Raw genomic sequence first — 144179 nt, forward strand, 5'->3', positions numbered from 1 at the left:
ACGGAAGAATTCAGGCTTGTAAACTAGCAATCAGAATCAAGAAAGAACATTCGTCTCATGGCAAATAAAATTACAAAATCCAGCACATTAACATATTTTATTGAATGTGATAAGAATGAAGGTGCAGCTGTTAAGCTGTACTTAAAAAGGCATGTATTGTAAATAAATTCACTATTATGCATGTTGTATAATTGTTCTTTGAAGTTGCCCCCACACTATTTTCCATGATTTATTTTAGAAAAACTATTTTGTTGTCCCTTGTTTTTTTTTCAACCTTAGTTTTTAGGTAACTGCTTACTCCAATTATGTCATTTATAAAAAAAAAAATAGGTAAGTATTGTGCCCAACATTTTTTTGGACTAAAAATGTTAATAACATAAAGAAACTTCCAGATCAATTTTTACAGTAACAAAAAGTGCATTCTGTGTTCAAAATTTGAAAAAATAAACATAATAGAAAACGTAAAAAGAACAAATCCTAAATTAATGTAAACTATAAGTGGGAATAATTATAGTCTTGAGACTATGGTGGGTGGGATCATGTAGCTGATATTGCCACAGTGTAGCATGCTGCTGTGGTAGCTGTGGAGGTGGAGGCTGATAGTCAGACAGGTGGGTGTTCTTGGTCATTTGCCCTTTGATCCCCTTGTTGATCACCTGGGGTATGATGGCCTCACACATGTGCCATTGGTCCTCTGCCATCTGTTGCAATTTGTTTGTGGTCTGGGATCCAAAAGAATCAGTCTCATCAGGATGACATTGGAGGGCTGTAGAGGCATGGGTTAAAAAGGAAGTAGCAGCATCCTCCAGGTTCTTGGCTTTCCTGGTTCTTTTGGCCGCAGGAGGTAGTGTGGGGATCACCTACACAGTGTGTCCAGATTGCTCCTCCACGTTGACACTTTCCTGTATATGAAAAGGTAACATTATTAGTATTTTCTTTTTGTAGCTTGGTCATCAATTTTTTTCCTAGGTGTTGCAAATTGAATGTTTATTAAAAAAATTTACTATCATTCTGGCCACAGTATTTTCATTTGGTCTTAAAATCAGTTATTTGACTATTGTGTTTTGAGATGGGAACTACTTTGTTAACCACTTCAGCCCCGGAAGATTTGGCTGCTGAATGACCAGAGCACTTTTTACGTTTTACTTTGCAATGTAGTCCTTTTTTTCCCCCACACATAGAGATTTCTTTTGATGGTATTTGATTGCCTCTGTGATTTGTATTTTTTTGCGATATAAACATTAAAAAAAAAAAAGATATTTTCAACGTTTTGTTATAAAAAAAATACAATAAACAAAATTTTAGTCATACATTTAGACCAAAATGTATTCAGCCACATGTCTTTGGTAAAAAAAAAATCAATAATCGTATATTTATTGGTTTGCGCAGAAGTTATTGCGTCTACAACCTAGAGTACATTTTCTGGAATTTACACAGCTTTTAGTTTATGACTGCCTATCTAATTTCTTGAGGTGCCAAAATGGCAGGGCAGTACAACCCCCCCCCCCCACACACACACAAATGGCACCCACCATTTTGGAAAGTAGGCACATCAAGGAAATTGCTGAGAGGCATGTTTAGCCCATTGAATATTATTATTTTTTTGTCACAAGTGATTGAAAAATGTAAAAAAAAAAATACACAAAGTTGTTACTAAATGATATATTGCTCATACGTGCCATGATATGTGGAATTACACCCCAAAATACATTATTCTGCTGAGTATGGTGATACCTCATGTGTGAGACTTGTTGGGAGCCTAGCTGGGTACAGGACCCCGTCAATTTTAGATCTCTCCTCTGCCCTCAAAGCATCTGACCAAACCAAGATTGGTGTGATAAAATGCTTTCCCAATTTCCCAAAGGCACTGTTTATATCCAGCAAAAGTCATAAAAGTCACAAAAGTCATGAAATGCTTGTAGCTTCCGGTTTCTTAGACCATATAGATGATTGGAGCCATTCTGGTCTCTGATCAGCTCTATGGTCATCTGTAGGGATGAGCTTTGAGTTCGAGTCAAACTCATGTTCGACTCGAACATTGCCTGTTCGGTGAACAACGAACAATTTGAGGTGTTCGCGGCAAATTCTAAAAGCCGCGGAACACCCTGTTAAAGTCTATGGGAGAAATATAAAGTACTAATTTTAAAGGCTAATATGCAAGTTATTGTCCTAAAAAGTGTTTGGGGACCTGGGTCCTGCCCCAGGGGACATGTATCAATGCAAAAAAAGTTTTAAAAACTGCCTTTTTTCAGGAGCAGTGAATTTATTAATGCTAAAAGTGAAACAATAAAAGTTGTGACATTTATTTTATAGGTGAGGCGGGGCCACCCATCACGTGACCCCGCCCCCTCTGACGCAAGGGGGAAGCCAGGCTTTCCCAGTGACGTAGCCGAGTGTGCATCAGAGGGGGGGGGTCACATGACGGGTGGCCCCGCCTCACCTATAAAAGAAATGTCACAGCTCCAGCAGTGTCATTCGCCGGGCTGTGTCTGGCGGAGAGAGGAGGCCGGCGATGCTGCACAATGAAGATCTTCTCATCACTGGACAGGAGAGGAGATCACCTGTCGCTGGATACAGACAACGTTGGAGCGGGGAGCCGGACCGTGTGGATTACCACTGCTGGATTTATTTTTTATTTTTTTTATTAATAAAGGACTTTTTTCTATGGTGTGTGTGTTTTTTACAACTATTTACACTTCCTTTGTGAAATGGTAGGGGTTGAATGTACCCCAATACCAATTCACATAGGGGGGGCAGGATCTGGGGGTCCCCTTTGTTAAAGGGGTCTTCCAGATTCTGATAAGCCCCCCTCCCGCAGACCCCCACAACCACCGGGCAAGGGTTGTGGGGATGAGGCCCTTGTCCCCATCAACATGGGGACATCCTCCCAATGTTGAGGGCATGTGGCCTGGTACGGTTCAGGAGAGGGGCGGGCGCACTCTGTCCCCCCCTCTTTTCTGCAGCCGGCCAGGTTAACGTGCATGGATAAAGGGTCTGGTGTGGATTTTTGGGGAACTCCACGCCATTTAAAAAAATGGGGTGGAGTTCCCCTTAAAATCCACACCAGACCTGAAGGGTCTGGAATGGATATTTGGGGGGAACCCCACGTCATTTTTTTTAATTGACGGCGGGGTTCCCCTTAATATCCATACCAGACCTGAAGGGCCTGGTAATTGAATTTGGGGGGACCCCCACGCTTTTTTTTTTAATGAATGACAATTCATTATAGCCGCAAGTCAGTTTTAAATGTCTTTTTTTTCTTTCAGAAATGACACTTTGTGCAGTGACAGTTCTAAGTACGGGAAACATGCGCTATTTCACATGCTAATTTTACACCCCTCCTAGGTACGAAATTTAAAGGAATATTTCACTTTTATTGTTTCACTTTTAGCATTATTAAATTCACAGCTCCCGAAAAAACTGCCATTTTTAAAACTTTTTTTTGCATTGATACATGTCCCCTGGGGCAGGACCCAGGTCCCCAAACACTTTTTAGGACAATAACTTGCATATTAGCCTTTAAAATTAGCACTTTATATTTCAAATGTTCGAGTCCCATAGACTTTAACGGGGGTTCTAAAGTTCACATGAACATTTGGTGTGTTCGCAAGGTTGTTCGGCTCATCCCTAGTCAGCTGCCAGACCTACCGGCTGCATTCTTAGGTTCCCTGTTGGGATAGGAGAGCCCAAGAAAACCATGGAAGATGGTTGGAGGGGGTATGTTCCCTCCCACTGCTTGTAAAAGCAGTCTAGAGGCTAATTAGCCGCTAGGATTGCTTTTACATGAAAGTCGACCGCTGGCTGAAAAGAATGATACCAAGATGATACCCAAACCCGCAGGCATATTTCTGGAATAACCACTCAAATTCCATCAACATACCAGTACGTTGCTGGGCCTTGTTGGGCAAACATTGTAATGCTCTTTTTTCATGCAGCCTGTGGGCTAAACAAAAAAATAAGATTGATTGGTGGGTATGCCCACCATTAGAATACTGCCCTGCATCCACCCACTTCTAATGATGTGCATACATGCACTGGAGCCGCTGATTTATGTATCGTGGGAGCAAACACTGTTGCTGTCAAGATAAATAAATCAGTGCTGCAGCTGAATGGCGTACCTGTTAAGCAAATGATGGTTAACAATAAAACAAAGCAACATTACAGTATAACAGTAAGACATACCATACCTGCAAAGGTATGACATAAAACATATTAAAAATAAAAAATGTTAACGCAATCTGTGCCTAAAATATATATGCTGAAGCATAGGGGCAATCTGCCCCTAATGTTAGGGGCAAATCGCCCCTCCACCCCTGCCCCCATGCTTTGGCATATAATATTTACTTTTTACTCTCCACAAGCATGGTGTCAGGACATTTGGGGTTAAAGGAATACATATAAAGTTGTACATTGTATACTTTTCATAGTTTTCCATATTCATGTATATGATGAACTGAAGGACAGCCATTTTTCCCTGTTAAAGTTTAAACATAGGTTCTCAGTCATGAATAGACATTGTTCTTGGGTTGTAAGGAGCCTGGCTGTGCCATCTCCCAGGTTGTAAATCAAACGTTTTGGACTCCCAGAAAGGTAGAAAGATGAAAGGCCTTGTACAGCATGACACAAAACAACTGGTATTGTCTTTGTACAATGAGACCAAATGGGCTTATTCACACTGCCGGGGGGATTTTATATATATATATATATATATATATATATATATATATATATATATATATATATATATATATATATATATCTTAATTGTTTCTTTATAATATCTGCACAGTATATCTATGTATTAATTATATACCCATATATAAACCCGTTTAATACATAGACATTACTAGGGTCCCAAGTATAAGATCCTATAATAGCTTAATAAGTATTAGCGATTGCTTAGCTTAAATTCCGGTATTAGATCAAAGAAACTTCCCAGACCATTTGCGTGACCATAAACCTTATCTCAATTTATAAATTGAGAAGTTGCCGAAGTGTCTGGGTTTCTTGTCATTTGTCTGACATATAAAACAAAATATGGTGTTTTATCAAGCGAGAGGTCAAAGGGGGCCATAAATTATGATTAACCCCGGACGACCCTAAAATTAGAAATTATTCCTTATACACCACCGCCCCTACAGGTTAATATTGGCATTGTTCAAGATGGTCACCCATCAAAACATATTGTCATGTGACATCGTCAGTCACGTGATAGTGAAAAACACACCCACTTCTTGGGGGAAATAAAAAGTGATTGCAGAGAACAGGAGAGGATCTCTTGATCTTGATCTGAAGATGGCTGAGGGCTGATGGCTTATGGGCTCTTGATCTTGGATCTTTGGAGGAATCTCTGAGGAAGGTTACTCTGGGAAAATGTCTGGAGAACTCTCTCTCTGAGAGGATCTCTGAAGGAAGCTGGAAGGGAGAGATTAAACGCAAAGATGTACGGGGTTGAAGAGGGTCCCTCATAGGACTTTCACTTCTCAAACAGAAAGAACTCTTAAATACTGGTAATGTATAATTTTGTTTATTTACCTTTTGGTAATGAAGTTTTTCGCATACACATAACTAAAACCATTTAAATATACTTGGCAAAGATAATTTGGGAGTTGGTTATTTCTTTTTTTTACAAGAAAAGGAGTTGGTTATTTCTAACTGCAGTATGAGATAATTATATTACAAATATTAGGAGACATACACAAAATAATGTCTGTCTTTTAAAAGCTAATGCCAACAATGGTACTATGGTTTTAGGGTGATGTCTGTGAAAATAAATTCTCTCTAAATTTAAAATAAGCTTGTCTGCATTGCAGAGCTTGTGTACAATATGACATTTGTCCTGTACACATATATAAGGAGTATTAAGCAAGAGATCTGTTTGGTATTGAGAAGAGATAACACAGTGTCAAGGTAAACACAAGGGGCCAGATCCACAAAGAAGTTACGCTGGCATATCTATTGATACGCCACGTAACTTCTAGTTTGCTCCGGCGTATCTTTGTTTTGTATCCACAAAACAAGATACGCCTGAAGCTGGGCTAGATCCGACTGGCGTAGGTCTTAGTACGCCGTCGGATCTAAGGTGCATATTTACGCTGGCCGCTAGGTGGCGTTTCCGTCGATTTCCGCATAGAGTATGCAAATTAGCTAGATACTGTGATCCACGAATGTACGTCCGGCCGGCGCATTTTTTTTACGTTGTTTCCGTAAGGCTTTTTCCGGCGTATAGTTACCCCTGCTATATGAGGCGTATCCTATGTTAAGTATGGACGTCGTTCCCGAGTCGAATTTTGAAAATTTTACGTCGTTTGCGTAAGTCGTTCGCAAATAGGGCTTTGCGTAGAATGACGTTCACGTCGTAAGCATTGCGGTGTTGTGGGTTAATTTCAAGCATGCGCACTGGGATACCCCCACGGACAGCGCATGCGCCGTTCAAAAAAAACGTCATTTACATCGGGTCAAGTAAAATTAACATAAAACACGCCCACATCTTTATCATTTGAATTCCCTGCCCTTACGCCGGCAGATTTACGCTACGCCGCTGTAACTTTAGAGGCAAGTGCTTTGTGAATACAGCACTTGCCTCTTAAAGTTGCCGCGGCGTATCGTTACTACGATACGCTACGCCTGCCGAAAATTATGATCCGCTCCGTGGATCTGGCCCAAGCTATTTACTAGAGTCCGTGGAAATCACGGGAAGGTTACTTTACAAGTTACCAGGATGATTTAAACAGGAGCTATGAATTTACCCTGTCATATAATATAAATATTATCTGAACATTTAACCATCGTGTATCTCTGATTGTAGAAGTATATCAATTGTTTATTTTGTCACGAATTGTACCTGATTTTAATTTTGCACTATATCTTTAGTTAATAAATATATATGTTTTAATTATTCAATTGTGTTACTTGTCCTCAAAATAGCACGGATAAAAGAATAAAGGATTTCTTGTATTGTAGGAAAGTTGTATATATTTTCCAAAGCACAGACTTACATTAAAGCCGCAAGCAGTATTACATTTATTTTTTCTGAGAGTAATCTCATTTTGTGCAGAGACAGTTCTAAACACGTGCCACTACTATAGACACCCAGCAGGTACGATATTTAAAGGAATTTTTCTACCGTTCACTACATCATTCCCATCATTGACGTTACTTATTGTTTCCTATAATGAAATAATTTAGTACTTAATGTATCGTACACATTACTCCTTTCTTACTTTAAAAAAAAAGGATTTTTTTTTGATAGATGTGATAATATTCTGATTATATAATGCTGTTACTTCCCCTATATCTTTGACATTACTTAATATTACCATACTCCTACCCAGTAGACATAGTGACATAGCCGGAATATAGCAATACACTAACAATGTCGTATCCTATGCTCTCATTTTTCATTACAAAAATAAAATAAAATAAAAGAATAAATGTGCAAAAATAATAAATACTTCAGCACTGAGTGTATCATCCACCTTATGCAATCCCAATAGTGTGGCATTATTCCATTATTCCAAAAATAATTTGGTGCTTACTAATATCTCACACATTACCCCTTATGAAGTCCCGAAAAAAAATTCTCTTTCCCTTTTCCTTTCTTTTGATAAATGTGTAAAAATAATAAAACAATTCAGTGGTTAGTTTATCATACACCTTATGCAATCCCAACAGTGTGATAATATTCTAATTAAATATTGTTATTACTTCCCCTATATCCTTAACATTACTTCATATTACTATAACATAGCAAAATCCAATATACTAATAATGTCATGTACTATCATCTCAAAAATAATTTATTTATTTTATTTTTTTACAGAAAAAAGGAACAAAAATCCCCCCAAGAAGGACAATAAACCTCCACACACAAAAATAGAGGAGCTTGTACATTCATTTAGTACCTTGCTTTGGCACCCAATGCGTCATACTTATTACTCCTTATCGGAAAAAAAAAGGGGGCAGGTCACACAAAAAAAAAGAAAAAAAAAACTAAAATGTGTCATACTTATTACTCCTTATCGGAAGCAAGAAAAAAAAAAGGGGAGATCAAAAAAAAATAGGGAAGCAATAATTTATCTAGTTTCTAACCACTCTGCAGCCGCCATTGCTGTTTCAAAAAAACGTGTATGAGTCCCATCAATCACCCTTAGGCCTAGTACACACGAGAGGATTTATCCGCGGAAACGGTCCGGAGGACCGTTTCCATGGATAAATCCTCTGGCGGATTTTGATCTGATGGTTGTACTAACCATCAGATCAAAATCCGTGCGGAATTCCCTCCACGGTGACGTGTCGCGGCGACGTGCGCGACGCTGTAATATAAGGACTTCCACGCATGCGTCGAATCATTACGACACATGCGAGGGAGCCTTGGTATTGAGAATTTCCCTCCATTAATGAGAAAAGCAGTCATCCATATTTTGTTAGTCGCGCGCTTATCAATAGCAAAAGAATGGCACTCTCACTCATCTCTCAAAATCGAAATAAATCAAGTAAATCTCGAGTAAATGCACAATATACCATTGAAAAAATGCTTGCTTATACAGAAAGAAGAGCCCTGAGAGATCTGGAGGTCCTCTAAATATGCCTCCTCACATTTATGATACATGCTTACAGTTTACTACTTACTGATACGTATGCACAAATACTTTATCATCTAGTGGTATAAACCAAGGATAGGTATGATCAATGATGGAGCACCTGATGCAACACTGTGAGCCTTTAATCTCAGTATGCTTGTTAAAAAAAATACTTTGTAATAATAAATACTAACTATGTTTATTGTTGGTTACTGTCAAAGCTTGTGAGAGCTTAATATATGAAATACCACCTAGGACCCTCACTAATGTCCAGGGCGAGCTACCTTTCACTGGTCCAGCAGAAAGCCTGCTCACAGTGTTAACCCAAATGGGGTGACAGGCCTAACCTCCTGTTGAGGTCAGATTCACTTTTATGTTTGTAGCTCAAATATCTGAATTATGATATTGTAGTAAGATCTACAATTGTCAATCACTTTGTATAATTTTGCACTGAAATTGATGCATAATACTATGTATATAATGTGAAAACCAACAAAAATCTATTGTTAAAAAAAAGTGTACACACATTTAGAAGTAGGTATGGGACAATAGGGGTTCAGCTGCAGGATTTGAACAATGTTGGCACTTGTCAAGTCTTTGTCCCCTGGAAAATTGCATCATCTTCACTTTTTTTGTTATGTTTTGCCAGGAACTAGTCCCCCAAAATCTTGTGGTACCATTATGTCTCCAAAAAATGGCACAGGAAGTTTAGAGTCCAGCATGGTGGAGTCAACTGGTGGCAAAGCAAAATGAATACTACACCCCGTTCAAGGGTTGGTTGACAAGGTTGGCCAAAAAAGATGTGACTTTTGGGGGATTACTAAATCTTGTATTGTACTTTTTTAGAGGAACTTGACAATGAAGATGTCCCCAAATTCTCAATTTGGAGCCATAGGATCTGTCACCTTGACCTAGCTCAGATCCTGTCTTACTTGGCCTAACATCCCCTGACATGACTCCCAGTGAGGGCCAAAGCGAGCCAGAAAGAGGCCAAAGTCTTTGTGAGCCTGTTTTTTTCCCAAGTAAGTATTTGTCGAATATTGCTTATTCTGTATTGACATGTTGAGTGTTTTTAGCTACAATTCAAACACCCATTCACTTAATTCGCTAAGTAGGTAGTTCCTTACCATTACCAAGTAAGAGGTGGAAGGAACTGTCTGTGTTGATGGGTAACTTAGTTTTGTTTACCAAGACATGAGGGCCAAGATAACACAGTATTGCAGTGTGTACATTCATAGTAGTGTAGGTGTCAGATCATCAAGCAGGTTACACACAACAAGACACAGGGTAGGTAAGTATTTAATTATGTTTACTATTAACTTGTCCAAAAACCAGTATGTAGGGCAGGGGTAGGCAACCTCGGCCTTCCAGCTGTTTTGAAACTACAAGTCCCATGAGACATTGCAAGACCCTGACAATCACAGGCATGACTCCTAGAGGCAGAGGCATGATGGGATTTGTAGTTTCACCACAACTGGAGTGCCGAGGCTGCCTGCCCTTGATGTGGGACCTCAGTCGTTGCCTTAATAGTTTTTCGTCTTTTTACCAGGTCATGTTTTTCCCCATTGTATAATTGGCAGAATGAGTGATGATATGTTGCAGTTTTGCAATGAACTGGAACTGGAGCAAATCAGGGAGGCTGCTATTGCATTACAGTGCAGAATGCAAGACTCTGTGGACGTGCTGGTTAAATTCTAGTTTCCTCTTGACTTGTATTGTCTTTTTGTTTATATTTGTGTCTTCAAGTTGTGTTTATGTTATGTTTTTTTTTTCCTTCCTTCCCCCTTTTTTCTACTTTTTAAGTGTTTATACCATAACTCAGTGTTTATCAACTCCAGTCCTCCAGTAACAACAGAACATGTTTTCAGGATTTCACACATTTGAAACAGCTGTGGGAATTCCTAAGGCAGTGAAATCAAATCACATGTGCTAAATAATGGAAATCAAGAAAAACATGCCCTGTTGTTGCGAGGACTGGAGTTGATAAACACTGCTTTAACTAATGTGAATTTTTTCAAAAGTTCAAGTGAAGTTATGACTACTTATGCTTTGGTGGGGTACATTATACTTTTTTAAACAAATTACTACTAGCAAGTAGGGATGAGCTTCGGGTTCGAGTCAAACTCATGTTCGACTCGAACATTTCCTGTTCGCCTGTTCGGCGAACAATTTGAGGTGTTCGCGGCAAATTCGAAAATCCGCGGAACACCCTGTTAAAGTCTATGGGAGAAATCTAAAGTGCTAATTTTAAAGGCTAATATGCAAGTTATTGTCCTAAAAAGTGTTTGGGGACCTGGGTCCTGCCCCAGGGGACATGTATCAATGCAAAAAAAGTTTTTAAAACGGCCATTTTTTTCGGGAGCAGTGATTTTAATAATGCTTAAAGTGAAACAATAAAAGTGAAATATTCCTTTAAAATTCGTACCTGGGGGGGTGTATAGTATGCCTGTGAAGTTGCACATATTTGAAGGAAAAAAAGTCATTTAAAATCACTCGCAGCTATAATGAATTGTCGGCTCCCGGCAATTCAGAGAAAAGTCATTCATCAAAAAAAAAAAAGCGTGGGGGTCCCCCCAATTTCAATTACCAGGCCCTTCAGGTCTGGTATGGATATTAAGGGGAACCCTGCCGTCAATTTTTTTTTAAAAATGACGTGGGGTTCCCCCCAAATATTCATTCCAGACCCTTCAGGTCTGGTGTGGATTTTAAGGGGAACTCCACTCCAAATTTAAAAAAAAATGGCGTGGAGTTCCCTCCAAGAATCCACACCAGACCCCTTATCCGAGCACGCAACCTGGCCGGCTGCAGAAAAGAGGGGGGACGAGAGAGTGCCCTTCCCCCCTGAACCATACCAGGCCACATGTCCTCAACATTGGGAGGATGCTTTGGGGTCTGTGACCCCTCAAAGCACCATGTCCCCATGTTGATGGGGACAAGGGCCCTTATCCCCACAACCCTTGCCCGGTGGTTGTGAAGGTCTGCGGGCGGGGGGCTTATTGGAATCTGGAAGACCCCTTTAACAAAGGGGACCCCCAGATTCTGGTCCCCCTCTATGTGAATTGGTAATGGGGTACATTGTACCCCTATAATTTCACTAAGAAAGTGTAAAGAATTTAAAAAATAAAACACACACCGTGGAAAAAAGTCCTTTATTAAAAAAAATCCAGCGGTGGTAATCCACTCTCGGTCCCCGCTCCAACGTTGTCGGTATCCTGCGACCGGTGATCTCCTCTCCACCGGGGTCCAGCGATGAGAAGATCTCTTCTTCCAGGTCCGGGATCCAGACCCCTTGCATCACCGGCCACCTGTCTCCACCGGAGACAGCCCAGCGAATGACGCAGCTTGAGCCAGTGACAGCTCTTATAGTGACCCCGTCCCCCTCTGACGCACCCTCTAACTACATCACTGGGGAAGCCCAGGTTCTCCCCTGCATCAGAGGGGCACAGGGTCACGTGATGGGTGGCCCCGCCTCACCTATATAAGAGCTGTCACTCACCAGACTGTCTCCGGTGGAAACAGGCGGCCGGCGATGAGTGCGCTCTGGATTGCCGGACCTGGATGAAGAGATCTTCTCATTGCTGGACCCCGGTAGAGAGGAGATCACCCGTCGCAGGATACCTACAACGTTGGAGCGGGGACCGAGAGTGGATTACCACCGCTGGATTACCACCGCTGGATTACCACCAAGGGTTGTGGGGATAAGGCCCTTGTCCCCATCAACATGGGGGTCACAGACCCCCAGAGCATCCTCCCAATGTTGAGGGCATGTGGCCTGGTATGGTTCAGGAGGGGGGCATTCTCTCGTCCCCCCCTCTTTTCTGTGGCCGTCCAGGTTGCGTGCTCGGATAAGGGGTCTGGTGTGGATTTTTGGAGGAACTCCACGCCATTTTTTTATTTAATTTGGGGTGGAGTTCCCCTTAAAATCCACACCAGATCTGAAGGGTCTGGAATGGATATTTGGGGGGAACCCCACGTCACTTTTTAAAAAAAATTTACGGCGGGTTCCCCTTAATATCCATACCAGACCTGAAGGGCCTGGTAATTGAATTTGGGGGGACCCCCACGCTTTTTATTTTTTATGAATGACTTTTCTCTGAATTGCCGGGAGCCGACAATTCATTATAGCTGCAAATTATTTTAAATTACCTTTTTTCCTTCAGAAATGACACTTTGTGCAGAGCCAGTTCTAAGCATGGGAAACATGCGCCATGTCACAGGCATACTATACACCCCCCTAGGTACGAAATTTGAAGGAATATTTCACTTTTATTGTTTTTACTTTAAGCATTATTAAAATCACTGCTCCCGAAAAAACGGCCGTTTTTAAAACTTTGTTTTGCATTGATATATGTTCCCTGAGGCAAGACCCAGGTCGCCAAACACTTTTTAGGACAATAACTTGCATATTAGCCTTTAAAATTAGCACTTTAGATTTCAAACGTTTGAGTCCCATAGACTTTAACAGGGTTCTAAAGTTCACACAAACTTTTGGTCTGTTCGCAGGTTCTGGTGCGAACCGAACAGGGGGGTGTTCCGCTCATCCCTACTAGGTAGGGATGAGCAAAACCTACAAAACCCTTTATAATTGAAATAATTAGAGCCAGATTTGTGCGGTGGGACAATGCGGATGTGCTTTTCATCGATAGCACCCCCACAGTTTGGAAAATCCCATTCCTCCAGAAACTGGTCTGCTACTTCCTGCCACTGCTCTGGGTTGAATGGAAACTGTGTAGAAAATAAAATAAATAAAAAATGACTACTTCAGCACATAACATTTCCCCCACAGTACCCCTATCCTCCATTCTGAACAGAACTGATGCGGTTATGATAATGGAGATACCTTAGAGAATAAAATGCACCTAAAATATAAAAAATAAAGCTGCGCCAAACAAAAAGAAAGTCCACAAAAGGTCCTCTCCTGACAAGAGGGTTAAGCTGTATTGGGTGTACTACGGATAATTAACTCTCAGGGTAGGACGCCTCACAACAGTCTATATGCATAGCATGGTTCCATAAGCATTGGTTGAAATAACACCGCAGTGAATCAAAACTTCACAGGTACACTGTAAGTGAAAAGCCCACCACCAAGTATAAAGGCCACTTACCAGAGGGTAAGCCAGAATTGACGTTCGGATGTGACCCAGCCGCGGCCTTTGGTCTCCTGGGAACAGGGACACTGACGTGGACTCACACAGGGTTGAAGTTCCAGGTACTAGGCTCCTGTTTACTTTTATCTGTAACAGGGGTAGCCTGCAATACCAGATGAAGGCTACAATTATTTACCTTTTACGGAAGTTTTGCAGACCTCAAATGCACCTGATTGAGCGTAGATGGGATGCATTGAAAGTCCATAGGCAAATTTTACTATCCCAAGACTAAATGCCAATCTAAGTTACCAGACTTTGCATGAGCAATACTGTCAGGTATACCCCTTCCCTACTTCTTTATGTATTTGTTATTTAAGATAATTGATTAGTATTTTTTAACCACTTTCCTGTATGCTTCAGAATTGTTGTTCATTCTTTTGGTTATCATAGATGTCTCCTTGAATTTTATGATGTATACTGTCATGAGATTGTATATTGTATACACCCCAATTAACAAAATTGTTTGTAAACAAAGAAAATATCAGCAATTTAAAGGATTTTCTTGGGGACAACAACATAACCGGAAATAGTGTCCCCATTTGAAAATTTCACAGCTATTATTTTTCGGGGGACAACCCCAAATGTGGGTCTTTAGGTTTACTTTACATTTCAATGATAAACAGGACAAATAGAGAGGGTAAATCTTCCTAATGACCTTTATTACTTTAAAGAGGACTTCCATACAGAAGTGGAAGATTAACTTATCTGCTTCCTCTCCCCCCCTCTGGTGCCACATTTGGCACCTTTCAGGGGGAGGGGGTAATGGGTATTTGTTTTTGACAGGTATCCCTCTCCACTTCCATGAGAGCTTGATGCAGCAAGATTCCTTGTTAGTTTGGCCCCCTCCTTGTTCTTCTATTGCCGACCCAGTGGACAGGTAAGAAGTGTCATAATCTTTAAAGTCAGCAGCTACAGTATTTGTAACTGCTGCCTTTGCATTTTTTCCTGGGGCAGAAGGGCAAACTGATTTTGCATAATAATAAAGCCTTGTGCACTCTGTATGGTTTTGCATCTTAAAAAATCTTCTTTAAACCCATTTTTTTTTATTTTTGTTAAGCCAGCAAATGTAACTGGTAAAAACACTGGATAACATAATGGAGAGGCTACTGTAGGAAAATATGCGATGAACACAAACGGGAGTCCTTCCACGTTGTCTTCCACAGGTACAACCCTAATCCACCAGTCTGGAGATGTCAGGAGAACTTGGTTTTGGAAAACACTCCACCATCCGACATCTTGCCAACATCAGCATAACATTTATTTTAAGGAGTATTTAAAGACACAAATATAAGGTCCACTTATCAGATTCCTCATCCCCTCTGATGGCCCATTGTAAAAATTCTAGGGGGGTTCTAGCTGAGTTTAAATACATAGAATGTGATGTTAAAGGAGAAAATGTACCTTAATAAAGTCCTTCTGCAGGACTTGAATGATGGCAGAACAGGTCTCTGGGATAATGATCCCCAGAGCCTGGGGGGAGATGCCTGTTGAGATCTTGAGATCCTGCAGACTTCTCCCAGTTGCCAAGTAGCGCAACGTGGCGATTAGCCTTTGTTCAGCAGTGATGGCTTCCCGCATGCAGGTGTCCTGCTTGGTAATATAAGGGGACAGCAAAGCCTACAGGCAGTGAAAAACGGGGTCCGTCATCCGGAGATAATTCCTGAAGTCATCAGGATTATTCTCCTGAATCTCCCGCAGCAAAAGCATGTGACAGAATTGGTCACGCTGGAGCAACCAATTCTTCGTCCATGAACTCCTCCCCACCCTGTTTATGGACTGGGCTTGGGCCAAGACACGAACCCCAACACCAAGCCTATGCACAGCACGAACTCTACGACGAGAACATACCCGCAATATGGCTAGAAAACGGTCGGCTAGTCAGTACAAACTAACAGAACGCACTGAAGAACAGCAAGGCCTATAAAGAACGACCTAAAAATCAGAAACGAGTGGAAAAGAACGCACTGGAAACAAGATACAAACTCACTACATGCACTGAAAAACAGATACAAACCCACAAGAACAAACTGAACTGCAGAAAACGATCTGAAAAGCACGAAGCTGAAAAATGCAAATTGTCTCTCACCAAACATCTACTAACACAAGATCAGCAGAAGGAGCCCAAATGGTGGCACGGTTCATATCAAAATTCTCTTTTCTAGTGCCGTAGTATGTGTTGTATGTCACTGCGTTCTTGACGGTCGGAATCTCAGACAAGATTAGTGTGACCGTGTGTATGCAAGACAAATTTCAGCCGTTTTTCTGCTGAAAAAAAATGTGCTTTTTTTTGTCAGAAATCGTAAATCAAAATTTTTAAGGTACAGTGCTTTCATATTAGTTATGCCAAATGTGCATATGATAAACATATTTGTTCCTCTAAAAAAAGGCAAAACTATAATTTTTGCATATAATACAGCATAGGTAAAGTTACTGTAAATTACAGCAAAAGCAAAAAAAAACACTAACAAAAAATAATAGCATATACCATTTATTATCTTATTATTACTTTAAGACTTTTTAATATATTATACAATTTTTTTTTTTATTTTGCACCATCCAGTAAAATTTCTCATTATAAAGTAAAAAAAAAAAACAATTAACATACGATGATCTTCCTGACCTCATCAATATAACAAAATACAATATCCACCATTTTTGTAACAAATGCATTAATATAATGCAATATATTGCCAGCAATTTGTTAGATTTGACCTTTATTAGAAGTTCACTTATATTATTCTAAAGACCTATGCGTGCTCATTCATTAGAAATTAAAGAAAACACCTAGGGACTTTTATGTCTACATGGGCTGCATTAGATCTCTCCACCACTGGCAGTGACATAAATCATGCTGATATTTTAACTCACTAGACAATAGGCCCAGGCACTCAACTGCACTAATGGTCTTCTTCTAGGTCAGAGAAATAATTAGTAGCTTTAAGAACATACCACTATGCATTGGAAATCACTTTGTCAGAAATAAGGTTCTTCTGCTCTTCTGAGCTTTTCATTTGTCACATCCTTTTGCTGAACTGCAATAAATATCTTAGTGACCTTGTCTAAAGCAATCTAATTAAATGGCAATGTCAATGTAAAACATTATTTTATTAGCTTTGTGTTCAGTAGAAAGTCAGTATTTTGTATTGTAGTTGTAACCTCTTTAATCATATAATTAATTACATTCTCATGGTGAACAGCCACTTAGGGACCCTTTCTATCTAATATACTTTAATGTGCCATGATCTGCAGTTTAGAAGTCAATTTGCAAATTGTGTTTCAAAAGTAGTTTTTGGTTCACTGTATCACTTAAGTCAATACAGATGGGCCATCAATAAGCTCGTAGACTGACAATATGTCCTAACATATTCATATTTATTTTTAAAAACAGCAACAATTGTTTAGTAGGCACTTATATAATTTACCTTTTGTGGTGCTTTATAATGGCTACATGGTAGAATGATCTCAGGTTAGCACAAAAATCTTCTCTAAGATCATATAACATTGGGATACATGAGCCTGTCATTTCTCTTGGTATTTAAGATGAAATATCTGTGATTAAAGTTAGAAAGGTTCTCAAAAAGGTCTGCATACATCGATGGTTACACATAGTGGGTATGCTAGAGGTCTTAGGCCAGTTACACATGCATTCAAGAATTTACTGATGTTTATACTCAAGATCCTGTTGACAAAAAGATCTTGAGAAATTAAATGTCCTTTAAAGACTTTGCATAAATGCACGTAAAGATGCCTAATACGAGTGTAAAATTCTTCACTGCCAGTAGTGCAATATATGCACTGTGTTTAGGTGTGTAAACATGGGCACACATGCAAACTACTGCAGTCGAACATAACATTTTCTATTTTTGTTTTACAGCTCTCTACTAATTTCTTTATTACTGATCTTTACTCTGTGTGAATGGTTCCATAGACAACAATACATCTATATCCAAATCAGTAAAAAAAAGTGGTGTTTTTTTTTTTTACTTCTGTGGGCAAGAGGACTTATTGTCAAATAAGTTTTAGCAGTTTAAAGAAAGGATAGGAGTTTTGCACTTAAAGTATACAGTAGCTATAGCTGAAGTTTGAACCCATATGCTCTAGGTTTTGGTTAACGAGAAGCTTATGGGAAATTACATGGAAATGTGAAGAAATTCAAATAGATTTGGGATTCCTGGGTCTCTTGCTGTCTTTCAGGGAATCTCGACCGCCTCCTTCTCGAATCTCGAACTTTAAATTTATTGTACTGCTTGAGAGTTGCTCCTTACATGCTACCATAGAGCACCCCTGATTCTCTTACCCACCTCCCTTTCCCACCTGTCTGATCCATCCTGTCACATACCTGACTGGAGACTGAAGTGACGAGAGGGCTCCCCTTGCGGATGAGTGCAGAGTACCCCTGAAGGTGGGGAAAGAGGGTGCTATACCCAAAGATGCACTGGATGCCTGAAGATGAAGGTGTCTGGTGGTATTTCCGATGGGAAGACACTCGAGCAGAGCAGTAGTCACAGCAGATGATTCTCTGAAGACGTTGGTGGATCCTGATAGAAGGAGAAGGTAGGAAGCAAAGTCAGGAGCCAGGGCCGAGGGTCAACAACGGAAAGTAAATCAGGAACAGAGGCAGAAGCGTGGAACAAGCTGGAGTCAGAGCCAGGAGAGAAGCCAGAACAGATCAGGTGTGAGGCGGGTTGGTAATCAGTAATCAAGCAGAAGCAAAAGGCACAGGAACACAGGAAACAAAGGCTGATAATAATCCAGCAATTTGTGAGAGGAGCTTCTGTCCTTATATAGGCCAGTGGATGCTGGCAATTATTGCACTTTTCGTGCGCTGATGCGCCGTCGCACCCGAAGATTCACCGCTGTGTGCTGCTTGCTAATATGCATGTGTGAATTAGCACAGCCATACTGGATATTGGCATGTTTACCAGATCTTCTACAAATTATTCCCTTACACACCCTTCTCCACCCCACTTATTTTTATTTTTGTCTTCTTTTGCTCCTTTTTACTCTGTCTCAGTTTTTCTATTGCCTTAAGACTGCTTGTTACACTTGTCTACACCTTCCAGACTCCTACCTTAAGATATGTTACCATTGCTACTATTTTCCATTACTACTACTATAAGTTTCAAGACTTTGTCCAAAAGCCTTATTAACCTGGCTGTCAAGCCTTTGTATGGTTGTTTTAGATATAATGTAATGCAAAATGTTCTGCTGTACCTATAGCAGGTGCTATTGCGCTAAAAATAGCACCTGCAAACCGACCCTAAACAGCTGCTGCTGTGTCTCCAGTGTGAAAGCCCCGAGGGCTTTTACACTGGAGCGGTGCGCTTGCAGGACGGTAAAAAAAGTCCTGCTAGTTGGCATCTCTGGAGCGGTGAAGGAGTGGTGCGTATACCGCTCCTCCACCGCTCCTGTCCATTGAAATCAATGGAACATCGCAGCTATACCGCCGGCAATGAGCCTCTGCAAAGTCGCTTTGCTGTGGTTTTTAACCCTTTCTCGGCCGCTAGTGGGGGTAAAGCCGCCCTGCTAGTGGCCGAATAATAGGTCGCAAAATAGGCGGTAAAGCACTGCTAAAAATAGTGATGCTTTACCTGCTGACGCTGCTCCCGCCCCAGTGTAAAAGGGGCCTAAATGCAAAAATCTCCGTAAAGATATTGAACAAGAAAAGTGTCACAGTCAATTAATTAGTGTTGTAATTAGTAAGGTCATGTGAACCCAGGATTCTCAACCAGGCGGGTTAAGGGGCTTCAAAGGGTTTGCTTAATTAGGAGGAAACTGGGATGAAATCTTTAGTCCTTTGTCCAGGTTTTCAAAACCACCACACACTGACTGGTCAGGTGACATGGCCATTGTTCTGTGCTCTACTCTCCCGAGGAGTCCAGGTGTGCAAGGAAAAGCCAGAGAAAAGACAGGGACCCAAGCCTGAAGGCTATAGCAGCAAGGGGCTGCTACTGAGGTGGACAGTATTGGCAAGAAAATGGTTTGTGGGAAACAGACGAGGGCCTAAAGTGGAAGGCCTGAGCAGCATTGCTGTAAGTGTAAGCTAGGAGGCTGAATAACCTTTTCATTGCTGAAGTGAGCCCGGAGGCAGGGTATTTTATTTTTTGTATATAAAGAAATAATATGCTTGGGAGGAGTGTGGTAACATCACGGATAAGCTATGAGGAATAATGGCAAGTCTTTAATCAGTTTGTGCTGGATCCTATATTGGAATGCTATTTTACAAGTATTTTTAATGAGAGTGCAATACATAGTTTTAATAAAATCTTTGGAGGTTTTATATACTACACTATGGTAGTTTCTCTCTGATTATTAACTCCTATAGAGATTACCATGGGGATAACCATGAGATGAACTGGATAAGGATATAGGAGATACCGAACGTCGTTTGGGCGGCGACTATACTTAAAGGTGTCTACACAACTGATTACCCCTGACATTGGGAAACAGGCGTTTCTATACCTATAACATAGGTATAGGCAACAGGTACGGGGACACTCTTATATTTTCATTAGCTGGTGGAGCACTGGAGAAGATACAGCAAGCATTTACAGCACTAGGATTTGGGTTGTAAACACCAGTAGAATATTGTATGTAGAATATCACAACTGAAGGCTATACTAAATGGTGAAATTTACACCCATAAAAGAAACATTGCGAGGGGTGCATGTGCGGCTCAAAAGATGGTGTATGTGTGATCTCCCAGCTTCAGTTCCCATCTCCCCTTCTGAGGCTCCTGCTTCATTCTGGCCGCATCTACCTTAAAGCTGCTGAGGGGCCATCTACAAGAGGCTTCCCAACCACACTGATGGAGTCCACTGCAACAGTGACTGTGGCAGTTCCATATTTAAAGCTGCATACCCTGCTGATTTAACATCACTAAAGAGGTAGGCAAATGTGCACATGAACTTAGGGTGAAATTACTCAACTGCAGGGAATGCACTGAGAGCCTGGAAACTTAGTTTGATGAACTAGTGCAATATGTTCATGTTTTAGAGGAAGATAATTCTGCTATTAAGCACACTGTCTACCAAATTTAAATGTAAAAGAAGGACCTGAAAAATAGGGAACACTGCCAAAACCTGAGGATCTGTGGAGTTCCTAAGTCTATAAATAACAAGAAAATATGTCCTTATTTCTTATGCCAACTTGTCACCCTGGTCCCTCATATACCAGACATAGATTGGCACCTTGACAGGGCCCACATATCCCTGGCCCCTAAACCACCAGCAGGCGCCAATCCTAGAGACATTATTGTCCACTTCCACTACTATGAAAGTAAAGAAGCACTCACTACAGCCACATGCAACAAAACCTGCATGGATTTAAAAGGTGACACAATTCTTCAGTCACCTGTCACCCATCACCTTGGTGAAATGATGCAGCCTATGTCCCATAACTACTCATTTACAAAATCATCAAGGTATGTACCGTTGGGGGTTCCCTTTCTGGCTATCAGCCTCAAGAGATGGGGTACAGTATTCCTGCAAGAAAGTGAGGCCTTCTTACACAATCTGGGTCTCCCACCACTCCCTGCAGAAGATCTTTTAGCTCCCCCCTCCAACATCATGGCCGTTCTCCACTCATGGAAAGATTTGGACCCCCATATGGCACAGATCGCAGAAAGTTTCTTTCATTCCTCAAAGTGCTGCTTCCTCCACATACCCCACCTGTTGGCTTCACATTGATTACCCTGCTGTTCTACATTTACACAGATGGTTTGTCTCCCATCTGTGTGTTGCAGATTCTGGTTTAGGGATCTGGATTCCTTACGCATGGTATCATTATCATCACTTGTTTTATCATTACTTGTTTGGATGTCTCTATTTTGTTTATTTCACACGCTTTTCGGAAGGCAACGGGGCCTAGCTGCCAGATCTTGTGAGTCACCATGCTCTTCTCCATTGTCTAAGGCCGCGTACACTTGGTCGGACAAAACCGATGAGAATGGACCAAGGTTCAGTTTCATCGGTCCAAACCGACCGTGTGTATAGCCCATCGGTCTGTTGTCCTTCGGTCCAAAATTTTAAAACATGCTTCAAAATTGAACTGATGGCCTGCTGCCCGATCGGTCCAAACCGATGGTTAGTACAGAAAGCATTGGTTCAAAACCCACGCATGCTCAGAATCAAGTCGACGCATGCTTGGAAGCATTGAACTTCGTTTTATTCAGCACGTCGTGTGTTTGACGTCACCGCGTTCTGACCCGATCGGTTTTTGGAACGATGGTGTGTACGCACTTCAGACCATCAGGCCACTTCAGCGGTGAACCGATGGAAATGGCCCAACGAACCATTCTCATCGGTTTGGAACGACCGTGTGTACGCGGCCTAAGGCATCAGCCTTGGATTCCTAAAGGCATTTATCTTAACAGGCCCCTCACCAATGTTATTTTTTGTAATGTGAAAGGTTTAAACTCATTCATAAGAGGTGGCTTGCTTTGAAAGAGTTCAAATCTTCTAAAGCAGATGTGATCATCGTTCAGGAGACAAATTTTCGAGCAGAGGGTTGCTTTAAGTTTGCCACAAGCAATTTCCCACTGCTTTTGTAGCCTCTGATCCTTCTGGCAAGGCTGGTGTAGTGAAATTGATTAAACGTTCATGCCCAATACAGATCACAGCCTAATTTCTTGACTCTTGTTTTACTGTTTATTACCTTTTCTAATCGAACAGTAGCGATTGTATATTACAAAAGCAATATCTATAAAAGAAGGCACAACAGTATTTTCAAATGTAATAAGTGAGAGGTAATATAAGGAGAAACAATAGGAAAACATCATGGTACAAGTAATATGACTGTGATTACAAAATCAAAAGAAAACTAAATAGGATCTATGTTATACAAACCCAAAATGATTTGCACATAGATTATAGTATTATGGAGTTAGAGGTTGCGCCTCATTGTTATATTCAGAAATGTCCCATTTCCCCCAGATTTTTTTGAACCTTGGTAGGGGGTCATCTATCAGTTAGGCATTCCATTCTGCGTATGTCAGCTATGGCTGAAAGAAGCTGCATAAAAGTAGGAGGGGAATTAACCAGCATTGAGCTATGGCTCTTTTGGCCACCAATACGATAAATGCCATCAGTCTTCTAGTAGTCATGGGCATATTTGGGAGTGGGAGACCTAAAATAAGGTGTGTGTGATTAAAGTTAATGGGTATATCGAGGACCTTTTCCAAGAGGTCATGAACTTGTGTCCAGAAGGGTATAAGTGCAGGGCATTCCCAGAATATATGGTAATGAGTACCCAGGCATAAACCACATCTCCAACATTTCCCAGATGTTATCAGTTTCTCTCTCTGTGCTACACACTGTGAAACTTTGGATGTAGATTCCCATATTTTGGCCCATTCATCTAGGGAAATAGACTGTTGCTGGATATGGGATCACTTCCTCATGTATGCATGACTATTTTCAGTCAAGGGGGAGCTGCATGTAGAATTTTATAGATAGATGAAATCAGGTGGGGTTCATAGGGGCCTCTTGAGCACAGCAATTCCAATTCAGTTGGCATTTCCAAAGTCATATGTGGGGTTTTGGTGGCAAAAAAGTTTAATTTGTAAAAACGAGTAAGCCCTTGTTCACATTGGTACAATTTGACATGAGATTTGAAATGTCTCTGTACTCCTTTTTGCGATTTCAGGCTGAGATTTACATTGACATCTGCACAGATGTCTCTGAAATCGCGGCCGAAATCAGGACTGACAATCGGGAGTGAAATCGAGAGAGTTCAGCTGAACTCACACGGCTTTATTCCCGCAGCCCAGTGTGAACCTGGACTAAAAGAGAGATTTTGTGATTTTATGTTTGGATTGTACGTCAGAAAAAGGAGAGAAGTTTGCCTGTCATTTGGGTGTACTAAGTGGCGTAACTGAAATATTCCAGCTTGGGTCTATGGTAACGTTATAAGATAGACTGTCAGGGTTTTCCGGGTTGAATAGAATGTTCTTAAGTGGCGAGCATGGAAATGAGAGAGAGCATCTACCGGAGCAGTGTTTCCAAATCAAGAGTGTGAATAGCATCGGATTTGAGCAACATGCTTTGCAATTAATTAATTTTTCAGAGGATGGCCATAACATACAGCAAGGGTGGGCAGGGGAAGTAATCCCCATTTCAATTTCCGATCTGTTTGGGGCACATCTGGAAGTCCAAGAGGCATTATCTCTCAGATGAGTGGCATAATAATAATTTAGTAGGTCAGGGGCTCCCAGACCTCCCCTTGCTTGCAAAACCTGGACTACTGAGTTTGCTTTACTATGAGAAGCATTTTTCCATATAAAGTTCAGAAAGTTTCTTTTTGATGGACATGTCCGCCCGGAGATTTCTGTCTGATGGTTGTACACACCATCAGACAGAAATCCGCACGTAAACAATACGCGGGGACGTGGCCGCGCCGTCGCTGCGACGATGACACGGCGACGTGGGCGGCCCTGGAAGTTCAAAGCTTCCACGCATGTGTCGAATCAGTACAACACGCATGCGAGGGATGGCGGCCGATCGGACGTGTCCGGTGAGTCTGTACAGACGACCGAACACGTCCGACGGACAGGTTTCCAGCGGACATATTTCTTAGCATGCTAAGAAATTTTTGTCCGCTGGAAACTGTCCGATCCGCCGGACAATTGTCCGGTCGGGCCTACACACGACCGAACATGTCTGCTGTAACTGGTCCGTCGGACTAGTTTCAGCGGACAGATCCGGTTGTGTGTACGGGGCCTTATGGTGGTTTATTCTCCTGAATTGTGTTTACATGAATACTTTTACCTTGGCTAAAATATATGCACCTAACTCGTGGCAGATCGAGTTTCTTACAGAAGTTTTTGAGAAAATGCAATCTTTTTAACAACCCTTTATGATTGTAGGTGGGGATTTTAATATGTGCATGTCCCTGACCAAAGATAGACATGCTCGTTTCCAAACTACTCCAACAGCTCATACCCAAGGATTGTCTACTTTCTTTTGTAAAATTATCAGATCCCACAACCTATTTGATTCATGGAGGGTTAAACGTCCCACCCATAAACAATTTACATTTTATTCTCCCTCACATAAACTCTACTCTCGCTTGTGACAGTGCCTTTATTAACACATTTGGTAGCTTCAGAAATCAATCCTATTACATGGTCTGACCATGCACCCATACTTCTGGATCTTACACTGTCTGCTCCGACCACAAAAAATTGTCATTAGAGTCCTAATCCTTTTTATGGATTCCTAAAATTAAAGACCAACTCCTCCAGAAATTGTCAGAATTTTTCCAACTCAATGATGGCACAGTGTCTAAGACATGGGTGCTCAACATGTGGCCCGCCAGCTGTTGCAGAACTACAAGTCCCATGAGGCATTGCAAGGGTGACAGTTACAAGCCAAACAGCTGGAGGGCCACAAGTTGAGCACCCATGGTATAAGGCCTCTACCCCGTGGGAAGTCTATAAGGATTTTTTATGGGTGAATAAATCTCCACTGGATCTTGCATGAAAAACAAGTCCATTCTCCAAAGGTCCCTGCTTCTTGCTCAACTACGTACAGCGGAGACTCGTTTACTCCTTTCCCCCACAGTGAAACATTTACGCACTGTTGTCTCTTTATGCAACCATATTAAGTCTTTAGATATGGGTTAGATCTCAAAATCACTGTCATGTGCTAGACAAAATTTGTACGAGTATGCCAATAAGCTCCACAGGATGCTAGTACAAAGACTTTCACCTCACACTTTCCTTTCTACCACTGATGTTTTGCTCCAGCCAAATGGTACTCAAACTTACTGCCCTTGTAGCATGTCCAATGTTTTTTGTGATTTTTGCCACAAACTCTATAATTGCCTAAAAAACACTGATCCACTCCCACTTCACACAGAAAAAGTTCAATACTTTGTCTCCCTACTCTTACCCAAACTGCCTTCAGCTAATCGCTCTAAGGTTAATATACCTATTACTGCTAAAGAAATAGAAACAGTTATCCAACACTTACCATTGCACAAAACCCCAGGCCCTGATGGTTTACCCTACTCCTATTAACCCCATTTCTCCCAATTTAAACCCCATATATGTTGGAACCTTTTTGCTTCTCTTATGAAAGGCACTGCCCCCCGTTCCCAATTTCTTCATGCATTTATGACAGTAATCCAGAAACCAGGCAAAGACATGTCTATCCCTGATAATTATCGGCCTATTGCATTATTACATTTGGACTTTAAAATTTTTACAAAAATCCTTGCAAATAGACTATTGCAACTACTTCCATCTTTAATTCATAGGGATCAGGTTGGTTTTGTCCCTACTAGGCATGCTGGTGATTATACAAGACGCACTATTGACCTTATAGATCTCCTGACTAAAACTAAAAGCCCTGCCCTAGTTTTAAGCCTAGATTCTCAAATGGCCATTGACGGCTTGATTTGTTCCTTTATGTTTGCTACTCTCTCCCATTATGGTTTCTATTCTTATTCATTTCCTGCATGCATTTTACTCTGTACCAACCTCCCAGGAACAGCTTGCCTCCTGTCTGTCACAGTCATTCTCCTTGAGCAATGACACTGGGCAGGGATGTCCCCTGTCACCTCTACTCAGTCTGAAACCTCTTGCTGTCGCCATTTGCTCTCACCCTGATATTTGGGGGTTGTCGTTGTGACAGCGGTAGTACAAGCTCTTCCTTTTTGCTGGTGAGATTTTACTGACATTATCCCATCTCCTTACTTCCCTCCCTCCCTTACATAGTATTTCAGCACCTTTTGGCTCCTTATCAGGTTTTAAGATCAATCCTACCGAAACAGAGGCCTTTCTCATAAATATCCCCTTGACTCTCCCTACCTCTATTCATCAGCATTATCATTAGTGTCCCCACACACTAAAATAGTTAGGTGTCTATCTAACTTCCTCTTATTCCACTCTTTATCAGACCAACGTCCCTCCCCTAGCTACAGAAATTAATTTCCTATTGAAGCATTGGACAACAACTCTCTCTCTCTTTCAAATGTATAATGTTATTATATGTGTGTGTGTATATATACAGTGCAGTCAGTGTACAATATATACAGTGCAGGCAAAGTACTATATATATAGTCAGTTTACAGTATATAATACAGTGTATTGAAGGGCAACCCTATGACAGAATTAAGAAAAAAAAGGGTCTGGTATACATTTTAAGGGGAACTTCATGCCAAAATAAAAAAAAAACAGTGTGGGGACCAAAATTCATATCAGACCATTATCAGATCCTTTGTTGGAACCATACCATTATGGATTGTTGCTGATTGTGTAAGCCTGAGGGACCTTGATTATCGGGAGGAGGCCAGCAGACACCTGCATTCCAAGGCCAATTCTGTGGACAGACATCAGCACATGCACCATTTCCATCTGGTGAGTGGGGACCCAGGAGGGAAGCATAGACAGTTACCTAAATTTTTGATTTTGAAGTTGTCATGGAAAGTCACCTGAATATTTGAACTTGTCATCGGCTCAACATTTTATGTTTTTATGGACTTTATTGATTGCAGTTATTTTGGACAATACTGGTATTGAGCACATTTATATTGTAATATATTGGAACTGCATCCTATAAAACCATCTGAAGCTGGATCTAAGAGCTGCTTGACATGCTGTTTCAAGAGTACTTCTGCCTCCCTGTCCATTAATCTCCCAATTGCTGTAGGTGTCAGTGCAGGACTAAGCTGATGCAGAGTTCAAAATCCTCAACCGCACGTCAGGTCCCCTCAGGATACTATGGAGCAACAGATGTAATTGGCCGTATAAATGAGCTGAAAGAGCCGGGTCACATGACGTGTGACATCAATACATTTTGCTTACTGGTCACGTGAGCTTCGTGAGTTGGAACAACTTGGAAGAAGAAATGGGCATACAGTGGGGAACGAAAGTTTGGGCACCCCAGGTAAAAATGTGTATTAATGTGCATAACGAAGCCAAGGAAAGATGGAAAAATCTCCCAAAGGCATCAAATTACAGATTAGACATTCTTATAATATGTCAAAAAAAGTTTGATTTTATTTCCATCATTTACACTTTCAAAATTACAGAAAACAAAAAAATGGCACCTGCAAAAGTTTGGGCACCCTGCAGAATTTATAGCATGCACTGCCCCCTTTGCAAAGCTGAGACCTGCCAGTGTCATGGATTGTTCTCAATCATCGTCTGGGAAGACCAGGTGATGTCAATCTCAAAGGTTTTAAATGCCCAGACTCATCTGACCTTGCCCCAACAATCAGCACCATGGGTTCTTCTAAGCAGTTGTCTAGAAAACTGAAACTGAAAATAGTTAATGCTCACAAAGCTGGAGAAGGCTACAAGAAGATAGCAAAGCGTTTTCAGATGTCAATATCCTCTGTTCGGAATGTAATTAAGAAATGGCAGTCATCAGGAACAGTGGAAGTTAAAGCAAGATCTGGAAGACCAAGAAAAATATCAGACAGAACAGCTCGCAGGATTGTGAGAAAAGCAATTCAAAACCCACGTTTGACTATACGATCCCTCCAGAAAGATATGGCAGACACTGGAGTTGTGGTACACTATTCCACTATAAAGAGATACTTGTACAAATATGGTCTTCATAGAAGAGTCATCAGAAGAAAACCTCTTCTACATCCTCACCACAAAAATCAGTGTTTGAACTTTGCAAATGAACATATAGAAAAGACTGATGCATTTTGGAAACAAGTTCTGTGGACCGATGAGGTTAAAATATAACTTTTTGGCTGGAATGAGCAAAGGTACGTTTGGAGAAGAAAGGGCACAGAATTTAATGAAAATATCCTCTGTCCAACTGTTAAGCATGGGGGTGGGTCAATCATGCTTTGGGGTTGTATTGCAGCCAGTGGCACAGGGAAAATTTCACGAGTAGAAGGAAAAATGGATTCAATAAAATTTCAGCAAATTTTGGATGGTAACTTGATGCCATCTGTGAAAAAGCTGAAGTTAAAGAGAGGATGGCTTCTGCAAATGGATAATGATCCTAAACACACCTCAAAATCCACAGGGGATTACATCAAGAGGCGTAAACTGAAGGTTTTGCCATGGCCTTCACAATCTCCTGACCTCAACATAATTGAAAATCTATGGATAGACCTTAAAAGAGCAGTGCGTGACAGACAGCCCAGAAATCTCAAAGAACTGGAAGACTTTTGTAAGGAAGAATGGGCAAAGATACCTCAAACAAGAATTGAAAGACTATTGGCTGGCTACAAAAAGCATTTACAAGCTGTGATACTTGCCAAAGGGGGCAGAACAAGATATTAACTCTGCAGGGTGCCCAAACTTTTGCAGATGCCATTTTTTGTTTGCAGACACCATTTTTTTGTTTTCTGTAATTTTGAAAGTGTAAATGATAGAAATAAAATCTAACTTTTTTTGACATATTATAAGAATGTCTAATCTGTAATTTGATGCCTTTTGGAGATTTTTCCATCTTTCCTTGGCTTCGTTATGCACATTAATACAAATTTTTACCTGGGGTGCCCAGACTTTCGATCCCCACTGTACAGGATCTGGGATTCACACTACATCATAATTTGTCTACCCTCGCTTTGAAGAAGTCCTGTAATATTGGCTTACCAACCAATCAGAGAGCTGGGCATATGGTCACATGACCACTTGTCCCCAATGTTCTGAATGGTTGTAAAGCCAGTACCACTTTCCCTTGCGGCACTCAAAGAAGAGATCATTTCGATCATTATCTCCCTGTCTGCAGAGTGAAATAAAAGTGCTTCTACACTTTTCCTATAAGCAGAGCTGGTCCGTGGGAGATCTTTATCATCTTCCTGCTGGCACAGTGAAAGAGAAGTGAGGAAGCCCTTATACTTGGCAGAGACGGTCATTGGGTGATCTTTTCCATGTCCCCACTGGCACAGTGAAAGTTAAGTACAGAAGCACTTCTCTTATGACTAGGGTAGTCAGAGGGAGATCTTTACCAACTCCCCACCAACACACTACTTGCTGCTTCCACCACACACTTAGATACTCCAAGTGGCTAAAGAGTTCATTCAGGGGGGGCGTGTCCGGAAGAGCTCCTGGACGGACGTGTTCCTACACAGCTCCAGCAGCCCTGGCATAATCTACTGCCATCCTCCACGATCCTTGCTCCGGTGGGCTCCTGGAGTGTTGCACCTGTCTTGGGGCACCCCCTGCACGGATCACAGCGTATTCCGCGGTGTCTGGCTAGACCCATCTTCTCCCAGGCCTTCAGCCGGCTCCACGCTGCCGAGGCCCGCCGCCATCTTGGGGCCTACGAGTCCTCCGACGCCTCCCGTGCTTGCGTGCTGCGCTCTGCGGGGCGGGCGGCTATCCCTCCTCCTCCACCATCCGCAGCACCTCCGGAAGAAGCGGCCAAGTTATTCCGCGGCCGGGACCCGCTGGGGAGCCCCCGACGCCCGGCGACACCTTTAGGATAGTCCGCGGCTCCGGCCTAGCCCCGGAAGACGGCGCCCAGCATCCAGCACTCGGGGTCCCTGGTGCCCTGCTCCTTCCTCCACCCTGTGGCCTAACCTCCTCCCCGCAAGTCTGGGGTTCCCTGTGGCTGTCACCGCTCTCTACAGTGCCTGCAGCAGCGACTTCTGGGCCCCAGTCTCCACACAGTGAGTAGCCACCATCTTTGCCCAGTTAGTCCCCCACAGACTCTGCTCCTTTCTCCTTCTCTGCCCTGCACTCTTCCAATCCACTTCTCACATGGAGCAGTGAGATGGACCCTATCATAACCCCCTAAACCCCCAACTCCACGGGACATATCTCTTTTGGAAACCAACCCAAACTCCGGCACATGGGGAAAGACAAGCAAAAACCACACAAGGGATCCGGTGGGGACCGTAAGGGAGGAGATCTAGAGGACTATTTTGCCCGATCCCGAGCCGCATCACAGCACCGTTCTGAAGCTCAGATGGCGCAGGCACCCCCATCCCCAGCCCGATCTGAGTCGTCCCTACATTCTCAGACGAGCGTGCACAATCATCCCCCCCTTTCTGGGGACTCCGACTTTATGCTCACCAGAAGCCGCTCCACGGCCTCCTTGGCATCGGGAGAGGGTTGGGACCTGGAGGCACAAATACGCTCCCTACACAGCTATATCAGATCTTTACCCACCAAAGCTGACTTTGAACACTGTGTCCAAAGGATAGAAAAGACCTACAAAAAAGAACTCTCTGACTTCAAAAAAGATGTGAGCGTTCGTTTTGAGGACCTGGACGCTACCACAGACGGTCTTAATAATACGGTGCAGTCACATGACAAAATCCTGAACGCCCATACTGTCATGCTACAGCAACTGGCGTACCAACAAGATGATATCGAAAATCGTAACCGTCGTAACAATATCCGTATTCGCGGAATCCCTGAAACGGTAGACGTCAAAGCCCTGCCGGCTGCTGTGACCGCCATTTTCAACCAATTACTGCAATGCCCTAAGGACAACCCAATTGAGCTAGACCGGGTCCACAGAACCTCTGGCCCGCGGACCCAAGACCCCTCCTTCGTCCGTGACACCCTGTGCCGGGTCCACTTCTATAAGGTCAAAGAAACCATCATGAGAGCCGCCAGCTCGCAGGACACTATACTGTTTAACAATACCCCCGTGATGCTTCTTCCGGATCTGTCACGTCAAACACTGACGATGAGAAAGGCGTTGAAACCGCTTACCCAACTGTTGATAACCAAGCAGATGAAATACCAGTGGAGATTCCCGTTCCATTTGCGTGTGCACCACGAGGGCAAGACGGCCATCTTCCGCACGCTGGGGGACCTGCCTACTTTCCTCAGCACCCTGGGTCTCCCACAAGTATCTCTCCCAGATTGGCCATTCATGCCGACCACTCCAGGTTTACCCTTTGCCTCTCCGTGGAAGACGCAAGGCCGCAAGCGCAACCCCAGGCCTCCACCTCGCCGGGACTCTGAGGATTGAATGCACTCTGGCCAATCTAACCACGCCACTTGCCCTGCCTTCCCGGGGGTTTCCCCCCGGAGATGACACCAGGTTGAAGCCTCCTCATCATACACGTTTTATTTTATTTTTTCATTTTGTTTTTTCATTCTTGGGGGCTCAACCTACCGCTCCCCCGGACACTATTTTGCCTGTTGGGCTTGTCCCTCTTGAGTCCCGGACTGTCTTAATGTTGATGTTATTGTTACGACCTTAATTCTCTTTTCAGGTGGTTCGGGCTCTATGTTCCAGACCGGGAGACACTCGCAGATTGTTCCTAAGTATCTTCAATTATATGACTTTTGATGACATGTTTTCACTCTGCTGCTGTATCACCATTGTGTTCTCTCTCATCGTAATTTCATTTCACTGTTGTTTTTGCCTAAATAGTCTGTTTGGTTTCCTACTTCACGTGCTTAGCCAACTCGTTTTTTTTTTCTCTTCCGTTCTTTGTACCGCTATTTTTTGTAACACGTGTTGGTTTTGCTCCATGATTGTTCTCCCGTGGAGTTGGGGGCCGGGGTGACCGCCCTACTTGGAGTGATCTCACCGCGCCCCCCCCCCTTACTTTTTTTGAGGGTTTTTTTTTCCTTACGGCGTCACTATGGATGCCGTTTGGCTCATGGCTACTAGCCATGCTGTATGTTTTTTTTTCTTTTTCCTTTTTTTTTTGCGTAGCCTTCTGGAGCCACCCAGTGGCCTTTTTTGTTATTGCAAATTTTTTTTTCTCATTACTTAATTGGCTGTTGTGGTCTCCCTCCCCACCACCTCTACCTAGCTGTCTCCTGCTACCTTCACTTAGTGACAAGAGTGGTGCGGATGGGGTCCATACCCAACACATGTCTTTTAATTTTTTTTATGTCTTTTTGTTTATTGTTACCACCCGCTCTTACCCTCCCCCCTGTCTTTCCCCGCCTCTCCTCTCTTTTGCTCTTATTCCTATCTTCCTTCCTTCCTTTTCTCCTCCAGGCTCTTTCTGGCGCTATTTCTATCTTCGAGAGTTGCTGATGCTTGATATTACCGATACCCGTGCCTTTTCTCTGTATTCCCACCACTCATGCCTGCCAATAATATGACTTCTGTTTGTCCGATAGCCTTAGCGTCTTTTAACTGTAGGGGATTCAACACACCTGAGAAGCGGAGTCAGGTCCTTTTTCATTTTCATAAAAAGCGTTCTGACATCTTGCTACTCCAGGAAACGCATTTCCGTACTGATTCAGTGCCGGTTCTTCGTAACAGGTACTATTCACAATGGTTCCATAGTACTAATCCCCAAGCGAAGTCTAAGGGTGTATCCATAGCTTTCCATAAATCCTTTAAACCTGAGGTCCTAGACACCCTTATTGATACTAATGGACGATTCATTTTTCTCAAACTGAAACTAAACAACTTTCTTTTCACAGTGGCCAACATATATGTTCCAAATGTGGGTCAGGCCCGGTTCCTCTCATCGGTCCTCACCAGACTATCCTCTTTTGGGGGCCCCTGCTACATCATTGGGGGAGATCTCAACGCCGTTATGTCCCCGTCTGCAGATACATCCTCGGGTAAGTCCTCTATCCCACACTCTACACTAACACGCATCAGGACTCTCCTACATTCCTTCCATCTGGTGGATGTCTGGCGTGTCCAGCATCCCACAGACAAGGATTACAGTCATTACTCTGCAGCACACAACTCATATAGTAGGCTAGACCATTTCCTGATATCCCAGTCACTGCTAGATTCCCCTTTACAAACGTCCTTGGGTCAATTGCTCTGGTCGGACCATGCCCCGGTCTACTTGACCCTTGCACGCCCCCCCACTTCACGTAGGGGTGCACACTGGAGGCTTAATGATAATTTGCTGCGGGATTCTGTATGTGTGGCTGAAGTTTCTGCCGCTATCCGTCATTTCGTCTCGGATCACTCCTCGGACACTACCCCCCCTCTCATCCAATGGGAAGCCTTTAAATGTGTGATCAGAGGCGTGCTCATCCAACATGGCTCCCGCCTAAAGAAAATGCGATCGAGTGACATTCGCCGTCTCCTCTCCACCATTGCGGAACTAGAGCCTCTACACAAACGTAACCTAGACCCTGCCATTTTTGTCCGCTTATCGAATGCTCGTAGGGATCTCCTTCAGCTTCTTGACTCCCATTCCTTGATAGCTCGAGATAAGGCGCGAAACTTCCATTATTCACTTGCCAATAAATGTGGTAAACACTTGGCACGGGTCCTGCACCCCAGGACACCTCGCCGCTCCATTAGCTTTATTTCACACCCTGATCAAACTAGATCGTACAACCCGGATGGTATATCCTCCGTCTTCCGGGGATACTATTCGCGACTCTATAATCTGCAGTCCGTAGACCCGACCAGGTGTTATACACCTTCGGGAGATGACATGCGAGATTATATTGCCGAGACGGCGCTACCCCCTGTTGATGCGTCGGATGTGGTTGAGCTAGATAAACCCCTCGATACGTCCGAGTTTTTCGGTGCCATCAAAAGTTTGCAGGTGGGCAAATGCCCTGGCCCGGATGGATACACTCCACGTTTCTACAAGACCTTTGCCCCACTTTTATCCCCGTTGATGGCTAAGGCCTTTAATACAATGAATGACACCCCCGCACCGCCCAAGGCGTTGTTATCCGCTAACATCTCTGTATTACCCAAGCAAGGCAAAGACCCCTCGCAATGCAGCAGCTACAGACCTATATCCCTGCTCAACGTGGATCTAAAGTTGTTTGCGAAGGTCCTGGCTAATCGTTTGTCTCCTCTACTCCCAAATGTAATCCACAACGACCAGGTGGGATTTGTCCCGGGCCGCGAGGCGAGGGACAATACCACCAAAACGATCCACTTAATCTCTTACATCCAACGCAAAGGGCTGAGGGCTTGTCTCCTCTCTTTCGACGCCGAAAAGGCATTCGATCGGGTCAGCTGGGGATTTCTTCGACTCTCATTGGAACAATTGGGCCTGGGGACGCCCTTTATTTCCAAGGTGATGTCCCTTTACTCGCAGCCCTCAGCTTCAGTCTTGGTGGACGGTTCTACTTCTGCGCCCTTTGACATTTCCAATGGTACCCGGCAGGGCTGCCCCCTATCCCCACTCTTATTTGTCATTGTAATAGAACACTTAGCTTGCGCCATCAGACAAAATGTCTCCATCCGCGGTATCCAAACACCTTCCTCCCATTACAAACTATCCCTCTATGCTGACGACCTTTTGGTATACCTACAGGACCCCCATACCTCCCTACCATCCCTCTTCGCGGAATTCCGTCGATTTGGCACATTTAGCAACTTCAAACTCAATCTGTCCAAGACTGAGGCTCTCAACGTTTCCCTCCCTGCCGCTACGATGACTAGGCTCAAAGCCAATTTTTCTTTTAAATGGCAGACGAGGGGAATCTCATACCTTGGCGTCCTTATCCCTTCTAGTCTTTCCAACCTTTTTTCTTTGAACTATGTTCCCCTGCTTTCACGTTTGCGGAAGGACTTGGAGGAGTGGGGGGGGACTTCCCTGCCGTGGTTCGGGAGGATCAACACCCTGAAGATGGACACTCTACCCAAACTCCTGTATCTCCTTCAAACGGTTCCCGTCTTAATCCCCAAGTCCTTCTTCAACTCCTTACGCTCCCTCGCCATCAGATTCCTGTGGCGGCGGGGGCTATCTAGAGTGAAGTACAATGTGCTCACCCGCCCAAAGCTGCGGGGCGGAGCTGGCATTCCTGACTTCGAGACCTACTACAAGGCCGCGCATATTGCGCGTGTCTTGGAGTGGTTCCCGCGTCCTTTCTTGAAGGCCTCCGTCGCCCTAGAACAAGACTTGTCTCACGTTGACCTACGAGCACTCCTATGGGGATATAGAACTGAACTGACACACATACCTCCCCCCTCCCCGCTTACTCTGGCTTCTCTCAGATTATGGTACAACAGGGGGTTATGTTCCCTACTGTCCTCCGACCCCTCTCCGTTATCTTCCCTATTCGACAATCCCTCCTTCCCCCAAGGCTTTGGTGTATCTTCGTTAGGCCCCTTCAAAAGGACTGAATGGCCCCAGGCACGCTCCTTTGTGCATCCTACGCTGGGGTCGCCAGCGACTCCGGCAGGCGCCCATGACTGGCTCACTACACTGCACTTGTCCACACTTACAAAGCACTTACATTCCTCCTCTCAGGTACACCGCCCTCTCACGGAGTTTGAACGATTGTGCTCCCTCTCGGAGACGCCCAGGCACCTACTCTCGGCCATATATAACCTACTGCAAACACTCACGCACACCGAGCTACCCTCTTACACTAGGATGTGGTCTGCAGACCTGGGTGAGGACATTCGGCAGGCAGACTGGCAGACTTCGTTTTACTTTACTCACAAGTCCACGATCTCCTGCTACGCACAGGAAAAAAACTACAAGATTCTGTCAAGATGGTACAGGGTTCCCTCCATGTTGCACAAAATATTTCCGTCCACCCCGGCATCCTGTTGGCGATGTTCCGCTGCTGTGGGGACTTATCTACATGTCTGGTGGGATTGTGAGAGGATCCGGCCCTTCTGGACTCAGGTATTTGAATGTTACAACAAAGTCTACGATAAATCACTGGTTCCCTCACCTAAAATTGCTCTTCTCTCTATCCTGCCTGGTTCTGTTAAATCGCAGAGGCTGAGCCTCCTCCGTTTTTTCATGTCTTCAGCAAGACAGCTCATACCTTCCTACTGGAAGTCGACCGCAACTCCTCCATTGTCACGCTGGGTCTCTATTATGAACGATACCATGAGAATGGAGGAGATGCTGGCTCTTGACAACGACACTTTTGATAAGTATACAATGCTATGGCTCGTCTGGCTCCACTTCTCTTCCTCTGACACCCTGGCGAACATGTTGTCCACCCAACCATGATCACCCCTGACTGCCTACGTCTGTGTCACCCCCTTAAGATAAACTAGGTCCCCCCTCCCACCTTATTCACGTTGTTTCTCCCATTTGCCCCCTCAGCAACTCTCACACTCCCCCATGATCCCCCTCTGGTTTTCTTTCCTCTCTCCTCCTTTCCTTATATTCTCTCTCTCTCTTCTCTCCTTCCCCCTTCCTCTCCGCCCTCTCATGCCCCTTATTCTTACCCCCCCCCCCCCCCTTTTTTTTTTTTTTTTTTTTTTTTTTTTTTTTTTTTTTTTTTCGGCCTTGGTTCTTTTTTGTCCTATGTGTCATTTTTTTTCTGTTGATTTTATTGTTTCCTTCTTGGAGACTCTGGTTACAATGTTGTCACCTACCAAGAGGCCATTTTGGCCGCTCACAATTTTTTGTTTCGGGTTCCTGTCATAATTGTTCCTGTTGAGTTATATGCTGGTGGGAGTCCTGCTGTGGGCGATAGCCATTGGGCTGACTCTCCACCACTACGTATTCATGACTGTACCCTGACTGTGACACCTTATGCTGTTCATGTATAACTTGTTAAAATTCTAATAAATATATTTTCAACTCTAAAGAGTTCATTCAGATCTTTATTTGCATATCATTTTTTACAATACAATCATTATTTGTGGACACAATCATAATATAATTTACAAAATTCCTGTTAAAATTAAAGGTAGATAAAACTTTATTGAGGTAATAAATAAAGCTGTGTATGTGAATGAGTTCTTGAGGCTCATCCACATAGGTGCTGTGGCCCTGTACAGTGCTAAATAGATTTTTTTTTATGTGGTTGGAGCTATGTGCAGGCAGCCTATGTTATATAATGTAGATGCAGCAACTGTAAAAACACAGCTAAAGGTCCTAATTTAATAGGCGAGTGGATGGAGGTGTACAACCCCAAACACGTGCATTTTGGGGCGCTCACCAGGTGCATTTTGGTGCTTGTACAGCTGCTGCTTCCACATGGAGTAACACGAGCCCTTAATAATTTTAGTTTACTTTATTTATGTATTTAAAAAAATAACGATTATTTGTTGCAATTTTTTTTTTTACAATGCTTTTGGATGCTAAATGACATATTCACTGGCCTTTTAACCAGTTCTAACCCAGGCACACCCAGTACACCATGTATGCAGACCTACGAGTAAAAAAATAGTTAATAGTCAGCAGAATAAATCATTAGGATACACACATATATTTATCACAAATGTGTTATTGAAATGGTATATATACTTACCATAAGCAAAGCACAATTATTTAAAGTGGTTGTAAAGTCAAGACATTTTTTACCTAATACATTCCCTGCATTAAGGTAAAAAATGTCCTACTGCCTTCTCCCCCACACCCAAACACTTACCTGAGAGCAGGTATGTATAGCATGTTTGTTATAAAAAAAGAGCCTTTAGAGCCCCTTTAAAAATACAGTTAGTTTAAACCTTATTTTATTTACTAATATGCTGTTTTAATTATTAACTGAGTTCCAGAGAATTTCATGAAATGAGCGGCTGAGTACTCCTCTAAGCTTGTAATTGATTTTTTTCGTCTAAGTTTGCACTTCTTAGTACAAATCCTCTTTCCTTCCCATAAGCGTATTTAGTCAGATCCTGCACATTTTGTGTCATTTCATCTGCCTCCACACAGCAAAGATAAACTTAGTAGAGCTGTCTAAAATGCTGAACTTGCTTTTACTATAAGTAGACCCAATTATATCTCTGGCTGGTACAAGCACATAAAAGATGTCTTATGCTACAGCAAACCTCAGATTATGGGCACTAGCTGTTCTTGCTTGAAAGCCTTCATCACCTGTGACAATGTCATTTCTGGGTCACAAATGTGTCTTGCCAAACTGAATATATGGAAGTTTTATTTCTATCTAACTTGCCTTAAAAAACAATGATTTATAGGAGATGGATGCATAGGGAAATGTAAATAAAAAAATAAAAAGACTTGACACTTCATGCATGCATTGTGTTTAAATAATAGAGTTTAAAGTATTTTTCTACTTTTACTTTTGTATTGTATTATTTCCATATGATTTGCTTTCACTGACAATAACATGCCAGAGTTGGAAATATTCACAATTCATAACTTTAAAAGATTAGTTGATCTACATCACATCAGAACTTCTCTCAGGCTTTCATTGTTTGTGTTCTTATTGGAGAGATTTGTTCTCATTATCTGTTCTCCTGGCCATATTCTTATACTTACCAAAATTTTAAAAAACATCAAATGTCTAAGTCGTGGAACTTTTTACAAAGTCCCAATCACAACGTGAAATAATTCCCTCGGAACAGAAAGAACAAAGATTTTTTTTTGCTGATTGAAATAGGCTACCACTGCTGATCTCTGCTTCTAAATATCTAGTTGTCTACCTGTCAGACTGATCCACAAAACTCCTTACTTTCAAACCCCTTTCAAAAAAGTTCAGATTTCATTTTGATTTCACCTGCAGCATCCTACTTCTGGGTCATTGACTCAGGATTAGGGATGTGAAACTCTACGGCCGCGTACACACGGGCAAACATGTACGATGAAACCGGTCCGCCGGACCGTTTTCACCGTACATGTCTGCCCGGGGTTTTCTGTACGATGGCTGTACTAACCATCGTACAGAAATCCGCGCGTAAACAATACGCGGGGCGTGTCCGCGGCGTCGCCGCGACGATGACGCGGCGACGTGGGCGGCCCTGCCAGTTAAATGCTTTCACGCATGCGTCAAAGTCATTCAACGCATGCGAGGGATGGCGGGCGCTCGGACATGTGCGGTAGGTCTGTACAGACGACCGAACATGTCCGAGCGGGCAGGATTCCAGCGGACTGTTTTAAAACAAGTCCAGAAATATTTGCCCGCTGGGAAAAGGTCCGGCGGGCAAATGTTTGCTGGAATCCTGCACGCTCGGGCCTACACACGACCGAACATGTCTGCTGAAACTGGTCCGCGGACCAGTTTCAGCAGACATGTTCGGTCGTCTGTACGGCCCATACCTGTGTTTGATTCACGGGGAGTTTGCCAACTGAATTTTCAAAATCCCCATTCAAGTCTATGAGGAAATATTCTTGATGCTAAACTCTGACCATCTTTATGGCTAATAAGGAAGCGAGTGTCAAAAAGGGCATGGGGAGCTTGGCACTGCCACAGTATTGGAATAATGTTATAAAGCATTTTTTTTAACGCTGTACAGCAGGAAAAGGATCCTTTAAATGCCACTTGTAGCGTGTCAGGGGAAAACACCAGCCCTCTAAAATACATACTTGGAAGATGCCTTTAAGCTGTATGTGGTGTTAGAGAGGAGTACAATTTTCACAGACACTGTAAGGCCCCATACACACGAGAGGATTTATCTGCGAATACGGTCCAGCGGACCGTTTCCGCGGATAAATCCTCTCGAGGATTTCAGCGGATTTCCATGCGATGGAGTGTACTCACCATCGCATTGAAATCCGCGCCGAAATCCTCTGGCGATGACGTGTCGCGCCATCGCCGCGATTATGACGCGGCGACGTGCACGACGCTGTCATATAAGGAATTCCACGCATGCATCGAATCATTACGACGCATGCGGGGGATCCCTTCGGACGGATGGATCCGGTGAGTCTATACAGACCAGCGGATCCATCCGTTGGGATGGATTCCAGCGGATAGATTTGTTTAGCATGTCAGCAAATATTCGATCTGCTGGAATCCATCCCAGGGGAAAAATATCCGCGGAAAAAGATCCGCTGGAGTGTACACACCATAGGATCTATACGCTGAAACCCATTCGCTGGGATTTTTCAGCGGATGGATTCTATCGTGTGTATGGGGCCTAAGTGTCACCATAACCTTTACATTTAGCTTGGATTGTATTATGATAAATTATTGTAAATACTACATACAAATTGGCCAGTCTCCCTATAGATTTTTAGTATAGTTTGTGAGTTTCTTTCCCAGTACCACACTGTATTGTCTGAAATATTTCAGAACATGTAAAAACAGAGTGCACAAAACAATTCACATTCTGAAAAAACAAAAACAAAAAAATAAACACTTCACATTCCCCCAAACCCTGTTCTATTCCTATATTACCAGTTATTTCAAAAATAGGACATGGCAGTACATGCACTTTATCAGGCAGTAAAAAGAAAGAGACAAAGCAAGTCTTATCTTGCAATACAAATTAGATTGTATTATGTGAGAAACAATAGCACAAATATTCTTCAGTGGCTGGACAATATGTAAGCAACTTGGTTAGGCTGCAATGTAAGTGAGGAGCAAAGGCAGGTTCAGTCTTGAAATAAATATTAGAGTGTAATATCTAAGAGACAATAGCCACATGTAATATACATTGGCTGGATAGTGCAACTCAGCTGTCATCTGGTGTCCCAAGCTCATTGCACTGCAACCCTTTCCATAAATTCAAGCGGTTTTCCCAGAGAGGCAGATTCCAAGCCCCATTTCCTTTTATGTATATATTATTATTTTTTTCCTATTAATAAAGTAGTTGGGCTGAACACAGCAGAGGTCAGGCATGTATGCAATTTTTCTGTTTTCCAATCATATTTTTCCTCCCAGGTACTCATTAGTCAGTTGTATTTTTCTTCTATGAATATTTATTTCATTATAATCAGGGCTATGGAGGCATAACTTAAAAAAACCTACAGACATATAGCCAGATTCAGGTAGATTGGCGCATCTTTGTGCCGGCATAGCGCAGCTCATATGCGCTACGCCAACGTAACCTAGAGAGGCAAGTACAGTATTCACAAAGCACTTGCTCCCAACGTTGCGCCGGCGTAACGTAAATTTGAAGGCGTAAGTCGGCGTAAGTGTAAGTGGGTGTGACCTTATGCTAATGATGGGTTGAGCGTGGAGCAGTGGCTTACGTCTGGGTATCATCAACGGAGCATGCGCAGTTACGTGGACGTATGATCGCTTCCCTGTGCGCATGCTCACAATTACGCCGACACAACTTCCTGGCATACGCCGGCCCAACGGCTTACGCCGAGCGCATAAATACACCCAGATATGCGCCGGTCCGATGCAAAAGTACATCCTGCTTTTTTTCCCCCCTGAGCAAGATACTTTTGCTGTGCAATGGCTGCTGCAGATTCTGATAAGGACAGGAGGAAGAAGAACTTCTCGCCAGAAGAGAAGGCAGTCCTCGTCTCTGCCATTGAGAAGTTTGACATCTTCCTCCATGGTGCCCAGAGTCGCGACACCAGCCGGGCCAGGAAACAGGTCATCCTGGAGACCATAGCCACTGATGTCAGTGCCCTTGGCAATGAGTGCCGGACCGCCAAGGAAATATTGAAAAAAAATGAATGACCTGAGGCGCCAGGTTCGGGATAAGGTGGCCACCATCAAGAAGCACCAGAGGGGCACAGGGGGCGGACCACCATGTGCGTTGAGCTTGACCCCGGAGGAGGAGGTGATTGCCCGGTGTCTGGAGAGGGAGCAGTTGGAGGGCCTGGAGGGCTTTGATTCCCTTGATCAGGCCTCGAGGACAGGTAAGTGCTTTGTATCCCCTATCCGGTGTGTAGCATGTGAGGGGGTGGAAGGAAACATGTGACAAGTGTGTGGGTCCACCAACATGTGACTGCTTTGTGTGATCCATAGATGTGCAGGAGGGAGCTGGGCCATCTGCTCTCGGTGGCCATCCCACGCCATCTCCCCCGAAAAAATCCTGCAGCAAAATGAAATTTCTAAAGGAAAAAGAGTAAATGGGTGATCCCGCCCCCCTGTGACGCCACAAGGGTTTCCCCGTGACACCAGAAGGGCGGAGTCATCCATTTACATCACTGGGTGGCCCAGCCCCCAGCTATATAACAGCTGTCAAAACACGGTCATCCGGTGACGTGGATTTACATCGCTGGACATTTTTTTCTTAATAAAGGACTTGTCCCAAGCTGTCTATTGTCTTTTTTTACCATTTTGGGGAAATGGTAGGAGTACAATGTACCCCGTTACCAATTCACATAGGGGGGCCGGGATCTGGGGGTCCCCTTGTTAAAGGGGGCTTCCAGATTCTGATAAGTTCCCTGCCCGCAGACCCCCACAACCACCATGAAATGTTGCAAAATATAAGGGGATTGGACGATCATCGTCCTTTTTGATACTGCCGATGTGTTTGCCAATTCTAATGCGGAGTTGTCCCTTAGTTTTACCTATATACACTTTATTACAGGGGCATGTAAGCATGTAAATAACTTGTGTTGTGAAGCAATTCACAAACTGTTTAAGCTTGTATTGTTTTCCTCTGCATGAATTGGCAAACACATTAGTTTTATGTATATATTTGCATATGTTACAGTGCCCACAGGCATGCATACCAACTGGAGGTTTTGAGCTTGTAAGCCAGTTTTTATTCTCTTTTCTTTTATACTCTGAATGTATTCGGGCATCACTGAGATTCCGTGCCCTTCTTGCTGTTAGCATTGGTCTCTGGTTCACTGTGTTGGCAATCAAGGAAGCAGATCTCAGTATGTGCCAATGCCTATCCAGAATATTTTTTACCTTGTTCCACTGGGAACCAAATCTAGTAATAATCCTAGGGAAGGCTTCTGTGTTCTGCACTTTCTTTTGAGCTTTTTTCTGGGTTACCAGTAGAGTTTCTTGTTTACTTCTCAGTTCTTTGAGTTTGGCTTTTTTAAGGGGCTAATGTAACAAGCCCCTTTCTCTAAAGCACTGATAAATGTGTCCCGCTTCTGTTAAGAACTGTTCTTCATAGATACTCTTGTTGAGCGCATTGGGCCTTTGGTGGTGGTGGAGTCACAACACTGTAACCCCTCACAGATACTCTTGTTGGGCCCTGGAACTGGCCCTGTTGTGAAATATTGGATAACATTTTTTGATTACATGCCCCTGTTAAACAGTGGCAGAAAAATTGAGCCTTAAACCAAACCCTAAACCAAAACCATTTTTAGAAGCTTGCATCATCAAGATTGAGGAGGAATAGGATAGTTACTCAGCATAGGCAGTCTTCAAGGGATCCCACATCCATAGAAAATCAAATTGGTTACATCAGCATCAGGTGCTTGGTAGCTGCTGATCCAAGCCTGATTCATTTTTATGAATGTGAGCCTATCAACGGAGTCTGTGGACAGGCACAATCTATGATCCATTACAAACCCTCCAGCAGCACTGAATGTGTGTTCAGAAAGATCGCTGGATGCAGGACAGGCCAGTAGCTCAATTGCATATTGAGCAAGCTCTGGCCAGTGGTCCATCCTCAAGACCCAGTAACCCAGTGGATGCTCTGTTGGAAAGGTCTCCAGGTCTGCTCTTGCCCCTAGATATTCCTGCAACATGTAATGCAGAGGCTGGCGATGGTTGCTTGAACCGATCAGACCTTGGCACTGAGTACTGAAAAATGGTCTGAAGGCATCGGTCAGCCGGCTACCTTCTCCATCGCTCTCTCTCTGACTGAACCAAGCCTCAGCAACACGTTGTCCAACACCAGGTAAAATGGTAACCTCCCAGGGTCTGGAAATGCATTGCACAAACCTTTCTTCAAGGCCTCCTGAAGATATTTCATCCTCTGCAAAGACAGGATGAGTTATGCAACCTTACCCTTGTAACGTGGATCAAGAAGGGTTGCCAGCCAGTAATGATCTCTTTCCTTGTTCCCACAAATCCTAGGGTCCTTTCGCAAGCTTTTCAGAATGCGGCATTTGTCAATTTATTGCTGCTTGCCTTCATATATATGTAGGAGCAATAGTGAGATACTATTCCTATATGTTTGTGATCTAAGTTTATACACTCACACAATTTTTGTTTAGTCGCTTGATTTATGCGATTTTTTTAGGTTGCGCATTATTTTTCACTTTTTCACATTTATTTTTAGTTTACTATTCAAACTATTTTATCATTTCAGCACCTTTTTTGTCATATAAAATTTGTGTCCTAACATGGAACAAATCACACATACACATTTTTTTGTACTTTGTGGCACTATTATACACCTTTTTCATATTTGAGGATAGCGCGGATCAACCCTACTTTATAAAGACCATATAATACCACTGCTTAAACGACTACTGCCCTTAATAGGCATGTTGGATCACAACAAAACTTTTATTCAAGTATGGTCTTTTTCGCCGCCCTCGAGCATCTACCACTGTTGCAACTTGAAACAAAATGGATTCACAATTTAGACAAAACTAAATATCCAGGTTTAAAAGAATACATCAGTTTTAAGTTCTTCCTGTAGCATACGAATAGACATTGTTTTAATTATTGTAAATCACATTATATTCAGACCTATATATTTTCTTTCCAGCCTTGACTGTATGTTGTGTTCTATTATATATTGTCAGGGTCCTATACAGTAATTTCCATCTCCCCTGCCTTTTATTTCCCCTTTCTTGATCATACATCAAGGGACACCACACCACAGGTGATTGGACACTGGCAAACCCAATTAGAATTGATTTTCTCCCCTATATAACCCCTCCCAAATGGAGAGTACCTCAGTTTTTTCACCAGCATCTAAGGTGATTTGTCACGTTGAACATGTGCTAAGAAGAAAAAGCTCTTTTGATGGTCTTCTGCGGAGGTCTAGGAGCTATAACCGGATCCATACCTCGGGCCAATATCAAAAGCCTAAGATGGATGGTACCCGTGCCTCATGTAAAGAAGAAACAAGGTTTGCCTGTAATGTCTCTCTACGAAGGTCTGGGCTCTGGGATCCAGGCTCTGTTGTACTAATGCAACTGTGGCACGAAAAGTTACTGGCAGAGTCTTCTACAGGTCCAGGTATGAGGTTCCTCTAAGTGGGAACCCATGATAAACCTGAAGGTTGGCACAACATTGCCCGCTGTGAAGGGTGAAGGCTGGATCTGCTATTTCAGTAGCTTTCCTGCGGCAGGGAAAAAGGTAAGAGAGGATAATTTAAAAATAAATAAAAATTATCTTCTGTGAGTAGGATGTCTTACCTGGTTTTCACCACTAGAGGGAGTAAGTTACATACCTGGTGTATTCTTACAATGCCATCCAGGAAACACGCTCAGTGAAGTCGGTCAGTTAAACACCACTCAACTCCTCCACTGCAGGCTCTGCCACAAAACACATACAGGGGTCCCTCAAAGCCCTTCAGTGGCCTGCTCTCCTTCCTCTTTTTCGCCCCCATAGCACCGCCATGATGGTTGGTGCGTGCACGCTCCGGGAGTGTGCTTTTGACTGTTCTATAGGCAGGTGGAGAGGGGGGCCATGGTTGCTTGTGCCTGTGCACGGCACACCTGTGCGCAGGTGCCAAGAGGCTTATTTTAAAGCGAAGCGCCATGGACACAGAACTGTGGGCTGTAAGCATTCCTGTGGATTGAACCAGGCAAACCTAAGACTCCTACTCGACATCAGGTTGTGCAGTGAGCTAATATTTTGTATTGTAAGACTATAGCACAACAGTGATTGCATTTTGTGATAGTACCTCTGCTTTGCAGTACAGGACTATGTCCCCCAGAAGAGGTACAAGGGCTAGTAAAAGAGGCACTAAAAGATCCTCACTTATGGTTAAGGATTCTGGCATGCTTGCAGTTTACCATCCCACTCTGTCAGTCTGGTAGCAGCCTCACAGGATGATCATGTGCCCCTGTCTGGTTTTGCAGCTTCTCCTATGGCAGCTCCTGTATACATCACTGAGGACGCTTTAAAAGTTGCTTTGGATAGCTTAGAAGGAAGGATTGCTACTATAATCTCAACCTCCTTAAAAGGTGGCAAAAAAAATGGGGTAGATCTCCTTCATCTGCTCTGGCTTTCTCATCAGATGAGCATTCTGAGGGTGAAAAATCCCTTTCTGGAGTTGAGGATCAGGTGCAGTCTGAGGACTCAGAGGATGAGAAGATTCCTTTTATCTCTCAGTCGCTATAGAAGCAGGTGCAATATTATGCAGAGATGGTGCGTGCCACTTACAAATTGCCTCCTGTTGAAGCTTTTATGTCCTATGTTTTCTCTTTGGGATCTCAGAAATCCCTGCAGGCTGCATGCTTCTTTCCAGTTCATCCCTTGCCTATAAACTGATGTATGATGACTGGATTACCCCAAGATAAACTGTTTTCTCCTCCTAAGCAGTTTTCCCTCCTTTGTCTTATGGAGGAAGGTTTCACTAGGAAATGGGGGGTACCTGCTATAGATGCAGCTATTTCTTATGCAAACAAAAGCCTGACCTGTCCTATAGACAATGCTCAGGGCTTTAAGGATCCAACTGATAAAAAGATGGAATCTTTATTGAAAGCCTCCTCCTCTATGGATGGTGCTGTAGTACAACCTGCAGTTGCAGTGATTGGCATATGTCAGTTCCTCAAGGAACTAATGAAGCAGATAGTTAACCTCCTCCCTACAGAGGAGAATAAGGTTTATGAGGACCTTCCTAAAGCCCTGTGTTTTACGATTGATGCGATTATGGACTCTGTTCAGCAAGCATCCTGCTTGAATCTCCTGCTGGTACACATGCGTAGGTCCCTTTGGTTGAAACATTGGGAAGCTGAGGTTTCTTGCAAAATATACTTGGCAACGTTCCCCTTTGGTGGAGGATGCCTGTTTGGGGATGATTTGGAAAAATACATCCAAAAGATTACTGGAGGCAAGTCTACTCTGTTTCCGGTTAAAAAGAAAAGTAAGCGTCCTTCATTTAAGCGTTCTATTTGCCCAGCCCCTTGAACCTCATTCTCCAGGCAGTGGCAACAGCCTCCCCAGTCTAATACTTGTGTAAAGGCCCAGAGCCAAACCCAAGGGCAGAAAAGGAGTTGGGGTTCAAAATCTTCCAAACAGAACCTCAAAACTTCCCTATGAAGGGGCGCCCCTGCTCAGCCGAGTGGGGGGAAGGCTGCTGCAATTTGCATACGCCTGGCGGGAAGAAGTTCACGAAAAAGTGGGTAATTTCCACGGTGTCCTCAGGCTACAAGCTGGAATTCAGAGAACTTCCGCCACCCCGTTTTCTGAGATCAAGAGTTGCCAAAGATCCGGGAAAAAGAAGGCCTTTGTTTTTGGCCTTGGAACGCCTGTTGTCCCTAGGGGTAATCACAGAGTTAGCCCCAGAGGATCAGGGACCAGGGATCTATTCAAACCTTTTTATGGTTCCAAAACCAAACGGGGATGTCAGACCTATTCTAGATCTGAAAAGCCTGAATTATTTTCTCAACATCTGCTCCTTTCGCATAGAGTCTGTCCGTTCAGTTGTCTCCACTCTCCAGGGAGGAGAATTCCTGGCATAAATAGACATCAGAGATGCATATCTTCATCTGCCGATATTCCCCACTCACCAAAGACTTCTAAGGTTTGCGGTTGATCAGCGCCACTTTCAGCTTGTGGCCCTTCGTTTCGGTCTGGCTACGGCACCTCAAGTGTTCAGGAAAATACTTGCCCCGCCCCTGGCAAGGCTAAGGGCATGGGGCATAGCAGTAACAGCCTATCTGAACGATCTGTTGCTCATAGATCAGTCCGCTACACGATTGGACCACAATGTGCACAGCACAGTGGAATATTTAGAGTACCTAAGCTAGGTCCGCAATCTGGTAAAATCCTCCTTACAGCCTCAGAAAAGGCTGGAATATCTGGGCATGATTATAGACACGTCCCAAAGTAGGGTATTATTTCCCAAGCCAAAGGCAAAAGCCATAGGAGACTTGGTCTGAGTGATAAAGGCAAAACGAAGGCCTTCCATCCATCTAGGCTGTCCCTTACACCCAGTTTCACTCAAGGCTTTTGCAGGGCATAATTCTGTCCTCTTGGAACAAAGATGTTCAGGCCCTGGACCTTCCAATGATCTTATCATCAAAGGTTCGCCAGACCCTCAATTGGTGGTTGCTCCACCAAAATCTATCAAAAGGAAGATCCTTTACTCCGGTTACCTGGAAAATGGTAACCACAGACGCCAGCCTTCTAGGCTGGGGGGCAGTTCTGGAAGAGGCATCTGCCCAGGGGAAGTGGTCCGGAGCCGAAAAGCTCCTACCCATCAACATTCTGGAAATTCGGGCAATTCATCTGGCCCACAGAGTCTGGTCTTACAGACTGCAGGGTTGTCCTGTTTGGATACAGTCCGACAATGCTACAGCTGTGGCCTATATCAATCACCAAGGGGGCACCAGAAGTCTGGATGCTCAAAGAGAGGTGAATCACATCTTGTCCTGGGCAGAAAGGCAAAATCCTTGCCTGTCTTCATTCCAGGGTTAGAAAATTGGCAGGCAGATTTTTTAAGTCACCAGCAACTGAGTCCAGGAGAATGGTCTCTACACCCTGACATATTTCAAGTCATATGTCAGTAATGGGGTACCCCAGATGTGGACCTGTTGGCTTCCAGGTTCAACACAAAACTGGACAACTTTGTGTCAAGGACAAGATATCCTTTTGCTCAAGGGTCGGATGCCCTGACAATTGCGTGGGATCGATATTCTCTGATTTATGCATTCCCTCCAGTTCCGCTTCTCCCGCGATTCCTTCAGAGAGTCAAGAGGGAAGGAAAGCTGGTGATTTTGGTCGCCCTGGTATGCGGAAATCGTAAAGATGGCAGGAGGAGGAAGATCTTGGGTTCTCCCACTATGCTCGGACCTACTATCGCAGGGTACAATATTCCATCCTGCCTTACAAAGTAAGTTTGACGGTTTGGCTGTTGAGACCCACATTCTGAGAAAACATGGGCTCTCAGGCCCAGTCTTATCCTTTCTGGTTAATGCTAGGAAACCGGCCTCCAGGCTAATATACTACAGAATCTGGAAGGCATATGTTTCCTGGTGTGAACTCAGAACATGGCATCCTAGGAAGTATGTCATTAATAGATTTATTGCCTTTCTTCAGTTGGGCTTAAAAATTAAGTTGGCCTTGAGCACAATCAAGGGCCAGATCTCGGCCTTGTCGGTATTCTTTCTTTTTTTTTTTTATTGGTTTTTAAAATACAACACATACAAAATCGGAGAATGAATTCTCCAGAAAGATATTTACAAAACATTGATCAAATTTCTGTAAGCTGTCCTTGCAAGCATATATATAAGAAAAGGAAATGGGACAAGTTTGAATGTATACAGCAAACCATGTCATATATACCCGTGGACCTCTTTTTACTGCAGGTATCATAAACATTTTTCAATTAGTAGGTTGTTAATGCTTATGAAGCTGCAAGTAAGGCAATCCAAATCGAATTATCCTGAAAAATAAAACTGAAGAGAGCATTCTCCAAATTTATGCTCATAATATCGTAATATACTTCCTAATAATTATCCTTAAAAGGAGACATACAAGAAATAACTGAACATATTTAGTACAAACAGCCAGAAATGTTACATACTCATCTCCTACTTTAGGTGACCCAAATATACTTAATTTTTCTTAAATTTTCCATTACATTTTTCCCATTGGTACCAGCTTTTTGTGAATTCTATTTGTCTTCCCTCCTTGTAAGCTATGGTTTTTTCATAAGCATAGGAATCAACCAGTTTCAGTACCTCCCCCAACGAGGGGGATATCGAAGATTTCCATTTACGGGCTATCACTAGACAGGCTGCATATAGAATATGCATTACCAGTGTGCGGTAAGGTGTTGGATAAATATCCATGTCTAAGCTTAATAGGGCTTGCTCTACTCTTAATTTATTAAGTATTCCTGTCAATTTTTCTATTAATCGTGCTATTGCAGCCCAGAAATTATGAAGGGATACACAGAACCAGAGCATGTGAGCCAGGTTGCCCACCTGCTCACATTTCCTCCAGCAAAGGTTGGAGGAATTTTCCCCAAATTTTGCCAGTGTGTATGGGGTTCTGTACCATCTCAGATGTATCTTCTGGGCTATCTCCCTGAAGTTGGAGCATTTGGTATAAGTATAGTTTGTTTTAATTGCACATCTCCACTGCTTCTGGGAAATAGTTACGTTTTAGACTGATTCCCATTTTAAAAGCTGTTTTGGGGCTTCAAAATGAAGTTTACTGTGTAGTAAGGTGTAGAACTCTGTTATCCTTTTTTGGGTGTGGGGAAGGTATTCCACAAGTTGTATATAGACTCTGGAATTTGTACGTATTGTGCCTTGGTAGCGGAAATGATATTAGTGACCCTCACAAATGTCATGAATTCCCTTGCAGGGATAGAATTTGTAAATTGTAGTTCTGAGAACAATTTAATACAGTCTAGGTTGAACAGGTCCGATATATACTTGATACGGTACTCTCCCCAATGCTGTACACACAGGTTTGGAGTTAGGAATGAAAGTGCTGTCACCGGGATAGGTACTTTCCTGTGGACAACATGAGGGTTTTTACATGCCATGAAGTATTCCCAAGCCTGCAATGTAGCTGCTATGGTCAGAGATTTCTTATAAAGCAATTGTTTACCGAGGGACGTTGAAAGCAACACGTTTTTAATCTCACTGTGCCCTAACTGGATTTGTTCTGCCCTGCATCAATGGATTTGATCGGAGGTGTTAAACCATGATTTGACTTGATCCATATGGTAGTCCTTAACATTGGGGACTCCCATGCCCTCAATTGTCCTGTGTTTCATAAGAGTGCTGTGGGGACATCTGACCCCCCCCCCGAATAAATTGGGACAATGCGCACTGCATGATTGCATAAAATAAGGAATGCAATTGGATCGGGAGAGCTCTGAAGTAGTATAGCAATTTGGGAAGCAGAATCATGTTGTATGCCACTAGTCTACCTGACCAGGAAAGATAGAGTTTTCCAAATCTATGCATTTCCTGTGCAAAGCTGCCCAGCAGGGGTTCAAAGTTAGCGCTATACAGTTGAGAAAGTGAATCAGTCATTGTGATACCTAGGTACTGAATTGTGTGTTTGCCCAGGGGTATGGGACTAACTTTTGAATGTGTGCTCTCGTTGCTTGGTCTACTCCTAAGCTTAATATGCTTGATTTAGTAGCATTAACTTTATAGTAGGACACTGCATTAAACATTTCTAATATTTCATGGACTGTCTGCAGGGATTGAGCCAGACTGGAGAGAGACAGAATGACGTCCTCCGCAAAAAGTGTAACGGTGTGTTCTTCTTTTCCTAAGCAAATTCCTGTAATTTGGGGATGGGCTCTGATTTTTTCAGCCAAAGGTTCCATCACAAGGGCAAATATCAGGGGTGACAAAGAGCACCCCTGCCTTGTGCCGTTGGTAATAGGAAACTGCTCTGAGAATATGCCATTGTTAAACACCATAGCAGAAGGGTTGGAATATAAAGCTGAAATTGCTGAGCATATTTGGCCTGTAAATCCAAATTTCGTGAGGACTTGTGATAGATAACCCCAGTGAATCCTGTCAAAGGCCTTCTCAGTGTCCAATGACAGGAAGACTGAGGGCCTTTTAAGTTCGGTTGTGGAATATATTAGGTTTAATATTCACCTTGTTGCATCTGTGGCATGTCTGCCTGCCACAAACCCAACCTGGTCAGGCCTAATCAGTGTGGGAAGCAGGCATGCTATTCTATTAAGTGTTATAGGTGTCACCGGCGCAAAATAAATTTTCCTTAAAATATATACGTGATCTGCTGCAGTACTGTGTGAACCCTCAGTAGAGGGTTAAACGAATACTAAAAGTGTGGACAGCGGTTAATTATCAACATAGGACATCAAAGGACAAGGTCACTGCACGTTGGGCTCCTATGATGGAAATATTCCCGCTGAATAGTGTTCTTAATATAAATACCAGATTTTTTTTATATATGTATTACATTTCAAAGTCCCATAAATAGCTAGTGTGTGTGCAAACAGCACTTGAAAGTCCAATCATGGAACAGCAAACAATTTTGCAAATGAGCGATGGATTCCAATAGGATGAGGAGGGAGGGGTTCAGTACTGGTAGTGCTCCTTACACAAAGTGAATAGTTAAAGGTGCAGTTCTCTCTTCCACCCGACAAACATGTGCCACCATCACCAACGGCTAAAATGAACACTCACCAGACCCCGAATTATAAAAGGCCCCAAAATGGTTTATTTTCTGACCGCCACTGAGTATGTCCTCCTTCTCCCTCTTGCAAGATTTCCTTATGGCCTCAAAAAAAAGGGGCTCATCATAGTGTAGTATGTAAAATTACTTATTTATTAAAATAATAAAAACAGTGCACTTACAAGAAAAAGTGCCTCTGACCGGCACTGGCAGTGTCGAGCGTTATAGCCGCTGACCAGTGTTAATGTTGTTCCTCGAGGGGTGTGCGTACCTCGCTCCTGTTTCCCTGTGTTCCAACAGATGGTTCCAACGCGCTAGTGCACTCCCCCTTCATGTGTATCCAGGCAACTTCTACGCGTTTTGCAATATTTGCGTCATCAGGAAAGCTCAATGATTTCCTGATGACGCAACTATTGCGAAACGCGTAGAAGTTGCCTGGATACACACGTCCTTCTCATTTGAGTGTCGGCATCTCCAAATGTCATAAAGATGGTTTGAGTTAGTGAAGTTAGATAAAGTTGTTTTGAATCCCTTTCTGTTGGTGGCGTTTGATATGTCCAGTTGAAGATTTGAGATGGAATTCAAGTCACCGCAGAGGATGATGTGTCCTGAGCTCTGTTGTTTAACTTTCCTCCAAAGCTTGTTTAAAAAGCTCAATTGCCTGGTATTTGGTGCATAGACATTCACTATGGTGTGTAAGCTGTATTGTCAATTTTGCATGAGAAGATGATATACCTCCTATCTTTGTCACCGTGGCTAGAAACATGTTTAACCACTTGAAAACTGGGCACTTAAACACCCTTATTAACCAGACCAATTTTCAGCTTTCGGTGGTCTCACATTTTGAATGACAATTACTCAGTCATGCAACACTGTACCCATATGAAATTGTTGTCCTTTTTTTCACACAAATAGAGCTTTCTTTTGGTGGTATTTGATCACCTCTATGGTTTTTATTTTTTTCGCTATAAATGAAAAAAGACTGAACATTTTGTAAAAAAATGAATTTTTCTTAATTCCTATTATAAAATTTTGAAAAAAAAGTTATTTTTCTTCATGAATTTGGCCAAAGATTTATACTGCTACATATCTTTGGTAAAAATAACCAAAGTTAGTGGATATTATTTAGTCTGGGTGAAAGTTATAGGTTCTACAAGCTATGGTGCCAATTACTGAAAATTTATCAATTTGATCACACCTGATGTACTGGCAGCCTATCTCATTTCTTGAGACCCTAACAAGCCAGTAAAGTACAAATACCCTCCCGAATTACCCCTTTTTGGAAAGTAGACATTCCAAGGTAGTTGGTAAGAGGCATTCTTCGTTTTTTGAAGTTGACATTTTTCCCACAATTTTTTGCAAAATTAAGATTTTTTTATTTTTATATATTTTTTTCACACCAAATTGTCATTATAACAGGTTATTTCTCTCACATGGCATGTACATTCCACAAACAACCCCCCAAAATATATTCTTCTGCTCCTTCTGAGTATGGAGATACCACATATGTGAGACTTTTACACAGCCTGGCCACATACAGAAGCCCAACATTGAAGCAGCACCGTCAGGTGTTCTACAAGCATAAATTACTCATCTAATCTCTCAACCACCTATTACATTTTTGAAGGCCCTGGAGCACCAGGACAATGGAAATGACCCCATTTTAGAAAGCTAACACCCCAACATATGATAAAAGGACATTTTCCCCAGTGGGGCTTTGGACAGCAATATAAGCGTGATCGAAGAATTTTTTGTTGAATAATAGTATAAAACATTTCTCCTGTCCTCTCCTGCCCTCTGGCAGGCGTCGCCGGTATGGCTTCTTGTAAGCCCACAGGGTTGGGCTCCTTCCTCTTTTGTGGGGGGGTGGCGGGTGATCGCACAATCCTCCAGACTGCTCCACAGTTTCCTGACATGCCTGGCCATGCAACTCCTTTTTTTAAGCGGTAACTATATTGCCATGCCATATTTGCACTGTGATGTATGATCATATGCTTTGAATATTTTAAATAATTGTATATGTCTCTTAGAGTCAACGATCCCCTGAAGATGACCACCCTATGGTCGAAACGCATTGGGGATATATACCTACCTACATATGCTATGCAATCTTGTTTTACATTTTGCATGTATGGTACTCTTGTTCTACATTTTGCATGTATGGCAATATTGGATTATGCAGGATTTTATCTGGCCAGACCATTTTACATGTTTTATTTATTGTAATTAATTGTGACATTTAACAACTCTCAAATAAATGTTTTATATCAAAAAACTGTTTTATACTATTATTCAACAAACAATTCTTCGATCACGTTTATATTGCTGTCCAAAGCCCCACTGGGGAAAATGTCCTTTTATCATATATACCGGGGTTTGCAGCGCTAACATCTCTCCTATGTGTGTTTATTTTTTCACACCCCAACATATAATCTATGAGGCATAATGAGTATTTTGAATGGTTCATTTGTTTCCAGATGTTTTTGGAAAATGTAGAAAAAAATGAAAACGCATTTTTTTTACACAAAGTTGTCCATTTATAAGATATTTCCAACACATAGCATGTGCATAGCAAAAATTACACCCCAAAATATATTCTGCTGCTCCTCCTGAGTATGGCGATACCACATGTGTAAGACTTTTACACAGCCTGGCCACATACAGAGGCCCAACACTGAAGTAGCAACTTCAGGCGTTCTAGGAGCATAAATTACACATCCAAACTCTTTTGAAGGAGGCAGAGGTAGGTACAGTTTAGCGTTAGGCAGAAGCGTGGTCGTATAACATTCCAGGGTCAGTTCCAGAGCAGGCAGAGGTAGGTAAAGTTTAGCATTAGGCAGAAGCGTAGTCGTATAACAGGCCAGGGTCGGTTCTGGATAAGGCATATGTATGAACAGTTCAATGCTGTGGCATAAGGGGTGTGGAGGAAAATGACAGGAAATTAGAACTACGTTTACCATATTTCCCTAATAATGTTGAGCAGTATGGTAACAGCGGAAACATACACTTATACATAGGCCTGGTTGGGAAGGACAATCGGGACAATAAAATGTGGTGTCTCTTCTGACACACCCGGCATTTCTTCTGACGTCTCGTGCCTGTTTCATGGGGGGGGGGGATTTTCTCAGGAAAGTGGCGCTCGTGGAGTCTGCTCATGGAATCAGAGCAAATATTTTCTGGTGGGCTTTCAGGGTACAAAAGGCCGGTGATAATTTCTTCTTGGTAGTGCAGATAGGATACGGAATTCTGTGTTGATTTTTTCTAAATAACATAAGTGTTATACATGACCAAAGTGAAAAAATAAATGTACACTTTTTTATATCAGTGGCGGGATTTTATTTTGGAAAAGTAGGGTTCAATCATCTGATCATTGAAGTCCACTCCCCCCATAAACAAATTATAATCGTAGATGCATGCTGGTTTCTGGACTGGGCCATTTATTCTGTGGACTTCCACATAGGTGTCGTTGTGGATCGTTGTAAGCATGTGGACATTTTGTTTGTCCCTCCACCTGACAGCCAATAGCTCCTGGTTCCACAATGATGCTGACTCCCCTCGTCTGAGCTTTTCATTGACCAGTTTTTGTGGGAAGCCCTCTCTATTGGCTCTTACTGTGCCACATGTTGGGGTGTCCCTCCGATGAAGATTGCGAAACAGGGGCAGGCTAGTATAAAAATTATCCACGTAGGTGGTATCCTTTTCCAAGAAGTGGATAGACAAGCTGCCAGACCACTTTCCACTGGCTCCGATATACTCTGGGCATTCAGGGGGATGCAGTTGGGAGTTCTTCCCTTCGTACACCAGGAAGCCGTAAATGTATCCTGTGGCTCGGTCGCAAAGTTTGTACAGTTTAATCCCATATTGGGCCCCTTTGCTGGGGATAAACTGTTTGATACCCAGCCTGCCTGAGAATTTTACAAGGCACTCATCTACAGAGATATTCTGTTTGGGGGTATATAACTGGGGAAATTTTTCAGAGAAATAATTTAGGAGTGCCCGAATTTTAAATAATTTGTCAAAAGCTGGGTCATTTCGGGAGGGCACTGGGTGTTGTCGTTATAGTGGAGGAAGCACATTATCATTACTTATCTTGATCTGGGCATACTGGATGAGAAGACTGGCATGTGGTGGATGGGTTTGGTAGACCAGTAGAAGTACATTTTTTTTTTTTGTGAGTCCCATATTGAAAGTTAGGCACAAGAAAATGTTGGATTCCTCTAAAGTTAGTTCTCTCCACTCAAAGGGATGTGCATAACTGGAACCTTGGTTGCTTACTATGTACTGCTGTGCATAGAGGTTGCATTGGGCCACAATGAATGATAGCAAGTCTTCTGTAAAAATCAAATGAAAAAAGTTGAGCATTGCAAAATCGTCGGTGTTCACCTGGACACCTGGCTGGGCGGTGAAAGGGGGGATATTTGCTGCTCCAGAATTAGGGGGGCCACAGGGGGTTTTGAAGGGCATAGGGAAGGCTGGCATGGCCCCTATCCCTTTGGGGCTGAGATGACACCCTACTGGTGCCTGGCCTTTGTGTTGGCACTGCTTTCGGGGTGGATGGCACTGCTCTTGGGGTGGACGGCACTGCTCTTGGGGTGGACGGCACTGCTCTTGAAGTGGACGGCACTGCTCTCGAGGTGGATGGCACTGCGTTGCTGGTAGTAGGCTGCTGCTTCACGCCAGAACGCCTTCTTTTCACAGGCACATTTTCCTCTTCCGATTCTGTGTCAGACCCACTGCCACTTCCAGACCTTAGGTGTTTTTCAGATTTGGTGTTTGCAAGACTTTCTGCCAGAAAATTACTTAAAACCCCCAAACATTATTTTTTTTTTTATAACACCCTAGAGAATAAAATAGTGGTCATTGCAATACTTTTTGTCACACCGTATTTGCGCAGCGGTCTTACAAGCGCACTTTTTTTGGAAAAAATTCACTTTTTTGAATTCAAAAATAAGACAACAATAAATTTGGCCCAATTTTTTTATATATTGTGAAAGATAATGTTACGCCGAGTAAAATGATACCCGACATGTCACGCTTAAAAATTGCGCCCGCTCGTGGCATGGCGTCAAACTTTTACCCTTAAAAATCTCGATAGGCGATGTTTAAAAAATTCTAGGGCTAGAATTATTGCTCTCGCTCTAACAATCGCGGCGATACCTCACTTTTGTGATTTGAACACCGTTTTCATATGCGGGCGCTACTCGCGTATGCGTTCGCTTCTGCGCGCGAGCTCATCGGGACGGGGCGCTTTAATTTTTTTTTTTTTTTTTTCTTATTTATTTTTATTTATTTTATTACTTTTTACACTGAAAAAATAAATAAATAATTGATCACTTTTATTCCTATTATAAGGAATGTAAACATCCCTTGTAATAGAAAAAAGCATGACAGGTCCTCTTAAATATGAGATCTGGGGTCAAAAAGACCTCAGATCTCATATTTGGACTTAAATGCAAAAAAAAATAAAAAATTTGGAAATGTCATTTTTTCAAATGACAAAAAAAAAAAATTGTCTCTTTAAGAGGCTGGGCGGGACTGACGTTTTGACGTCACTTCCGCCCAGCAGAGCTATGGGGACGGGCGAAGGAAATTTTTCCTTCAGTCTCGTCCCCGCTCAGCTGCCGAACAGTCGCGATCTCCTCCGCCGCTACCGACGGCTCCGGTAAGCGGCGGAGGTCGCGGGAGAGCGGCGGGAGGGGGGGGGCCCTCTCCCGCCACCGATAACGGCGATCTCGCGGCAAATCCGCCACGGAGACCGCCGCTATCGTTTACCAGACCGCGCACGCTAAAGATTGATACCGAGATATCAATCTTTAAAAAATGGACGTACATCGTCGTGCGCAGGTCTGGAAGTGGTTAACAGGTTCATAGGCTGACTGAGACTCAGACAGCTCCCCGCTGCTCTCATCGGTCATGCATAGAAGCTGTAGGCCCCGTCACTAGTGAATTTTTTTTGCCATACTGGTGGCTGGTGAGGCTGCACTGCAGAGCACTGTGGTGGCGGCACAGCTGGGCACAGGTGGCACTGATTGGCGCAGGTGGCACTGATGGGCACAGGCGGCACTGATGGGCACAGGTGGCACTGATGGGCACTGCAAGGGCACTGGTGTGGCTCTGGTTGAAGCGGTGTGGCTCTGGTGACACTGATTAGAATACAGGCGACACTGGTGGGCACAGGCGACACTGGTGGGCACAGGCGGCACTGGTGGGCACTGCAGTGGTGCAGATGAACACTGATGGGCACAAGTGGCGCAGATGAGCACTGATGGGCACAGGTGGCACGGATGGGCACAGGTGGCACTGATAGGCACAGGTGGCACTTATGGGCACTGTAATGGCACTGGTGTGGCTCTGGTTGAATCGGTGTGGCTCTGGTGACACTGCTTAGAATACAGGCGACACTGGTGGGCACAGGCGACACTGGTGGGCACAGGTGGCACTGGTGGGCACAGGCGGCACTGGTGGACACTGATGTGGCACTGCAGTGGCGCAGATGAACACTGATGGGCACAAGTGGCGCAGGTGAGCACTGATGGGCACAGGTGGCACTGATGGGCACAGGTGGCACTGGTGTGGCACTGATGTGGCTCTGTAGTGCCACTGGTGTGGCTCTCTAGTGGCACAGAGGTGGCACTGTAGGCACTGGTGGCACAGAGGTGGCACAGAGTTGGCACAGGTGGCACAATTGTGGCACAGGTGGCACAATTGTGGCACATATGGCACTATTGTGGCACTATTGGGGGAATGCTGGGCACTGCTGGGCCATTACGATTGGCACAGTGTCACTCTTCTCTCCTCTCACGCTGTATCTGTGTGAGGAGAGCATGAACTTGCGATGACCCCACTACAGTGTTTTGTTTACATTTGTGATCGCTCCATCATTGGGCACGTGGGAACGATTCTCTGGGAGGACGTCAATGTACGAAGGTAGGTAGATGTTCTGTAAGCAGGAAATCGTTTATATATTTAACAAAATCTTACCCTGTTGTAGGTCTTGCTGATGCTGGTAGACTTGGCTGTTAATTTGTAGATCTATGCTTCTGCCGGTAGTGTCCAAGGAGTCTGTGCTGTGAGAGAAGAGTTCTTTTGGAGAGTTTGGTGAGACCTATGTAGTCCGGTACCTGGTGACGAGTCTGCTGGTCTTGGAAATCCTATGGCTGTAGAAACGTGGGCCTTTATGTCCGCTGTCAATGAAGTTGCTGGAATGACAAACTTTCTGCTGTGCAACTTTAGATCTTTCGACTGCTGGACGAAGATATGTTTCGGTAACAGAAATATGAGCCAACAGTCTAAAACGATAATAATAAAGAAAGAAACAAAACAGAGAGCAAAAAGAAATGAAAAAATGTGTGCAGATTAAGCACACTTTAAAAATGTGCGATTTCTGTTGAAATCTGAGCAGAGATTAATCCTGCTAATCAAAGAAACACAACTTTGCCAGTTAGAACATCCGAGGCATGGTAAATAATGTACTTATGATTGGACATTGCATGCATCTTGTGCCACAAAGTCATTTAGCAAGTGTACTACTGGGAAGAATTCTCCACTTTTCCAGCAACCGCATACCATCCTCTAAGGTGGTCACCAGAAAGCATTTTTTTCCCTTGGTGACAATCAGGGTAGTGGGATAATTCCAGCGGTAGGGTATTTTGTGGTTTCTGAGTGGTTTGGTAACGGTCATGAGGTTGCGTCTCCTTTGCATTGTATGTGCAGACAAGTCAGCAAAAACACTCAGGAAGATTTTTAGCCCGCCTTGTGACATACATTAACTTTTCTTTAACTCTGTAGTAGTGAATCCTTGCGATGGTGTCTCTAGGCAGTTTTTCAGAAATGTGTTTTGGTTTTGTCAGTCTATGTATGCGGTCTATGATTATCTCCTCCAGAGGTAGGTCAGGGAGGGCCTCCTTTATTATATTGGTTAAGAAAGCTCTCATCTCTGATGGTTTAACCGATTCGGGAATACCTCTGATTTTGACATTGTTCCTTCTGGAATGATCCTTCAAGATCGGCGACCTTTGATTTTAGCCATACAATGTAATCTACATGCTCATTGTGTGCATCCACCATGCTGCTAAAGGTCTCAGAGAATTCGCCCATTTTACTCTATATGTGGTACACCCTGTCTCTGACTTCATTCACCTTCGATTTGCATTGTTTCATGAGCTGCAGCATATCTGTGTGTATGGCACCTCTCAGGGATACTAGCATTTCTTTTAGTCCATAGCAGGCTAGTAATTTGTGGGGAAAGCAGCTATGGTGTCCTGGAACTCCAATGTATCATCTATGCCAATCCCTCTGTCCCCTTCTTCAGTAGCTGGGGATGCATGTTGTGACATCCTGGTCTTAGCCGGACTGTTAGTGTTGAAGGATGCTTGTGAGGCTGGCAGCTTCCGACTGGGGATTAAAGGAGGCGATGTACTAGCTTTCTGGCTATCTGAGCTAGGAGGACCCCACACGCTGCCCGGTGCCATCTTGGCCGTCAGACAATGCAAAGAAATCTGTCATCTTACCGGGGGTTGTCCTCTCGTTTCTCTTCCTCGTCATGCTTCTCAGGTGTCCCTAACCTGGAGGGATGTGAAACCGCCATTGTTTGGTGCCCTGTGTCGCTGTATAAGGCTCCGGTATGTTCGTGTGGCCGGAAGCTCTTTACCTACGCGGCCATACTCCTCGCTTGCATATAGCCCTGTCAATATTCTTTCAAAGACCGCTTGCCTCTCATTCCCTAATCCGTACTTTTGTTTAGGGAGCGCTGCGCTTAAATCCACCGCTTAAGTCTCCCATGTGCCCATGGGATTTGAATTTGGTATTGTCTGTTTTACAGAAACTACCTTTTGAACCATTACACTGTGCTTATTTACGTCTTTTGACAAATAAACAGTTTTTTCTCGTAGCCATATCCTCAGCAAGTAGGGTATCAAAATTGGCGGCACTTTCATGTAAAGAGCCGTGTATGATTATTCATGATGACAGGGTGGTGCTGCGTCCTCACCCGACTTTTTTTACCTAAGGTGATTTCAGGATTTCATCTGTATCAAGATATAGTCCTACCGTCTTTTTTTCCAGATCCGCAGTCTGCGGGGGAAGAGAGTCTACACTCTCTAGATGTTGTAAGAGCGGTAAAACTTTATCTGCAAGCCATGGCTCAGATACAAAAGACTATGGGCCAGATTCTCATACATTCGCGCTGCTCCTGGGCAGCGTAATATATGAGATCTACGTTACACCGCCGCAGGTCTACAGGTTTACATCCTGATTCTCAGAACACTTACCTGTAAACTTGCGGCGGTGTAGCGTTAGATTGCTCGTCGCAAGCCCGCCCAATTCAAATGGGGCGGGCACCATTTAAATTAGGCGCGCTCCCGCGCCGAGCGTACTGCGCATGCTCCGTCGGGTAAATTACCCGACGTGCATTGCGCTAAATGACGTCGCCCCGACGTCATTTGCCTAGATGTATACGTAAATGGCGTCCAGCGCCATTCACGGACGTCTTATGCAAACGACGTAATTTTTATTGAATTCGACGCGGGAACGACGGCCATCGTTAACATTGGTTGCGCCTGCTAATTAGCAGGGGCAACCTTACGCGTCGGGTACGCTACGCAAACGACGTTAATTCGCTGCGTCGACCTCGCGTATGTTCGGGAATCGCCGTACTTACCTCATTTGCATAGACGACGGGGAAAAGCGACGATGCGACACCTAGCGGCGGGAAAAAATATTACTTTTAAGATCTGACAGCGTAACAGCCTTACGCATGTCAGATCTAATGGGTACCTATGCGCAACTGATTCTGAGAATCAGTCGCATAGATACCCGGGGCCAGATGAGGTGTTACGACGGCGCTAATGGTGTTGCGCCGTCGTAACGCCTTTGAGAATCTGGCCCTTATTGTCTGTTTGTTCTGCCACAGGGCCCAAGGAAGGGCTAGGCAGCGTCGAAATCTACTATTGCATGTTGGATTTGACAAGTCATTATTCAGGCCTATGGTTTAGAAAAGAAGATTCCTCCGTTCCAGGTGAAAGCGCACTCGACTAGAGCAGTTGGTGCTTCATGGGCAGTGCATCACCAGGCCTCCATGGCTCAGATCTGTAAGGCTGGTACTTGGTCTTCAGTCAATACATTTACTAAGTTCTACCAGGTAGATGTGAGAGGGTACGAGGATGCCACCTTCGGCATAGTGTACTGCAGGTGGTAGTATAGATCCTCTGGCCCAATGGCAGTCTTTATTCTGATCTGTGTCTCCCTCCCCTCAATTTAAGCATTGCTATGGCACATCCCATTAAGTAATTAAGGCTCTGTGTCCTGTGATGTATTCCCTAGAAAATAATTCTACAGTTAATCTGTATTAAAAAAAATCCTATTTTTTAATTCTCTGTTATTTTTTGCCATTTTGATCCACATACCATCATTGGATCCACTGTAATTTCCAGGTCAGATGACTTTCAATATTGTAACTTCAATTAAATCATTTCTTTTTGTGTTTAAAAGTATTTATAGACAACTATAATTGATTTTTTTTTTGGTTCACAAAGTTTGGATACTAAATATTATGATTTTTGCCATATGCGCTATTTGTTGATGTGTTTTATGACTGGCCAGGCAACACAGCCTTTGATGGCAAAGCAGCACCTGCCTATTTGGTACACGGGTATGTGCCTCTATTCTCTTTCACTGGGTTCACCCCTCTCCATCTTTCCCCTCATACGTCTCCCACCCCCTTATGTGCTCTCCACTGTCTGTTCAGTGCATTTTTGGGGTGTCTGTTTTTTTTGCTACCATTGGCTGTATGGACACCCAAGGGCGGGGGGCCTTTTCAGACTCCCGGCCCGCCTTTTGGCCCCCATTTGCTTTCTTTCCCTGGTCTCCCAGATAATATGCATGCACATTTACATCTGCTCATCATGTGGGCAGGGTACACTAGATGACTTACGTGCTTTTACCTTCTCATCCACGTCATGTGATATCCCTGTCACGTGACACGTCTGATATCCCGCCCGGCATTATGGGCACTGTAGGCCATTTGAGATAGGGATAGCGCATGCACGGTGGCCGCTATTTGTCTGCTCCCGATCGGTGACGTCATACACTGATTGGGTGGGGGGCATAAAACGCTGGCTTGTCCAGCCCTACACTTAAAACAAGAAAATACAGCGCTAAAAAATATAATGACCACCAAAAACAACTGAACAATAAATTGGTGAAGTAAACTGTGAAAAAAAAGAACTGTGATGTTCAAAAAAAGTCCAAGAAATATATTCCACATTCAAATAAATGAAAAAAGTTCATGGATAATAGTGTATTGAAAAGAAATCCTCCACCGAAAGGAACACCCGATAATTAAAGATGTAAGGCCAGATTCTCGTAGAATCTGCGGTGGCGTAGCGTAAGCCATTTACACCACGCCGCCGCAACTTACTGGAGCAAGTGCCGTATTCTCCAAGCACTTGCTCCGTAATTTGCGGCAGCGTAGTAAAATTGGCCCGGCGTATGGTCGCGTAATTCAAAGGGGGCGGCTTGTATTCAAATTAAGCGCGCCCCCACGCCGATTGAACTGCGCATGCGCCGGGCTGAAAAATAGCCCAGTGCGCATGCTCCAGCTCACGATGGAAAACGTCAATGACGCCGACGTGAGCGTCATTGACGTAAAGTCGTATTCAAGAACGACTTAGGACAACGACGTAACCGACGGAAAAAGACGACGCGAACCCGATGCCATACTTAACATGGCATACGGCGGACTGGCGTAAGGTTACCCCTCATATAGCAGGGGTAACCTTACGCTTACGCAAACGATGTAAACGACGAGTACACGATGCAAATTCGTTCGGGAATCGGCGTATCAGGCTCATTTGCATAGTCAAATGAGACCTGGACGTAAACGCCACCTAGCGGTCAGCGTTGTATTGCATTTAGGATCCAACGGTGTAAGTGACTTACACCAGTCGGATCCTAGCCTAATTCCGGCGTATCATGGTTTGCGAATACAAAACAATGATACGCCGGCGGGAAATTCGAATTACTCCGGTGTATCAGTAGATACACCGGCGTAACTCTTTTGAGAATCTGGCCCGTAGTCTCCTTACCAGATGGAAAGACCGGTATTACAGCGGTCTTATGGGGCTCAGGGATGTTTAAAAGTCTTCCCAATAAGACTACCTCTGAAGCTGGAACAATTTCAAACTGTATGCGTGCCACCAATGAATATCGCTTCAAACTCCCATGCAATGAAAAATTATGGGAAACCACATAGTGTGAAACCTTTTACATTGAAGGTTTTAATAAGATAAAGGTTTACACTTACAATTAGTTGAAAAAAGTACAGCGTAAAAGTAAATGTAATGGAGTGGCGTCTCCTCTGTTCTTCCTCCGTCTGCTCAAATTCCGTCGCCGCGTGTCTCCGTGTAGTGCGTGATGACGTCACGAGCTAGGCCACACCTACGCATTTCGTCACAAACAGGACGTCGTCGGGGATAGGCTGCTGGCTGTACGTCATCACTCAGTCCCTTAAATAGCCCTAACCCTCCATTTTGATTGAGGGCAGCTTTCACAAAGGACCTTTGGGAGAAGGGCAAACGAACGTCCACGTATTAACGTGCGACGTATAGAAGGTATAGCAGACTTAAGAAGAAAAATATAGGCAGAATAGACAGAATGACTGCCATCTTGTGGGGAAAAAGGAGAGCGGTAATGAACGGACCTTAAAGCAATAACAGAGGAAGGACCAGAGAAGAAGCGCCATATATAGCCACATACATTACATAATATTCTCAACTTAAAGCGGTGGTTCACCCTCCTTAACAACAGTATAGCATTAAATTCGGCATAGTAGCGCGAGCTACAGTATGCCTGCCTGTATTTATTTATCCCCGTACTCACAGTGCTATTGTACATTGAAGATTCCGTCTGCCGCGGGGAATGGGCGTTCCTATGGAGAGGGAGGATGATTGATGGCCGGCTCTGGCACGTCACGCTCCCCGAAGACAGCCGGAGTAGGTCTCGGCTCTTCACGGCGCCTGCGCACAGGCTATGCGCAGGCGCCGCGAAGAGCCAAGCCTATTTCGGCTATTTCCGGAGAAGCGTGACGTGCCAGGGCCGGCCGTCAATCACCTTCTCTCTCCATAGGAACGCCCATTCCCCGGAACAATAGCACAGTGAGTACGGGGATAAAAAAATACAGACAGGCATACTGTAGCTCGCGCTACTATGCCGAATTTAATGCTAGAGGAAAAAAAAATAAAAAATTTATATAGGGTGAACCCCCGCTTTAATGTAAAGATTATAACATTAAAAAGTAGTAGTTAAAACGTAATAAATATTAAAAATGGTACAAATAAACAAAATAAATGGGAAAAAATAAAACATTAGTCTAATTACAGAAATTTGCTAAAAAAATATATAACAATGTAGTACACAGGACATAACCTAAGCATTATTTAAAAAACAATTGATATCCCAATCTACATTTAACCCACACGGAACAAAAGATTTCATATTAAAAATCCATCGAGTCTCAAGTTTAGAGATGGAACAAATTTTATTGGTGCCCCTCCAATGCGGACATAGTTTCTCAATGGGTAAAAAAAGGGTGCCCTTAATATCCTTAGCATGACATTTCGCATAATGTTTGGACAGGTTATGCTTAGGAAAACCCCGCCCAACATTGCCTACATGCTCCTCTAGTCTAACGTGGAGGGCCCTTTTAGTCCTACCGATATATTGCTTAGAACAGGGACATTGTATAAGATATACAACGTGTTCGCTAGAGCAAGTAATAAAAGAATCTATGTTATATGTTTTTTGAGTCTGAGTAAACTGAAAGGATAAGAGTTTCCGCCCCTGAAATGCATTTATTTTGCAGATATTGCACCTACGACAAGGAAAAAAACCTTTCATGTCTTGAAAGAAATGTACGGTTTTAGGAGGGTCGATCACATTGGGAGCAATTTTATGGCGCAAAGATGGTGCACCCCTAAAAATGACAGATGGTTGATCGGGGATGTTGGGACCCAGGACACAATCGTTCTTCAGAATGTTCCAGTGTCTTTTTAATATCTTTTTTACTGAAACATGCTGATTTGAGTAACCAGTAATCATGGCAAAACTAAAAGAGTCATTATTATTTATAGCAGTTCTCTTTACACCACTTAGAAGCTGCCCTCTATTCATAGAACTGACTGACAAAATAGTGTCATCAATATTAGCATCATTATAGCCCTTTTCCAGGAATCTTAATTTGAGGACTTGGGCCTGTTAATGATAGTCCTCAAGTGAGGTGCAGTTCCGCCTTATTCTTTGAAACTGCCCTTTAGGGACAGCTTTAAGCCATTGGGAATGATGACAACTAGTGAGTGGAATATAAGCGTTACAGTCCGTTTCTTTAAAATAAGTGGTGGTGATCACAGTACCGTCCTTCACTTGATTATTAAGATCCAAAAAATGGATCTATGACTCACTAGCCTCATATTTTAAAAGGATACCCCTATCGTTGTTATTTAACCTAGAAAAAAATCTTTCAAGGGACGGGAGGTCACCCTCCCATAGCACCAAGATATCATCTATATATCTTTTCTATAGCTTTAACTGGCTGGGTGGGTTGTTGTCAATCACCTCTCTTTCCCAGAAGGCCATGAATAAATTTGCTAGACTAGGGGAAAATCTGGCTCCCATCGCTACTCCACACTTTTGTAAATAATAATTATTACCAAACCAAAAATAATTGTGGCTAGTAGCGAAAATCAATAAATTAATAATGAAGTCCTTCTGAATCAATGACAATGAGTTATCCTGTTGCAAATAAAAGCGAACTGCTTCCAAACCGTGAGTATGTGAAATAATAGTATACAAAGAATTCACATCTGCAGTTGCTCAAATGTACCCATCCTTCCATCCACAATCTCCCAACAAGTTGAGCACTTGTGTTGTATCACGTAAGTAGGAGGGAGTGGTGGTAACTAATGGTTGTAAGAATTCATCTATGTACCTACCAATACGTGTAGTAACAGAGTCTACACTTACTGGACCTCTGGGGCACTATCACATTATCAGTAGACTCTTTAGGTAAGTGCCATTTACTGCAACTGTGTGAGCTGCTTTCTGTTGCTTTATGAGACTTTGATTTATGAAATAAAATTTCATAAGCATATCTGGTATAGGTATACATAATAGAAAAAGGGAAGAGGGGATGGGGATTATTGTATGTACGTGACTGGTAGGGAAGGGGTTAACCACTAGGAAGCTGGAAAGAGGTTAAGTGTGTCCTAGGGAGTGATTCTAACTGTGTGGGGGCAGGGCTTACTGTGACATGACACTGATCGCTGCCCCTGATTACAGGGAGCAGATGATCAGTGTCATGTCACTACGCTGAACAGGAAGATGCCTTGTTTACACAGACATCCCCCTGTTCTGCAGCTCCGTGACACGATCATGACACGATCGCGGCACACCGGCGGACATTGAGTCGGCGGGTCCCGTGGGCACGGTGATGGAGCTCGCGGCAGGGGTACGCACGTGCCGCCGACGGTGCACGCGCACCCACATAGCGCAAAATTATTTTACGTTCTGCCAACGTAAAAGTACAGGTGGCGGTCAGTAAGTGGTTAACCGGTTAACGCCCGCCGCATGTACATATACGTCCACAGAATGGCACGTACAGGCATATGGGCGTACATGTACGTCCCCGCTGAAGAACGGGGAGAGCCTTATGTAAACACGGCTTCCCTGTGCTTCACTGTGGCGGCTGCATCGATCGCGTGATCCCTTTTATAGGGAGACTTGATCGAAGACGTCAGACCTACAGCCACACCCCCCTACAGTTGTAAACACACACTAGGTGAACCCTAAATCCTTCAGCGCCCCCTGTGGTTAACTCCCAAACTGCAATTGTCATTTTCACAATAAACAATGCAATTTAAATGCATTTTTTGATGTGAAAATTACAATGGTCCCAAAAATGTGTCAAAATTGTCCGAAGTGTCCGCCATAATGTCGCAGTCATGAAAAAAATCGCTGATCGCCGCCATTAGTAGTAAAAAAAAAAAAATAATAAAACTATCCCCCATTTTGTAAACGCTATAAATTTTGCGCAAACCAATCGATAAACGCTTATTGCAATTTTTTTTACCAAAAATAGGTAGAAGAATACGTGTTTTTGGGGGATATTTATTATAGCAAAAAGTAAAAAATATTGCATTTTTTTCAAAATTGTCGCTCTATTTTTGTTTATAGCGCAAAAAATAAAAATCGCAGAGGTGATCAAATACCACCAAAAGAAAGCTCTATTTGTGGGGAAAAAAGGACGCCAATTTTGTTTGGGAGCCACGTCGCACGATCGCGCAATTGTCTGTTAAACGACGCAGTGCCGAATCGCAAAACCTGGCCTGGGCATTTAGCTGCCTAAAGGTCCGGGGCTTAAGTGGTTAAAAGGGCCGCATCTCTCTTCCTGCGGGGAGCTCACAGAAATACAATGCCCTCTAAAAAAAACATTATGGGCCTCCCAAAGGGTGGACGGACTGGAGACCGAACCCACGTTAATTTGAAAGAATTCAAATTAACGTGGAAGGAGTTCCCTTCTTGCAGGTCTCGGAGGATGTGTTGAATTATATCTTTTGTTTTTTGTTTTTTTAAATCAAACACTTTTTATTTTACCATTTCTCAAGTAATACATATATTCATACATGCCTTTCGACATCCCATACAATAAATTTGAAATACATTGTAAAAAATGTAATTCTTATAATATGGCAATATCTGTATATATTTTGACTATAACTTTTTTCTTCCCCCCCCCAGCCTTTTCTTCTACTCTCTACATAAGAAGTCTATCTGTCACCAATTTTGGTGGTGCAAGGCTCGGATCTCCCAACCAAGGTTGCCATATATCATCAAATTTACCCACTGCCTTGCTACGTTTATAGGCCAGACGCTCTCCAAACAATAGGGAGTTAACGTACGTAATCCATTGCTTCCCCGTGGGGACCGCAGGTGCCATCCAGTAATGCACGATAAGTTTTCTAGCTAGGTACAGCAATCTCTTTAACATAAAATACCTTCCTTTCGTATATTTTTCAGCATCAATAGCCCCAAGCAGATATACCAGAGGGTCCAATGGAACTGGTACCTGGGCCACTCTGGTAATACACTGAGAGACTTCCTGCCAGTACCTATAAAGCTTTGGGCATCTCCATATTAGATATATGAAATCCCATTGGTGTACTTTGCACTTTGGACGAATTCCATCTTTTGTGATGTTGAGACGGAACGGGAAGCCCCAGTAGTAAGGGTTCTTTTGCTGTTGGAGGTAAGAAGTAATAGGCCGTAGAGAGCACCTCTTAGCCAGAGTGATTGGGAAGAGGTCGCTAAAGATTTGGATTTTGTCCCTCTTGTAATCAATGTGGGATCTGTTGTGAGCTGCCAGGATGAGCGCTTCTTTGCTTTCATAATAGTGGAATCTCACCACAATGTCACGTGTTCTGGCCCCTGCTGGGGGTTTGGGTGTCAGGGATCTGTGGGCACGGTCCATACTCCAGTCAATGTCAGCAATGTTTGGGGAAATGCTGTTGAACAGGCCCAGGAGGAATGATCTGATGTTGTTATCAGACACTTTGGGGTATATTTACTAAAGGCAAATCCACTTTGCACTACAAGTGCACTTGGAAGTGCAGTCGCTGTAGATCTGAAGGGGACATGCTAAGAAAAAAAAAAAAACATTTTTGCTTGTACATGACTGGATGATAAAATCAGCAGAGCTTCCCCTCATTTCAGATCTTCCCCTCAGATCTACAGCGACTGCACTTCCAAGTGCACTTGTAGTGCAAAATGGATTTGCCTTCAGTAAATCAACCCCTTTATCTGACACTCCGCAAATTCTGAGGTTTTGGCGTCCCGCCTTGTTTTCCAGGTCTTTGTGCTGGAGTTGTAGTTGGTAAACAGAGTGCTTAAGGAACGCATTTTCCTCTTCTAAAGCTTGCATATAGTGTATAATCTCAAATTTTGTCTCAAGTGTGGCTGTAAGCTCTCCAAGTTGATCTATTTCACCCCTCAGCTCCCTGGAAATCCTCCCCATTTCCTGAGCTATGTCCTTAGTGTGTTGCTTTGCAAGGGCCTGGAGCTTGATGTCCAGCAACTCAGAGGTTAATAAAGCATATGTGGGTGGTGGTTGCTGCAGGGGGGGTGCTGATTTTAGGGAAGCTGGCTGCGAGTCATCCTCTGACATTAGGGTGCAGACATAATCTTACGGGTCTCCTTGTGTAATTGAGACCAGGGATTGAGGCCTAGTGAGGTAGCGGTCCATAGTGATGGTAGGCCGTGGCGCTGAAAAGGACCGGTAGTGCTCCATTTGGTCTCTGTATTTGACCATGAGGTGCCTGGAGGTCTTAGGGGCTGATGTGGCTTACCCCTGTGGCGATCAGTGGCGTATGAAGCTGTGCAGGAACAATGGAGGGTGGCGTGGGTCCGGAGTTAACAGATTAGACGTCCGCCATCATGAAGAGCCACGCATGCACCCCCCAGTGCTATAAATTTAACAAATGGGTCTTGCTGATTGGGGGAGAGAATAAACAGAATATCTTATTCATGAGATGCTGTTCCTTCATTTTGAACAAGCTGTATTGCTTTAGCTGTGGTATAGAAAAGTGAACATCAAAGCCTTTGCATAGTGCCTGAGTGAAAAGTGGCTGAAGAGAATCAAAGTTTCTGGCAGGTAAGACAGTTGACATATTTCTACTATGCATTTAGCTGTCAGCCTACACTTTACCAATAAAAAGTATTACTGCTGAATCTTTTTTTAGCCTAGTAGTTATACAAATTCATCTAAAGAATGAAATTTTGTCACCTATTTTACTATTTTTTAAATTTCTTAATAGTACTATAACAATATAAGAAACTTCTATAACACATTACAATATTTAAGCAAATGTATTTAAGCAGATGTGCATATAACAAGATGACAGTCAGTTACAATACAGATGAAATGTGAAAGTGCATATTTGAACATTCATTATTTTTGCATCTTAGTATCTCAGAGATCAGTTCTACCTTGCAAATAAATCCAATTCAATTTGGCTTTCTTTCCCTGAAAAATGGAAATTCATATATAGGATTGTCAGGTAAATTTATATTAAAAAGATATCTCCCTCTCTCTCCAGTTTATGAATACATGTATTTATATACACTATATTACCAAAAGTATTGGGACACCTGCCTTTACCCAGACATGGAATTTAATGCCATCCCAGTCTTAGTCCGTAGGGTTCAATATTGAGTTGGCCCACCCTTTGCAGCAATAACAGCTTCAAAACATCTGGGAAGACTGTCCACAAGTTTTAGGAGTGTGTTATTCCAGAAGCCCATTTGTAAGGGCAGGCACTGATGTGAATTAGAAGTCCTGGCTCGTAATCTCCACTCTAATTCACCCAAAAGGTGTTCTATTGGGTTGAGGTCAGCACTCTGTGCAGGCCAATCACGTTCCAAACTCACTCATCCATTTCTTTATGGACCTTTTTGTGCACTGGTCCAAATCATTTGGAGGAGGGGGGAATATGATGTGGTGTTTTTTTTTTTTAGGGGTTGTGCATGTAAAGGCAGATGTCCCAATACTTTTGCTAGTATAGTGTATGGAAAACATATGGCAACCTGCGCTGATGGAAATAAGCTACTGAACCAACAAATGAGACTGCAGCCCCCCTAATTTATTCCCCCAAAAGGTGTATATTTGGAAAAAATACCCATAGGGAATACTGTAAATCTCTATGACCAAATTAAAGGAGAAGTAGTACCAAGGCTATTTTGGTCCTACTTCTCCTGTGGGTCACAGGAGTGCACTTTGTTCTGCACTCCTGTGACCCAGATTCAGCCAACAGTAGGCTAAAGTCTGCTGTTGGCTGACATCATTCAACCTGTCCAGGCTCTAGGACAGTGATGGCAAACCTTGAAACCCTAGAAGTTTTGGAACTACATTTCCCATGATGCTCAACTACACGGCAGAGTGCGTGAGCATTATGGGAAATGTAGTTCCAAAACATCTGGTGTGCCCAGATTCACCATCACTGCTCTAGAGGGATCCTGGGCCATATTCTTAAAGAAAGTAGGCGGGCGGCGCTTAAGCCATTTACACTCCCCAGCCCCAACCTACAGGAGCAAGTGCTGTATTCCCCAAACACTTGCTCCGTAGTTTGGGGCGGCGGAGTGTAATTGGCCCGGCGTATCCCTGCGTATATCCAAGGGGGCGGCTTCTATTTAAATTAAGCGCGCCCCCGATTCTAACAAACTGCGCATTCGCCGGGCTTAAAATAGCCCAGTGCGCATGCTCCAGTTCTCGGCGTAAAACGTCAATGACGCCGACGTGTGCGTCATTGACGTAAAGTCGTATTCAAGAACGACTTAGTAAAACGACGTACCCGACGGGAAAGCACGACGAGGACCCGACGCCATACTTAACATGGCCTACGTGGGACTGGCGTAAGGTTACCCCTCATATAGCAGGGGTAACCTTACGCCTACGCAAATGACGTAAGCGACGGTTACGCGACGTGAATTAGTTCGGGAATCGGCGTATCAGGCTCATTTGCATAAACAAATGAGACCTGAACGTAAACGCCACCTAGCGGCCGGTGGAGTAATTACATTTAAGATCCGACAGTGTAAGTGACTTACACATGTCGGATCTTCAGCGTATCTATGCGAAAATGATTCTAAGAATCACTCGCATAGATACACTGGCCAAAAAAGAGAGATACGATGGAGTATCCTGAGATACTCCATCATAACTTTACTCAGAATATGGCCCCCTGACTTTAATGTCAGAATCCACCCAGGTGTCTGAGCAGCAGCTGGCTCAGCTTGGCTTAGCCTCTCATTTACCTAGGTGAGTATGTATGTTTGTTATTTTGAAATCCCACACTTCTCTTTTAAGCTATATGTTCTAGCAACAGTAAGCATTTAAGCAATAGATTAATATTAACACTTTTACTCAGTATTGTTTTCCTGATTTGCTTCCTGTAAAGCAATTTGTGAGAAAATGTGTTTTTTGTCTAGACTAATTTCACACAATTGTTATGGGCTGCAATTGACGGTTATGTTGCTACAAAAGCCATGGTAGTTAATAGAGAAAATGCTAAATATATAGCGTGAAGCTTGTAATTTCTTACAAAAGTCAACTGAAAGATTTCTTCAAACATGCATATTGCATACAGATAACCGGAAAATGTAATATATCTATATCGATATCTCTCTCTCTCTCTCTCTCTCTATATATATATATATATATATATATATATATATATATATATATATATATATATATATATATCTATATCTTGTGAGAGCAGAACAATAAAAAATTATGGTTGTATCCATGATAGGAAGTATGCGTGTGTCATGGATCTGCCACTTAAGGGTTAATGGTGCAGACTGATTTCAGTGATTGACAGCAGGCTGCCCTATTTAAACACCTCAGCAGCACAGTGTCTTCGCTGCCTGATCTGCAGTTCTGACTTTGGATCCCTACCTGAGACCTGTTGTTCTCCTACCTGCCTGAAATCCTGATTGATCTCTGAACCCGGCTTGTCTGACTACTCTACCTCTCCAATCCCGACCCGGCTCCGTCCGACCATCCGCCTGCTGGACCTCTCCGTTGCCAGATCCACCTGCTTGTATTACCGACTACCCTTCTGCCATCTCCTTCCTGCCTAACCATTGTGACCTGGCTTGTCTGTTCCTGCTAACCAATATATCTGAACTGTCTGCTGTTGTGCCGCTGTAGTCGCAGCTTCCGTGCGGGTCGCTGACCCATCCTACGCTCCTGCGTTCAGCATCGCCTATCAAGAGGGTTCCGTCCGTCTGCGACTTCTCTCCACCACCTCGGCACTCCTACCCCTCTGTGCTCCGAGTCCGCTGTTCTCATATTCAGTGGCTCGCGAACCAGAGCCGTAAGAGGGGCTACCCTGCATCAGACTCTGGTAACCAGGTACATAACAGTATCAGGCAGCCATGACAGAGTCTGCAGGCGTAGTTCCGGCTATGGAAGAGGTGTGTAAACACTTAGCATCACTTACCCAGGCCGTTAAAAACCTACAAGATGGCTACCTGAGATTGGAGGGGCAGGTTCAAAACTTATCAGCTTCTGGGGACGCAACTTCAGCATCCACCGCTAGATCATCGTCATCTGCGGGTCCGTCAGTTGTGATGTTGCCACCTGAACCCAGGGTTCCCATGCCCGAACGATTCTCCGGGGATCGAACCAAGTTCCGGGACTTCCGAAACGCATGTCAGTTATACTTTGCTTTGCAACCCCGAACCTTTTCTTTGGAATCCACTAAAGTGGGATTTGTCGTTTCCCTATTCCAAGGGGAACCCCAAAATTGGGCACATCGCTTGTTAGAGGAGACTTTGCTAAACTTCTTCCAGACTATGGCACAGCTCTACGATGACCCGCAAAGGACTGCTACTGATGAAGCTGCTTTACTCGCTCTCCAACAGGGGCGTAGAGCAGTGGAGGACTATGTTACTGATTTCCGCCGCTGGAGTGCGGACACCCAGTGGAATAGCGCAGCCTTGCGCCACCAATTTCGCTTAGGTCTGTCTGAAGCCTTAAAGGATGAATTGGCCCGCATTGGGGTACCTGACACCCTGGATGACCTGATTGACAAAGCCGTTCAGATCGACCGACGACTAAGGGAACGCCGAGCGGAACGATCCTCTCAACAGAGTCGCCCAGTCTGGGTCACCACCCGGGCTCCCTTGCCTACTTCTCGTTTTCCACCACCTGTTTCTTCCAATTCTGCTGGTCCACCCATGGATACTTCAGAACCCATGCAAATAGGCGTGATGCGACCCACCTTGCCACCTGAAGAACGCACACGCCGTCGTCAGCTAAACCTGTGTCTATATTGCGGTGAGGCCGGTCACTACGTACACAATTGTCCCGTCAAAATACGTAAGTTCCGTTCTTCAGTTCCTGGTAACATTTCTGCTATTACTACCAACCCCAACCATCTTGCTCTCTTCCTTTCCTTACAGCTTCCGGGAAAGACGGTGTCGGTCAACGCTATCGTTGATTCAGGGGCATGCAGTTGTTTCATCGATTCCTCATTTGCCGATCTGCATAACATTCCCGTCCGCACAAAGGACTTTAGACTTTCCCGTTTTTTTGGCTGATGGCTCACACATCAAGTCTGGGCAAGTGACCCATGAGACCCTTCCTTTACCTGCTATTACTTCATCCAATCATAAGGAACTTTTAATTTTGGACGTCATTTCATCTCCTTTGTTTCCAGTAATCCTGGGTATACCCTGGCTTCAGGTACACAATCCTCAAATTGACTGGACATCTAAAAATCTTTCGTTCCCATCTCATTACTGTCAGGAACACTGTTTTCCCGAACGTCCTAAACCATCTTCTGCCCTGCTGTGCTTAAACACTGACCCAAGTTTGATTCAATCCATCGACAAAACCTTAGCATGGATTTCTGGATGTCTTCGGAAAGAAAGGGGCGGATTCCCTTCCACCTCATCGGCCATACGATTGTCCGATTGATCTTCTTCCAGGGGCCGAGATCCCTTTCGGACGAATTTTCCCACTTTCTGAAAAAGAACAAGACGCGTTAAAAATCTACCTTGACGAGAATTTGGAAAGGGGATTTATCCGCCCGTCCACTTCACCAGCAGGTGCCGGAATATTTTTCGTCACAAAGAAGGACCAAACTCTCCGTCCCTGTATTGACTACCGGGAACTCAACAAAGTCACCGTGAAAAATCGTTACCCTCTACCTTTAATACCTGAACTTTTCCAAAAATTAAGATTTGCCGTTATCTTTACAAAATTAGACCTAAGGGGAGCGTATAATTTAATACGTATCAAGGATGGACATGAGTGGAAAACAGCATTCTGTACCCGCTATGGCCATTACGAATATTTGGTCATGCCCTTCGGGCTATGTAACGCGCCCGCTACTTTTCAGCACTTCGTCAACGACGTATTCCGAGATTTTTTGGACATTTTTGTAATCATGTATCTAGATGACATACTGATTTTCTCCCGTTCCTTGGAGGAGCACCGAGGACATGTCTGTAAGGTTCTGGATCGCCTCCGTCAGCACAGTTTATATGCGAAAGCTGAAAAATGCGAGTTTGAACAGCAAACCATCCAATTCTTAGGCCTGGTAATTTCCCCTACAGGAATTGAGATGGATCAAAAGAAGGTATCTGCAATCTTAGATTGGCCAACACCCTTGGATAAAAAAGGGGTGCAGTGTTTCATTGGATTCGCAAACCTCTATAGAAAATTTATTAGAGGGTTTTCGGCTATTGTGGCCCCTATCACACAACTCACGAAACAAAATCTTCGTTTCTGTTGGAACCCTGAAGTGCAGAAGGCCTTTGACATTTTAAAAAGACTCTTTACTTCAGCTCCGATCCTTAGACATCCCAATCCAACGTTACATTTCCTTCTTGAGGTCGATGCCTCCGAAGTTGCGGTAGGAGCCGTTCTCTCTCAGCGCTTGGGGGACAAAGATTTAATACACCCAGTGGGATTCTTCTCTCGAAAGCTTTCCCCCACAGAAAAGAACTATGATGTAGGAGATTGAGAACTACTGGCCATTAAGACAGCTCTAGAGGAATGGAGATATCTACTGGAGGGCGCCATTCATCCTGTACTGATCTACACAGATCATAAGAATTTGGAGCATTTGAAATCTGCCAGACGTCTTAAACCTCGACAAGCCCGTTGGGCTCTTTTCTTTTCTCGTTTTTATTTCCATATTATATTACCAGGATCCAAAAACATTAAACCGGATGCATTATCCAGAATGTACGATAACCCAAAGGATACTTCTATTCCCGATACCATCCTGTCGGATGGCAACTTCCTGCTCCTACACACTGACCTAATCTCCATGATCCGAGGAGCATCTTCCGATTCGTCCAAACCCTCTAATGTCTCACTAACTTCCAGAAACGGGCTGTTTTGGAGAGGAAGTCAGGTTTTTGTCCCAGAAAACATTAGAGTGGAAGTCTTAAAACTTCTTCATGATCACCCACTTTCAGGTCACTTTGGAGTTAATAAGACTCTTGAATTGGTACGACGCACCTTCTGGTGGCCCAATTTGGAGGAATTTTGCAAGTCTTACATCAGTTCTTGTCCGATATGCAACCAAAATAAAACATCCCGAAAACTAGCCTGGGGTTTACTAAAACCCTTACCAGTACCTAACCGACCATGGGAGATGATCGCAATGGATTTTATTGTTGAACTTCCTCGTTCCGAGGGATGTACCGCAATTTTTGTTGTCGTGGACCGTTTTACTAAAATGGCTCATTTCCTGCCTTTAAAAAACACACCTTCTGCTGCAGAAACGGCACGCGTGTTTATCAAGGAAATCATTAGACTACATGGGGTACCTTCCAACATCGTTTCGGACAGGGGAGTCCAATTTACTTCTCGCTTCTGGAGAGCCCTCTGTGAAACACTACAGATTCAACTTTCCTTGTCCTCAGCCTACCACCCCCAGTCTAATGGGCAAACAGAGAGGACGAATCAAACCCTGGAACAATATATTAGGTGTTTCACAGCCTTCTCTCAAGACGACTGGGTCTCTCTGCTGCCTTTGGCAGAATTTGCATATAATAACACCAATCACTCAGCTACTGGGCAATCCCCTTTTTTCTCTAATTATGGCTTTAATTTAACATTTTTACCAGATTTCTTTTCAGAGTCAGCAGTTCCAGCTGGGCAGAGTACTATGGACTTTCTCCAACGCAACAATCAGTTATTGCACGACGCAGTAACTAAAGCCCAGGCCGATAGCAAGAGATTTTTTGACAAGAAAAGAAGGGGTGACTTGGACCTGAAACCAGACGATCAGGTATGGCTGTCTACAAGTAATCTCAAATTACCTTGCCCATCCAAAAAGTTGGCACCTAGGTTTTTGGGTCCATTTTCAGTTAAAAGAAAAATCAACTTAGCTTTTTACGAACTGTTTTTGCCTGACTCATTGAAAATTCACCCTGTGTTCCACGTTTCTCTACTCAAGCCTGCAGTGGCCGATCCTTTTCCCAACAGAGGATCCAGACCTCCCGAACCCATCCAGGTTGACGGTTGGGAAGAATACGTGGTGGAAGCTATCTTGGACTGTAGGAAGCGACAAGGCCAGAATCAATTCCTAGTCAAATGGAAGGGGTACGGCCCAGAGGATAATTCTTGGGAGCCAGAAGGTAATATACATGCCAAGAGGTTGTTACGTGCTTTTTTCCTTGCTCATCCTGACAAAGAAGCCCGACTGGGCATCCGGAGGCTGCCCCTTGGGGGGGGGGGGGGCAATGTCATGGATCTGCCACTTAAGGGTTAATGGTGCAGACTGATTTCAGTGATTGACAGCAGGCTGCCCTATTTAAACACCTCAGCAGCACAGTGTCTTCGCTGCCTGATCTGCAGTTCTGACTTTGGATCCCTACCTGAGACCTGTTGTTCTCCTACCTGCCTGAAATCCTGATTGATCTCTGAACCCGGCTTGTCTGACTACTCTACCTCTCCAATCCCGACCCGGCTCCGTCCGACCATCCGCCTGCTGGACCTCTCCGTTGCCAGATCCACCTGCTTGTATTACCGACTACCCTTCTGCCATCTCCTTCCTGCCTAACCATTGTGACCCGGCTTGTCTGTTCCTGCTAACCAATATATCTGAACTGTCTCCTGTTGTGCCGCTGTAGTCGCAGCTTCCATGCGGGTCGCTGACCCATCCTACGCTCCTGCGTTCAGCATCGCCTATCAAGAGGGTTCCGTCCGTCTGCGACTTCTCTTCACCACCTCGGCACTCCTACCCCTCTGTGCTCCGAGTCCGCTGTTCTCATATTCAGTGGCTCGCGAACCAGAGCCGTAAGAGGGGCTACCCTGCATCAGACTCTGGTAACCAGGTACGTAACAGCGTGACCCAGATTCTGGTAGTTTTGGAATTATTTTCATTAAAGTGGTACACCTGATAAAACCTATACATGACAGAGCTCTTCTTTCAACTAAAACTGGACAAAAGAGCCCTGAAATGCAAGTTAGTGAGTCCTTGAAAGCTCTACACTTAAAACTAGGAAAATAGCATATTTTATCCAAACTGTTAAAGCCGGTTCACACAGGCATGACTCGTCAGGCAACTTAGTTGCCTGACACGTCGTGTTCCATTCTGTACTATGGAACCGTTCCAATAGGAACGACTCAAGTCGCTCCGACTTAGAAAATGGTTCCTGTACTACTTTGGGACAACTTCAGGGCGACTTGCATTGACTTCAATACAGAAGTCATTTTGCAAGTCGCCTCTGAAGTCGTGGGCAGATCGCCTGCCGAGTCGCTCGGCAAGTCGGGCTGCACCTGTGTGAACTGGCTCTGAAGAAGACAACATTGTCAGGATCAATTATCAATTGTATTGCCTATTCAAAACACATTTCAGACATACCCCTATCAAATTCAAGAATATTTTTAATTTGTGCAATAAAAGCATCACCATAACACACTGCCTCATTAAGCATACCTTAGTGTTAAGACGGTTGTGTTCTGTGCTAACAAACATTTGGTAGGTCTGTTCCTTTGTGAATAGGTTTGGAAACACACCAGCTGCTGTAAGTTGTATTAAAGTTTTTCAGTCAGAAAGAAAACTACCTGTAATTAGGCTATGATGCAAAATTTATTTTCCTAAAAGATGTGTCAATGCTAGTTCTGAAGCAATGAAGCTAAATATATTCACAATTCTCAGATGCGTACACAGCAATATAGTCAAGTTTTTGCTTCTCCCATCAGTGTCTAATTTTGCAGCTGCTTTATGACCCTTTGGCCCAGATTCACGTAGGGTGGCGTAACTATGTGCGGGCGTAGCTTATCTTATTTACGCTACGCCGCCGCAACTTAGGCCCCGTACACACGACCGGATCTATCCGCTGGGATTTATCCGCGGATCAGTTCCAGCGGATAGATCCGGTCGTGTGTAGGCCCGAGCGGACAATTTTTGGCGGACATTTGTCCAGCCGACGGATTCCCAGCGGATAAAAATTTCTTAGAATGCTAAGAAATCTATCCGCTGGAATCCTGTCCCTCGGACTTATCCGGTCGCCTGTAAAGACTCACCGGATAAGTCCGTCCGATCCCCATCCCTCGCATGCGTCGGAATGATTCGACGCATGCGTGGAAGAATTTACCTTCCAGCGTCGCGCACGTCGCCGCGACAATGACACGGCGACGTGTGCGACGCTGGAAGGTAAATTCTTCCACGCATGCGTCAAATCATTCCGACGCATGCGAGGGATGGGGATCGGACGGACTTATCCGGTGAGTCTTTACAGGCGACCGGATAAGTCCGAGGGACAGGATTCCAGCGGATAGATTTCTTAGCATGCTAATCCATCGCCCGAAAAATATCGTCGCGACACGTGACCGCGGATGTTTTCCGCGCGGATTTTGATCTGATGGTGTGTACAAGCTCAAATCAAAATCCGGAGGAAAAATGTCCAATGGAAACGGTCTGGCGGACCGTTTCCATCGGATAACCCCTCGTCTGTACGAGGCCTTAGAGAGGCAAGTGCTGTATTCACAAAGCACTTGCGTCCTAAGTTACGGCGGCGTAGCGTAAATGGGCCAGCGTAAGCGTGCGTATTTCAAAGTAGGCAGGTCGTGGGCATGTTGTATTTAAATTAAGCTTGACCCCATGTAGATGCATGGCCGATCGAACGGCGCATGCGCGCGCATGCTCAGTATCATGTCGAATTTTCATAGTAAATTATGCCCGCTCAATGCTTAGTCGACGTGAACGTAAACTATGCCCAGCCCCATTCACAGACGACTTACGCAAATGACGTAAAATACAGCTGTTTGTACGTTTCCGACGTCCATACCTAACATGACTTACTCCTGCTTTATGAAACTTTGTTTCTATGGGTAACGGCACTGCAGGGGGAACTTTCAATGGATTGCATAAAGGGGAAGTGTGCTTACTGGTGGCAGGGTACTTATGTGACTCATCTAGCGCTGGGGATATCATCTCTGACCAAGCTTGTAATAGAGGTTGAACTAAAGTCAGTTTGGGGTAGATCCACGTACAACGGCGCATTAGTGTGCCGGGCGTAGCGTATCTAAGATACACTAGGCCGCTGTAACTTACTTGTTTTTGTTTTGAATCCTCAACGAATTTGCGCCATAAGTTATGGCGGCGTAGGGTATCTCTTGCGGCGTAAGGGCGCGGAATTCAAATGGATGTAATGGGGGCGTGTTTTATGTAAATACGTCGTGACCCGACGTAAACAACTTTTTTTTTTTAACTGCGCATGCGCCGTCCCAGGTGGTATCCCAGTGCGCATGCTCGAAATTTAACCGGAACAAGCCAATGCTTGCGACGGTGACGTCATTCTACGCAAATTACTATTCGTGAACGACTTACGCAAATGACGTAAAAAATTCAAAATTGTACGCGGGAAAGACGGACATACTTAACATTGAGTACACCACCATATAGCACCTTTAACCATACGCCGGAAAAAGTCGAACGAAAACGAAGTAAAAAAATGCGCCAGGCCGACATACGTTCGTGGATCGCCGTAACTAGCTGATTTGCATACTCAACGCGGATTTCGACGGGAACGCCACCTAGCATCCGCCGAAAAATTGCAGCTTAGATCCGATGGCGTACTAAGACGTATGTCTGTCGGATCGAGCCCAGATGCCGTCGTATCTTGTTTTGTGGATACAAAACAAAGATACGACGCGGGAAATTTTAAATTACGCCGGCGTATCAGTAGATAAGCCGGCTTAATCCTTTTGTGGATCTGCCCCAGTTTGTCTCTTTCTTGCTCACATTGCTTAATTAAATGTTGCACAGCAGCAATACAATCCAACAGCACCTGTTGTAAATAGACTGAATACTGCTGGAAAAATGAACCTGCACAATGTTTTAGCAATCATTCCCAAAATCCAGCCTGGTATATGGTAAATAGTGGAGTGAAAACATCATGGCCCTGACAGGTAAACTGAAATAGAAGCTCAGAACAGACCTGAATCAAGGGCTGCACATTACCAAGAGTGAATCTGCCTTCGATAGCTAAGGCATGTGCAGTCAGAATGTTTCCAACAGTTAAAGGAGTTGTAAAGGATTTTTTTTTGCTGAAATGACTGTTAACAGGGTATAGAGACATAATAGTTAACTGATTCCTTTTAAAAATTATTAAAAATAGATAAAAATCAATCATATAATGTACCTACAGTTTTAGTTTCGTTTTTGCATGCTGTTTCCTGCTTCTGTGATATACAGAGACTCAGAGCCAATACAGGGCAGTGATGGTTTGTAAAACGAAACTGATTGGTGCTGAGGGGTTTTAGACACACAGTAATCACACCTCCTTGAAGTTAGTGACCACAGAGAGAAAGCTCCCAGTACTGTGGTTATAAGGAAACAGACAACCAGGAAGTGTGGAGATCAGAGAAGAATTACAGCAACTTGAGATCAAAAACGAACAATGAGGACATGAAAACAGCACTGCATTAAGGTAAAGGAAGCTATTAAGATAAAAAAAAAATCCTTTACAAACCCTTTAAGCAGGCCATCCACGGTCGAATTTCGAAAAAAAAATCTTTTAAAAATCAGAAAGTTTTTTTTTTTTTGTGATCCGATGATGCCACCAATGATTTTCGAAAATGTTGCCGGGAATATTCGTTTCTCTCTGGGAATATTCTTTTCTCTGCGGTAATATTCTTTTCTTGCGCATGCACATTTTTTTTTTCTATCACATTTCTCGCACGATTCTCCCATCATTGATCAGAAAATCGTTTGTTTTTCCAAAAATATCCAACATGTCGGATTTCTCAAATTTGTTTGCCGCACGAAAATTGGCTGTTGCTGCAGCACACTAACGGTGCAAAATTTGTACGAAAATTCTTTGATACGATTTTCAAAAGAAAATTCTTTCGAAATTCGAACCGTGTATGGCCACCTTTAGATACTGCCACAGTGAACGACACAAATCTTTATCCCCTACTGCAAGCTGCACACTGCAAATAACCTTTAGGCCCCTTTCACACTAAGGAGTTTTTCAGGAGGTACAGCGCTAAAAATAGCGCCTAAATACCGCCTGAAAAATTCCTGCCCGGCCTTCTCAATGTGAAAGCTCGAGGGCTTTCACACTGAGGCGATGTGCTGGCAGGAGAGAAAAAAATCTCCTGCAAGCAGCATTTTTGGAGCGGTGAGAGGAGCGGTATGTATACTGCTCCTTCACCACGCCTTCCCATTTAAAACAATGGGAAACCGCGGTAATACCGCCCGCAATGCGCCTCTGCAGAGGCGCATTGCGGGCGGTATTAAGCCTTTATCAGCCGCTAGCGGGGGTTAATACCGCACCGCTAGCGGCCGAATCCCATGGCAATTCTGACGGTATAGCGACGCTTTTTTTTTGCGGCGCTATACCGCCACTGCGCCTCCTGCCCCAGTGTGAAATGGGCCTCACTCTAAGCATTCTGACAAAGGCAAAAAACTCAAGCAACTGACTCTCAGTTCCCAAGTGTAGCAGATCTGGTCGTTAGTGGGCATCAATATTATGTCAGGGTCAGCAGCTAAGACCACCAGACACATTAAACAACATTACAAATTAAACTTTGCTACAATGTAAAGTACTGAGTGCACAGTTTGTATAACTGTCAGGGTCAGCAGCCAAGACCAGACACATAGCTACACAGAGGAACTGAGACCAAAGTATTTATCATTAAAGTGATATTTATTTACAGTGAACACACACCAATAAACATACACAGCAATCAGTGAAAGCATAAACCACTCCGGCAAACAAGAACAAAAATAACTAATGAACCTAACGGCTATCTATATACAATATCTACACCATAAGGGACAAGGTAACAGGGATGCAAGGAGGGCAAACATGACTGGGAACAAGAGCATGGAACAAGAGCATGGAACAAGGCAGAAGGGTGCAGGATGGATCAGGACAAGGGAAGGTTATCAAGCACAATCTGGTAGCAAGGAGGCAATCAGACAGGATAGTGACGCCCTGGGGGAAGGTAGAAGCAGCCTTAAATTTCCACCTGGCAGCTGGAGCCAGGTGTGGCTGATCAGAACCTGCTGGCTTCTGGGAGACACCTGCTGGTGGACACTGGAACTGCAGCCATCTGCAAAGTGAACCCCAGTGCCACCAGCAGGTGAACGCAACACTGACAATAAGGCCCCTTTCACACATACGGACCGTATGTCCGCTTTTTCATCCATCCGTTTGCAGATGAAAAAAGGGACATACATTGGTCCCGATGAGATTTCGTCCGCCTCCGCTTTGATCCGATTATGCAGACGGAAGAAAACCCTATTTTTTCTTCTGCCTGCAGTTCGGATGAACACGGACATACGGTCCGTGTTCATCCGATCCCCCCATAGGGGAGAGCGGAGAAAAGACAGGGCGGTCCCTGCACAGTGTGCAGGGACCGCCCTGTCATCCGACGGCTCAGCGGGGATCAACGGAGCGATCCTCGCTGAGCATATGGAGGCGGATCATTACTGATCCGCCCCGTGTGAAAGGGGCCTAACAGTGTAAATTTACTGTCCCCTCAAAATAACTCACACACAGCCATTATTGTCTAAACCACTGGCAACAAAAGTGAATACAGCCCTAAGTGAAAATATTCAAATTGGCCCCAATTAGCCATTTTGCCTCCCCGGTGTCATGTGGCTCTTTAGTGTTACAAGGTCTCAGGTGTGAATGGAGAGCAGGTGTGTTAAATTTGATGTTATCGCTCTCACTCTCTCATACTGGTCACTGGAAGTTCAACATGGCACCTCCTGGCAAAGAACTCTCTGAGGATCTGAAAAAAAAAATATTTTTGCTCTACATTAAGATGGCCTAGGCTATGAGAAAATTGCCAATACCCTAAAACTGAGCTGCAGCATGGTGGCCAAGACCATACAGTTTAACAGGTCAGGTTCCACTCAGAACAGGCTTCACTATGATCAACCAAAGAAGTTGAGTGCACATGCTCAGCATCATATCCAGAGTTGTCTTTGAGAAATAGACGTATGAGTGCTGCTGAAGGGGTGGGGAGTCACCCTGTCAGTGCTCAGGCCAAATGCCACACACTGCATCAAATAGGTCTGCATGACTATCGTCCCAGAAGGAAGCATCTTCTAAAGATGATGCACAAGAAAGTCAGCAGTTTGCGGAAGACATGCAGATAAAGGACATAGATTACTGGAACAATGTCCTGTGTTCTGATGAGACCAAGATAAACTTATTTGGTTAAAGGGGTGGTTCCCCCTAAAACAAATTTCTAACAATAGATTCGTAAGACCCGTTACACTGCGGGTAGGCTGGCTTTTTTCTTTTTTTTTTTTAGTACATACCGAGATCTCCCCGTCTCGTCCCTTGTCGGTGGGCGTTCCTAGTTGATTGACGTTCCTCGGACGGGCGCGTACGTGACGTCACGACTTTCCGAAAGAAGCCGAACGTCGCTGCGCATGCGCCGTATAGAGCCGACTCTATACGGCGCCTGCGCAATGACGTTCGGCTTCTGTCGGAAAGTCGTGACGTCACGTATGCGCCCGTCCGAGGAACGTCAATCAACTAGGAACGCCCACCGCCAAGGGACGAGACGGGGAGATCTCGGTATGTACGAAAAAAAAAAAAAAAAGCCAGCCTACCCGCAGTGTAACGGGTCTTACGAATCTATTGTTAGAAATTTGTTTTAGGGGGAACCACCGCTTTAAGATGGTGTCAAGTGTGTGTGGCGGCAAACAGATGAGGAGTACAAAGACAAGTGTGTCTTGCCTACAGTCAAGCATGGTGGTGGGAGTGTCATGGTCTGGGGCTCCATGATTCATGTTGGCACTGGGGAGATACAGTTAATTGAGGGAACCATGAATGCCAACATGTACTGTTACATACTGAAACCAAGCATGATTCCCTCCTTTCGGACACTGGGCCGCAGGGCAGTATTCCAACATGATAATGACCCCAAAAACACCTCCAAGACAATCACTGCCTTGCTAAAGAAGCTGAAGGTAAAGGTGATGAACTGGCTAAGCATGTCTCTAGACCTAAACCCTATTCAGCATCTGTGGGGCATCCACAAACAGAAGGTGGAGGAGCGCAAGGCCTGTAACATCCACCAGCTCCATGATGTCCTCATGGAGGAGTGGAAAAGAACTCCAGTGGCAACATGTGAAGCTCTGATGAACTCTATGCCCAAAAGGGTTAAGACAGTTCTGAAAAATAATGGTGACCACACAACATTTTGACACTTTGGGCCAAATTTATGCATTTTTACTTAGGGGTGTACTCATTTTTGTTGCCAGAGGTTTAGACATTAATGGCTGTGTGTTGAGTTATTTTGAGGGGACAGCAAATTTACACTGTTATACACGCTGTACACGTACTGCTTTACATTGTAGCAAAGTGTAATTTCTTCAGTGTTGTCACATGAAAAGATATAATAAAAATATTTACAAAAATGTGAGGGGTATACTTACTTTTATGAGATACTGTATATGAGCATATTGTCAAGAAAAACCACCACACATTGCTGCAATCGTCGATGAATACATGAAAAACTGCAGGAGCGTTGCAAAGACCAAATGGCATTACGAGGTATTTGTAATGTACTGTCCTGGTATTAAACAAAGTTTTGCATTCATCTATCCTTGATCCTCACAAGATTGTATGCGCTACTCAAATCAAGATTTGTAAAAACCATTGCTCCCTTGAGGTGGTCAAATAATTCCCTAATCAATGGAATCAGATAGGCATTTTTTAATCATGATGATTCGATTGAGACCCCTATAATTGATACAAGGTCTCAGTTCACCACTTCACAGAGAAGCCAGCACAAGCAGGAGACAAGGATTTACGGATGAACCCTCGAGAAAGTGTGTCGGTAACATAGTCCTCCATGGCTTTATCCTCCAAGACAAGACAAAGTATAACCTGGCCATGAGTGGGTATGACACCAGGTTAAAGGTCAATTGACCGGCGTGGAGGCAAACTACCGGCTTGACCTTTGTCAAAGACAAAGCCACTTTACAAAAACATGCTTTACTGCTTTGTGACGACCAGGAAAGAGCCTCAGCACAAAGCCAATCAAAAGAGGAGTTGTGCCTCTGTAACCAAGTATAACCAATAGCCACCGGGTAATGAAGTGAGGAAATGACTTGAAAGCGGATTATCTCATGGTGAAGAGCCCCTATGGCATGGTCAATGGAGAAGTTTAATGAGTCACATGGGCAATCTGTAGAGTGGGGTGGGACGAAGCTGCAGCGGAATTGAATGCTTAGACACAAAGGCACTATCTATGAACAGGCCTGAAGCCCCAGAGTCGATTAGAGCCAGATTAGTAACCAGAACTAGAGGCTTATTCTTCAGAATACCTGGGGACATAACAAAGCCACCTAAGATCTGTTCCCTAAAGGACATCAGGTGCAAGCATTTCCCGGATGGGTGGGACAAGACATCAAAAAGTGACCAGCTGGACACAATAAAGGCACAATCTCACCATCCTCCTAAAGGCCCTGTTATCTGCAGGGAGATGTGTGAAGCCCAACTGCATGGGCTCTACATCACTGATGGACTGGTACCAGGAGGCATGGTAGGTGAGGGAGGCAAGGTTGGGACTGCAAAGCTCGGAGCCAAAGGTACAGGAGGCTTCTGCAAGCGCTCCTTTTAGGAAGGTCTCTCTCTGAGTCAATGAGAATGGCAAACGTGATCAACTTCTCCAGATCTGTAGGTTATGTCTCGGGCTGCTATCTCATCTTTGATGTTATCCGAGAGACCATTGTTCCAAGCGACCTCTGCTGCCAGAGTGTGGTAATAAATGGCGTAATTGGCAACAGCTCTTGTACTGATGGACATGATGCTCTTGGCAGCAGAAGTGGAGCGGGCGGGAACGTCAAATACCCTTTTAATGGAAGCAACAAACTCAGGGTAACTCAGGACAATGGGTTTTTGCATCTCCCATAGAGGGTTTGCCAAGGACAAGGCTCTATCAGAAAGCAAAGAAATAATGAAGCCTACTTTGCTTTTGTCCATGGGGAACGCCTAGGGCAGCATCTCAAAGTATATCCAAACCTATTTGAAAAAAAACTCATTGAACTGGATCACCCCCAAATCACTGGGGAAGCAGAGCAGAACCAGACATACCTCTTACAGAGGTAATATTCAAGGTGGGTGCCCACACAAAGACTAGAGCAGCAGCAGAGATGGCCTGCAACACAGGTTGTACTGAAACAGACAGAGTGGGAGGATCCAGGTATGCAATGCAAATCAGGATTGTCTGTAACGCTATAGCAAACTGATCCATGTGGTGGTCCCACTCACTTAATCTGGATTTTTTTTACCACTAGGTGGATTGCCTGCATCTTTTGAATTCATGGCTTTTGCCTAATGTCAGGAACCATGAATCAGACGGAGACAGAAAATGCAATAAAATCGCACCTTTTAATATAATGATAAAAATGGTACAGAAAAGTAAACGTAGTCAAAACGTTTTGCAACATTGCTACCACATCACCTCCCTCTCCTTTTCATTTGCAACATTTGTTTTTCAGTGTTCTGTTTCACATTTTTCCACCTTTTACTAGTCCTTTTTTTCACTCATTCCTCACACACATTCATTACTCACTTACATGCCTTTACTGCTTGTCTTTCTTTTTCCTTCCCCCGCTGTCTGTCCCTATCGTCCCCTCTCTCCACCTTCCTCACTTCTCCTCTTTTTTCTTTTCCTTTTCCTTACACACACCACCCTCATCTGTTGGTTAACCCCGTTCACTCCAGCTCTACACACACACTTCATTCTGTCCCTTTTCACCCCATCCATTTTCACTCTTCCATGTCCCCCTCCCTTATTCCCACTCTTACTTCCTCTTTCCTTCCACCTCCCTTTCCCCCAGCTTTTTATACACCTGCACTTTATCACTCACTATTCCACCATTTCTTCACCCTTCTGCCCTCTCACTCTTTCACCGCTTCTTCACATTCTCACCTTTAGTGTCTCTCAATTCAATTCAACCCACGTTACACTATCACTTAATACAAGAAATCTACATATTTAATCTTATTTATTTTCAATTAATTTAAGTTGTGGGATCTGTCAGGGCTGGCCATTAATGAGATCCAATTAATACAAGATGTGTTTTATGGACATATATATATATATATATATATATATATATACATACACACTACTAAAATCTAATTTACGAATGCCTTTAATTACTTTACTGCAGGCCAAAACTCCCCCCCCCTCCGCTCTCTCTCTCTTCCTATCCACCATTTTGTCGGGCGTCGCCCCCCATCCGGTGACCCCCTGTAGAGTCACACATGATTACTCAGCAACCCTTTGGGATGCCTGTGTGGGGGAACCTTTAGGTTGGAACATCATCCAGGGAACCAGCTGGGCCTCCTTTGTTGCGACGATGAAGCTTTTTTTGGACTGTTCCATACTCTTCTACTTGGTAAAGATGATTTCGATATCTACTTTTACTTTTTTATTTTTATTTTTATGTGCATTTATCTTTTCTCTCCCCCTCCATTTCACTAGTGCCCATATACAGATGGGGCTGGGGCGGGGGACAGTTGATATAAACATATAATTAATAAATAATTTTTTGCAATTTTCTTTTCAGTCACAACTAAAACCTCTGAATAAGACCTTTAGGGTCGAAACGTGTTAGAATCTATTTTTATATATGCTATGTTTACCATTATCAAGCTGTATAATTACCTGTTGTGTGCTATAAAAAGTTATGGAATATTAATGCCTTTTGTATTACCTGCAACTTATGTCTTAACCACACCCCCCATCCCTCCTTTTGCATGTTTTTTTTCCCAATAAACCTTTTTTACACATTGCATTCTAACTCATTACTTGAGCTGCCTAAAAACCCCACTGGGGGAAATATTTTCTGTCACGTAGTCAAAACATAGCCAGGGTTTGGTAGCCAAATCGGATAGTCAGAACAAGACAGTAAAGCAGGAAGTCAGAGATCAGCGTAGTCAGAAGCAGCAGACAGGATCAGGAATGAACCAGGTAGTTTAAATAGCCAGAATGAGCTGGCTGTATGCTGGACTGATGAGCAGGAGATGATCACCAGGTGAGCAACTGTGGAACAATGAGTGCTGGCATATAACCAGCAGCTGAGCAACCTAAGCACTGAGAAAGGGAGAGCTGAGAGCCCAGCCCTGACAGGGAGAGATAGATAGGGGGTGGATAGAGATAGAGTGATAGAGTATAAGAGGGAGAGAGTAGGGGATGAGAAAGGGAGAGTGAGAGACAGGGAGAGGGGGAGAGAGAGAATGGGGGAGAAAGAGGGAGGTGATAGAGAGGGAGGAAAGAGAGAGAGGGGGAGAGAGGGGAGAGTGAGCAGAGAGGGGGAGAGAGAGAGAGAGTCGGAGAGGGAGTGAGAGAACTAGAGGGAGGGAGGGAAGCAGAGGGGGAGAGAGAGAGGGGAGGAGAGAATGAAAAAGAGAGAAGGCGAAAGAGAGAGAGAGAGATAGAGAGGAGGAGAGAACGAGAGGGCATTAGGGAGGAAGAGGGAGAGAGAGAGGGAGAGAGAGACAGGGGGAGAGAAAGAGAGAGACATGGAGAGGAGAGAGAGGAAGAAGGTGTGATAAGAGAAGGGAACAAAACAGAATAGGGGGTACAATGTCAACAAACCTAAGATTGTTCTGAATGATGCACTATGTTCTGGGCCAGGAGATCCTGGCACAGCTGTTGTTCATAGGAGTATAGTACATGAATAAGATGTTTCTGCCCAAGTGTATTGAATGGCAGGTGTAAAAAGAACAAAGGCTGAAGGAAAGGGGTGACAATGGTTCTTGCATTAAAGTACTTGCACAGGAGACTGACAAAATATTGACACTACAGTAGCTTCATAAGTAGAAACATAAGGCAATTTGTCTAGCTAATATCCCACTTTTTATAGTGATGCACTGTGATAAAACCTTATGTTACTGGTTTTTACAGACTGTCTTTAAATGTTGTAACAATTAGCAACACTGCCAGATGGGGCACCTTACTGGCCATGGGCCTTCGGGCGAGCCCAAATGATCAGTCTGCCCCTGTCCATACCCCAAATGCGATGTCCCTATTTATACCACCTTTCCCATTGTAATGTTGAATATTCAACTCTTATTTTGTACTGACAACTGTACCATCACCATATCTAGTTCCTTTTTTCCACTGTACTTTTGCATTTTTCTATGTAACATTGTATAACAAAAGAAAAGTCTAAAAAAAAATAATTCTGGGAATGGAGTCAGTGGCTTGAAATACATAGGGGTAGACCCACAAAGAAAGTACGCCAGCGTATCTATTGATACACCTCCGTAATTTCAAAATTCCTGCATCGTATCTCTGTTTTGAATCCTTAAAACAAGATACGACGGCATCTGGGTTAGATCCGACAGGCATACGTCTTTGTACGCCTTCGGATCTTAGATGCAATATTTCGACGCCCGCTAGGTGGCGTTCCCGTCGTAATCCGCGTTGAGTATGCAAATTAGCTATTTCCGACGATCCACGAACTTACGAGCGGCCGTCGCATTTTTTTACGTTGTTTCCGTTAGGCTTTTTCAAGCATATAGTTAAAGCTGCTATCTGGTGGCGTACTCAATGTTAAGTATGGCCGTCGTTCCTGCGTATAATTTTGAAAATTTTACGTCATTTGCGTAAGTCGTCCGTGAATGGGGCTGGACGCCATTTACGTTCACGGCAAAAACAATGACGTCCTTGCGACGTCATTTGGAGCAATGCACCCTGGGAGTTTTGATGGACGGGGCATGCGCAGTTCGTTCGGCGTGGGGACGCGCTTAATTTAAATGAAACACGCCCCCTACCCGCCCAATTTGAATTCCGCGCCCTTACGCCGCGAGAGATACACTACGCCGCCGTAACTTACGGCGCTAATTCTTTCAGGATTCAAAGAAAAGAAAAGCAAGTTACAGCGGCGTAGCGTATCTCACATACGCTGCGCCCACGCAGATGTATGTGGATCTGCCCCATAATGTTTAAGCAAACAGAAATATTGTGTTTACAGAGCTAAACTAATGAAAAGATATTCCCGCGCTGGTCAAGTCTAAAAGGTGGGGTACTGCAGCAAGCACTGAAGGTAGTATCAGAACCCAGGTAAGTATAAATGTAGAAGTAGTGCTGCGCTGTGCATAAATAGGTGATAAAGTGCAAATGTGCTCACGTGACAGGTACACTTGAAAGGCAATAAATGAATGGTCAACATTGTAACAATAAACTATAAATAATCAGCTGCTACAGTATAAACAATGGACTGATAAAGTGTCCAAATACTGTGAAAATTGTACCACAAAATAGATGTGAGAATAAACTCATAAAATCTTTAAAATGGCATCATCATTTGACAAGTGCAACCATAAAAAAATATATTCACACTAAAATTCCATAAAATGAAAAAAACAAAAATGTAAAAAAAACGCAGTGCAGATAATGTTCATAAGGTGCAAGCTGGATGGATGGCTGTGTGTGCACAGTGATCAGGGTGAAGGTGCTGGTGCTAGTAGTCAATCTCTGGTATAGAGTGCTACCGATAGGTGGTTGCTGGTTCTCCGTGCAACTTAGGGTATAGATGACCCCTTGCCTACACTGTAAGGTAACAGCGTATGAGTGTGTCTTTCAATCGTCTGGTGGCTCCTGACATCTCAGTCTCTGCTGATATGTATCTTTACTTTGGCATCCAAGTCTCCTTTAAGTGTCCCTGGTGTATCTGTATCAGATAGCCTCACATTGGGGCATGGGGGGATGTAAAGAGGGATGCTCGATAGTGTAGTATTTAAAACATTTATTGGAGTCAGCAGCAATAATAAAAACAGGTACTCACAATGTAAAGTATCAGACAGGCATATCAAAAACGAGTCGCAAACTCGTCCAATGTCACTTCCGGTGCCCTGCATTGCCGCACGTGTTCGTTACAGTCACGTAACTTCATCAGGTGATCAAGTTGAAGTTACGTGACTGTAACGAACATGTGCGGCAATGCAGGGCACCGGAAGTGACATTGGACGAGTTCGCGACTCGTTTTTGATATGCCTGTCTGATACTTCACATTGTGAGTACCTGTTTTTATTATTGCTGCTGACTCCAATAAATGTTTTAAATACTATAATCCCTCTTTACATCCCCCCATGCCCCAATGTGAGGCTATCTGATACAGATACCCAGGGACACTTAAAGGAGACTTTGATGCCAAAGTAAATATACATACCAGCAGAGACTGAGACGTCAGGAGCCACCAGGCGATTGAAAGACACACTCATACGCTGTTACCTTACAGCGGTAAGGTAAGGGGACATTTATACCCTAAGTTGCACGGAGAACCAGCAACCACCTATCGGTAGCACTCTATACCAGAGATTGACTACTAGCACCAGCACCTTCACCCTGATCACTGTGCACACACAGCCATCCATCCAGCTTGCACCTTATGGACATTATCTGCACTACGTTTTATTTTTTTAAATTTTATGGAATTTTAGTGTCAATTAGCCGGATTCATAGAGACTTACGACAGCGTATCAGTAGATACACCGTTGTAAGTCCGAATGCGTGCCGTCGTATATTTAAGCGTATTCCTACGCCGTCATATCTTATGTGCATATTTACGCTGGATGCTAGGGGCGTGTACGTGGATTTACACATCGAATATGTAAATGAGCAAGATACGCCAATTCACAAACGTACGTAAGCCCGTCGCAGTAAGATACGCCGTTTACGTAAGACATACACCGGCGTAAAGATAAACCACCAAAAAGATGGCGCAGCCCATGCAAGGTATGGACGACGGAACAGCTGTCGTATTTTATGTCGTTTGCGTAAGCGTACGTGAATGGGGCTGGGCGTAGGTGACGTTCACGTCGAAAGCAATGAGTATTTGCGAGGTGATTCTGAGCATGCGCGCGCATGCGCCGTACCAACGGCCCTCATTTACATGGGGTCACAGGTACTTTACATGGAGCACGCCCACTACCTGCCAATTTGGAGCAAGTGCTTTGTGAATACTGGCCTTGCCTCTCTATTTTACGTTGGCGTAGCTCAAATGAGCTGCGCTACGCCAGCTTAAACATACGCCGATGTATGTGAATCTGGCTAAATATATTTATTTATGGTTGCACTTGTCACATGATGATGCCATTTTAAAGAGTTTTTTCTCGCATCTATTTTGTGGTACACTTTTCACAGTATTTGGACACTTTATCAGTCCATTGTTTATACCGTCGCAGATGATTATTTATATTTTATTTCTGCTATTTTGACCATTCATTTATTGCCTTTCAAGTGTACCTGTCACATGAGCACATTTGCACTTTATCACCTATTTATACACAGTGCAGCACTACTACATTTATACAGAGCTAAACTATTCTAGATTATATTCAAAGCCAGATTTCAATAAGTGCAGATATTATTTAAACAACATTTTAGATACAAAAAAAGAATATTGATGACAGCGATCAAGACTATTTAGCACAGGTACCGTGTTTTTTCCTGACATTCAAAATGTCAGCTTCCAATTTACATGTTTTCAAGAAAACCAATAGAAACCTCTACTGCTCAGACTAAATGTCATATGCATAACATTGCTTGTCAAGAACGTGTTTTACAATCAATGGTAACAAAAGGTGAAAGGATGGATTTTATCTCACCATGTATTCTAGGTTATGGAAAAATGGCAATCACTGTTATTTTCATGCAATGATATTCAAAATGTAATAATGCAGTAAGTTATTCTGTAATTAAAATGAGCTTTTCTGATCAATGCCTGGAAATGGAATACTGACAACATCCCACATGACTCTGTATATGTTCAACTGAGAAAATTGAACATTTGATAAAATGGCACTTCATAGAATGTGTACAAATAAATGATTAGCTGTTCCCTGAATTTTGTCAACCTATGACAAGTGTGGACATTGATAAAGTACAGACTTAAAGGCAGAAGGCAGTCAATAGAAAAGTGTACTGAAAAAAGAATGACTATGTCCAGTTTAATTTGATAGAAAAAACAAAAGGTAGAGAATATATTATGTCACATTATTTTGAAATGTTTATGACAGTAAATAGAAATTATAGAATAATGTCTAGAGAACACCCGACACTGTTTATTACGATGTTGAGCACACAGCACTAAGTGCCAGATTCACAAAAGAGATACGACGGCGTATCTCCTGATACGCCATCGTATCTCTGTTTCTATCTATGCGACTGATTCATAGAATCAGTTGCGCATAGATATCCATAAGATCCGACAGGTGTAATTGTTTTACACTGTCGGATCTTAGGATGCAGTACCGCGGCCGCCGCTGGGGGGAGTTTGCGTCGTAAACCAGCGTCGGGTATGCAAATTAGGAGTTACGGCGATTCACGGCGGATTTTCGCGTTCTATACGTCGCCGCTAGTCTAGTTTCCCGTCGCAAAGTTAGTCGTTATTTGACCTGCCTTAACTTTACACAGCAATCGTATTGCTGTATAAAGTATGGCCGTCGTTCCCGCGTCAAAATTTTAAAATGAACGTCGTTTGCGTTAGCCGTCCGGGAATACGGAATTACGCTACGCGCGTCGCCGTTCGAAAAAATGACGTCACTGCGCGCAAAGCACGACGGGAATTGCGAAACTAAGCATGCGCAGTAGGTCCGGCGCGGGGGCGCGCCTAATTTAAATGGCACATGCCCATTCGAATTGCCCCGCCTTGCGCCAGACGTATTTACGTTTCCAGGTAAGTGCTTTGTGGATCGGGCACTAAAACTGGAACCTTGCGGCGGTGTAACGTAAACGGGTTACGTTACACGGCCGCACATGTATGTGAATCTGGCCCTAAATGCTTGGGTAGGAATGTTTTGTACTCATGTCACCTCGGGAGGGGGGCTTATAAAATCTTGGTCAGCTCTGCACAATTTCAGAGGGTTTCACCTGAAAATATGACCACATTCTTTTGCTGAGATAATAGAAAATCATGTTTTAATCATGTACAATTTACAAAAACTTGTGAAAGTTTACAATATAAGAGGGAGGAGTAGGGCAGCCCATAGATAATTAATTTTTTTGATCAACACAACAAATGTGTGGATGGTGGAGCCAGGAGACTTCACTGATCAGCATTGCTGGCTATAGCAGCACTAATTGAGTTGCAAAAATCTAAAAGCGTGGTCGTACAGAAGTTGAATACTCTGTAAATCGACTGCTGTACAAAGAGATAAAGTGGTACTCCTGTGCTATCAATCAATCTATTAAAACAAATAAAAAGATAGTGATGTGCTGAACACTGAACACCCCCCCCCCCCCCCGATTCGGTTTGCACCATAACTTCCAAAAACAGAGAAAGTTTGGACCCAAGCCGCAAACTCTATTACAGTCTAAAACAACCAGGAAAATGAAAAATCCAAAGTCCCAATTTGATGGCTTAAATGCAAGTTACTGGCCATAAAAAAGGTATGGGGGCCTGGGTACTGTCCTGGGGGACACATATTAATGCAAACATTAAAAAAAAGATAATGTTTAAAGGAGAAGTGATTTTAATGATAAAACCATAGAAATTAAAAATTCCATTAAATATAGTGCTTGGGGGGTCCTCCTTTTTTTTTAATTCTTTATTTATTTCAAGAATTACGTTACAGGATATTACATTTCATCTCTTCCACATAATTAAACTATATCAAAGAGTCAAGAGAGCGATGGAGAGGAACCCCCACCATCCCCCCACCCCCCCCCCCCCCTCAGTCCTGGCTTCACAATACTTCTCATTTTCCTCTCTTTCTTTCTATATCTTGTTACCCTCTCCTCCCCCCTCCCAATCCCATTGCCAAAAAAAAAAAAATTCCAAGAAAGTTCATGTTGGCCATTCCCCACCCCCCTCCTCTTCACCCCTCTCTATACCTCACGTAAGGAGCCCATGTCGACTGGTATCTCTCATCCTGATCTTTCAATGCCATTGTTAAGTTCTCCATTTGTTGTATCTCTGCCACTCTTGCGAGCCATTGTGCTCTCGATGGAGGAGACTCCTGTTTCCACATGGCAGGGATGCATGCCCTCGCGGCTATGATGAGGTGTGTTATCAGCAAGTTTTTGTATTTTTCAATTGACAATGGGATATCTAGTATTAGGACCGCCGATGGTCTGTCTACTAAGTTAATTCCTGTGATTTTATTGATTGTTTCCGTTACCATTTTCCAGAATTCCTGTATTTTTCCACATTCCCACCAGATGTGCACTAATGTCCCTTCCGCTTCATGACATTTTCAACAGACATTTGATGTCTCTGGGTATATTCGATGTAGTACTGTTGGTGTTCTGTACCATCTCATTAGTATTTTATATCCTCCCTCCTCATATTTACTTGCTACTGATGCCTTATATGTAAATCGCAGGATCCTATCTTTTTGTTCTTGAGTAAATGTTAGTCCCAGATCTCTCTCCCAAGCTTGTATAAACGTAAATTCTTGTGGTATGTCTAGATTAATTAATGTTGCGTAAAAATAAGACAAATCATGTCTTATTGGATTCCCCTCTAGGTATACAGTATCTGCTCGAATTTAGACGGGGTTCTAACTGCTGTGTAGATACTTGCCTTTCTCTGGAGGAATGCTTCTAATTGCAGCAACCTCAGAAAATCTAATTCTGGCATAACTTCTTCAATCTCTCTCCTTGTCATTAGTTGGTTGTCTTTTGAGAAGTGAATGATCCTACTTATACCCCTCTGTCGCAGGGCATTAAACCTTAAATCTGTCATTCCTATTTGGAAAGCTTTAGTGCCTGTCGGAACATTTGGGGTTAAAAGAATACATATAAAGATCGCACATAATACATGTTTCATAGTGCTCCATATACAGGGATATGATGAACTGAAGCACAGCCATTTGTCCCTGTTAGAGTTTAAACAAAGGTTCTCAGGCATGAATAGACACTGTTTTTAGGTTGTAAAGAGCCTGCCTGTGCTATCTCCCCAAATCATATCTCCTGGGGTTCGACACTTATAAGATAAGAGAATGAAAAGCCTGGCACGGCATGACACTAAACACAGTGTGGTCTCTGTGTTATGAAACTAAAGGGGCTATTCACAATCCCAGTGAAATTGTATATCTTAAATAGTATTGTATCTATTGTATCTTTATAATGCCACAACAACAACATGTATATCAGTAATTTACATAATACTACTCGTTAATACATAGACACTACTGGGGTCCCAGGTATAAGATCCTAAAATAACTTCAAAGTATAAGACTGCCTTGATCACAGCCCGACATTAGTTTAAAGGAACTTTCCAAGGCATGTGTGTTGATCATAAAACCTTATCTCAATCATAACTTTAGACGTTGCCAAGATGTCTGACAATTGTGACATACAGGACAATTTATGGGGGGGTTTTATAGGCCCAAGTTAGAGAGGTCATAAGTCATGATTAACTCTGCTTGACCTCATCATTAGGAATAATTCCTTACACGCTACTGCCCCCCTACAGGTTAATATCGGCATTGGTTCAATATAGACTTATCAAAACATATTATTATGTGACATCGGCAGTCATGTGATAGTGATGTGACACACCCACTTCTTGGGAGAGATAAAAAGTGATTACTCAGGACAGAGAGGGAGGCTGATGGGAAGAAGCTTGATGGGAGATGGCTGGAGCTGATCCCTGGAAGGCTGATCTCTGATCTCTGATCTCTGAAGGAAGCTGGAAGGGAGAGATTGACCGCAAAGATGTAGGGGAATGAAGAGGGTCCTTCATTAGGACTTTCCCTTCTCAAACAGAAAGATCTCTTACATACTGGTAACGTATAATCTTGATTATTTACCTTTTTGGTAATTCTGAGATTTTCACATACACACACAACTAAAACCATGTAAATATACTTGGCAAATATAATTTGGAAATTGGTTATGTCTAACTGCAGCATGACGTAATTGTATTCCAAATATTAAAGACATACGCATTACGTTTGTCTTTGAAAAGCTAAGTGCCAATGATGGTAAATCGGTTTTAGAGTGAGGGCGTATGTGAAGATATATCCTCACCAAATTTAACAAAAGCTTGTGTACAACATAACATTTGTTATGTACACATATTTAAGAAGCAGTAGCAAGAGATCTGTTTGTTATTGAGAAGAAATAATACAATGTCAAGGTTATGTCACTAAAAGCTAAAAGGTTTTAAATACGCCAAGATGATTTAAATATGAGAGCTATGAACGCCTTGTCATAATATTGTAAATAGTCTCTAAACATTCAACCATCGCTTATTTCTGATTATAGAAGCATATCAAAATTGTTGTAATACGAATTGTACCTGATTTTAGATTTTGCACTGTACCTTTAGTTAATAAATATATATATTTCAAATATTCATTTGTATTGCTTGTCCTCAAAATAGCACGGATAAAAGAATTTTAGATATCTTGTATTGTAGGAAAATTGTATTTCTCCCAAAGCACAGATATACATATTTTCATAATACAATAATATTTTTATAGTTCAGAATAAATATTCTGACGGTATGTGTAGGCTATATGCCGAGATACGTCAATGGTTCTGACATGCCCAAAATCGGTGTTAGTGGGCTTGGATATTTTGACATACTAGTTTTTTCGAAAATCTTTTTGGTGATTTGTATAGTGGCTCCTACCATTGGATGTTTCTTTACCTCCATGCCAGGCCTTCTAATGGTACCTCTACCATCGCTTGTTCCATTCTTATCCAGGGTTTTTTATTCCGCCCACACCACTCCACCACTTTGGCTAAGTGAGATGCTTCCTGATATTGTATCAGGTCTGGTAATCCAATCCCTCCTTCCCCCTTGGGTAATGATAAAATAGTCCTACTCATCCTTGCTGGTTTCTCTGCCCATATAAGTTTCAAGAATCTTGATCTTAGTTCTCTTAAAAAGCTTTGTGGGATCTTGATTGGTAATGCCCCGTACACACGGTCGCTTTATGTGATGTAAAAAAACGGCATTTTTAAAAACGTCATTTTAAATGACCATGTGTGAGGAAAACGTTGTTTTATGTCTTCTGAAAAACGACAAAAAAAATGCTTCAATTTTTTGTGTCATTTTTGCCAAACGTTGTTTTTTGTGTCATAAAAAATGACCTTGTATAGGCTAAAACGACATTTAAAACAAAGTTTTTAAACCCGCGCATGCTCAGAAGCAAGTTAGGACGCGAGTTTGAATGGAACAGAGTGCCGTCGTACGTGCTGAACGTAACCACGCTTTGCTAGAGCTTTTGGAAAAAACGATGGTGTGTATGCTACATCGTTTTTGTAAATGCAGTTTGAAAAACGTAGTTTTTTTCATCACATAAAACATAGTTTTTTTCTATCACAAAAAATGACCGTCTGTACGCGACATAAGGCCTGTATTAGATATAGAATTTTTGGAAGAACATTCATCTTTAATATGTTTGTCCGCCCAAACCATGTAAAGATTCCTTTAACCCATCTGTCTAGGTCTGATTTTATTCGCCTACCCAACGTAACATGGTTACATTCCAATAGTCTATTTAACCACTTGCCGCCCGCCAATGACAAATTGACGTCAGCAAAGTGGTTGTAGAATCCTGACTGGACGTCATATGATGTCCTCAGGATTCTGAGCCGCTGCGTGCCCCCGCCGCAATGGATGCCAATCAGTGCCCACAATGGGCATCACTGATTGGCAGGCATTGTTTGGCACTGATTGGCATCCATTAGTACAACACATACAATAGAGCCCATCTATGCCCATTTGTGCCACCTATCAGTGCCCATCCGTGCCGCCTATCAGTGCCCATCCGTGCTGCCTATCAGTGCCCATCCGTGCCACCTATCCGTGCCCATCCGTGTCGCCTATCCGTGCCCAGCCGTGCCGCCTATCCGTGCCCAGCCGTGCCGCCTATCTGTGCCCATCTGTGCCACCTATCCATGCCCATCCGTGCCGCCTATCCAAACCCATCCATGCCGCCTATCCGTGCCACCTATCAGTGCCCAAGCGGGGCCGCCCATCAGTGCTGCATATTAGTGCCCATCAATGCCACCACATCAGTGCCACCTCATCGGTGCCCATCAGTGCCGCCTTATCAGTGCCCATCAGTGCAGTACCATCAGTGAAGGAGAAAACTTACTTATTTACAATGTTTTATAACAGAAACAAAAAAAAACGTGTTTTTTTCAAAATTTTCGGTCATTTTTTTTTTTTTTTTTTGCAGAAAATAAAAATCCCAGAGGTTATCAAATACCACCAAAAGAAAGCTCTATTTGTGGGTACAAAATGATAAAAATTTAGTTTGGGTACAGTGTAGCATGACCGCGCAATTGTCATTCAAAGTGAAACAGTGCTGAAATCTAAAAATTGGTCTGGGCAGGAAGGTGTATAAGTGCCCTGTATGGAAGTGGTTAAGCTCCCTGTTATCTTTGGGCCTGATCCACAAAAGGGATACGCCGGCGTATCTACTGATATGCCGTCGTATCCCTGTTTCTATCTATGGAACTGATCCACAGAATCAGTTTCTCAAAGATAGGCAGAAGATCCAACATGTGTAAGGGACTTACACTGTCGGATCTTAGGATTCAGTACCGCAGCCGCCGCTGGGGGCATTTCTCGTCGAAATCCAGCGTCGGGTATGCAAATTAGCACTTACGGAGATCCACAAAGCTTTTACGCTTCGTTTTTTCTCCGTAAGTATTAGTTTGCCGTCGCAAAATTAGGGCTGCTTTTACAAAGTGTAAAGTTAGTACACCATGTAAAAGTAGACCCTTCTTTCCCGCGACGCTGTCAAATTTTGGCGCGATTCACAAAACTTGGCGTAACGTAATTTTGCGCAATGCACGCCGGGAAAATCGTGTCAGGAGCATGCGCAGTACGTCCGGCACGGGAGCGCGCCTAATTTAAATGGGACTCGCCCCATTAGATTGGGCACGCCTTGCGCCGGCCGGATTTAAGTTACACCGCAGAAAAAGTGCTTTGTGGATCGGGCACTTAGGTAGAAATTTTCCGGCGGTGTAACTTAAATCCGAATATTTAAGTTACACCCGCTGGTTTTGGATCTGGCCCTTTGTTCCTAGATAGTTTATATGGGAGTCTGTCCACCTAAAGTCAAAATGTGTTTTAATCTGCTCCAATATTTCCGCTTTTACTTCTATTCCTAATGCTTCTGTTTTCCCATAATTGACTTTAAAGTTGGACAGCTTTCCGTACTCTCTTATTTCTACCATTAAAGATGGTAGGGAAATAACTGGAAATGTTATAAAGAAAATTAGATCATCCGCGTATGCTGCTACTTTCTGTTCCTCTCCTTTCGTTGCTGCAACCCCCCTATTATTCACATTTGCTCGTATTTTCCGTAGAAAAGGCTCCATAGTCAAAACAAACATTATAGGTGATAGTGGGCAGCCTTGTCTTGTCCCATTTCGAATAACGAATGGGTCGGATTTCTTACCTTCTATTTTAACTTTCGCACTTGTTTGGGAGTATAAGTTCGTAAACCAGCTCATCATCCCTTCTCTTAATCCTATGTGTTGCAGCGTTGCTTTTAGAAACGACCACTCCACTCGATCAAACGCTTTTTCTGCATCACTAGCTATTAATATCATTGGCTTCTTTTGTTTTTGTGCTAGATATATCGCATTTACCACTCGCTGTGTATTTTCTCTCCCCTCCCTCCCTGGTATAAATCTAACTTGATCTGGGTGTATCAGATCTGGATTAAATTATTTTCTTTCCTTCCCGCAGTGAGTTAAAAGCTGCTGTAAATATTTGTGCTAATTTCTCGGCGAACATCCTATAATATGTTAAGGTAAACCCATCTGGGCCTGGTGCCTTGCCCAGTTTTAATATTTTTAGAGCTTCTGTAAACTCCCCTGCTGTAATTGGCTCGTCTAATTTCCTTGCTATATCCTCTGATATTTTTGGCATCTGGGTATCTTTTAATATATTCCCTAGCTTTTTCTAGTTTCTCTTGTTCCTTCTCCGGAGAAAGTTTATCCTCCAGCTGATATAGTTTCTCGTAATATTTCTTAAAGCACTTTGCGATCTCTTGCCATTAGATGTCTTAATTTGTATAATATGATTACCTATGTGTGCTTCTTTCAAGGCATTTGCTAATGTTCTACCTGGTTTGTTCCCAAACTCGTAAAATGTTCGCCTCCCACTTGTTAATTTGGTTTTGGTTTTATCTATCAGCAGAAGGTTGATAGATCCTCTTAAGCCTTGTACACACGATCGGATATCTGTTGGAATCTAATCCGATGGATTTTTTCGTTGGATATCCGATGAAGCTGACTTTCATCAGTCTTGCCTACACACCATCAGTCAAAAATCCGACCATGCCAAAACGCGGTGACATAAAACACTACGACGTTCTGAGAAAAATTAAGTTCAATGCTTCCGAGCATGCGTCGACTTGATTTTGAGCATGCGTTGATTTTTGACCGATGGACTTCCACACAGACGATCGTTTTTTTCAAGCGTTTTTTTATCCATAGGAAAAATTTTAAACATGTTCTATTTTTTTTCACCGATGAAAAACAAACTGATGGGGCCCACACACGATCGGTTTGTCCGATGAAAACAGTCCATTGATCTGTGTTCATCAGACAAACCAATCGTGTGTATAGGGCTTTAGTCTACCTGTAAAGTGGAGCATCTGTACATCTGTACATACATGTGTATAGAACCTGCTGCAACAAAATTGACATTTGTAAAGAAAAAAAATGACATTTAAACTGATTATCATGGCTGCAAGCCATTGTAGACAATAAAAAATGTATAATGCCTCGTACACATGGCTGGATTTTCAGAGAAAAAAAGTCAGACAGGCTTTTTTCTAGGAAAGTCCGGCCGTGTGTAGCCTCCATCGGATATTTCTTGTCTGAAGTCCGACGGAACTTAGATAAAGAACGCGTTCTCTTTCTTTCTGTCAGACTTCCGAAGGACTCACGTCGGTCTTTTGCACGGTCAAAAGTCCGACCGTGTGTACAAGGCATAACAGACCCTTATCCGAGCATATGCCCCCCCCCACCCCAAAGCCCCTTGTTGGGGATAGGGACAATGGCCTCTTCCTGACAACGCAGTGCAGTGGTTGTCGGGGTGTGTGGGCAGGAGCTTTGTGGAATATGGAAGCCCCCTTTAACAAGAGGCCCCCTAGATCCCAGCCTCCTCCCTACGTGAATGAGTATGGGGTACATTGTACCCTTACTCATTTACAAAATAAAAATGTAAAAAAAAAAGAGGCAGTTTTTTGACAATTCCTTTATTTAAAAATCAATGTCCCCAATGTAGATCCATCGTCAATCATGAGGTCTGACCCGAAACCCCCCGCACTTCCCACAATAAAGGCTAATTGCTGAATTCCTGCTCTGCCACGTGATAATGCTTAAATAGGTAAGGGGCATAGCCACCTGGTGAAATCATGTGACATTACTGACCTAGCATGCAACGGTCGGTAAGGTCACATGGGGCAGTACCACCAGGTAACATCACCAGGTGGCTTTATCTATTGCCTGTCACATGACATAGCAGGCACGGCAATTAGCCTTCAATGTAAGCAGATATTTTTTTTGGGCTCTGGTGATGTGGCAGACGCTGTGATTGATGATCTACTTCGGTGGACATTGTTTTTTCTTTTTTTTTTAAATAAAGGTGTAGCACCTGGTCTAAGAACCAGTGCTAGTTTAAATTTAGAGGGCGTCAGAGAGTTAAGTAGCTCTGACCAGTCTGATTTGTTTAAAATTGGGTCTCTGTCTCAGCTTGGCTGTGCTGTGGGCTAATTCTGTCGCTTCTGGGGTGCTGATTCCACCCCAGGACAACAGGTGGCAGCATTGGAGTTGAGGTTTGGGTGCTTTTCCCCAGCAGCCTATCAGGAAGGGTTTTCCTCACTGTGCATGCTGGGGGGAGGGTATTTATGAGAAAGACACCATTGGTCTGGGTCTTCTTCCAGGGTGGCACCCACCTTTAGGGTGGCCACATCATGGCACCCCAGCAAAATGGCCTTCCCGGGCCGGGGTGCGCATGCCACGCGGTGTTCCTGGTTTCCGGTACCACATTGGTCTGGAACAAGAAAAACAAAAAAACTGCGCTACAACACAAAAAGATCACCAAGGCAGCAGCTAACGTGTGAAGTACACAAATAAACATAAAAGACAAAAAGCCGCGCCAAGAATAGATTAATAAAGTCCACTATTAGTAGATTATAAACGATGGATAAAGTCTGTGGTTTTTAAAGCAGAGGCAGGGTTGCACTCAATGATACAAAGACACTTGTTCCATATAGTGTGGCAAGACGATGTAATGATGGATGTAATTCCTCCAACACCCAGTGACATGCATGCAGTTTGTGAAATTCTCCACCTGAAAAACAAAGCCTCTTACCGGACGGTAAGAACTCAAAGCGGATGGCTTTAACCCAGCCTCGGCCTTTAATTTCTCCAGGGATCACAGATCAGGAGTCCGCAGTGTCACAATCAAAAGATCACAGTCGCTCCATAGGAGGAAATGTATAAAAGAAGACGCATATAGCGTAATACAGTACGGTACCAAAATTTATTAAAACAGTAGTCTACTTACATCAATGTTGTTTAAAACAGTCATGTGTTAAAAATTGAACAAGCCGGCCGGCAAAACAGGAGCCCTTCCTCCCGAGCGTGGTGACGTCACTGACGTAGCCTCCCAGATGCGTTTCGTCACAGGTGACGTTATCAATGGGGGTTGGGCTCTCGACAGTGAAGCATTCAATTTTTAACACATGACTGTTTTAAACAACATTGATGTAAGTAGACTACTGTTTTAATAAATTTTGGTACCGTACTGTATTACGCTATATGCGTCTTCTTTTATACATTTCCTCCTATGGAGCGACTGTGATCTTTTGATTGTGACACTGCGGACTCCTGATCTGTGATCCCTGGAGAAATTAAAGGCCGAGGCTGGGTTAAAGCCATCCGCTTTGAGTTCTTACCGTCCGGTAAGAGGCTTTGTTTTTCAGGTGGAGGATTTCACAAACTGCATGCATGTCACTGGGTGTTGGAGGAATTACATCCATCATTACATCGTCTTGCCACACTATATGGAACAAGTGTCTTTGTATCATTGAGTGCAACCCTGCCTCTGCTTTAAAAACCACAGACTTTATCCATCGTTTATAATCTACTAATAGTGGACTTTATTAATCTATTCTTGGCGCGGCTTTTTGTCTTTTATATTGGTCTGGAACATTTGAGCTGTGGCTGGGCCCCAGTGATTAACTGGGTCCCTAATCTTGAGAAGATCCCAAGCGCTGTTCCTTTAAGTGGAAGCTGTTCGGTGGGGAGTCCGACCGAGGAGAGCCAAGAGAGGCTGGCGATCCAATAGGGTCTCGACAAGCCACCTGGGATCAAGGTAACCAGGAACTGAGAGGCTGGACGTTGGTCACCTATCAGTCGGTAACCTAACTGCAAACTACCTGAAGGAGATCCAGGGGCAAAGTCTATCAAGGAGGATTATCTCCGCTATTTCCTAAGGAGGGTCTGTGGCAGAGACTTTTCCCTAAGTTCCGAGTGCTACTCTGGCTGCCAGGTCGGTGAGAGAGGCCTGTCCAGGTACACTAAGCCCACTTAGGCAGGAGTGACGAAAGAAGTGTTACACGTGGGAGCAGAACTGTTTCCCTACACCTGAATCTACTATTTCTCCTTCTACTGAATCTCTACCTTTCACCACCAGTTTTATTGTTTTTACCCAGCTGGGTAATAAAGAGCACAGAAAAAGACACCTGTCGTGGACATTCCGTTACTTCTACTTTCACCATACACCCCTAGACGGCGGAGGAGCCATGAGATAACATGCCACCCAAAACAAACCAGCAGCTTCTTTGGGGGTAGTGCTACACATGGGGTCTAGTCTGGGAAGGGCTGTTGCCTTAGAATGTATTCCACCATTTAAAGCCAGGAATTGTCGTGGCGTTGGACTGTGCTGGTGAGGAGAGAGTTAATGTGAGGTAGTTAAAGTCTGGGCGCACGTGCAACGGAGTGACGTGTGCCTGCAATGTGCCCAGAAAAAGAACTTGGAGTGGGAGGAGTTACCCACCCCTGCGTGAGTCGTAGGGCGAGTTTGGTGCCAAAGGACAGAGTGATTGCCCGCCCACAAGAGAAGTTTGTGCAAACATGTCTGTGCCCCCGACGCCATTTGAGAGATTGAGATCCCTGATGGCGGGAATCAATCTGATGTCTGCTGCCACCGGAGTCCCCCTCACCGATACTGGGATCCGAATGAGGACGCAGGGGAGGTTTGTGCTGTTTTCCAGTGGTAGCGTGGAGGCCCTTGGACTGTCTTGTCCCCGATGTGCAGAGCTTGCTGTCCGGATCTTACCCTTTGCTCGGTGCAAAAAGTGCCAGGAATATTTGTTCCATGTGGAGTAACCAACAGAATCTCCCAGTGAGTACCGGGTGGATTGGGTCGCTGGAACAGTGACAGCGGAAGAAGAGGTTCCCTGGCCCGCACCTGTTTCCACTACTACTACGGCTGGAGCTGATGTTGTGACTGTCTCTTTTTTTTTTTTTTTACTGAAAAGTTCTTTATTTTGAAGAAGACAAAATACAAAATACATCCAACAAGGTTGGTTATAAGCATGAACAGTCAGATAAGGCATATCACAACGTAAAACAGTCAGAGGAAAGGACCTCTGTGATCATCAATTAGAACAGAGACATCTTATCCACAAAGACAGCTTATTTAAACTCGTAACCATCATCTGTCATAAGTACCATAAGGATAGCCTTTAGCAAAGGATCAACCAAGTAAACAGGGAAAAGCGAAAGAAAAAAAAAAAAAAAGATGACAAAAATAAAAGACACAAAAATCATAACAAATCACAAGAAATCTTATCAGCTGAACGAGATCGAAAGAGTTCTTCTCTAATAAACCATGTACTCAAATTAGTCTATGACTGTTCCATTATACGATGTAAGAACCAAGGGCTCCATTTAGCATCATGAAGATGCATAGTGTCTCTAAGAGTGTGATGAATCTTCTCTGTGAGCATAATCTGATCCACCCTAGCTACTATCTGTGCCAGAGGAACCACACTGGACTTCCAGTGGAGCGCAATTGTCCACTGAACTGCCACACAGATGGTGTGTAGCAGACGCATCAGGGGTTTAGGAGTATCAGGGATACTCTCGAACAGCAAACAGTGAGTGTGTGTCAGAGCCATGCTACCCCCAGCCAACTTATCCATCAAAACCAAGACCTCCCCCCAAGTTGGGCGCAACTTTTCACATTCCCAAAACAAATGCAAGAAAGAACCCTGATGGGGACATCCGCGAAAGCATAAGGGGGAACTCTGAGGAAAAATGTTACTCAAACGGAGAGGGGTGAGGTACCATCGTGTGAACAATTTCACTGCTGTCTCCCTAACTGAAAGAGAGACAGAACATTTCCTCATGTTCTGCCAGCAAGTCTCCCAGTCCTTGTAATCATATTCGAGGCCCAACTCCTGATCCCACTGGGCCATGTGTTTCAAAACCAAATCACCATCCCTTGTGACTGTCTCTTTGTAAGGGCTTACGTTGAGTGGAGTCCATTTTGCAGATTTGTAAGCTCACCCTTGCAGGTACACACAGCCCATGGTAATAAGGTAAGACACTACCTGGGATGTGAGTCTGTGCACAGGGGATAGATAGGGATTTGCCAAGGATAGTCAAGTATAGCCATGGCCCAGGATTCCAGAATTCAGAGTAAGGTCAGAAGCCGGGGTCAGTCTTGTAGCTGAGCAGACGGGGTACACTGATGACAGCTGAGGGTCAGGTAACTACTGACGGAAAGTTCAGGGTTTGCAGACAGGAACCAAAGACAAGTCCGGGGCACAAGCCGTGGGTCAAGGGATGGAGAAGGCAGGGAAAGTCCGAAAGTACAGGCCGGGGTCAGAGGACAGGAGACAGCAGCAATCCAGGGTACGTAAGCCAAAGGGTCAGAAGTTCCGGGTGAGAGGAGAGTGGTCAAGAAGTCCGGGTCAAGGCAAGGCGATCTGGCAGCAGGTAAACAAACTAATAGCTGAAGACCACCACAGGAACCCTTGGCACAGACAGGACAATCACAGAACAATGAACTGACACATCCCTCATAGTGAGGCAGTGCTTTATACCCTGGTTGATTGGGTAACCTGCCTCAGCTGGACCAGGATAGACAGGTGCAGATTGCAGGGAGATCCAGAGACAGGCAATCAGCACATAGTTCAGAACCAGGCTTCGATGGACAGCAAGCAGACTACCAACTGAGGAGTGGCTCAGAGGCAAAGACCTGGAGCAGCAACGGAGAGGTCCTGGGTTCAATTCCACCCAGAGCCACTTGGGGCGTGACCACGCCTCGCTGTCTGTTTGGCACGGTAGCGACCGTGACAGTTCCCCCCTTAAAAACACCCTCCGGGCGTTGGAAGGAGCTTCCTCATAGGCACAGTCTATAACGTCCAAACCACCCTTTTCACTAGAGTAGCCAAACACATCGTCTGCCAGGAGAGATATGTTGCCATAGGCATCCATGCCATACACACAGTTCTCATCCAAACCATGGGGAAACAAAGCACCAATGACAGAGTCTGAAGACTTTTTCTTTTTGGACTTCGTTGCTTTTGAAGTTCTGGTAGGGGGTGCACTCACTGCTTGTAAAGCTCGTTCAAACACTACTAGATCCTGCTTACGGACCATAGCACCATTCGAGGCATATGTACAGTCAGGTGGAAGAACTTCACTTGGGGACACCGGAGCTGGAACTTCAACTGGGGACACTGGAGCCAGAACCAGAGACACAGAAACTGGGGACACTGGAGACACAGAAACTGGGGACACTGGAGACACAGAAACTGGGGACACTGGAGACACAGAAACTGGGGACACAGGAACTTCAACTGGAGACACTGGAGCCGGAACTGGAGACACTGGAGACACTGGAGCCGGAACTGGCGACACTGGAGACACAGGAACTTCAACTGGAGACACAGGAACTTCAACCGGAGACACAGGAACTGGGGACACTGGGGACACAGGAACTGGAACTGGAGACACTGGAGCCGGAACTGGAGACACTGGAGCCAGAACTGGAGACACTGGAGCCGGAACTGGAGACACTGGAGCCGGAACTTCAACTGGGAAGGTAGGTACAGCAAGCTGAAGAAGAGGTGCATCGGACTGGACAGTAGTCACCGGAATGTCAGACTGGGGCAAAGGAACTGGGGTAGAGAAAAAACTCCCAATAGTACCCACCTGATAAACCTTTGGCCGAGGTTGTCGAGTTGGGCAGAGAGATATAAAGTGCCCGCTTACACCACAATAAAAACAAAGTCCATAGCCTCTCCTTTGCTCTTTTTCTACCTTAGATAGCCCGGACCGGATGGCCCTGATCTGCATGGGTTCCACATCCTCTAAGGTAGGCGTGTGTGCATCCACAGAAGCGTCAAGGCTTTGTGGAGTTGGAGCTTCATGGCTGGGCACATACAGAGCTTCATAGGTTGGCACATACTGGGCTGGCTTGGTGTTGTGTCTGTACAGAATATTTCTGTCCCTGAATACCGGTAGGCCACGTGAACTGAGAGCAGACTTGGGCGCACTGGTTTTCTTGGAGGCAGGAATGTATGAGTCCAGAGCAAAAATGAACGTTTCCCAGCTGTCCAAGACTGGACTCTTTTCCTGCAACAGCAGATGAGCCCATGATTTGATTTGCCCTGTTAGCAGGTTGATGGAAGCGCGAACCTTAACATAGTCCGTGGCATAGGTCCTAGGTTTAAGAGCAAACAGCAGCTCACAATCCATCTTAAAAAACAAGAAGGATGCACGGCTACCATCAAATTTCTCTGGAATAACAACAAACGGCTCCGGATATGCTGGTTCCGGGGCTGGGCGTGCTGTACCTTTAAGTAATTGAATTTCTTGCTGTATTTCCAGAAAGGTATGGCCCAGGCTGGAGACTTGCAGAGCCAGGGAGGTGAGCATTTTGTACAACTCTGCGGACTCCATGTTATGGGTTAGTTCATTATGTAAGGGCTTACCTTGAGTGGAGTCAATTTTGCAGATTTGTAAGCTCACCCTTGCAGGTACACACAGCCCACGGTAATAAGGTAAGACACTACCTGGGATGTGAGTCTGTGCACAGGGGCTAGATAGGGATTTGCCAAGGATAGTCAAGTATAGCCGTGGCCCAGGATTCCAGAATTCAGAGTAAGGTCAGAAGCCGGGGTCAGTCTTGTAGCTGAGCAGACGGGGTACACTGATGACAGCTGAGGGTCAGGTAACTACTGACGGAAAGTTCAGGGTTTGCAGACAGGAACCAAAGACAAGTCCGGGGCACAAGCCGTGGGTCAAGGGATGGAGAAGGCAGGGAAAGTCCGAAAGTACAGGCCGGGGTCAGAGGGCAGGAGACAGCAGCAATCCAGGGTACGTAAGCCAAAGGGTCAGAAGTTCCGGGTGAGAGGAGAGTGGTCAAGAAGTCCGGGTCAAGGCAAGGAGATCTGGCAGCAGGTAAACAAACTAATAGCTGAAGACCACCACAGGAACCGTTGGCACAGACAGGACAATCACAGAACAATAAACTGACACATCCCTCATAGTGAGGCAGTGCTTTATACCCTGGTTGATTGGGTAACCTGCCTCAGCTGGACCAAGATAGACAGGTGCAGATTGCAGGGAGATCCAGAGACAGGCAATCAGCACATAGTTCAAAATCAGGCTTCGATGGACAGCAAGCAGACTACCAACTGAGGAGTGGCTCAGAGGCAAAGACCTGGAGCAGCAACGGAGAGGTCCTGGGTTCAATTCCACCCAGAGCCACTTGGGGCGTGACCACGCCTTGCTGTCTGTTTGGCACGGTAGCGACCGTGACACTCTTCCACAATCATCATGCCATCGGCTGTTACTTTGATCATGTCGCCGGAAGTAAGTGACTCAGAATAAAGAAAATGTGCCTACTGTAAAGGTGGATGCTGCCACCGAAACCGTATGCATGGCGGTGGTCCCCGATTGGCTCACCTCTGAAAAGATGGGCCCCGTCAAGGTCTCCCACGGCTGTGGTCGAGGCCTACCTATGCATGGACATGACAAGGTCAGTGTATCTGTAGCAGAGCGTGTTTGTTTGCCTGCTGAGGAATATAACACTTCTGAACTTGACTCTTCATCTGATGTGGGGGATGACCAGTGGTTTGAGATGGAGCTGCCAGAGTCACAGTGGGGCAGAAACTCCCGTGCTTCCAAACCCTGCAAGTCCATGAGACATTCTAGGGATGCCGCATCAAAGGCAGCTGTCCCGCATTTAACTTGGGAAGTTTTGGTGCCCAGCACCAGTGATGCCAGGGAGACTGCTCCTATACCAGCTGTGTTGCCAGTTGTAAAAAGAGATCCTGACGCTATTTTTATGCAAGGACTTGGACACCCCGTACCCTACCGAAACTGGCGCGCCTTCAATGCATTGTGATGAAGAAGGTGGCCCAAGACTATGGGTGGGAGTTTCCCTATGTGCCCCTAGCTCTCATGACACTAATTGAGGAAATGAGAGAGGAGTGGTGCAAGGATGCCATCTGGGAGTACCTGGAAGTTCCCAAGGCTGATCGCAGCCTCGAGTATGTGCCAGGTCACCTGTGGCCAGATGACAGATGCACCCCGTTGGAGACAGGAGTGCACCGCAAAGTAGTGAACCTAATAGTCGACTGCTGCAGATGCACAGGAAACGTGAACCCAAGATTCCCCAGGGCGCGGAGTCTAAGGTCCAGCAGGTGTTCACCAGAGCCTCTAGTGGTGAGGATGGCCTTCGCTGCAGCTGAACCAAGGTCGCGACCCCTGGGGTCCCCCAGGTCACGCTCCGTAGGGAGAGAGGGGAAGCAACCACCGAGAACACAAGGGATAGTGATGGGTAAGCTGAGGTTGGGGCAACAGGCAGACAAGGGTAACCAGGGGACAGGCCAAAAGGTCAGGGTCACAGGCAAACAAGAGTAGTCAGGGACGAGCCAAAATCGGTACACAGAAAGGTTAACGTATCACACGGCAGACAGGAACAGCTAACAAACAAAGTTGAACAGCAAAGCAGACCTGCAGTGCAACCGTTAATATAGACTTCCTGGGATGGCCTGGGGTGGGGCCATACAGGAAGGAGAGATGATAAAAAGGCAGTCAGAAGAGAGTCAGGCCTCTAATGGAGACATGAGGAGAAGGTAAGCTGCCAGACATTATTGCATGTCCATGACAGTATGCTTTCATTTGTACTGGCCACCGGTTTGAAGGTTGCCTGAAAGAATGGAGCCCTGGTCGGTACATTTACAGTGACAGAGTGGTCCCCAAGTGTCCCAGGAAAGTGGATCCGGTCTATTCAATTACCACAATGAATGACCAAGGGGACGTTACCACTTTGCCGGCTCCCAGATTTTACATGTAGGACCAATGCCTACAGTGTCACTTTTATTTCTGCTGCTGCTTGAAGGAATCATGGACGGGAACGATCACCCCTTTTTAGTTTTTTTTTTTTCCTGGTCCACATTTGGCTGTGATGTGAAGAACTTCGGAGGGAGGGAATAATAAGTTAGATTAGGGTCCTGCGGATTTCATCACAGCAAAAAAAGAAAAAAAAAAGAAGAAACTTTTTTTTTCTCTCTCTGATTGCTCTATATTTGAGCTTGGACTGCACCATACTGGTAGTACCAGCACACTGACCACTAAGGGCAGTGTTCTGCAGCTTCTACCACTGCAGAAAGACAATCTTGTACATATTTTCTCTTAAGCCCTTGTAGTTTGAGAAAATTTCAGAACTTATGTTAAAAAAAGGGGGGATAGGGTTGGGACTTTACATGAGGCATATGATAGAACTACCACAGGCCTCAATCCCTGTAAATGGATAGGGGGGAGGTTTTTGGGACTTTAAATGAGATGTGTTTTAGCAGTATGCGATTAAATATATATATGGAATATAAAAATGTTTCCATAATAGCCAGGCTCAAAGTTAACAACCAAAAAAGCACTAAACCAAATTAATCTGTCTAGATGTATGCATTAAAAACAGAGGTTTAGTTGCATGTATTTACAAATACCTGTGTGAGCTGCAGGCCGCGCCAATGTACTCTGTGTACTGCAGTCCTAACTATGAATTTTAAAGTCTCCTAAATAGGAGCATAGGAGTGCTAATCAATAGATAGGGAGCAGGTGATCACCTAAACCCGCCCCTACCTATAGTTGGTCTAGCAAAAAAGAGCACTGGAAAAACAAAATAAATGCAAGAGTGGAATCAAACATGCCTACCAAACCAAAATACCACCAAACAAAAGGCGGACCACATCAACCTGGGTCACCTAGTCAAAAAATGACAATGACAAGAGTTAAAGTGGTTGTAAACCCCACTTTATGACTTTTACCTACAGGTAAGCCTATAATAAGGCTTACCTGTAGGTATAAAGAATATCTCCTAAACCTATATTTGAGCTTGGACTGCACCATACTGGTAGTACCAGCACACTGACCACTAAGGGCAGTGTTCTGCAGCTTCTACCACTGCAGAAAGACAATCTGCAGAAAGAGTGGAATCAAACATGCCTACCAAACCAAAATACCACCAAACAAAAGGCGGACCACATCAACCTGGGTCACCTAGTCAAAAAATGACAATGACAAGAGTTAAAGTGGTTGTAAACCCCACTTTATGACTTTTACCTACAGGTAAGCCTATAATAAGGCTTACCTGTAGGTATAAAGAATATCTCCTAAACCTGCACGGTTTAGGAGATATTCCCCTCGCAATGCGCCGCTGACGTCAGCGGCGCATGCGCAGGGGGGATCCTCGGCTAAATGGACCGGCAGCCGCCGGACCTTGCCGAATTTAAATCTCGCACGCGCCGGAGTGACGTCATCGCTTTACAACCGCTTTAAGTAGCTCTGATTTGTTTAAAATTGGGTCAAGCGAGGCTGGCGATCCAATAGGGTCTCGACAATCCACCGGGGATCAAGGTAACCGGGAACTGAGAGGCTGGACGTTGGTCACCTATCAGTCGGTAACCTAACTGCAAACTACCTGAAGGAGATCCAGGCGCAAAGTCTATCAAGAAGGATTATCTCTGCTATCTCAATCCTAAGGAGGGTTTGTGGCAGAGACTTTTCCCTAAGTTCCGAGTGCTACTCTGGCTGCCAGGTCGGTGAGAGAGGCCTGTCCAGGTACACTAAGCCCACTCAGGCAGGAGTGGCGAAAGAAGTGTTACACGTGGGAGCAGGACTGTTTCCCTATTGCTACGCCTAAATCTGCTATTTCTCCTTCTACTGAATCTCTACCTTTCACCGTCAGTTTTATTGTTTTCACCCGGCTGGGTAATAAAGAGCACAGAAAAAGACACCTGTCGTGGACATTCCGTTACTTCTACTTATGGTTGTGGTGAAGAGGCCTTTGTCCCCATCAACATGGGGACAAAGTGCATTGGGGTGGGGGGGAGCAGATCCCTCGCTGCCCTAACGCACCCCCCCATGTTGAGGGCACATAGCCTGGTATGGTTCAGGATGGGGGTGCTCGCTCACCCCCCTTCCCCCCTTCCAGGCCTGTCAGACTGCATATTCAGATAAAGGTCTGGTATGTATTTTGGGAGGGACCCCAACTCCATTTTTTTTTTCATTAAGCTGTCAGCGGGGAAGCCCGCTATCAACTGATGACTCTTCCATTGTTAAAGTGGATGTAAACCCCCAATTTTTGTTTTTGATGTCACAATGTAGAGAATAAGATTTCCTATCATCTGTGTCCAGTCTTGCCACACAGTTAATCCAGCTCTGAGCAATCCTCTTTTATTGTTCAGTGAAAATTAACAGACTTCCAGATAAAAACCTGTCTAAATAAAAAGTCCTTTCCGTCCCCTTGCTTCGAGTGACATACATTACCTGTCACAATGAACTGTGGATGACCCCCCATATTATGATAAACATCCAGGAATGTGCATGTGTCCAAGCTACTGCACGAGATATGTAAAAACTCTGTCACTCGAAGCAAGGGGACAGAAAGAACTTTTTATTTAGACAGGTTTTTATCTGGAAGTCTGTTAGTTAATGCAGCTCTGAGCAATCCACTTATATTGTTCAGTGAAAATTATGTGTGGCAAGACTGGTCACAGATGATAGGAAATCTTAGGCCTTGTACACACGATCAGTCTAAACCGATGAAAATGGACTGAAGGACCGTTTCATCGGTTAACCGATGAAGCTGACTGATGGTCTGATGTGCCTACACCCCATCAGTTAAAAAAACGATCAAGTCCAATGCGGTGACGTAAAACACAACGACGTGCTGAGAAAAATGAAGTTCAATGCATCCAAGCATGCGTCGACTTTATTCTGGGCATGCGCTGGTTTTGAAAATGTTAAAGCAAGTTCTAAATTTTTCGACCGAAGGATAACGGACCAATGGGGCCCACACACGGTCGGTTTGGACCGATGAAACTGGACTTCAGTCCGTTTTCATCAGTTTAGACCAAGGGTGGCAAACACAAGGCCCGCAGGCCGAATCCGGCCCACCAGGCCTTGCCATGTGGCCCACACAGCTCTGACGGCTATGTTTTTTCTTTTATCCAGCGGGCTGCAGCCTAAAAGCTGGGTCAGGTAGGAAGAAGAGAGCAGGGGGGGCGGTGAGGTCAGAACCCACTAGGAGGGATGAAATCAGTTGTTGCACACTGTGCATAGCATACTTCTGAGCCCTGCGCTCCCTATGCAGTGCACTCCTGAACCCTGCGCTCCCTCCACAGCCCACTCCTGAACCCTGCACTCCCTCCGCAGCCCACTCCTGAACCCTGCGCTCCCTCCGCAGTGCACTCCTGAACCGTGCACTCCCTACGCAGCGCAAGAAAACTGGAGTGCAGATATAACCGGCCCTTTGAGGGCAACCAAACTGCTGATGCGGCCCCCGATGAATTTGAGTTTGACACCCCTGGTTTAGACGGATCGTGTGTACAAGGCCTTATTCTCTACATTGTGACATCAATGCATCAAGGATGCAGCAGCCGGCTTCCCGGCATCGCCTCTTAACAACCTATTGAATGTGTACTCCATGGGCAAGCATCCCGCTGAGCACACAGAAAATTTGGGTTATTGGCGAACACCTGAACTGACGATGTTCAGGCCAAACTTATGCTCGGCTTGAACCGTTCACCCATCCCTCTAAATAACAAACAAAAAAGCTGCTGCAGATACCTAGAGTGTTCCAGCAACTATAGTTTATACCAATGTGCAAATTAAATGGTGCTGCACTGCTAGTAATTCTGTGTATTGACGCTGTGATCCCATGTGCATGCAAATTAAGTGGTTAATATATGTTTACATGCAAGTATAAACAATTTCAATGATTGTAGCATACATTAAATCAAAATTCTTACATTAAATTATTCATATTCTTCTACATATTCAAAAAATGGGTGTAAATTTCTTCAAAACAGTATATAAAATAAAATAAACACTGTATAGATGCAGTCTCTTGCGTCCTTGTTTTGCCCGTCACTTCTTATGCTCAGAAGAACATTTTTTTTTTTTGTATCAGGTAATCAGTGCCACTCAATCACCTCTGTGCTCTCAAAACTCTCACCTCCTTTTTACTTGTGATAAGATAATGGTATCCACGCTAAATGGAAAAAAAGTGGCTGCTGCCCCCCTTCAAGTGTCCTAATAGGACACTTATGGTAAAAATAAATGTGTGTTAGAGGTAATGGCGCTGCCTAATGGGCTGTCAGAACGTCAGTACTTGGCACTGAACAAGCAGAGTGACGCCTGATGTCTTGAGTGCCATTATAAGTGTGCAGTCCCTAGGCTGTTTGTTAACCCACACTTCCACACACCCTAAGTGTGTGAGGTGAGTGATGAGTAAAATATTTTGTGATGTGTAAACCCTAATAATACAGGCTTCTGAAAAGTGATCTGCAAGAGGGTCGCCCTTCAAAGGTTGCTAACTCAATTCTATAAGCGGGGTGAACCAGGGCTGTTGTGAAAGTGCCAGATGCAACTAGGTACAATTCTTCCTGCATAAATACTGTAGTGTAAGGCCTCGTACAGACGACAGAACATGTCCGCTGGAAACTGTCCGACGGACAGTTTCCGGCAGACAAGGCTGAATTGTCTTTTGGTCCGCTGGCTTGTACACACCAGCGGACCAAATTCCCGGCGGACCAGAATGCGTGCACCTAAACCACGTACGACGTCACTATAAAGGGAATGACCAAAGTCAACGCCCTCTGTTCCGCTTTTGCTAGTTACGGGTTCACTCGTGTTAGTGAAGGTTTGGTTAGAGCCGATTTGCACTTTTCGGTCTCCGTGTTTTAACAGGTTGTATTCTCGGGTTCAGTGCGTGTGCTTGCGGGATCGTAGTTGGCAATCAGGTACAGGCTTTCAGGTAGTTTCTGCTTTTGCAGTGGCGTCCTGTGCGCTCGTATCTGTTTGTCGCGCGTTCTTTGCAGGTAGTGCTGGATTTGGGGGTGCTTTCTGTTGGAGTGCGTTCTTGACTGACCAGCCGGCCGGTTTTAAGCCATGATGGAGCAGCAGTGTCAATTTTCACGAATTGGTGCTGGTTATGGGATTGCTTCTGGACATGCTCATCGATCCAGTAGTTTGGCCAGGAATAGGGGGAGGAGGAGTTCCTGGGCCAAGAATTGGTTGCACCAGCATGACCAGTTCTCTCATATGCCTCTGCTTAGGGAAATCCAGGAGAATAATCCTAATGACTATAGGAACTTTCTCCGTATGACGGACCCCGTATTCAACCGTCTGCTGGATCTTCTGTCCCCCTATATCACGAGGCAGGACACTGTGATGCGCCAAGCCATCACGGCTGAGCAGAGGCTTATTGCCACGTTGCGGTACCTGGCAACTGGGAGGAGCCTGCAGGACCTCAAGTTCTCGACAGGCATCTCCCCCCAGGCGCTTGGGGTCATCATACCGGACACGTGTTCTGCCATCATCAAAGCTCTGCAGGAGGAGTATATTAAGGTAAGTTTCCTCATTTTAACCTCACAATCTGTCTTTAAAAATGTGGGCAAATAACTATTTATTTTATTTCCCAGACTAACCATGATTGTAATATGCTGTGTGTTTAACGATCCCTTTTCTCCCCATGCATGTTGATATAAGTTTTCCATGTTCTTTTTCTTTGCCTACCTGCATATTTGTACCTTACCCAATATTAACCTGTCCAGCAAGCTATCCTAGGGACAAACCCACCTAGCCTATTTTGATCTTGAAATTTTTTGGGCTACTCCATTGTAGTTCTTCCCCCCCCCCTTAAACTGTTTATTTCCCCATCATAGGGCTGTGGAGCCTCTTAATTAAGTGGGCCTATATATTTGTGCCCCGAAATTCAAACCTGCCCAATTTTTAATCCCAATTTGAATACTGTGAAGTTGCACAAGGATGCTTGTAGTATTATGTTTGCAATGTTTTATGTGCCAAAGTACTAATTATATTTATTTGTTTGTCCCCACAGCTTCCCTCCACGCCACGGGAATGGCAGACTGTGGCTTCCCAATTTGCCCAGCGTTGTGATTTTCCGAACTGCGGTGGAGCAATAGATGGGAAACACGTCCGCATAGTGCCGCCACCCCACTCGGGGTCCTACTATTTCAACTATAAAGGTTTTCATAGTATCGTGTTGATGGCGGTGGTGTCGGCACAGTATGAGTTTTTATATGTGGACGTGGGGAAGAACAGCCGGCTGTCTGATGGGGGAGTGTTCGCGCGGACTGAATTCTACAGGCGTCTACAATCTTGTGGTCTGGAACTGCCATTGGATGAAGACAATGTGGAACGACTTCCGTTTGTTCTTTTAGCGGACAAAGCTTTTGGGCTTGGACCTCACCTCATGCGGCCTTTTCCCCAGAGGACCCTCACCTCAGAGAGGTGGGTGTTCAATTCTAGGTTGGCCAGGGCTCGGAGGGTAGTCGAGAATGCCTTTGGGATACTCGCCAACCGTTTTCGCCTGTTCCAGACAGCGATACACTTGGCGGAATATAAATTTAACACCATTGTTTTTGCCTGCTGCATTTTGCACAACTTTCTATGCAGGCATTCCCAGGCGTACCTACCCAACATCGGTGCTGAGGCAGGACTACCCTCAGATACCCTTCCTGGGCTGGACACTGGTCGCGCTGGCTTGGCCACCCAATCTGCTTGTGAGGTACGCGACAAATATGTTGAGTACTTCATGGGTCGGGGGGCCATTGCTATGCCAGATCATATTTCTTTCTAATTCGGCCCCCAAAAGAAAGAAATATTCACAGAACTAATAAATAATTTGACCATTGGACTTTAGTTGTGTTTCAGTCTTTGACACGGCCCATCATGTCTATTATATTTTTAAAATTTTGTTCAATGACCAACATCCTTTGAAGCATATTGTCCATCTCTGTGCTGCATTCCATAATCTGCTGGATAATTATTGCAGCACTTGCACGAGAAAAATGTGCAACACCATCTTCATCCCCTAAAAACGAAAAAAAGAACAAAAATTACTATTTTGCAGGCCAATCTACATATGTTTTGCCCTATAAAGCTGGGGTAACACTGACCTGATGGTGTGCTAATTTCCACCTCCACAACTTCTCCGTCTTCGATAACTCCTCCTTCTTCAACCACTTCCCCCTCATCTTCAACGACTCCTCCTTCTTCAACCACTCCCCCCTCATCTTCAAAGACTCCTCCGTCTTCAACCACTTCCCCCTCATCTTCAACGACTCCTCCTTCATCTTCCATAACTGCTTCTTCTTCATCCATCAATCCACCTTCTTCCAAAACTCCAAATTCTTCTTCCTCAACTTCCCCTTCATCTTCCATCACTCCTACTTCCAAAATGGCTTCTTCCTCCTCTCTTCCTTCCTCCTCTCTTCCTTCCTCCTCTCTTCCTTCCTCCTCTCTTCCTTCCTCCTCTCCTTCCACATCCTCCTCTCCTTCCACATTCTCCTCCTCCTCCTCCACATGCCGAGATGGGCGATTTCTGGCGTGTCTGGCCCTCCCTGCCTCCTCCAAATGCTGTTGTCTTCTTTCCCCTAAATAAATAACACAAAACAAAATGTATACTCATCAGCACACAGATATTGGATAGCAGAAATCGCACACATTGCTTAGAAGAGGCTTTAATTTATTATCTTTTTCTGTCTTCTTCCACCAAACCTACATTTTTAGCTGACTTTTAGGCCAAGCTCTGATTCTGCCCCTTTTTAGCGAAGTGATACACATGGATGTCCCCCCCCCCTAAACTTTCTTTCTTGGAGACCCTACAAAAAATTTAATATTTATTGTGGAGACACAGGTGCTCTGCATTCCAGATGGGAAAACAGCTGCTTATTATCACTGTTGAGAATGAATACTGTTTGCCTCCGGCGGAGACTCTTTACCATGTGGGCCTTTCTGCGGTTAGGGGTCTTGTATGGCCCATATTCCCCATCATAGTCCTTCCTCCGCATTATGTAAACTAACTCAACCATTTCATCAAAAGCCATTTTAGTGGCTTTGTAGCGTTTGGGCCTGGATCAGGACATTCCTGCCTCTGTCCCTTCACTTGCGGCCTGAGAGCTTCATGCACGCTCGTGTGACAACGCCATTTTTCCTTCTCACAGTGATTATGGGCGTGGAAAAGAGGAAATGTTCCATCAGGGGTGGTGACGAGGGCAGTGTTTCATACATACGCGGAGTGTAGAAAAGGAAACCTACGTGATGACGTAGGTTACGCGGAGACTATTGTAGCGTTTAGAGAACCTACAGAGTTAACGCCATATTTCAGTTTCACATTGATTAGGGGCATGGCAAAGGTGACGAGGGCGGCGTTTCATACATACGCGGAGTGTAGAAAAAGAAAAACTACGTGATGACGTAGGTTACGCGGAGACTATTGTAGCGTTTAGAGAACCTACAGAGTTAACGCCATATTTCAGTTTCACATTGATTAGGGGCATGGCAAAGGTGACGAGGGCGGCGTTTCATACATACGCGGAGTGTAGAAAAGGAAAACTACGTGATGACGTAGGTTACGCGGAGACTATTGTAGCGTTTAGAGAACCTACAGAGTTAACGCCATATTTCAGTTTCACATTGATTAGGGGCATGGCAAAGGTGACGAGGGCGGCGTTTCATACATACGCGGAGTGTAGAAAAGGAAACCTACGCGATGACGTAGGTTACGCGGAAATTATTCGAGCGTGCTAATCGAGGAGCTAGAGAGACGAAGGTAAGAAATTACAACATGGGATCAGCAGAGGCCTAGAAACTGGATAGCCATGGGATGGGGGTTTGATCTGTTGTTTGCACCCTTTTAACACTATTATGTATCTTGGGTAACACCATGGTATTTTGTTATCCAAATGCTTTTGGACACATCACAAAATCTAGATGGGAACAATGCTCTACCTCATTTAAATTTTTGTCTGGTGTATTCAGATCAGGCCAAATATTGTTCTGTGTTGGTTGGACAGAGGTCATTAGGAAGTGTCTTTTTATGTCATCAATGCTGAGGGGCAGGATATCTACACATGAAATAGTGCCTTGATGAATGCTCTCATTAATAATAATTGTGTATGGTTATAGATTCCACGTATTTACTGCAATGTAACCAAACGGTCTGCATGTATAAAATCAATGTTTGGTACAACCAATGGGGTAGAGCTGGCCAGCATTTTAGCAACAGGAGACACTGTGTTTGTATTTAGATATAGGTCCTAAATTTGGGCCCACATATTCTAACAATGTCAATGCTGAGCCTTTTTTAAATAGTGTTTTTTGTTTCTTTGTCTTTTGTTAATCTAGAATAAAATTCAAAAAAAAAAATCGACAAGAAAAGGATGGACCTACAGGGACAGGACAATATCCAGCGCTTGCTGGAGAAATATAGGGAAATGCCCATCCTGTGGCATTCAAGGGAGGCTAACTACCACCGAAAAGACCTCAGAGCGGCAGCACTTGAACACTTAGCAACCTACATGCAGACATGGGTTCCAGAATGCACTTCCAACATGGTCAAGGATAAAATTGCCAACCTCAGGGGCACATATCGAAGAGCTTACAAAGCTCACGAAAAACAAAAATCAGGAGCAGCAGCAAGACAACCAAAGGAGCCCAAGCTGTGGTACTACAAAAAGATGGCTTTTTTGAGGGATCAAATGGATGGCAGGGAATCTATGTCGAGTCTTCCTTCCAGCCTTCCTTCCACGCTACCTTACAGCGGAACTTCCCCAGATTCACACAGCCCTGCAGAGTCCAAAGAAGAGGGGCTGGCTGACAGAGACCCAGATATGCGAGTCTTCGATGATGAGGTATAGTAGTTTCCAAAAAATTTCTGGGCTACTAATTATTGTTGGTTTATTGACTTGATATTGTAAAAGAAAAGCCAAGCTGGGAAAACAAAAAGAAAGTTGTGGCCAGACAAATAAGTGTCAGGGATGACAACTGCAGGGGCCAGAAGGAGAGTCTGTTCAAGTTAAATGAACAAAAAATAAAAACAGTCTCGAGCATGAAAATTTGTGTGATTTGATTGTGCAAAATATTACAACATGTCCCTTTTTTTGACACAGGAAGAAGAGACCAGCCAGGAGGTGGCAGCTCCTCCGGAAATTGTCAGCCAGGCGGAAGGGGTCAGTGGCAGTCAGGAGGAGGCTGGGCCCAGTAGCGTACAGCAGGTCCCCAGGCCCAGGCTCAGCACAATCAGCCAGGTTCCTCCCCTCCAGATGAGGCAACCAGGCCGAAGGAGGCAGTTGAGGCAAGTGGAGGACGCGATACAGGAGGCCAGTGCTCTCATGAGGGCCCCCCTCAACCCCACAGAAGCCTACAGTGCCTCCGTGGCTTATGACCTGAACCAAGGGGGGAGGACCAAAGGAGACTGGCAAAGGGCCTTATTAATCAGGTGCTTTGGTGGATGGAGAGGGACCTGCTGACCACAGACACTGGGCTATGTGACCCGGCCTGGCTTGCTGAACATCATCCTCCTGCTGCCACATCATCCCCACCTGCAAGGGGCCGTGGACGGGTCTGTCGAAGATCCGCTGTAAGGCAGCCTGGAGGGAAGGTTGCAAGGAAGACGAGAAGGTGATTCCCTGCCTTCCATTTGATTCCCCACAAAAGTCAACTTGTTTGGACTACCACAGCTTGGGTTCCTTTGGTTATGTGCTGCTGCTTCTGATTTTTTTTTGGTGCCTCCTGAGGTTTGCTATTTTATCCTTGATCATGTTGTAAATCCCAAGTCGGCATGTATTTTGCTATCTGTTCAAGTGCTGCCGTTCTGTTTATTTTGATTTTGTGAATTTGCCAAAATAAATGGCTTTTTGCTTTAATTTCAAACCTTGTCTATTGTTTGTTATACTGTGGGGATTAGGCATTAAAAACAAATACTATGTGTCATTTACAAAGGACACAAACTCCTTGGGGGGGGGGACATTTGATGTGCCAACATGGTAAACAATTTAAATAAAAAAAAAAAAGTTGACATAATAACTTGACCAAAAACAAAAATATACCAAGTACCAAAATGAAAAAAATGGTGACATAACTAGAAACACACAACAAAAAAATGAGAAGATGAACATTAACTAAAAATAATATTAAATATATACATGTGGAGGAACAAAAAAAATGCTACATCTGGGCTAGCAAACAGTTTCAAAAGATTACATCACAAGCAACAAATGTCACATTTCAGTATGGGACAACTCAGTTGAAATAGCATCAGCAAGAGAACGGGTTTATTCTAGCAAGAGAACAATGAATAAAACGACAAAAGAAAAGACACAATAGATCTTTTAAAATGACGAATGTGCCATATCCCAAACAAACGCGAGTTTTACCTGAACGAGCGCTCCCGTCCCCTCATTTTTTCTGAGCATGCGCAGGTTTTTTGTACGATGCTTTTGTGTACTAACCACCGACATGCGGACATGTTTCTTAGCATGCGAGGAAATATTTGTCCGCTGGGAAACGGTCTGCTGCACAAATGTATGCTGGAAAATGGTACGCTAGGCCCTACACACGACCGAACTTGTCCGCTGAAAAGAGCCCGCGGACCAGTTTCAGCGGACATGTCGTGTGTACGGGGCCTAAGAGTAAACAAACGTGAGATTGAAACCAAGCTATTTTGCTATATCCACAAAACACTCCTTCCTCATGCTTAATACTTGGTGTCACAAAATAGTATATGATGGTAATAAAACTAAAATGAAGTAAAGAAAAAAATTCATCAGAGTCCTCAGTGCACTGTCCCACTGGCAGGGGGCCAAGAGATGACTCCACTCTCCAGAGCAGTGAGAACACATGGGCCTGGGTTCACAAAGGACTTACGCCAACATATCTGGATATACGCCGCGTAAGTGTAACTATGCACCGTCGTATCTGTGCGCCGTGCCCACAGAACTAGATACGCCTGAAAATAGTCTTCATCCGACCGACATAACTTGTCTATGCCGACGTATCGTGGGCGCATATTTACGCTGGACGCATGTGGCGCTCTCATTGATTTTCTATTCAAATATGCAAATGAGGGAGATACGGCGATTCACGAACGTACGTGCGCACGGTGCGCGTAAGTTCAACGTCCGGCCTAAAGTTATTCCTCATAAAGCAGGTGTAACTCAGCACCAGACGTGCACAGGTCAGCTGGACAGCAGCTGCAGCAACACCGTTACGGACGAGCTGAGCAACCACACTTGCAGGACAACACATATGTATGCCAACATGCCAGGCAGGGCCGCCATCATGAATTATGGGGCCCCCTACACAGCTTCAGACCTGGGCCTGGGGGGGTGCTGCCGCGAATTGTGAAAGACGAAATAAAGAAAAATATATATTAAAAAAGGAACTAAAAAGAATAAAAAAATAAATTTAAAAATATCAACAACATTTATTTTTATATATATATATATAAAAAAAAAAATGACTTGCCATCTGCGGTCCTGTGCTCACACACACCACATCCACTTCACATTGGTTTAGCCCAAGTCCATCATTCAGGACTTGGGAGCAGCAACGCCACGCCAAGGCCCCAATGGTGTTGCTGTCCATTCATACCACATTCACACGGTCGTGGGGATAACCTCTCCCAGACGACCCAAGGTGACACACCTTGCTGGCAGGCATGTCACTCACATTCACACACCAGTCACACTGTAGCCTGTACTACTGACCGTGTGCAGTCACTACAAAAAAAAGCTCATAATCTGAGCAAAGAAAATAAAAAAGCTCATAATCTGAGCAAAGAAAATAAAAAAGCTCATAATCTGAGCAAAGAAAATAAAAAAGCTCATAATCTGAGCCAAAAAAAAAGGCACTCATTTGCCCTGTCGTGGGCCAGGCATGGTGCCACGGCTCCGGCTCCTCAGTTGTCTGGGGGAAGCCTCAGGTGGGGGGTGGGGCATCAGAAGGAGGATCATCCCCTGGTCTGTCCCTCCTGGGAGATGCTGGCTGCCTGCCCTCCAACGCAAGGGCAATGCGGGTGAGCACAGCGTTCGTCTGCGCCTGCATCCGCAGCTGGCAGGTGGTGGTGTGCCGCTGGTGGCGCCTGGTCTGCCATACCTCTGCCGCGAAGACAGCTGTGTTGGCCTGTACCACCACTCCCAGGCTCCTCACCTCTGCCACGAGGCCTGATGTTGTGGCCTGCAGCTCCCCAAGGCATGTGACCATAGCAGCGCAGTTGGAACTCACATCCTGCAGGCTGTCACAGATTGAGGTGCTCTGCTCAGCCTGCTGTGTGGGGCACTGCTGCACACTGGCTGCGGTGCCCTGCACAGCCACTGTTCATTCAGCCTGGGTCTTGGCTGAAGAGGCCAGGCTGTCTGCCACACGGCGCAGGTCACATGCAATAGCACCCATGTGGCGCATCTGGCAGGCCTGTTCCCTCGCAAGCCCTTGTTGGAGGGATTCAGAAACACCCCTTGGGGGCAGGAGAGGCTTGGGGCCATCTGTACGGGGAGGCCCTTGAGGGGCTTTCCCTGATGGGGGAGGAGGGTGAGGGGCCTCCCCTAATGGGGTGGAGGGTAAGGGGCTTCCCCTGATGAAGGAGGAGGTTTGGGAGGGTCCAGGGATGATGTGATCCTCCTCGAGGTAGACACCTTCCTCAAGGTCCCCATGCTCCTCCTCAACTTCCTCTAGAGGAGAGGTGTGGGCATACTTCTCCGGGGATGACGTGGGTCGTCCAGCAGCTGACGATGGCCCTGCTTCCTCCAGCACATCTGTGGATGACACAAAGAATTCACATGTTGGTGGACCCACACACTTGTCACATGTTCCCTTGCACCCCCTCACATGTTACACACCAGATAGGGGATAAAACACACTTACTTGTCCTCAAGGCTTGGTCACCGGAGTCAAAGCCCTCCATGCCCTCCACCTGCTCCCGCTCCAGAAAGCTGGCGATGACCTCCTCCTCATCAGTCAACCGCAGAGCAGAAGCTGGTCCTCCTCCCGTGCCCCTGGCGTGCCTCCTCATGCTGGCCAGCTTATCACAGACCTGACGTCTCATGTCATTAATCTTCTTGTTGACATTGTCAGGGGTCCTGGCCTCATGCCCAAGGGCATTGACCTCCAGGGTGATCTCCTCCAGGATCTCCCTCTTACGTGCCCTGCTGGTCCTGGCACTGTGGGCGTACATATCAAATTTGGCTATTGCCGAAATCAGGATAGCCCTCTCCTCCTTAGAAAAATTCCTCTTCCTCCTCTCCTTAGTAGCTGCCATTGCCCAGCAAAATTACTTTGCTCCAGGGGGGAAACAAGCAGGATGTACTTTTGCGATGGACGGGCGTATGGCTGGGCGTATTTATGCACTCGGCCGGCGTTTCCCAGGAAGTTGCGCCGGCGTAGTTGTGAGCATGCCCACAGGGGGGCGGTCATACATCTGCGTCACTGCGCATGCTCCGTTCATGATACGCGGGGACCATCATTTGCATGGGGTCACAACCACTTCCATCTACGCCGGCTTACGCCTTCAAAATCTATGCCACGCCGACGCAGCGTTGGGAGGACTGGCTTCCTGAATTCCATGCTTGCCTCTCTGCGCTGTGTCGGCATAAATATGCGCCAATGTATGTGAATCCGGCCCTAGGCGCTAGATACATTTAGACATAGAAAAAAGTAATTGCAGTAAATAATCCCAGCAGGCTATAAAATGGTGACTTCTGTGATATAACGATCCTAGCTGTTCGGTCTTCAGTTTGAAATCAGGTGACTTGGAGTTCTCCCCCCTTATGCGTCCCTACTCACCGGACGTAGTTACCCCTCCAGGGACAACAAGCACATCAGGGGGATGAATGAACTGCTCTGCTGTCTTTCGGTCTCGTCCCTTAGCCAACACGTCTCCAAGGTTTTCAATTCTTGTTCATACCAGCCAGTACCGTTATCTCTCCTCACAGGAAGTAAATAAAAAAAATGCTTCCATAGTGTGAAAAGTTTTATTAAAAAATATATTAAAAAAGATACTTAAAAAAGGTCACTTGCTGAAAACATGCACTAAGCAAACTGACCCACAGTGTAAAAATGCCAAAAGAAGTTACAAAGAAGGCTAGGTAACCAGACAGTCTCACTAACAGGGATGACTGGTGATAAGCCACGACGTGCGATCCACCGCTCTGTCCCTGTGGACCAGAATTGACGCAAGATGTACTGGATAGCCAGTTGATGCATTTCGACGTTACCTGTCTTCTTAGGTGATGTCATCCCGCTATGTCTTTTGTCTGTATATACACAGGGCATCTGGGTACCTCCCCCGGCAGGCGTGGTAATGTGTTGTGTGTAGTACAATGTACCTACCGATGTATACTCCTCGAACCCCGAACCTCCCCCATGATGTTCCCTCTAGTGGAGAGGTCCGGGAATTGTTCCCCAGATGCCGTTAGTGCTAAAAGGACCTAAACCTACATAGTTGGTAGACATAGTGGAATACATAAATACGAAGGGAAGAGCGTTTCTATGTTGATTAAGTTAAACAGTTGATATGCAATATCAGGCAGTGGAGTACACCTCATAAGGAGGAGAGGGTAATGTCTGCACTAAAAATAACATGTGTTATGCCATAAGAGGGGTAGTTGGAAATAAGGTGAATAACCCGGGTTACTCTGGGAGTCTTCTGCCTCAAAAAAAAATTAAATGCTCAACAAGGGGTTAAGTATTGCCCATGTGTGGTGTGTATATCCAAGTGAGGGAAATAACCCCTTCAAAGAGTGGGCCATTGTATACTAAACACTCCTGATTAGTATTTGTGCAAAAGGGAGTGAGGTTGGCTACGTAAATCGCAATAGGGCAGGGGAGTCTCCAGCCTTCCAACCACCCTATGGCCCACTGAGGTGGTCTTGAAGGTAATGAAAAAAATGAGCTGGGGGTGCAAACTCAAACAAAACGAAATCCAAGGGTCAAAAATTGGACAGGAAGCAATTCAGATCGATATCCAGGTTGAGGCCCCCGGGGGCCAGGGACCCCAACCTGTGTATCCATCTGGTCTTGTTCTGAGATACCAAGATATTTTTATTGCTTCCCCTCCAGTGGCCCCTAATTATGTCTACACCATAAAGAACCAACCCCGAAGGGTCTCTGTGGTGTATCTCTTCAAAATGCCTGGACAGGCTATGTCTGGTAAACCCTTTCCATATGTTAGTGATATGTTCCCTAATCCGAACTCGTAAGGGTCTGGTGGTGCTTCACACGTACTGCAGCCAACATGGACATTTGACTACGTACGTGACATGTGTACTGTTGCACGTTATCAGTTCTTTAATTTGGTATGCCTTGTTGTACAAGTGGGATTTAAATGTTGTTTTCTTCCTCAGTTGAGGTTTACTTTTTCTACATGGCAGCCATCTCTGGCATCTGTAGAATCCTTTTTAACTCAGGACAGATTTGTACTGTGGTGGGAGGGTCTATCACGTTATTCACCAAATGATTTTTTAATGTAGGTGCTCGCCTATAGATGAACCTTGGCTTTCGTGGTAATATCTTTGCAAGTGTTCTATCTTCATTAAAAATTGGCTAATATTTTTTAATAATGTATTCAAGTTGTGGGTACTGGTTAGTGTATCCCATAATGAAAGCTATGTCTGAATGGTTGCTTTCATGCATTTTAGCTTTCTTAGTCAGCAGAGATTTCCTGTCCACTCTTCTCACTTGATCTTTAAGATTCCTTAACTGACAATCGTGATACCCTTTTTCCTTGAATCTGTTAATTAAGATCTCAGCTTGTATGTCATAATCTTCTACCCAGTGGCACATACGTAGTCGAATGTCCATGTCGGCTGCAGTACATGGGACGCACCACCAGACCCTTACGAGTTCGGACTATGGACCATATCACTAACATACGGAAAGGGTTTCCCAAACATAGCCGGTCCAGGCATTTTGATGAGGTACACCACAGAGACCCTTTGGGGTTGTTTTTTTATGGTGTAGACATAATTAAGGACCACTGGAGGGGAAGCAATAAAAAGATTTTGGTATCTCAAAACGAGACCAGATGGATATACAGGTTGGGCTCCCTGGCCCCCGGGGGCCTCAAACTGGAAATCGATCTGAATTGCATAAGCATGAGGAAGCAGTGTTTTGTGGATATAGAAAAATTGCTTGGTTTAAATTTCACGTTTGTTTAATCTTAGGCCTTGTACTCACGGCAGGACATGTCCGATGAAAACGGTCTGCAGACCGTTTCCATCGGACATGTCTGGCCGGGGACTGCCCGGGGACTTCTGTTCGATGGCTATACACACCATCGAACAGAAGTCCGCGCGTAAACAATACGCGGGGCGTGTCCGCGGTGTCGACGCGTCGATGACGCGGTGTCGCCGCGACAATGACGCGGCGGCGTGGGCGGCCTGCCTTTTAAAATGCTTCCACGCATGCGTCGAAGTCATTCGACGCATGCGAGGGATGGCGGGCGGCAGGACATGTACGGTAGGTCTGTACAGACGACCGTACATGTCCGGGCGGACAGGTTTCCAGCGGACTGTTTTAAAGCAAGTCCGGGAAACAGTTGTCTGCTCAGAAACGGTCTGTCAGACAATTGTTTGCTGGAATCCTGTCCGCGCGGCTGTACACACGACGGAACATGTCTGCTGAAACTGGTCTGCGGACCAGTTTCAGCAGACATGTTTGGTCGTGAGTACGGGGCCTAACACTACGGTATTTACGCAGGAAACATTGCACCTAGTTGCATCTGGCACTTTCACAATGGCCCAGGGAACCGGGGCTGGTTCACCCCACTTATAGAATTGGGTTAGCAACCTTTGAAGGGCGACCCTCTTGCGAATCACTTTTCAGAAGCCTGTATTATTAGGGTTTACACATCACAAAATTATTTACTCATCACTCACCTCACACACGCAACGCAATTAGGGTGTGGGAAGTGTGGGCTGACACACAGCCTAGGGACTGCACACTTATACATGGCACGCAAGACATCAGGCGTCACTCCTTTTTACTTGTGTCTTAGCATGAATCATCCCAATCCATAGATCCTATTTCTTCCCACTAGGGGCCCCCTTAGTTGGACTTCCCTCTATTGACATATAGTAGTGGATGGCTTTTCCTTTAAGAAGCTCCTCTATGATCTGGGATAGGTCTCACCCAAGGCATGGAAGCATGTGAAACTCCCCCCATAGTGTGATTCTGTATAAACCTCTTAATTTATTGGACTAAAATAATCACACTTACAATAAAATCACTTGTTTACAGGCATAAAAACAAAATCTTCCAGTCCCTCATGGCCTCCGCTATAGCTTCCCTTAGCAATCAACCATTTATTTATTGAGTGTTCATAAGATAGATATTTGGTTTGGCTATGTCCATGAAGACTTTACAATAATAATGGTAGCAAAATACCACAAATCATTGTTAAAAAACATCCTCATTGTCGAGCCTGTAGCCTTTTCACTCACAGTGGAAATAGCAGTTCCCATCACTGGCACATGTTAGGCAAACATTTATCATTTTCTATTTCCCTATCTTGTTGGATGAAAGTTCAAAGCAAAAACTGTATTGGCATTTGTCATTTTAAGCAATTAAGACTGATGCCGCGTACACACGACCGTTTTTCGGGTTGTAAAAAATTTAATTTTTAATGGTCTAGAAAAAACTATGGGCCAGATTCACATAGAACTGCGGCGGCGTAACGTATCGTAGATACGTTACACCGCCGCAAGTTTTCATCGCAAGTGCCTGATTCACAAAGCACTTGAGATGAAAACTACGCCGGCGGCCTCCGGCGCAAGGCGGGCCAATTCAAATGGGCGTGTGGCATTTAAATTAGGCGCGCTCCTGCGCCGGAGCTACTGCGCATGCTCCGTTTCCTAACTCCCGCCGTGCTTTGCGTCATTTTTTCGAACGGCGACGCGCGTAGCGTACTTCCGTATTCCCGGACGTGTTACGCAAACAACGTTGAATTTTAAATTTCGACTCGGGAACGACGGCCATACTTTAGACAGCAATACGATTGCTGACTAAAGTTAGTGCAGGTCAAATAACGACTAAAATTGCGACGGGAAACTTGACTACAGACGACGTAGCGAATGCGAAAATCCGTCGGGATCCGCCGTAACTGCTAATTTGCATACCCAACGCTGGTTTACGACGCAAACTCCACCCAGCGGCGGCCGCGGTATTGCATCCTAAGATCCGACAGTGTAAAACAATTACACCTGTCGGATCTTATTGATATCTATGCGTAACTGATTATATGAATCAGTCGCATAGATAGAAACAGAGATACGACGGCGTATCAGGAGAAACGCTGTCGTATCTTTTTGGTGAATCTGGCCCTATGTTTTTTTCAACCCGATCAATAAAACGGCCTTGCCTACACACGATCGTAAAAAAAATGCTCTAGCAAAGCGTGGTGACGTACAACACGTACGACGGCACTATAAAGGGGAAGTTCCATTCAGATGGCGCCACCCTTGGGGCTGCTTTTGCTGATTTTGTGTTAGTAAACGACAATTCACGCTTTTCAGTCTGTTACAGCGTGATGAATGTGCTTACTCCATTACGAACGCTAGCTTTACCATAACGAGCGATACCATATCATAACTTGCTTCTGAGCACGTGCGTTTTTTTCACGTTGTTAAAGCCCTCACACGGCCATTTCTTACGACGTTAAAAACGACAACGTTAAAAACTTTGTGAAAAATTAGAGCATGTTCGAAATTTTTAATGCCCATTTTTTACATCGTGAAAAATGCTCTGGAGCTCACACACGATCGTTTTTAATGACATAAACGTAATTTTTTACAACCCGAAAAACGGTCATGTGTACACGGCATTACTTATGCGATATTGCATTATATTGCCATGCCTAATGCATGGGAAGTGGAGAGCATTGTTTTTTTTTTTATTAAAGGCGAACATAAAATGTTAAATAAGACATTTGCCTTCATGAAGTAGCCTGTAATTTAAACACACAGTAGCAGCAGTTTCCTGTCTATATGTATTTCTCTGACACAGCACTGCACATTTCTAACATGTATTTGAATGTTCAGAATTAAAAAAAATAATTGCAGTAAAATTGGCAGCTTATAGTTAATGCAGTAAAAGAGAATGCATAAGAGATAAAGGCAGTGAATAATTGCATGTGCCCTGTTTTTTCTGCAGGATGCTCAGAGTCCCTGACACTGATTTCTAACACCACAGCAGCCGTTATCTCTCCCCACCTACTGCCTGTCATAAACAGTGAACAGTAGAGCTAAAATAATCTTCTTCTAGGCTCCTCCTTAGTTATGACATGTCTCATGACACAACATGAGAGGGGATCCATGAGAAAGGACACCCCACAGCCATTTTCAACACTGTATCTAAGGTCTGTAAGTTTCAGGGAGTTTTTTTTTTTACTGGGAACACAATGGGGGTGAAGAGTAACACAAACAAAGTATACAAAGAAACACCCGCATGAAGCGCTACACCATAAGGACGGTAAACCACAGTGTGGTCAGTGGTTAAAGAAGTTTCACTAAAACACAATCCGTGCAGCTGTCAACCACTAAGGAGACATGGGCAAAAAGCAAAAGAACAAAAACATACAGCGCACAAGGGTTAAGTGAATGTCACTTTATAGTCTGTAATGTGTGGAAAAACATATATGCATGAAAAATTGAAAAGTTGAAAAAAAATTTGAAAATTTTTTAAAAAAATGGAAGTAGCCACTAATAGCACACAGGAAAAAAGCACATTAAATTTTTTTAAAAATACTAATAACAATAGTCCGCATAACATAAGCAGCAGTTCACGTGGAGATGGTAGAGTGAAAACACATACACTTCGGGGGAGATGTTTAGGAGTGAATCCAAGTAGTGTGCATACACTTGTAGGACTTTGATAAAGCGTCTTGGCACGCGAAACATGTCAGTCACGGCTCACCAGTACAATCTTTGATGCCCCTATATGTTTGCAGCAAGCACACTGCAGCTGATGTGTAGTGCCGACACTCGGGAAATCCTCTCAGTGACACTAGCGCCAGCATCTCTACTGCTCGTTTTCTGCCCACACTGATTGGTGCTTTGAGTCACCTGACGCTGGATCGAAGGTGTCCGGACACCTCCTGCTTTCTGTGTGACTCCATCAGGCTACCATCCCCCTTTCCTCGCTCCCGTGTGACGCGGCTGCGTCACTGAACCGGCTTGGTGGCTCCCCTCCAGGACTTCCCCTGCCGCTGGAGATCTCTGTTTGCGAGGAAGGTTTCCTTTCCATCAGCCCCTGAGCTAGTGGTCTTTAAACGGCAGTATCCATCTCTGCATGGATATAACTTCTACATCTGCTCCCAGTGTGGCTGTCATCATCCCACCAACGGATTCCATCTCCCTGCATTGAGACGTAGAAGCGGCTGCTTTTGTTGAGGTATTGCATTACCTCTGCATACAAGTGTATGCACACTACTTGGATTCACTCCTAAACATCTCCCCCGAAGTGTATGTGTTTTCACTCTACCATCTCCACGTGAACTGCTGCTTATGTTATGCGGACTATTGTTATTAGTATTTTTAAAAAAATTTAATGTGCTTTTTTCCTGTGTGCTATTAGTGGCTACTTCCATTTTTTTAAAAAATTTTCAAATTTTTTTTCAACTTTTCAATTTTTCATGCATATATGTTTTTCCACACATTACAGACTATAAAGTGACATTCACTTAACCCTTGTGCGCTGTATGTTTTTGTTCTTTTGTGAAGAGTAACACACATTTGGGGGCTTATTTGTCCTGGAAGGGGGGATTTGTGCTAGGAAAGGGAAATTAAGAGGGGGTTATTCAAGGAGGAGGGTTTTTGCTAGAAGGGGGGATTTTGGGGATTTTCTGGGATGGGAGTTTTGAGGGGCACAAAGTGAATTAATGCTAGAAGGGAGGTTGGGGGTGCAAGAGGATTTGTGCTATAAGAGGGAGTTTGGGAGTGAAGTGGGGACTTGCGCTGGGAGGGGGGTTTGGGATGGAAATTATTTCTCCTGGGAGGAGGGATTTCAGCAGTTGGTGGTGTTTGTGGGGGGAGGGGTTGTACTAAAAGGAGAACTAGGTACACTAGCTCTGTTGGAGAAATTTGTTTAATAAAACCCTTGAAAGAGACATAGTGTTTGGTGCAGACATTCTTACAGACAACTCTTCAAGGAGAACCCCTGAAACGAGCGTATGGAACAATAAGGTAATGTCAGGCCCAAATCTTAACCAGCAGCTCCTCGGAGGGTAGTGCTACATGTACATTAAATACTTCTGACCAACGTGTTCATTTTTCTCAAGTCGTCTTCCAGGACGGCACCTTGAGAGTAGACTGGCTCCACCTGACAGGAAACACAATCAGAAAGAGGTTTAAAAGCCCCGCCCCTCCCCGTGCACCTCAGTTATTGATTGTGTTTCCCACCAGCGAAACAGTTTGTTATTTTTTATCAGACCTAAGGCCTGGGGCTGGTGGTCCCCCTCCGGGTACTGAGCAGTGGGTCCTGGGGGCCGTCCCTGCCTCAGCTAAAGGTGTAATGCCTGTCCCGGGGGGTTTTCCCCGTGTGATAGGGGGGGGGAGGAAGATTGCAAACAATACCCCCCTTCTTTCCTTTCTGTAGGAATCCCTGGGATAGTGGCTATTCCAGTACTCCTATGTGGCCATGTTCCCTCTCCTCCAGGACCCCTTACCTGCTGGGCGGGTGTGAGGGCTTCCTCAGCGTGGCTCCGGTGTACTGTCCTCCCGGGGACATTTTCGAATGGAGCCAGCAGTCGACGCCGCGTCACAGGCGGCGCGCGGTGATGACGAAGTTCCGCTTCCGGTCTTCACCAAAATGGCGTCCGCCAGCGGCGTCGGCTCCTCGCTGTTCTCACTGCAGCAAGGAGGAGAGTGGCGCCTACACGACTTCGCTATGGAGCGCGAGGATCGTTCGCTAGCAGCCGCTGCCGAGGACACCACCAAGGGTGAGTCTGCCTCAGAATGTCAGGGGGGCATATTGGACTGGGTCCTCTCCCTCCCCCCCCCTCTCCTCTCCTCTCCTCTCCCACTTGATGTTTGAACTGTGATATATTTTTCTCTCCCCTTACAGGGGAGGAGGTTTCTGCCCAGGGGGAAGCTGCTATTCTCTCCCTAAAACACACTTCCAAAACCAAGAGGTGTGGTAACTGTAGCATTAAGCTGGCTGCAGATTACTCCAAACTTCTTTGTGCCAAATGCATACAAAAATTGACAGCAAAGGAAACTTCCCTGATTATGAAAGAATTCCTAGCTGTCCAATCCCAAATGCTCTCCACATTAAAGGAATTTAAGGACACCTTAAAAAATAGGGATCCTGAGCCCATAGCAGCCGGCCCCTCTTCTCAAGAGAGCTCATCCACCCCAGTGCCACGAGTTTCCAGGGCTAGGGAGTCTCTCCTATCTGACACCGAAGATTCAGAGGCTCCAGAAGATGGGGTAATTGATAGTCATTCTGAGGATGAGGATGAGGATGCCAGGTCAGGCAAATATATTTTTTCTACAGATGACATGGGGGGTCTGCTGTCTGCTGTCTATGCCTCTGAGGGGATCCAGCAGCCAGCAGAGCTAGTGTCACCTCAGGACAGAATGTACCAGGGTTTAGCTAAACCCCAGCCAAAGGTTATCCCAGTCCATCAGTCACTTAAAGATATAGTTCTGAGGGAATGGGCTGAGCCTGAAAAGAAACTACTAAGGTACAAGACCTGGAAGAGGCGCTGTCCCTTTAAGGAGGAGTTAGAAAATACTTTGTTTAAAACTCCTAAACTAGATGCATCTCTAGCCCAACTCTCCAGGCAGTCTGACCTCTCGTTTGAAGATGCAGGGAACTTAAAGGATTCCTTAGACAGGCGGGCAGACACCTCCCTTCGCAGGGCCTGGGAGGCTAATACGGCTGCCCTTGGACCCGCTTTAGCCTCTTCCTGCATCGCTAGGAATGCAGATACCTGGTTAACCAGACTTCTGGAGCATGTACCTCAGACCTCCAAGTTTAAAGAAATTAGAGATTCTCTTACAGTCATAGGCAGTGCGGTTGCCTATCTTGCAGACGCATCGATTGAAACAGTCCGATCCTCTGCTAAGACGGGTGCTCTCGTCAACGCCGCCAGAAGGGCGGTATGGCTCAAGACGTGGGAAGGTGATCTTGCCTCCAAGACCCGTCTATGTGCCCTGCCCTTTGAAGGTACTCTTCTCTTTGGGGCAGGACTTGATCAAGCTCTGACTAGGGCCTCAGAAAAGGGGAAACGGTTCCCCCCAAAACCTAGACCTAACAGGAGAAGATTTTTTCGAGGCCCCCAGAATAAAAACCGACCTTCTGACCGAAGATCGGCCTTTAATAAGCGTTGGATCGCGGGAAAGGATAAGCCAAAAGGGGGTATCCTTTTCCCCGATCCCAAACCCGCAGGTAAGGACTCCAAGTGACTTAAGAGTCGGGGGAAGACTCTCCCAATTTTTTCCAGCCTGGGAGAGTATAACACGGAGTCCTCACATTCTGCAAATAGTGAGGGAGGGTTACAGATTGGAATTCCGCCAACTTCCCCCCCCAATATTTCTCCTCACTCATCTACCCCAAGATCCCCTCAAGGCAGCTGCCCTTCTGGGAAGTGTCACAGATCTAGCTCAGCAGGCAGTCATAATCCCAGTTCCGCCAGGACAACAGGGTCAGGGGGTGTACTCACATATTTTTATGGTGCCCAAACCTTCGGGGAAATTCCGATTGATCATAAATTTAAAACCTTTAAATACCTTTCTCCTCTACAAGAAATTCCGCATGGAAAACATTTACAGTCTCAAGGGACTGTTGTTAGAAGGAGTCTTTATGGTAACCATAGACTTGAGGGATGCCTACCTCCATGTCCCAGTCTTCAGGGACCATCAAAGGTTCCTCCGATTTGCCATTGCCTCCCCTCAGGGGATTCAGCACTGGCAGTTCACCGCACTCCCCTTTGGTCTGGCCTCCAGCCCAAGGGTTTTCACGAAGGTCCTGGCAGAGGTGGTCGCCTTTCTACATCTGAAAGGGATCTCCCTTGTCCCCTACCTGGACGACCTACTGCTTTTCAACCCCAGCCGAGAACTCCTTCTCTCGGATCTGGCCACCGTCCTGACTACTCTGGAATCTTTGGGATGGATTGTAAACAGAGAAAAATCTTCTCTCCTCCCAGAACAGAGAAAAATGTATCTGGGATTCCTGATAGATTCTATAGAGAAAAAGCTGGTTCTTCCAGAGGACAAGATCCAGAGACTCGGGTCAGTGGTCAGGTCCGTCATGGGGTCAATAGAAATTTCCCTCAGACAGATCATGAGGTTACTGGGACTGATGACCTCATGCATCCCAGCGGTCCCATGGGCCCAGCTTCATTACAGATCCCTGCAGGCCTTCCTGCTCTCCTCCTGGGACGGAAAGGACTCATCCCTAGACTCCAGGGTCAGCATCCCGGAGTCAGTAAAATTCACACTGGGGTGGTGGCTCATTCCTCAGAATTTGGAGGAAGGCCTCCCATGGAACCAGACAAATCCTCTCAGGATAACCACGGATGCCAGCTCCTGGGGGTGGGGAGCCCACATGTCGGGTCTCCAGGCCCAGGGGTGCTGGGATCGACAACAGAGCAGGTCCTCTTCCAACTTCCGCGAATTATTAGCGGTCGGGAAGGCCTTGAAGGCGTTCGAGGAGAGAGTCATAAACCAAGAAATACAGATTCTCTCCGACAACGCAACCACGGTGGCGTTCATAAATCACCAGGGAGGCACCAGGTCCCGTTCCCTCCTAAGGCTGTCCTTAGAAATTCTGAGTTGGGCAGAACAGAGAGTCCTCTCCCTTTCAGCAATCCACATCAGGGGAGTCCTAAACTTAGAAGCGGACTTTCTAAGCCGCCAACCCATCTTCCAGGGGGAGTGGGAATTAAATCAAGAAGTCTTCGACTGGGTTCGACATCGTTTCGGCAACCCAGAGATAGACCTCTTCGCGAACAGGAAGAACAGGAAGGTAGAAAGGTTCTTCTCCCTCTCCCGGGATCAGGGATCGGAGGGTGTGGATGCGTTGGCCCAGGCCTGGAAATTTCAGCTGGCCTATGCTTTCCCTCCCCTGAGTCTGATCCCAAGGGTCCTACAGAAACTGAGTCGCTCACGAGGGAAGCTGATCCTGATCGCTCCCCAGTGGCCCAAAAGAGCTTGGTTCCCAATGTTAGAACGTTGGTCAGTTCTTCCCCCCCTTCCTCTCCCGGTCCGAGTGGACCTTCTGCGGCAGGGACCGATCTTTCACCCAGAGCCCGACTTTTTCAGTCTGACGGCCTGGTACTTGAGAGGTGGAACCTGCAGCGGAGAGGTTGTTCGGAGAAGGTAATAAATACCCTTTTGGCTAGTCATAAGGAGGTCACTAGGAAAATCTATGCTAAGACCTGGGGGTTTTTTTCACGCTGGTGTGCAGCCAGGCAAGCCCCACTACCTGAAATATCTGTCATCCTGGAATTTCTCCAGGAAAGAGTTGATCTAGGACTAGCCACAAGAACCTTAAGAGTACAGGTAGCCGCCTTGTCCTACTTTTTAGACAAGAGGCTGGCCCTGGATCCGCTGATCAAGAGGTTCCTGTCGGCTAGGGATAGGTTATCCCCTATTCAAATCTCCAGGGTTCCCCCCTGGGACCTCACCTTGGTTCTAGACCATCTATCCAAACCTCCGTTTGAACCGATAGACAGCATTCCGGTTAGGCTGTTGACATTTAAATTCTCCTTTCTTCTGGCTATTACTACGGCCAAAAGAATAGGAGACATGCAGGCGCTCTCAATCAAAGAGCCTTATTTTCGTCTTTTTGAAGACAGGGTAGTCCTAAGTCAGGATCCCCTGTACCTACCTAAGGTGGCAACGAAATTTCATAGGTCACAAGAAATTATTCTTCCTTCATTTTGCGCAAATCCACAGAACGAAAGGGAAGAGACCTTCCACTGTTTGGATGTAAGACGCTGTTTGTTAAGTTATTTGGAAAGGGTGAGCGAGTTCAGACGCTCATCTCACTTGCTAATTAATTTTTCAGGACAGAAAAAGGGTTGCCAAGCATCTAGAGCCTCTATATCTAGGTGGATAAGACAGGCAATTTCATTAGCATACATTAAGGCTGGCAAAACAGTACCTAAAGTCAAGGCACATTCCACGAGATCTATAGCAACCTCCTGGGCAGAGAGAGCAGGAGTTTCAGTGGAACAAATCTGTAGATCAGCAACGTGGTCAAGCCAGAACACCTTTCTCAAACACTACCGAGTGGAACTTCTGTCACCCCAAGACTTGACGTTTGGCAGAAGAATCCTGCAGGCAGTTGTCCCGCCCTAAGGTAGGCCTGAGGGTTACTTGCTTATCTCTCAAGGTGCCGTCCTGGAAGACGACTTGAGAAAATACCAGTTACACTTACGGTAGCTGTTTTTCTGTAAGTCTTACAGGACGGCAGGCCTATTTCCCACCCTGAGGAATTTATATGGTTTGTATTTTTATATACTGGTTCCCGTGCTCTTATGGTGGTTACTTTATCACTAACTGAGGTGCACGGGGAGGGGCGGGGCTTTTAAACCTCTTTCTGATTGTGTTTCCTGTCAGGTGGAGCCAGTCTACTCTCAAGGTGCCGTCCTGTAAGACTTACAGAAAAACAGCTACCGTAAGTGTAACTGGTATTTTTAGACTGGTTGTGCAGTAGTCCCTGACTTCTTTAATTAAGATCTTCTTTTGGTAGGCTCAGACAAAGTGTTATTTATCTGTGTATTTTAAGTATGCACACAATAATATGTATTGGAAGTTGTTTATTTAAAAAAAAAATGACTGTGATAAGTTTGATTCATGTCTTTGAGTCCGTCTTGCTTGTAGCACAGCAATCAAAGCATATTTTGTGAGTATAAGGAGGCTCTTTTAAAAAAAATACAACTAAACCCTGGATTAAATAAAACATAGTGTTGCAACATCATAATTTACCTTGTTCGCATGTCTTTTTTTCCTTTAAAGTGGTTGTAAACCCTTACATATACCCAGTAAGGTGACTGGCCCCATTTGATAAACAGTGATGAAACAAATCCTCCTACGTAAGTTCTACCTGTTTTTCCTCAGCCCTCTCTGCTCTACATCAGTTAAAAATACAGAATGCATTCTTGTCTGAGATTTAAAAAAAAGGTATGGGGGGGGGGGGGGGTCCAATGTTACACACTGCATAGGTCAGTGAGATGAGCTCTAGTAGCTGATTGGAGGGAAGGGACACACCCCCTCCATATAGCACACAGGAATGATGCAGGACAGAGGATTTGAATCTGAATGTGCTGGAGATACCTCATATGTCACCTTTTTATCTGTTGGAATCAGGAAACCCTTTCAAAAATTATTCACGCAGCTAGCAGAGGAACTAGACAGCAGAGAGAAATCTACGTTTTTAATAAAAGAAAAGTAAACACTATAGAACAATGTACATTTTCATTTTGTGTCACATCAAGAGGTTTACAACCACTTTAACACTGTGGGTACTTTTTTTTTACAATCTTAGCAATCCCCCTACTCCAGAAAAAGAATGCCCTAGCATCTCTTCAGAATGATATCCATCTTCTTGCCTAATTTATACCCTGTTTCATATTTCTGTTACTACTGTAACAGAGGGTACACTTGTCTTTAATCATACATGGACATTTTTAAATGTATGTTTTGTATTTGCTTTCTTTAGCAATCTCTAGCTTTTTATTAGTCTGGCAAGATTTTTTTTTTATTTAATGGCATATGCTGTCTTAACCCCTTTTAACCTATATGAATATGTTACCTGACAGGTTCTAAGTATTTTTGAGTGATATAGCATTAACTTTAATTTATTTTACAACATGTTGAGTTTTTATGTTTAAAAATAAAACTGAAGTGGTTTTTTAACATAATCTTCGTCTAACTCTCTATATAAAACATTAAAATCAAAGAGTTTTTCGTGTAGGCATATGTATTAATGAGACGTTATTTCTCAGTGCTTCTTACTAGAAGTAGGGCAGAAACTTAATTGGTCTTGCTGTTGGTTAATCTCTTCTATGGAGCTGTATTGATTGCTTTTTTGGTTTAGGATTCTATAGTCCTTAATTTTTCTTATTAGAAAATGTCAAACTGTAAGTACCTTGTAAAATGCATGTATTTTTAAGACCTTTAAGATTCATTATGAATTTCGTAAAGCAACTTTCTTAAAGCCCTTTATCCTTGTTTTTAATTAGAAATTTCTTTGAGAAAAAAAGTTGTAATTATTTTTTATGAAACACAAGTATTTGGAGCTGCTATATTAAACTGACCTCTACCCTATGCATTGGCTGTGATATGATTAACTGTTTAAGTGGAGAAAAAAACAATGACACTTTTATTTCTCTGGAGAATTTGGAGAATTTTTGGCTACACTTATAGAAGGTACATTTTAGATTACATTTGAATCAGATAGTATACCAAAAGGTTATGCCAAAGTAACACAAAAGGAGCTACAAAATGTGTTTATCATTTTACAAAAGTCATCTGAGATGTTATATTTATAGAATGTTATGATATTTTGTTAACCTAACCAGACTGAGTGAGAGAGAGAAATAAAAAAAGTGAAGAGTACCTAGTGCATGAAGTGAGAAACAGTACTGTAGCACTCATAAAATTTGAGACAATAGCTTATGTGCTGTAAATGTATTTTGGCCTTATGTGTAATAGGGTGTCATAATGTCTGGATGTATAGAAAAACCCCTTGTGATATGACCTTTTTGGCAAACATTTAAACAATAGTAAATAGTATTTTCTAACATAGGGATCAATTCACTTAGATTTAAATACCACATGAATTTTTGAAGTTAAAATAAATCATGCAGTATTTTACTCATGCACATGCAATTCCCAAAAAAGCATGTTAAATATAGCATGAGTTTGGGGGTGGAGTGACCCAGATCCGCCAGCACTCCAGATGATCCTGCATCTATGAGCGCCCAGCACTGACTTCTTCAATCCACAGGCTTCCTAATATATCCCCAACCCTGCATCAATGACCAAACGCTGCAAGGATTTGCCTACCCTTCAGGCGATAAACAAAATGGCAGCAGAAGACGACCTGGAGCCACCAGCAGACCCCTAGTGGCCATTTCATTGTTGTCTTCTGAAGAAATGGTGGCTCTCGCTGGGCAAACAGAGGAGGGTGAATACTCACCACTCTCCATGCTCTGGAAGCCCAGCAAAATCTAGACCCAGGTGGGACTCTGATCCTGCCCCAGCCATGGGATCCTGCATGGAGGTCAGTGCCTCAAAGGGAGAGACAGCTCGCCCAGATCCTTTTGTTTCCTTTAACACAACAGTTCAGCCAGTATCTTACACAGTCCTTAAAGATATGCCTTTGCATGCTACCTGCAGTCAGATATGCAAGCCTGCTTTCACAAATTCACAGCAGAAATCCAG

This window comes from Rana temporaria, chromosome 5 (genome assembly GCF_905171775.1).
Source record: "Rana temporaria chromosome 5, aRanTem1.1, whole genome shotgun sequence".
In the NCBI taxonomy this organism is placed as follows: Eukaryota; Metazoa; Chordata; class Amphibia; order Anura; family Ranidae; genus Rana; species Rana temporaria.